Below are 137,098 nucleotides of genomic sequence, written 5' to 3' on the forward strand. Positions count from 1 at the left end.
CTTATCCATGTGGAAAATACCAGCAAACGCATTCAATTTCTGGAATCTTCCCAGTACTCAGTATGTTGCACACTTGTGGCAAACTTGTTCCTAATGAAAGCTATTGTTACCTATTTTTACCCACTTTAAAGATACAAATTAAGGAAATCGACTCAATGTTAACTGTGATTGAAGTTAATAAAGAGATCTTTTATGCTGTGCAAATACACCCTTCAGAAGGTCAGTTGTACTAGTACAACCTAACAAATACAAATGTGAGATACTGAAACATACGACTGCACTGTGTTTGAGAGGGTTTTTAATCCATTTTAATTCCTCCGTTTCCAACATCTAGAATATATTTCGAAGTAAAGCAGAAAATACACTTCAGTGCTCACTTAAAAGAGTTTCTTCCTATGCTTCTCACAAACTTTTTCATCACAGTTTTCTAGCAAATCTTTGAATAAATAACCACACGTTGATGATGATCCTCTTTGACCAGATAATGCAAAGCTATCCAGTCTATCAGGCTGAGTCAAACATTATCCATCCACTTTATCATTCTTAGGCTTAACACTCTTGCTAATACAGCTGGCTCGTTCATGTCTGGTACCATAGAAGTAGTAGGAGTTTCAACAGCAGCACCGTCCTGTTTGCTTGTTTCACTGGATATAGAAGAAGATGTCTGAGATGGTGTCCCAAGAAACAGGGGAGGTCGCTTCAGCTTTACTACACAGTTGCTTAGGGGCTTCTTAGACATTGTGATCTTGAATGTTGCTTGATGTGGTGTCCCATTGTCAGCACTCTGCCTTCTGCAGGGTGCCTGGGAATTGCTGGGCACTGCTGGGCACGTTGTGGAATACAGTTTCAGAAGCTACTCTGTGCAGTGTCACATTTTCAGTGTTGGGTCTTTTCAGAGTCACTGAAGAACATGAAACATGGCAAGCAGCTGCCTTATGAGGCTGAATTCTTGACTTTGATATGGGTACTTGTTGAGGGACCTGAGAATCTAATTGGCTTGGGCCCCACTTTACACGGTAAATAGCCTTCCTCTTCAGTAAAGTTGATTAATCGTCTGTAAAACAAAGAACTTCAGTGAAAGAAACTAATTATGTACAGAAATTATTCTTTTATAACACTGCTATTAGACAGCCAAATGCAACAGCCATCCACAAACCTGAAGTGCTTTTAATTTCTGCATGTTATGGTATCATTTATGGTTCCTAACTGTTCATTGCTGCAATCAGTGATGAATACTACCGTGATAAGTAATGTTACTTATGTAATATTTACCAGTATAAGTAATATTACACACTAAAAACTGCAAGAGATACAGTGCACAAACAGCTGAGTGAAAATCAATGAGAAAAAGTTGGAAGAGTTAAGAGAAAGAAAAGACTAAAAAGCTACAGATTCCATCAGATACAAAGTCCACTAAATACTGGTCTGATGTGGTGTAAGTTATCTACAAAAATGTAAGACCCACTTGCACATAAAGACAAGATGTAGCATTCCACATTATACAGTTTGAGAAAAAGACAAGATGTAGCATTCCACATTATGTAGTTTGAGAAAATAAGAAAGATACTTCTGCTTTCTCCCTCCCCCATTTCTTTTCAATGCAAATGATTATGGATAATCCTTCAAGAGAAAATGTTCATATACAAAACAAAGCACCTACATAAGAAAGCCTATGGAGTCTCATGGCAACTCTAATTGGCAGCAGTTTTTAAAGTATTACATATATGCTGTTTCTCAGTGTTGGCAAAGAAGATACCTAGAAGATTTTAATTCCTCATGGAAATAATAAATGATGCCACAGAAATTCAGGTCATGCTAAAACAGCTGAACCGGACGTTAGAAAATCTGAAACCCAACGAAACAAAAACTAGACCAGGCCAGGTCAGAGGGATGATCAGTAAATACCAATAATTTTTTTGAGAGATGAAGAAGAAGGGGGGAAGGAAAGAACATGGAGACCAATTTAAATGCAAATGCATTTAAAAATAAAACAAAGGCTTTCAAACTGTGGCTCTGTTGATGGCTCCTACGTGGGGGAAAGCTACTAAAGCCCTGAAGTAGAAGAAAGAACATGTTTGAATCAGATCATATCTAGATTTTCAGCCGACAAAGAAAAGCTGTAATTTTAATTGACCTGATTGTTAGGAATGAAAAAACTTTTAGCTGGCAGGTCAGTACTGTAAACAGGCTATGAGCTGTGAGAGCCACTGACAAACAGCTTAAAAGATACTCTACAAAAGCACTGATACTCTTCAGGGTACCTGCATTTTGGACTGTTAAAGATCTGTGAAATGTCACAGGGATTCATACAAAAGAATAAACAGTATCTGAGGGTAATATTTCTTCTTATTGCTCTTGCAAAACTGTTACTTGGTGACACTCTTCAAACAGAAAGCCTGCAAATACCCCAGTACTTATTACAAGGATTCTGGGGAGTTCTTCCTCAGAGCCACAAGATGAGAATGGATTCTCAATATCTGCACATTACAGACCAAAAGAACCACTAAAATGAAAAGGAAAGGTTGAACGTTCGAAGATTTTGTTCTCTAAGAGTAGCAATGAGGTACATGTAAAAGAGAATCAGTAACTAGGTTCATTTACAGTATTGCAAGACACTGTATGGTCTCACCAGGACCACTGCTGCATGTCAGGAGTTTTAGCTGAAACCTAAATGCAGCATTTTGGGAGGGAAGAAATTGTGCTATATATCTGCTCTATTTTAAGCCACCTAGGGAAATCAGCGTACCTTTTACGAACTGGAGGCATATGATGCAAACTGGCTTCCAAAGGGCATTCTTCAAGAGTCCAACATTCTATCAGCTCCTGAGGTACTCTCCAGTAGCTGATACCTGCATTTTAAAGGGACATTCTATTGATTAGCTGAGGGAACATAGTGTTATCTGTACATACACCTGACTAAATGAACGTATGTATTTTATTACGTAGAATTTCAGCTCTGAATCTCTGCTCACACGAGTGTTATTTACAGCCAGTGTGGTTCCAGGGCTTCCACCAGAGTGCCCAATGCTAGCAGGCTATCACCCCTTGCATGTGGTAGCTCTTACTACATCTATTCATTCATGTAAACTCATTCAAGTCACCTTCTTGGAACAACCCTTAAGACCCCACTGTCCCCAGATAGCCACTACTACAGAATATTTTACAACATGTCACTTACTGAATGAGTGAAAACATATGCAGAATCTTTATTACAGTAAATTGGCAAATATTTTTATCTTTATATAAAAAAGTAATACTACTGAAATAAAAAAATTAAAATAAATAAATAAATAAATAAATAATACTCTACCTCTCCCATCCCAGGCACTGAAAGCATCCATCATCTTTCTTAAGTCAGGTACTGAATAATAGCTCCAGATGTATTGGATGTTATTTCCAGCTTCTCTAGAAATATTGTTTTACAGGTAACAGTGATGTGATAAATCTGGCTAAGTCCTTACAAATGTACACTGCTGAAATGCATTAAGTCTTTTTACCAAATCCTAACTATAGCAACTTAACAGTAAATGTTTTGTAAAGTAAATGTTACTTAAGTTTCATTCATACAAAAGGTTCCAAACAGCCATCCTTCTATGATCTGTATGCCTCTAAACACTGCTAAAAATGGGTATTCATGAAAGAATAGATGTTCATAAAAGAATAATTACAAAATTAATGATGCAAAATTTATTCTTCTGCATCTCAATCATTTATTCAAAGGGAAAACACAGGAGGAGGACAGATACCTGATGTTATGTGTTCACATATTCTTGGAATAAATATTTATGTTCCCAGCCTGAATTTAGGAAAATTTACATCTTAATTATAAAGATGAAACATCAAAAGCTCTACTGTAATCATACACAGATACACATAAAGATACACAGTGAAGCACACTAAGTGGGACTAAAAGAAAGGCAAACTGCTTCCAGACACTCGTAAGTACAGGTCTACCAATAACTTATAATTACTGTCATAAAAATACATTAATAGTGTAGTAGAAAGATACATGTTCTAGAAAGAATTATAACCATTTTCCTTCATCTTCAGTTCTTTTTGGTGTTAAATATTTCTTCCAGCTGCCTAAAAAGACCGTAAAATACTATTACATGAATCATGACCAACATTGTGAATATTTCTGCAACTTTTTCTGGATGGACATTCATTCACTGTATTTAGTGTAAATATCATCCTAAATTAGAAAGCAATTTTAAATGGTTGAGACATTTTAAAAAATAGCAAGTAAAACAATGAGAACTTAAAGCAACAGCATGCTAGCCACCTTCTGTGGACTCTCAAATTCTTGTACTCCATGCTTAGTTGTTAATCTTTGTTTATTTGTTTAATGTGACCACTGTATTGGGCAGCTGTTTTCGAAGCTGGAAAGAATCTGATTTCTTTCACAGATTTATAGTACATTAATGCTGTAATATGCTACATATAATACTATTTAGATATTATGTGAGTGTTCATCCTCACTTCATACTGCTTTCATGTGTTTGACAGTCATCTTACCTTTTGTAAATGCTTTTATGATTAATTTTTGTTCCCAGCTCCGTATTAACTGCATCAGTCCCATCAGCTTTTGTGGCATACACACCAATAATTTTACTTTCACAGCTTGCTCCAGAAGTGTTGAGATAGTGCAGGACCCAAACTGTGGGCTTGGTACAAACCAAATCATAAGAGTCACAGAAATCTAACAAAGCCTGGGGAAGAAAAAAAGAGAAAAAAGAAAATAAAAAATACCAAATATTAATAAGAATACAATGGTTTTAGTTGAATAAGCTTTCATATTTAAGTTTTCTTAACTGACTGGTGAAATCTGTTATGCAAATTAAGGAGGTGGTTTATCCAGAATAATGTCTGCAATATTTCTCATCTGATGTTACAGAGAATATTGTAAAACTAGGAGAAAGTCACAGAAATTAAAGGCATGGCAGATCCCTAATATGGAGAAAAACTTAAAGACCTGGAAGTATTTTATACTTTTCAAAAGGAAATGAGTAAGGGAGAATGTGAAATACGCAGAACAGTAGCTTACTAAGAGAACACAGATGACTGTCAAGACTAACACAGACCTGGTAATATGAGTTAATTTCTGATCAGCAAATTAGAATTAGCTTTTAAGTTACAATACTTTAAAACAGACAAACCCTAGGGTTTTAAATAATACATTCACTTATTTCTTGTTCTAAAAAAATGGCAAAGTACATTTGTATTCTGAGTTTCAGGATAAATTTGTAAAATTGAAAAAAGGCCAAACCCACAAACATCCTGAAGGGATCAAATCTAATCACAAGTAAAATTTGAAGGCATACAGGGAGCTAATGTTGTTCCTATTGCGCAAGTTCTCCAGCAGACTTGCAAGTAAACAGAGTCAATTTAAACTGTTGCTGTATTGCAATGGGAAAAGCTTAATTTAACATGTCCTTAACTACTGTGGCTGCATTATCAACTCTTAAGTTTCCTTAACCTAAACCTTTGAATTTACTGATGATTAAATATGGTAATTAAGAAGTGCTAACTTGCATATACTACAGTTTTAGTATCTGATGCTAATGAATGATGTGGATTAGAGAGCAGATCTTTAAAAATGTAAGAAATGTCAAGACCTTTTTAAGCTCTATATTTGACTTTAAAGAATATGTCTCCATTTCATTGGCCAAATGGTCAGACAGACTGTATGGGTAAGGGATGCCAAAATAATCTGCTTCCTCCTGCAGTGCAGTTCGAGTTTGTTCATCTTCAGGAATCCGAACTTCTCCATGCAGATAATCCAAAAGATATTTAAACAGTCTTCCATCTCGGTCAATTACACATGCTCCTGAAAACATAAATTATTTGAAATACTGCTTCCAGCAAGAGAAGCCGGACTACCAAATCATCAAGTAAAGCCTTTATATAAAGTTTCTGTACTAGTTTTACCTGCTTAGGAGGAGTAAGTTTACTGTCTCTGTTCTTTTAAAACTACTATTTCATTTCCCTGGAATATTTGTTATTTGAAGATAAGATTCTCAGTGCAGTAAACATTTCTTTGGAATTTCGGTGAAATCACCGATCTGCATAGGACCATGCCAACATACAACCTCAGCTGTATTGCACTTCACTTAAAATGCTGAAATCTAATTCTGGATGCATTTCTAATTCTAACTGCAGATACATCTTTTCTTGCTATTGCAGAGTTTGGGTTTTTTCCCCAGTTTTGGATCTAGGCAACTAAAAGTGTTAAAAGTAACATCAGCTCCAGCACACATCTAGTCCAGCCTTCCCTGAATATTGCTCTTTTTCTCTCCTTTGCCTGCTAGGCTAAAGGACCACAACGGAAACTGACCAGACTACATGCAGCTGCATACAGTGGGCTGTTTACTGCAACTGAAAGATGGCAGCAAAACCCTGCCTAGAAAAATGTCAAACATTTCAGATATTTTAAACAGTCAAAAGCATACAACAAGGAATTACTGTATCTATCATATCTTTAAGCTGGACATATTCTGGCAGGATTTCCAAGTCACAAACAAGTGTGAAATTTGACCTATGAATAGTTTATTCAAGCTTTCCTATTAAGCCATGGTAGTGAAATATGCAATCTTTACCAGGTAAAGAAGTATTCTGAATCGATTGGACCCAAATCTCCTTATGTAATGAACAGAGCAAGGTGTCTCTGGAGAATATAGGGGTTCATAAACTTCAGTTTCATATTTTTACTGAAGAAATACATTCCAAAGCCCCAGTTTGGTCTGGGTCAAGACACAGTAAGCACTGTACAAACATGAGTAGTGTTGTGAAATCCAGATTAATTACCCCTAAATCACGCACACTTAATCGTTTTACATCCTGGAATTAAAGAAGCCAACTGATGCTCAGCAGATTGGAAAAGAGATACACTGTAAAATGCACAAGTATATACAAAAGCATGTATTTGCCACAGAGCTCCCTGATCAGAATCATATTTACAGCTTGAACATATTTACCTGACTCATCCACTTTTAGAGGAAAGCGTCCACTAAACATAGAAGCTAGCATTGAATCCTTAAAACGGCATAAAGACTCAAGCCTGGCTGTGTACAAACATCCCTGCACATTAAGTTGTAGAATACCCTGGCCATCTTCAGTCTTGTCCCCTTCCATTGCATTTGCAAATGATGATGCTAATTGTGAGCTATTCAAACCTGAAACAGATATAAACAGAAGAAAACCTAATGCCAGTTAAGACTGGAAGTGGATGAGCTCAGTCCTCAGATGTTTTTACGCAGCGATATAGTAAATCAGCTTTGAAAACAGTTCAGGAGATATATTGTTGTAAATAGCCAAATATTCTACACCTTTACTATAAAAAAACCATGGCATTTTACTTATCTAGGAAACACAAAGGTTGCTTCTGACACAACTATGTAAGCAGAATTTCATGGTGAGAACATGTGAGAAGAGCACTGGAGGGACAGTGAGAGGACACTGGAGGGAAAGGAGAGAAAAGATTTCTGGGAAATCTTGCTTCGAGTATAGTTCACAGCACTGAACATGCAGTAATTCTGCACGAAAACCGACTTCTTTAAAGTCCAACCTTTAATTAGGGATGCTTTAACTAGTTGTTGAAGCTGTCACATAATTCATGCCACATTGCCAATAAATACTCGTGCCTGCCTTGAGCTCCCTGCAGAGGGGGCCCCTGTCAGGGCAGAAAAGGGTGGCACAAGAAGCAAAAGAAAATATTTTAAACTTTTTTTTTTATTTTTTTAAAGGTTTTTTGGGGACGACGGGGGATGTTTTGGTTAGTTTGTGGGTTTGGTTTCTTTTTTTGGGGGGTGGGGTAGAGCACGCCCTTTAAGGGTTAATGACTTGCTACGCGCCTTCCGCCCGCGCATCTGCTTTGACCCGAGGCGCAATACGCCGCTGGTGGGGCGCTTACCTGCGCCACCGCCTCCCGCAGCCCGGCCGCCTTGCTGGGTCGCCTCCCCGGGCCTGGAGCGAGCGAGGCCCCCGTGGTTCCGCAAAATGGCGGCTGGGCGGTAGGAAGGGCCGGGCGGGAGCCGAGCGGGCAGAGGAGAAGAGAAGACCTGCTCGCGGTCTGGCGGGTCAGCCGCCTGTAGGGGCGCCCACGGTCCTCCCTCCCCCGCTTAGCTCGGAGGGGTCCCTCAGGCACGGCGTTGGTGTCGGTGTCCTGAGGCTGACACATGTAAACTCGGCTATTCTGTAAGGTGGAAGCCTTTCCTATTAATCTTACTGATTTTTATTTATTACAAGTAAATGTTTACTCGGGTGGGTTTGACTCAGTTGTGTTTCCTGTAGTTTCAATAGTATCACAGCTTGAGCTGTTCTAACCCATAGTGTTCCCGTTTTACTTCACAGAGGCTGCAAACCCTTTCTGGTTAGCTCGGGCTGGGACACCACCTTTGGCCCGAGGTGGAAGCCCAGATATGGGCGCTGGTTTCTCCTGTTCCTGTGCATCTCGAGTAGCAGCACTGAGATGGGTGATTTCAGAAGGGTGATATGCTGGTACATGCTCCGAGTTAAGATGGAAAAGTCTGCTTTGGTTAAAATAGGCAGCAATGGCAGAAAAAAAGTAGCCTCAGGTCAGCTGGTGTTTTCTGCCCTACTTTGACAAGACTGCTCATCCCTTTGAGCAGACTAACTTGCCAGCTGTGTGCCAGTAGCAGTCTCTTTAGTTCTGATATATACAAGTGCAGGCATTGTAGCTTCTAATTTGCTTTTGTGCTGCTTGCCTATGAAACGGGGGTGCGGTTCTGCTGCAGACTTCTGTACTTTTTTCAGAGCAAATTTTATGCATTAGAACGGCACAGAAAAACGGAGTCGAGGTGCTTCACCCCAATACAGCCATTTCACAAAGACTTGCAGAAGCAGTGTCCCGTTAAATTGTCTGTGTCTGACATATGGTTGGCTTGCTCATCAAAATGAAGGCACAAATAATGGAAAGGTAAAGAAATTAGATTCTCACTATGCTTTTGTCTCAGCCTCATTATGCCAAGTTTCTGTACAGGTGAGGCAGCTGTATTTCCCAAAAAAAAAAAACTAACCCCAAACTAACAAAAAGTTTGGAACATTATGTGTAATTCCTGCTTAACTTTGTAATCAGATAGAGAAAAAACTCTTTTTTGTCATAACATATCCCTGTGAATACAAATGCCAAATAACAAGTAGTTCCTGCAAGCTTTCTGGAAAGCATAGGCTATTATATGTTTAGAAGATACAGTAAGAAGTAACTAAATCCCAAATGTCAGCAATATATTTTAATTGCTATCCGAGGTCCACTAAAAATCCAGTTATTTAGCTGTACACTGCACATACAAGAAACGTACCTATATTAAATAGCTTATCTGTATTTACATAGCAAATTAGCTCAGTCATAGCTGTAATTCATGTTGATTTTCATCCTGTATTGTCCTGGGTTTTTACTCATTGACATTTTGTTACCACATTTAAGGTATTTAAAATTTCAACTGCAAGCTCATTTGCTACAGGGTCAAATTAAAGGATGAGTTAACAGTCACAGAACAGCTGCTGTTATAGCTGTGCAGCTTGCTGTATTCTGGTGTGTTACTACATTTTGATTTTTGAGAATATGTAAATATTTATAAGCTACTGTGGTTTCAGTTAATATTTAGGAGCATAGACTTGTAATTCAGACTTCAGTCAAGTGAAGGACATTGAAGGGAAGAGCCATCTGAATCAGACTGCATCTGGTATGATTTAGATGGCTCGTAAAAAGGGAGAGGAGAATTTATCTTTGAAATTGTGTACTCTGAGTGATCACTTGCTACTTAGAACTCACTTTTTTATCTTAATGCTGATTTGCATTGGTATGGCAGTTAAAGCTACAGTAAATATATACTTCACTTTTTTAGCAACTAACCATGCTACAGTTGCAGAGCTTAAATGGCTTGCCACAAGCACCGTGGCTCTCCTGTGCTTTCTGAACAGTTCTTGGCTAAGAATGCACCCAGAAGCCAGGTCCTTAATGCTTAATATCTAATTAATTAAATAAACACACAAGTTACAAGATGCCACTGAATGTGATACAGACTGATAATTCATGGATGTTGGATTTACTATAACCTAAGTAAAAATAGGTATAATAGATTATTTTTGTGGAATAATGGTGTCTGGTTTAGCTGTATCTTAGTAAGGATATAATGTCTGTTGTCCCTACTCTCTGTGAATAGTTCATAAACAGGAGTTGCAACTTAAATGTGGTCATTGTTGTCATGTTACCATATGCTGTAAGTTTAACCTCCAAATTTTCTCATTGTAAAACATTCACTTAATGAAGTTGCAGCTTCCTGTGCTTGTTTTCTCCTTGTGTTAGTCAGTATATGTACACAAACAATGCAGTATGTTTTGGACCTCACATTTAACTATGTGAAATATCATTACTATTCAAGGTCAGTACAGCATGTATTTGGTATAGACGCATGCAGCATAACAAGCCTGCATGAGCAAACTGCCTTTTCAGCTACATGTTCTTGGGAAGTGAACATGGTGACTTTGTTTTGTTTTTCACTAATTTCCAAAGGAAGCCAGGCTTACACACATCCTCTGTATATTTGTGTTTCAATTTGCTAATTTCAGTCAGATCTTACAGAGGGGAAAAGGCATTAAGAAATGGATTTTCATTAAGCTTCTGCAAAAAAAGGGTGCGATTAGAGGAAGGTGTGGTCTTAATACTAAAGGAAAAACTGTAGCACAAGCTCAAGTCTTGTTAGACATCAGAGAATCTGCAGAGGGAGGAGATGTTCTACATAATCTACATAGCAGTGCTTTAGTAATAACTCATGCTTTACTGGACCCTATGGAATTAATTCTTCCACCAAGATTCTTCTCAGAGATGGATTTGCAGGTATGTAGTAAGATACAATTTCAATACAACACTTCCCACATGGTTAGGGCTTCTGCAGCAGGTCTGCCTCTGCACGTCTGTCTTTCTTTGACTACATCTCATTTCTGTTTATTTTAAAGACCAGTCATAGGATCCCAAATGCCCCAAACCCAGAATTCCGCTCTTAATACGTGTTTAAGATTTACAGGCTGTGAAACTTGGCAGTGCTTTAAGCTCTTCCCCATTTTGAGCAGCTGGCAATTAACTAGAGATTTTTACATGTGAAATGTTACAGTATGGGAGTTCATCGGTGTAGTGTAAAGGAAAGTATGACCACAGGTGGAAACGCAGTAATTCACATTTTGCTTTAAATTTATCGCCCGCAGTAGTGACATAAACATTAAATGGAAGCAAATTGGCAATTGCCCCTGCAGGACTTTGGACTGTTGTAAAACTGGAGGAAATGAAAACATACGATTGGCTCTGGAGGAAAACACTGCCTTCTGGAAAGAATAAGGAGGTAAAGCTTTATTTGATTGGTTTTCTATTTTTAAAGTTATGTAAGGTTATTTGCTCTTCTATTTGGCCAGACTTTTACAGTGGCTACAGTCTCTTCCAAGTTGCCTAGTAAGGGGAAATGTACCAAAGGCATATAAGGAGTGCTGGATCAAATCTGTGTTTTAAGGGGATTGCTTAGAAGTACAGGATTTGCAGCTTCAGGGCTACACTGGGAAACCATGCCATGTATCATATAATTAAAGAATATATATTAAAGAATATATATAAAGAATAATAAGAAAAGAGGGACTCTCCAGATGCTGTTTGTAGCAGATTGTGAAAATCGTAAGTTGATAAAGACACATTCTCAAATAATGCCACTGATGCTTATGTATGCTTTCTTTGATTTACTTTATAGCATATTGTAATGTTAGCATGTGGAAAGGTAAGATTTTAATGATGGTTACTGCATTATGGAACATAATGCTTTATTTCAACCTTCCACATCTATAAATCATCAAGTAAATTAAAACTCTAATTCTCTTGAGATTTTCACAAACCCATTTACTATTAATTTGTGGATTTCTGGATCAATATTAAGAATTAATGTCCACCTGAGCTAATGGGAGGACTGGGCCACTGGAAATGAATGTATGTGAAGGGAGTGTTAAAGAGCAAAGGCCTTTGGGCTCAGAACACATTTTGAGGAAAGGCCTTTTATTAGACTAAAATACTTCCTTGCAATTCCCAGTCCTGATATTACCTGAACCAAACTAAAAGTGGGTTTGCTCACATTCTAACATCAGAGACTCCTACCCTTACAAGTTGGTAAGTATGCAGGCAGCCTGCATACTTGCTATAATATATTGGTTTTTAAATTTAGCGCTGTTGTTTTCATAACTGTCTTGATGTCTGTCTATTCAATTTTTGTCATTTCATCTATTACTAATAGCTAAAGATCAGCCAGAAGTTTTAACTTTCCACTGAGAAGGAATTAGTGGCTTTCTCCTTTTAACCTAAAGGAACTCTTTGAATGGAAAGTGTAGTGCTGTCAAAATCTGACAAGTGGACTATCCGTAGTTCCCTGCTCTCTTCATCACAGCATACTGAGATTGATGCTAAGTGTTTATACAATTAATACTTAGGGGTTTTTTTAACATTACTAACGGTTGCTATTTAAAATGGTTTTGCAAAGACACGTAGTTGAAGAGTTACACACATCCCACTCCTTTTTAAAAAACACTAAAAGAACTAGAACTGTGGATTAAAGGTTAGTAACTTAGCATATCCCATTTCTGACGAGAAATGACTGTAACCGCATGTATGTAAGAGTACCCATGAACTATTCTAACATGGGCGATTTTGCATGTACGTGACAAAACCACTATAGCACCTTTCCTGTTTTATCAGCAAAGCATCAGGAAAGGTGAATGCTGGTTGTGGTATAAATCCAGCTGTAGATACGGGCTGGGTTTGTATCCATCCTAGCTGTGTGTTTTACCTTCGAATTATGAAGCACAGAGTGTTACTGATTCTCGGGTAGTTTCATCATCTTTTCCGGCTTTCCCCTGTTGTTTTATTAAGACGTTGCACGGTGGCTTAATTCTGAGCAACGCTCCATCCAACACGAAACGCGGGCACGGTCTGTTTGCAGGTGCAGGGCCGCGCTCTGTCCCCTGAGGCCTGACTAGGACCGTTTTCTCCCCCGCCGGCCGCGAGGCCCGTCAGCAGCGGTTGGGCCCAATGGAGCGGCTGCCGCCCAACGGCCGTTGGCGGGCGCGCAGCCGTTGGCGGCGCCTGCGGCGAGGCAGGAGGTGGCGCCCTCGAGCTGGGTCTCGCCTGTGGGGCCGGGAGGGACCCGAGGGCCGGCGGGCGGCGGCGGGAGTGGGCTCCGCTGTTTGCTTAAATTTGTAGCATTTTCAGTGCGCTTTGTTCAGCTGCTTCGAGTTAAAATCGGTCCTGAGGAAGAACAAGCTGGTATGGTCATATTGTGAAGGGATAGAACTTTGTGGTTTTTCCCTTTTAAGTGTAAACTCCAGTAGATAGCTTGAGGGAATGGACAAGCTCAAAAATCCATGATCCTTTTTAGTCTTCATGGTTATTAAATATTTTGCCACTCTGTCATAATGTAACTTAAGTCTCGAGCAATTCATTAACCTGACTGAATTGATTGAACAGAGGTAAAGACTGAAGCAATTTTCTCAGCTTCAGAGATGACAAATCCTGGTAAGAGATAATGAAATTTAAATTTTTAAAGTGTGAGAAAGATCATGTATTATTTGGACATTCCCTTTGACAATGTACAGGTTCATTCCGATGATGGATAAAAAAGCAAATGTGAAGTCATCTATCATTTTCACCTCCGGTGCTGTTAAAGGACACATGAAGAACAGGGATGGAAAATTAAGAGCTGCAAAATGGAATACTTCCTTAGCATCTAAAATTAAGACTAAGTTAATAAGTAAGTCCTATTAAAATAAAACCAAAGCCGTCTACTGTACTTAGAGTATATGCCTTCAAGAGTAGTAGCAGTTGTATTTAACATGATCTGCTGAATTCCTGCCTGTTAAAGACATTAATGCAGAGAATTTTAGGAGAGTTTGACACAACACATGATTGTAAGTTGTTTTATTTATCCAATTCTCTGACCATTTTATCATAGAATCATAGAATGGTTTGGTTGGAAGGGACCTTGAAGATCATCCAGTTCCAGCCCGCTGCCACGCACAGGGACACCTTCCACAAGACGAGGCTGCTCCAAGCCCTGTTCAACCTGGCCTTGAACACTGACAGGGATGGGGCAGCCACTGCTTCTCTGGGCACCCTGTGCCAACGCTTCAGCACCCTCACTGTAAAGATTTTCTTCCTAATGTCTGATTTTCAGTGCTTGCTCTTTGGCACATACTGTCTTGGTAATATGCAGTGTCACTGGGGGTGAAAAGTAAAATATGAGCAGGCAGGTTTTCATTAGGATAATGGAGAGTATGTTTCTGATTTTAATATTTTTTCTTTCTGTTGTCAGAACTCACGTTTATGCTTAAAATGTTTGAACTGTTTCATTTGTAAAATGCCTATTTGGTTTTTAGATATTTGGAAACATTTTTACACCTGTGAAACTATAAATTTTTAAACACTTTCTTCTTAAAATAACCTTATTAAAAAAAATCCAGATTAGAGCAGAATCCCTGCATGAAATAAACTTGAACATGAAGCTGACAGAGCCGTCATCAGAATGACAGCCAGCAGAAACAGTTTTATATTAGGAAGTACTATTGTTCCACCAAAACCTACAGATGGAAATGTCATTATACAGTGATAATTAATGCAGAGAGGGCCTGCACTGAAGCTGTTGAAAATAATTATTTTGTCTCCTTTAGATAACTCATCTGTGTTAAAAGTATCTTTAAAACAAAATAATAAAGCATTAGCTGTGGCTTTGAGCATGGAGAAAGAAAATTCTCGGAAGCTAAAGAATGAGAACATCCTTCTTCAGAAGGACATAGAAAAGCTCCAGCTTCATAATATCTTCCTTCGTCGAAAACTAAGTTCTTTGGTATGCTGCAAATAATGTGATTTAAACTTAAATCAGCTAAACCAAGCTTTTTTTTTTTTTTTTTTAACTTAATATTGCTTCTTAAAATGGTGATTTAAAAAATATACACCTCAGATCTGTGAAGTTGTCTCATCTGGTAGCATTCATGTTTGATAATGCTTTCGTGGAATTTTTTGGTACTGTTTTGTCCATGAGTGTATATGTCTATCCATAGCTATTTTAGTGTCAATGTCTCCTTTATATTTAGTGATATTGAGATGGTATTAAAAATGAGTTTGTGCTCAACTGAGTGTTAAAAATAATACAACACAGATTCACCTCTAGATCTTAAGTCAGAAACCACTTAAAATACATCTATTTAAAATTCATTTTTCTTTTACATGCAGAATACAACTCTTATAGAAATAGAAGCATTTTTGAATTATAAGCTCTTAAATGCAATAGAAATAAGCAGTCTTTCTGAGGTAAGATTTTTTCACACTATTACCATATTGAACTCACTTTTCAGGATAATATATTCAAAGGATCTAAATGAGTGCAATGTTCAAAATATTTAAGTATTTTAAAACATTTACCACAGTTCCTTAAAACTTGGGATGAAACCCCAGTCTAGTGAAATCAGAAATCAATTAAATTTTGCTGTTGCTTGCAGTAAAAATTTAGGATTTAATCTTGTTTACAAAGTATCTGAAAGTTAAATATCAGCCCTGATGAAGTCATGTGGTTAAAAAAAAACAACCAAAGCATAGCACTTCAGTATGTGGCATTCTTCACCAATGAATGAGCTACTTGCTTTCTTTGCTTGGTGCTGCAATTAATATGTTGCATGTGGAAACTTCTCTAGAAAACATAATCCATATTATTCCTTGTGTCATGACAAAATTACAGTTGATTTTAAAAAAACTAATTTTATAGTCTGTTCTGCAGTTGCTTAGAGTTGCTCTGTGTTTCTATATGTATAATACGGTTTGTGTTAGTTACAGCTAAGTTTTAGAAAGTCTTTACATTGTTTGGGATGCAGGTAGGTTACAGGTTCTGATAAGTTTTGCTACAAAGTATTTTGTTTAAAATTACTCTCTCTGTTTGAATATCATACATCTCTCATCAGTACTTCTGGTTTTTGGCCATATTTTTTTTTTCCTCCTGTGAATGTTACTGATACTTAAAACATAAGAGAATGTTCAACTGTTTCTGTTCCCCACTGTTCTTCTTTTGGTTCTTCAGAGTTATCTTCTGTCAGCTGGTCCAAGTAGCCCTACTGATGACGAGTTCAAGGGTACCTGTCAGTCTGCTAGGTAGGTGGTTGTATTAAATGTGGAATTTGGTAAGTGACTGTGGGGTTTTTTTACAGCTAATCTTTGTATATTGTCCTAAAAATTTTTGAGGTAATGGGAAACAATTTCCAGTCTAATTCAGAAATTACCTATTTGCAACTTGGAATTTATATAGAGAGCAGTAGACAAAAGTTGTGTTTTAATAGCTTGCTGGTTTTGTCGTGGGATCTCCCCAGCACAAAGCAGGATTCTCTATCATTAAAAAATATATATTTGCCCCTGACTTGGAACCAGAGTGCATACTAGAGTTCTTTGTTTTCTGCTTTTATATATTATTAAGGAAATGTTTTAAATGATTGAATGTTATGACATAAACTGTAATAAAATTCTTCAAAGTAAAATTTCCTCTTTTCAGATCTCTAAAATTGCCAGTGAAGCTTCCTTTAAAAGCCACAGCTAATGCAAAACAGCAAGATAGACCTTCTGTGTGTGAATTACCAAATTCTCATAAGTGTACCACTGTTTTGCCAAAGGAAATGCATTCAGATCAAGTCAAGTTTGCATTATCATTGCCTTCTGGTACAAATCAAAAGTTAATTGAAATAGACTCAGTGGAAACAACCATTGACAAAAATATATTTTTTAAAGGTATGTTGTATTTCTGTACAGGTGATTTATTTTTCAGAGCTATCTGAGAATTAGTATTTAATAATTCATTACTTGAAGTGTGATACGGAAGGTATAGTAAGATTCTTAAACTGTAATAAACTAACAAAAAAATGGAATTCTCACCCATAAGTAAAGGTGTGCTGACAGTCACTTGCAGAATAATGTTCATTGAAATAACACAGCTGAAATGTAACAAAATTGATGTGAACAGAATAAATTTAGTAAGATAACCAAAGATGAACTGTATTTGTTATAGAAAATTACCTTTGTATTTACAGACAATTTCAAAAATCCAACACAGGTAAAATATAAAGTTAGCTCTAGTTAATGAAATTTTTAAGGACCAACCACAGAATGTGTGTATTCAGTTAAAAAAAGTTTGTAATTTTCCATGCTTCTGGTCCAACTTTCCATAATCTTATTCTGATAACTATGCTCCAGCCTTTCTTTCCCCAAGCTGTTAAAATTTTTCTTTTTGCAGAAAATCAATTACACACCGAACTAACTTGCGATAGTGCCCTCCTGACTCATGTCAAAAATACACAATCTCTAAGACAGCCTGAGGAACTTACAAAACAACACAATGATAGTTCATTGCCACTCAGTGGAAATGTGACTGAAAGGAAGAAAGACAAAGAACTTCATAAGTCAACAACTAAACCTAATATAAAGGATTTTGATAAAAAATGTAGCTCAGATAATCTGCCGTTCCATGGTATCAACAGCAGCAGCAACACTAATGATACGAATTTGCAGGACAGTTCAAGTGACTCATCTCGCGTTATTCCTTCAGCTCTTAAATTTAACAATGAAAGCAGGACAGATTTTAAGAAGCTGCTTTTGACTGATAAGATGAAGCGTGAAGAAACTGTTTATGGTGCAGATATGGAGTTGACTGCCAGTGATGCAGGAGAACTACTTGCAGTTACAGTGAAAGATAAAGATAAGTTACACCAAAATAAAAATTGTAATGCCAATTCTGATGATAAAATATTAGCAAATTTCAGAAAAGTAAAATATTCTAAGAAGGATAAAGAGAAAATTAAAAGCAAGACTGAAGTCCATTCAGATTTATATGCAGAAGAGAGGCACACAAGGGCTGACAGCAGTGAAGTTTCAAAAACTACCGAGTCACAAACTCAGCTATTCCAAAATCAGACAGAACAGCTACCTACAAGAAATCCTGTAGGGAAGGTGAGTTTGCCAAATACCAGCAAAGATTGTCAAGCACAAAATTGCCCAAGTGAAGCTAAATATACTTGGAGGACAGACCAAGTTAACTTAAGGAGTCCAAGAAAACAGGAGACAGATAAAGAAACTTGCCCAGAAACATTTAAAGACATGGAAAGCAAAATACAAAAAGCAGACTCAAACTCATCTATTAACCAGATCACACCAGAAGTTTACTGTGCTGAAAATTTACCATTCCAAGATAACACTTCTAATGTATTGCCTTTACAGTTGGACTTTCTGCATGCAAATGAAAAACACAGCAGCCCAAAAATAAACAGGAAGACTTTTCAACCCCCTTCTAAAATCAACACAGCAAAATACTGTAGAAAGGAAAATGGGCAGTGTGGAGGATATATTTCAAAAAAGCCTCAAACAGACATAGACCAACATGACAGCAAAAGAAAACAAGACCAGAAGAACATCATAAAGAGAAAATACAACAACAAAAGAAGTCACAGCCAAAGTGAAGAAACTGAAAGTGACAGCATTCATAAAATTACTCAGAAAGCAGACCAAAAGCTTAGACATTTTTCGCCAGGCAGATTAAAGGGTACGTTGGCGAAGGCTAGCCGAAAAGCATTTATAATACCAAAAGAAAATCATACACAGTTCTCACTTCATAAAAATGAAGCACTAAAAAATCATTTGCATGCAGATGCTGTTCCTGGAAATAAAATAACTGAAACTCCGAAAATTGAAGCAGCTTTAGTTACTCAGAATGGTGTAGCTATGAATACACCGCAAGATAAAGAGCTAGTTGATGATGATGCTAATATGTTAAAGAAAGTAGATTCTTCAGCAGCAGCACATAAACAGCCTCACATTAGTAATTCTCCTGATAATCGGGTAAAGTGCAAACAGAGGTTTAGTTCTGATACTACTGAGACCAGACCAGAAATAAATTATTCCAAGGATCTTAATCAGGGGCCACAGAATAGCTTGGATGACCAGGAAGTCCCTCATGGGATAGATTCCTTTATGATCAAGTTAAAGGCCACAGTTCAAAAATCAGAAGTTTTTGACTTCTTACCTGTCAAGTGTTCTAGGAATATGCCATTAAATGTAGATAGCTTTTTCCAGGAAGGTCTTTCCAGTGTGGAGCTCCCAGTTCTTGATAACCACAGTGGTTCCATGAACTTCTCAATACTGAAAAACTCTGAAACCAGTGGGGAAAATGATCATAATAAAGCACTGGATGCTGGAAAAGCAGAACAAAAAATGGATCAAATTTCTAAAGAGACTCACAAAAAGACTCTGACACCTTGTCATGGTATGTGAATGGGTGAGAAAAAAAAGTAGCATTTTGAATTAGGTAGTGCCTGAAATAGTGGTAAGTTGTCTTCTTTTAATTCTATCCTACTCTTACTGCTTGCTTAGAGTGGATAAAACGGAGTTTAAAAAGGTAGGACTGAAAAATTACCAAAAATATTTATATTCTATATTGATTACCAGTCATTGTGGGAACTAATATCCTTGTTACTTTTCAATATATTCCAAGATGACATTTAGTTGTGCAGATGTAAGTAGTCAACATTCTTGAAGAGCAATTATAGTTGGAGCATTTTTCAAAGAATGTGATGGAATTCAGAAAGTTTGAGATAGAAAGATGCAATAGATGGAGCTTTTGTACAAGGGTAATAAGAGTGAACTGTACACTCTTCCCTTCATAAACGGAGAACATAGCTGGACTTTAAGAGTTCATTTGTATTTCTTCAGAAACACTGCAATTCAACAGGAATTCTGAGATCTAATAAAAAGTACTTTAAGCAGGCTTTCTATAGAACCTACCCATGAGCAAACTATCATGAGACAACCTCTTTATTAAGTAAGATACATTGAGAAAAGAAACTTTAGTGTAGTCTGAATGATAGGTTTAGATTCTTCTGTAATATAACAAAATTACTGTAATGGAGCTAAAAGAATATATGTCTAAACATCTGTGCTAAAGTTTAAACATGCTTTAGAATGTAGCTTTGAAGGTTCCTGTCACGAGTGGTCTATTTCGTAAACATTTATTCCCAGCAGGTTCCCGTTTACTTCATTGTCTCTGAAAATGTCCCAACACCTAGACTGTTTCCTGGCTCAAAATTAATGGTTTGAATCCCAGACTATCAAGCAAATGCTGCCTTGGCTTCTTTTGAATACTAGGACACAATGGCCAAAAAAATAAAATCTACTGTTTTACATGATCACAGAATAGGAATACCGGCAGAATTAGACCATTGTGCAAGGTATTAGTCCTGGTAATTTGTAGTTGCATCTTCTCATCTTTGATTCCTTCTTTGGAAAGTAGAAGAAGGATGCCATAATTGTATTACCTTTACAGATATATTAGTAAACCCTTGTGATCAGCAGTATCAAAGACTACTGTCATAAAAAGCAAGCCAGTCATTTGATCTTCATCCATTTAAACATAGTTCAAAAATCAGTTCATTTTTCATTCTGTATCCAGATCTGTATCTTGAATGAAAAGAAAGCCAGGAAATGGCAGACTCGCTGATGAAGACAGGCTGAGGAAGTTGGGGCTGTTCAGCCTGGAGAAGAGAAGGCTGCGTGGAGACCTCATAGCAGCCTTCCAGTATCTGAAGGGGGCCTATAGGGATGCTGGGAAGGGATTCTTCATTAGGGACTGTACTGATAGGACAAGGGGTAACGGGTTAAAACTTAAACAGGGGAAGTTTAGATTGGATATAAGAAGGAAATTCTTTCCTGTTAGGGTGGTGAGGCACTGGAATAGGTTGCCCAGGGAGGTTGTGAATGCTCCATCCCTGGCAGTGTTCAAGACCAGGTTGGACGAGGCCTTGGGTGATACGATTTAGCGTAAGGTGTCCCTGCCCATGGCAGGGGGGTTGGAACTAGATGATCTTAAGGTCCTTTCCAACCCTAACGATTCTATGATTCTATGATGCCAGCTCTTCTGATCACTACCTTGATCTGTACTTAGAAATATACCCTGAAAGTCTCCTGTGATGAAAGTCTCTATATAATTAGATCTATATGAACATAAATATTCATGCAGGCATTCTGCTTTCTTAAATAATGCAGGCTTACAGATGTCTCAAAACTCTTCGTGCTTAAAAGAATCTGAACTGATCTCTAACCTTAAGCTTTAGGAAAAGCTTGGAGTAACAGTTTACTTTCACTTTAAAACCAGTACAAATGAAGATCTTAAAGCCAAACTTGGGAGGTTTTTCATAATCAGAGAGCCCTCTTGTTTGCACCAAATGAGCATTGCTCTTCTTTAACAAACTCCTTCAAAGACAGTGCTTTTTCTTTTGCCTTCATAAATCAGGTGGGATTTGCTGCAAGCTGCGCAAAGTCACCTTAATATGTCTCTCAGAAGTTAGCAGAAATACTCTGACTTGACGTCTCTGCTTAACACATTTCAGAAAACTGTTGGTGAGATAATCACTCTTACCCAGTGAGATATTTTACTTGATCTCGGTACAGAATTCTACTACAGGGTAGTAGAATTCAGCTTTATCATCTTGACCATCAGTTAAGAGTGTGTATGCTAGGTTGGGCAAAGCCTTTAGATGCTATAATAAAGTCTTCACTTTTTGACATTTTATTAGTGTGAAGATAAGCACAACAAAAAGTTCATCTTTTATCCCATATGTCTGTGAATTTATTCTATGAGATAAATAGCATCCGTTTGCTGCCACAAAGAATTTAAGGTAAAGCATTCAAACTTGGGAAGTGAAGAGTGTTTTAAATTTAGTTCCTTTGAAAAACTATATACCAAACATTCTCATATGGATGCAGTAAATCTAAACCTTGACCTATATCAGTGAGGAATGTACACTCTTTGAAGAACTTTTAAGGAATAAACAGATTAAGATTATTTATTTCATCTTGGATTGCTGTCTGCATTAAATCTTAGTGTTTTTCAGAGACTATGATCAATAAATGGGTTAGAACTTTTCAAAGTGTGGGCTAACAAATAATTTCAGTATTTGTCCCAAGTTATCAAAATACTTGTTTAGTCTGGCATTCTGAATTGTCTTAAAGGGATTACAGAAAGCTGAAACAAATAGTACTACTTCTACCAAGGTTGTTTATTCTTTCTCAAGGAGTATTCCTCTTGGGCATATTCAGTGGCTCAAAATATGAGGCATTGTAAATAGTTTGGTAGTGTACAGTTTTGAAGATAAGGAGGCCCACTTAATCACCTTGCTATGTTCTTTTTTATGCATATGTGCCCCAAGAGCAGGCTTAAAATTGGAAAATGCAGGACTAGAGAATGCTTATACAGGTTGCATCTTTATATTGTACATGTATGCCCCCTGCCCTGCATTCAAGGTCATGAGCTGTGTGCAGTTCTGTCTTTTTAAATGCAATAACTCTTGGGAGTTCTAAGCCATTGGCTGCAAATTATGGTGCTTATGGGGCTTAAAATGTCCCAAGAGCCATAGCAGACCTCAAACAGCTCCAAATCTGGGTAGGCTGAAAGCTGTTGTAGTTGCCTTTCCTTTGATCATCTATCCATTTTCATTGCGCATCTTTAGAGTAAGACCGGTAACCAAAGTACCTGAATTAATAAAAACATTTTTAAATAAGTATGAATTAAAAGTTTACTCAGTTCTGAAAATACTTAAAGTGAGGCATCTACACTTCTGTATTCACAGGAAGAAAGGTCTTGGAAGATGTTACAAATACTAGTATACAATCTCACACTTCTTCACCTAAATCCTGCAAAACCTTAAAAGAAAACTCAGTAGCACCATCTGGACGAACAAGAGCCAGTATTTGCTACAAAGAACCCAGACTAAACAGGTAGGTTTATGTAAATTAGGGCTTTTGTGCTTTTGGTTTTTTTGAGTACCTACCTATCTGAAATAAAGATTTGCTATTAAAACCCCCAAATAAACAGCTGAACTATTTCTTTCACATACCTCTTTTGGAAAGATTCTTCAGTGTTGATACCTGTTAGTGTGGCAGGATCTCCAAGTGCTGAAGTAAGACACCAACGTACGAAATAGCATATAATGTAACATTTAAATATAGCATATAACATTTGATACTAGTAGTGAATAAGTGAATTCTTAATACATAATACATGATATAAACCCTTTTACAGGCAGATAATGTAAATGTTAAATGTAAGCTTGTACCACAGTAATGTCCTTGTAATACTGTCAAGTGGCAAGATAGTTTATGCACTAATAATATATAATGCAGTCATTTTGCTTTAACTTGCTGTGTCTAATATAAGAAATACTTTCGAGTTTAAGATATTTTAATTCCATTATTAGTTACTTAACTCTCAGTGTTCTTAGCAGATTTACTGGCACAGGATTTACAACTGTTAAAAGATAACACATAAATTTTGTAATAATTATTAAAATTTAAAACAGGATTTTAAAGCCAAGCCTCCATTAGGAAAACAAATATAGTTGCATTTACATGAATACATGTAAATCCCAGTGGACCTTTAGGTTGATTATTTCTGAGTATGTTTTGAGAGTTTCTTGCCACTGAGTCGGTTGTGGTTTTTTATTTGGTTTGGTTGATTTGGTTTGGGGTTTTGTTTACGTAAAATATTAAGGAAAAATTAAGCTGTGTTTTGTGTGTATTAGCAGAATGCATATTCGTGAGGTAAAGACAATATTAAAATTTCCCCATAATAGTGTTGAGACTGCAAGGATTATAGCAACTTCATGACAAAGGTTTAAAAGGAGTATGTCTTTTTTTTTTTTTTTTTAAATTATTGTATGTTCTTATACACACCCAAAATATTTTTGTTTACCTCTGTAAGGAAGCAATAAACTGCAGCCATGAGACTGTGGACATATAGGAGCTAAAAGTAATGTAGGAAGTGTCTTTTCACTTTACTGCTGGCTTTTCAGAAATATTTATGCCAGATAGCTTGTAAAAGAAATGCACAGGGATTAGAGTTACGGTTTTATTTTACTAATTGAACTGAATACTAAATGCTGTAATATTATGATGTTTATACAGTCTCCTCTTATACCCAACAATGGTAAGGTTCTGTACTTCTGGAGAGAGTCAGTACTTAACAGAAAAAAAGTGTGGATGTCACTCAAGATTTTAGATTCCTGTCTCCTATTTATATTTGATTTTCAGGTATACTATCCTGAATGGATGATGTTAAGCTTTTGGTATAAATAATTTTTGAGTTTTTTTCTTCTAGGGAATGGAGTTCCAGTTACATATTAATATGATACAGGACACATAAAAAGACTACTATATTTAGCATTTGTTCGGAAAATATCCATGCCTTGCTATTTCAGACACATTTCCATAAATTTAATTTCTTTAGTGTATCAAGCTTTCACTGAAAGTATTTACCATTTGGAATTGGTAGTATAATTGTAGTTACATAGGTGCTCTGTGATATTCATACATTGTCTTTTATTTCTTTTGTTTACAGCAAATTAAGGCGTGGGGATCAGTTTACAGATACACAATTTCTGAATTCTCCAGTCTATAAAGTAAAAAAAAGGAGCTTTAGAAGTAAATCCAAATTGATTTGAAGAAAAGCAAATTGCCTTTATGAACAATTCTTCTAAAATGGGTACAATTTTTGAACTATATCTATATGGTTAGCTGTATAGAGTGTTTATTGTTCTTTGATTAGTGAAAGTCTTCAGGTATGGAATTTCCTGGAAAGGAGTCTATATAAGGAACACAGAGTACTTTACTGAGGAAGGCAAACACTGAGGTTAGGCTTCACTATATTTTTCATTTCTGATCACCAGTTTATAATTCTGTTCAAAGGGCTTGCAGCACTTCTTAATTTGTAAGAAAATTGTATGTTTTAATGAGAACCAAAAATAAATCACCTTTGGGAATTTTAATGTGAGTTTTTTCATACTTACCATGAGTAAATGCTGGTTGGAACAGACACAAGCATCCCAAATTTTGATTTATCTACTGAAATAGTTGGAGACAGTCCCTTTTAATGTGCATGTGTGTGTATATTTGTGTGTGTGATACTTGACTTTCGGATTTGACAGAATCATACTGAAATTTGAATGAGGAAGTCTCATCTTGAGGAACAGCAGAGAGAAGTCTTGTGTCCAGAGTTTGTGCTGGAGGCAGCCAGAAAGAAAAGAGCCCTGCAGTAGAAATTTTTATACTTTTTCCAAAGGCATTCACTGTTGAAACTTCCAGAGACCACACCTTTGGTTAGCTATTCCTTTCGTGTGTTATGGTACACCTCTTTATAAGAGATGTAACTGATATTCTTAAATGCATAATATAGTCTTAAAAATACCAAACCAAACTGTACTCTTTGTACTTCATTGTAGCTCCTATTGTACCCTGGGAAGCTGTTGGAGAAAATAGTCCTGGAAACTGTTTCCACACATTAAAGACAAGAAGATGATTGGGAGTAGTTCTCATTGATTTACAAAGGGGAAATGATGCTTTATTAACCCATTGGTGTTCTGCTGTGAGAAAACTAGGTTGGTGGGTGAGAGCAGTAGATGTTTGTCTCAACTTTAGTAAGGCTTTTGACATTGTCTCTGACAAAACTCCACAGACAAGCTGACAAAGTATCTATTAGTTAAGTGCAATATGAGGTGGATTGAAAACTGGATGAACCACTGGTCCCAAAGGGTTGTGATCAGCAGCATCCAGTTTGCCTCCGGCTGGAGGCAAAATACTAGAGCTCCCTTGGGTTTCACACTGGGGCCAGTACTGTTTAATATAATCATTAACAACCTGTATAATGAAACAGAGTTCAGACTACACAGATTTGCAGTGGATACAAAAATGGGCGGAGTGTCTGAAACACTAGATGGTTCCATTGCCATTCAAATGAACCTGGACAGCCTGGAGAAATGGGCCAAGAGGAATCTCATGAAACTCAACAAGGGGAGCTGATGTCTTTCTCCTGTGAGATACCAGAATTTCAGCTGCATATTTTGACAGAAAAAAACAATTCGTACATGGAAAGCTAGATACAGCTTTCAGGTGGGTCCCTTCTACATGTAGGTCTTAAACTTTAACCATAAGGAGTAAAGGGGCACAAAAACATTATTTACAGGTTTTTGTTGTGGGTTTTGTTTTGTTTTGTAATGAGATTCTGTAGCTCCAAGGCAGTTTCCCAAAGATCCTGTTGTGGGGGTTGGAATGTATCAAAGCTGGCAATTAAGAGTGACCATGGGAAGGAGGAACTTTAGTAGGCAGTTAAGAGTGACCTGTCCCTGACTGGTACTTGGAAGATGTTGGAACTGGCAAGGAACAAGGACTACGGAACTGGAAAGAGGATGTCGATAAGAAAATCAGATAGACCTTTCACCTGATGTAACCGCAAGGCAAACACAGATGGGCTTTGCTAATTGCTTGGAAGCATATAGATATCGTGTAATCTTTTCAATAAACGATCCAGCTTGCACTCTACTTCTGGGTCCGTGCCTCCATCCTCACATCCTGTAGAACATTCCATATATGAATTTGGAGTTAAATATTCCACTAGCAAGGTAGTTTACAAAGGGGGCCTTATCCCCTAAACAGAGCTTGTCTAGCTGTGGTCACCAGTTCCAGAGAGCATGCAAAGATTGTAAATGTACAGCAACAAGGACAGCAAGAACCTCACGGGAAAAAAGTATTCCACCAATATGGAAATTCAATGTTATTTTAAAAATAATTACACATAGAATATACATTTTTTGTATTTTTTACCAAGTTTGTATTTAATTGCTTGGTTTTTTTTTAACTGAAATGTTCTTCTAGCTTTCACTGTTTATCAGCATCACCAGCTGTGTTATTAGAAATGCAAAAGAAGTATCTGTTACCACTTGTGCTCCCTATGCTGGCACTGCAGGAGGAAAACACAGTGATTTTTAAAAAGCATTTGTTTTTCTCTATTGGCCAAGGTTTGAAAGCTGGAAATAGAAGCACACGCTTCATTTTCTCAGAAAAAAAAAAAAAAAATCCCAATCTTTTTCAAAATGGTCCTAATTCTTTTCTTAGTGAAGGTCATGTTACTCCACACAGCCTCAGGTGTTGCCAGCTAGGCTGCTACAGTGTTGCAAATAAAAGCATCTCATTTGCAGTAAAAGTGTAAGGCCTAGGGTTTTATGCCTTAGTTTCTTCTGTTCCATTTAGTATAAATCTTTCCAAGTACCGAAGGATAAAGAAAATGACTTGAAGATGTGCAAAGTTATTTTCAGTAACTCTGAAATCATGTTACTATTACTACTGCCCTTCTTCCCTTGGTTTCTCCAGCCTTACTTGTTTTGTTGCTAAAATTGATGTTCTATGCACAGAGAAAATTGACTTTGTTTTCTAGGACGCAGTTCTTTTAATTGTTCTGCAAAATGGTTGCATACTTTAGGTACTGCATGAATAATGAGACACTGCCTGTTGAATCTTTACCAAATGTGCTTTTTTTACCAGATCAGTTGATACATTAGAAGCTCTTGCCAGGAAAAAGAAGTAAAAACAGCTCAGTTGAGATAAAAATTAATCTGCAGCTGCCTCAGGGATTAAAACTATTTTTCTGAGGATAAGGTAATTTGGATTTCTTTTTATCACTTCAAAGTTGCTTTTTCTCGTATTCATTCAATCACTTTTTATTTTTACCCATTTTTTACATTTAATATTTTAGTTTACTACTACTAAAGACTTCAATTGTTTTAAAATTTGTAGGAAAATGAATTCTATGTATTTAGATTCAACAGGAAGAGGAAAATATTTATGATTTTATAAATCCTTGCTTGCACAAGTAGCCCTTACAAATGCTTGTAATACCTGGAAGTTACTGTGATTATTTTGTGAGTGCAGATATATGCAAAATTCCCACTGTGATCATCACCACTACATTGTTGGATTCTACAACAATTTAAAATTACCTTCGGAGATTTAATTGCTAGTGTCACAACCGTTAACAACGCTCACGTTGCCGTTTTGCTCTGGAGGAACGAACACGTCCTTTGGGAAAGCGCGAGGTTTGAATACACTTTAAAGGGATCCAGTACATAAACCGCGTGATTGACTGTCGATGTCAGGAGCAACTGACGAGTCACGTTTTGAGGCACGGAGGCTCAGCCTCCGGCGGTGGGCGCGGTGACGCTCGGGCCGCCCCTCTCCCCCGTCCCCCGCGGCCCTGGCCCGTCCGGCTGTGGCTGGTTGCGTCCGGGGACGTGATGTCTGTTCGAGGAGCGGCTGCCGACGACCTGATTTTCTATGTGAATGGGAGGAAGGTAAGTGTTGTCCGGAAAGAGTGTGGAGAAAGGGCGGCTGTTGGTCGAGAAGTAACCCCGAAGAGTGTGGGCACGGATTTGGTTTTCTCGGACTTAACTGAATGCTCGCACAAGCTTCCAGAAGCACTCCTTCCCATCTCCTCGCTGGTAGGAAGTGAATCCACCTCCACATATTACTATGCTCTTCTGCGTACAGCAGGTGCTGTTAGAAGGGGAGAAGCAGCAGAAGAGGACAAATACGATTACAACATCCCGTTTTACTAGCTCTGCTGCGTTTGAGGGAAAAAACACATCAGAAGGAAATGAATTTTCAGTTGGGTATCAAATTTGGCTGGCAAGCAAGCTAGTTTTTCATGTGTAAATGCCTGGCTTCTCATCTTCAATGCTATTGGAGAAGTATCAGATAGTATTACAGTTTCAGAGGCACAACAGAAAGTCAGCAAGACTCATGTGCCAAAATGTGGATTGGCCAGCATACTGGACAAAGATAATATTGCAAGAATTAAACTGGCTGTTGATTCAATGTAAGTGGAATGGACTAGCTGATTCTAAGCAATGGAATAAGAAATACTGTAATCAGTCAAGAATGTGGACTTTTCTGTTGCTCTCTATTGCTAGTCTGTTACAGCAAGTGAAAGTTTATATAAAGCTAGAAGAAAACTGGATCCTGCTGTTAGTCTTACAGGCTTCTCTAGTGGTCATCCCGGTAGCTTAAAGTGTCAGGAGCACTCTAAAAATCTGCAAAACATTCTTTATGCTATGCTGCCTCTATCGTAGGAAAATTCTCCTGCATTTTTACTTCTAGTGTGGCCTCAGTATGACCTTTCACTGAGCAGCAGTTATTTTTAGTAGTTGGAAGGTGCCCTGGCACTTCTTTTCTGGAAAGCCTATCTGTCTGAGAAGAAATTTCCAGGAGCCCAAACTGTTCCGTGGTCTTTGCAATTAGTCTAGTTCTAAGAGAGGGAACTAGAGAAGTATTCTCTTCTGGCTTTGTGGGAATATAGTCTGTGCCCTGTATTTTGAAAATCCTTGGTTTCTTTGTTAAACCTTGTTTTTCATTTCTTATTGCAGGTAATAGAGAAAAATGCTGATCCTGAACAAATGCTGTTATCTTACCTGCGAAGGAGACGTATCCTTTTCTTATCTGTTCCCTTATTTGAAAGTCACTTCAAATACATCACTCTTTTGAAAGCCTTATCAGAACAAAATTCTCAGAAATTATAATTAAAAGGTGATTTTCCAGATTAAGGAAGTTATGACTCCCTTAAGATAAAACAACTGTATTAAATTGTATGTCTTTCTTAAGCCAAATATTCTTCCATGCACTGCTGTATTTTTAGCCTAGTTTCCTAAACAAAGTTATGTCATCAGGCATGATCCGTATGTGTGTACCTCTGCCCCCATAAAGAAACCTAAGAACCTTTTGGCTGGTATATGTACAGCTTGATAGAGTAGGAGTTCTGTAGAAGTCTCTCTTCCAGCTGGATTAGGGTCTCAGCTGCCAAGTAGTCAGTTCATAATTAGTTAGTTCATGGAAGACACAGGTGAGAAAAAGACTCAGTGCAAGAGATCTTGGGTTTTGGAGTATGAAGAGGAAGGACAGAAGAAATAGGGAGTAAGTCATCTTCCTTTTGGTGGCTGTAGAACATCAGATTAGCTGTTTGTCAGTTCACAGCTTCAGGTTGGCCGCTGTTACAGATTCATAGAAATGAGTACTTCTCTCATAAGTGTGATTTTTCAGACGGGAGGCAAGGTTAATATCATGACTATGAATTGGCTCTCTGGCAAAAGAAGGGATATTGCTTTTAGTGTTCCATTGGAACTTCAGGAATATAGCTGTTTTGCCTTTTACATATGTCTTTCATATTTTCAATTGGGAAACTATTTTTCACTTCCTCTTTCTATCCAAACTTACTCCTCTTCCAACAGATGTTGAAATCAAGTTTTCTGTTTTCTTGAGACCAGGATTTTTGTCATGTCATTCCTTAGATTCAATCTTACTTTCACTGAAAATTTTAATCCAACATAGAAAGGAGTCTGATACATATGCAGTCATACCAAACCAATTGTATGTTCCTTAGTGGTTCAGCAAAAAGATGGCCTCAAGCTTTTGTGCAGAATGAAGGCCAGAATGCAATCTGATTTATTTTTTTTCCCTAATGACAGTGTTTTCAGTCCATCTTACAGGAACCAAGTATGGCTGTGGAGGAGGTGGCTGTGGTGCCTGCACAGTGATGATATCAACTTATGAGCCAGCTTCAAAGAAGATACAGTATCCTTAACAGATAATTTGGAAAACCACACAATTTTGTGGCTGTAGATACCATTTCCAGATATGAAACTGTATAAATAAATTTGTAGAATCTGTACCTAACAGTGAAAGAATCCAAAGGATCACTTTAATCCAAAAGAGACTGCTGTAAAAAAAAAATACTGTTGATTCAGCTATGATGCAAATTTGCTAATATATCGTTCTCAAGCACTTGATTTGCTCATGTATGCTGGTAGCTCCTGTGAGGAGTTTTCAGGAGGTACACATTTAACACCCTGTTCACTGACAACTAGAATGTGGCTTCTACCTGCATCTCTGTGTCCTGGTTTAACCCCAGCTGGCAACTAGGTCTCACACAGCCACTCACTCCCCCATGGTGGGAGAGGGGAGAGAGTTGGACAGTGAAAGTGAGAAAACTCCTGAGTTCAGATAAAGACGGTTTAATAGGTGAAGCAAAAGCTGTGTGCACAAGCAAAGAAAAACAAGGAATTAAATTCACCACTTCGCTTTGGTAGGCAGGTGTTCAGCCATTTCCAGGAAATCAGGGCTCCATCACACATAGCAGTTCCTTGGGAAGACAGATACCATCACTCTGAACTTCCCCCTCTTCCTTCTCCTAGCTTTATATGCTGAGCTGTGTCCCCTCCCAACTCCTTGTGCACCACCAGCCTACTTGCTGGTGAGGTGGGGTGAGAAGCAGAAAAGTGAGAAGCAGAAAAGGCTGTGACTCTGTGTAAGCGCTCCTCAGTAGTAACTAAAACATCCCTGTGTTATCAACTCAGTTTTTAGCACAAATCCAAAACATGGCCCCCCATGGCTACTGTGAAAAAAAGGTAATTCTATCCCAGACAAAACCAGCAGTGTCGTATGACTGGTGGGAAGATAGGGCAGGCAGAAGTTTGAGTCTTACGAGCCCTTTAACTCCATTTGTACAGCCCACCCACAAAAGGACTTTGATACTCAAGAGTTGTAAAAATTGGAATAAATTACTTCTAAATTGAGAAAACACCAGTCAAATTGTTAAACAGTAACATGTCATTGTCAGTTGAATATTTTTTTAGGTGGGGAAAAAGTCAAAATGTTCCAGGTGTTCATTTTGGCAATTGCATTATATTGGAATTCAATGCGAATGAATAGGTTTACATTTATTCTAAGAGTTGAAACTGAAGCAGTCAGAATGACACTTGACAAGAAACATTTTAATTATAGTAAACCAAAGCATTATATTGCTGATGCTGAAAAGCTTTGAGGAATTTTCATTTTTAGTGTATAGTTCCTATTCAGAATGATATTTATTTTACGTAAGAATTTCCTTTGAGTCAGAAATTTTATTACAATTATGCAGCAGTAATCCTTTACTACACCAGCCCTCCTTTCCTCATCTTCCTGCTCCAAAATGCGCTTAATGAGTTGCTTGTGAGCAGGAGAGACAAGAGGGCAATTAGAAAAGACTGAAGTATTCAGAAAATAGAAATTCTGCAGAACTGTCCTCACAGATGTGGGTTATATAGTGGGGACAAGAGACACAGCTAGTAAATGATCCCTTCCATAAAGCTTATTCTCTTCTCATTCCAAATGATGATAATGACAGCTTTGTAAGCATAGACTATGCCTTGATTGATTGCAAAATAATATTAATGAATATGATAATAAAATAATATTCATGGTATTTATTCTCCTTTATGTTTCAAAGACATTACTCGGCAAATGCATGTTTGCTTCCCATTTGCTGCTTGTATGGTGCAGCAGTGACCACAGTGGAAGGTGTTGGAAGTACAAAAACCAGGGTTCACCCAGTTCAGGTGAGAGTACAGTATCACTGTGTAAAAGTGTAAGAGTAACTGATTTCTTCCTTTGTATGGGCTGGCTTGAGTGGCAGTGCTTTTAGGGCTTGGGAGTTTCAGATTATGATTATTCTCCCTGCTAAATGGTAACAGATGACAGCACAAGTTTCTGATGGTTGGTTGATCAAGGCTGATGAGATATGCTTTGTGGTGGATCTTGCCTGATCAAATAGTATCTAAGAACTGTTGGGGTGGATCGGGTTTGTGCTTTGTTTGAGGTAATGACACATCTTGGACAGTACCCCTTTAGCTGATGTTTTAGTATGAAGGCAAAAACGATAGAAGTCCATTGAAGGTTAATTAGCTTCCTTGGTGAGATATGCTTGGACATCACACCCAAAATAATTATTCTTTTTTGAGATTGCTTAAATTGTTTTATTTTAAAAATCTGATTTACTATGACCATATTTGGTATGGTGTCATTTAGGAGTTCCTTAGACTGGTGATGTACGCTGGAAGGAATGATAGTTACGGTGTTTCATTTTAGGAGAGGCTTGCCAAGTGCCATGGCTCCCAGTGTGGTTTCTGCTCCCCCGGAATGGTGATGTCCATATACACGTTGCTAAGAAACTACCCAGAACCAATGCCAGAACAGATGATTGCAGCTCTGGCTGGTAAATATTGCCATTTTTTAATTTGTAGATATGTCCTCAAATCATTTTCTCCAGATACTTTGTGTGAGTGCATGTCTGTATCAGTACACGTGCATGCATGTATGTATGCACTTCACACAAATAGTGCTCCCAAGCAGAGTTCCTCCTGGATACAGGACTTGTATTCCTTGTCATTCTTCAGGAAAATGAAGCATGGATCTGTGGATCATTTCAGGGACAGTTGTTCGAAACATCCCCATATATATCTTTTGAAGTACTTTAAATCAGATGTGCAAAAATTATGTCATATTGGAGAAGTAATTGCATCTGAACATCTCTGAAATCCTGTTACATCTGGAGTTACAGTGTCATAAATCTTACAGGACAGCCCTTTGTAGTAGGAATAAAGCAGTCAAGGTAGAGAGATGCTGACCATTTTCAGTAAGGGAAAGAGTGAGCATTTATTGCAGAGTGCAGGTAAAATAGCCTTCTGTCATCTGTTGTGCTCTAGAGTCCAAGTGGAGCCAAAAGCGTTTCCTGTTATTGTGAGATGAACTTAGGTGGAAGTACCATGCTAACGTCCTTCACTATTAGAAGTAAGGGAAAGGAGAAAAACATTCTGAGTGGGTGAAGAATATTACACAATTTCCTATTCTCCTGCATACTAAGCTGTAGATGGCATTCCCTCTAGTGCAACTATCAAGTATGCCATACTCACCTTGAAATAGTAGCTTTTTTCCTCAGGGGCTGCAGGTCTTGTCCAAGTCTTGTCACACTGATCTTTTTTATCTTTTGGAGAGCTAAGCTTCAAAACCACAAATCTCATATAAAGACATTTTAAAGCCGTGTACTTTAGAACAAAACTGTGTCTTACTGATTTCCTTTTTTTTCAGGAAACTTGTGTCGCTGTACTGGGTATAGGCCAATCCTAGATGCCTGTAAAACCTTCTGTAAGGTAAGAAGTAGTGATAATAGGAATACTGGATTGTGCCTATTAGTGCATATCTGTATACAGACCATCAAGATTTTCATCAAGATCATCTCTTTTCTCTGTTAAGAGATGTAGATCTGAGTAAGATTTGTAGTGGCCTAACACATTACGAAAACTGATTTAACACATGAACTTGGTGTCTAGCTTAGGTTATGAAGAGGAATCTGAAATAACTGTGTGTGTTTTACTCTGGTTCAGGACTGGCATAAATGAAAGCAGAATTTGCATTAATGTTCTTAGTAATTTAACATGTAATGCAACATTTCAGAAACCTACAGTGAAAGATGAGAGAGTGGACAGTGAGTAAAAGAAATAATACAAGCCATCTATGTGTGCTTTCACAAGGTCAGTTGAATTTCACATAGTATGAATTATTTTGTATTAAGGACTTCAACATCTGATGATTTTAACTTGGTTTTGAATATTACTTCTTTAAAACACAGTTCTTCCAATTTAGCTTATTATTAAACTTCATCTAGAATTTTATTGAAATAGACACTTTTACTGGCTTAAGCAGACTTTAACTGATTGACATTCTGGACAGTGTTTCACTAATGGAATATTCCTACTTTAGGAATCCGTTTGTTGTCAAAGAAAAGCAAATGGAAAGTGTTGCTGTGATCAGGAAGATGATTTGTTTGACAAGGAAGAGAAGGTAGGGTTTTAAGTATTTTACCTGTCCTATTTAAATATAAAAATAAAATAGTGCTTGGCTTTTTTCTTGTAATTAAAGTAAATGCAGTACAGTCTGTCATTTAATACTCTACCTTACTCACATAATATTAGCTGTAAAATAAGATACATTATTCCTTGCAAGATATTTGGAGATATTTCTAAAAATTAAGGATTCTTTATGTATATTTGTATGAGGTGGTGATGATGTGACAGGTAGTTGGTATAAGGTAGATTGGACCTCCAGAGCTGAGATCTGAGTAGTTCTTCAAGTTCAGGAGTATCATTAATCTCAGCTCTGATGAGATCACCTACAGTGATCATCATATCATGCAAGAAATCAGGACATACGTGAAATTGTCTGAAATTGCTTATCAGTGATGATCTGAATGTAAGCACCAATCTCTTAGGAATCTAACCACTGGCTTGAGTCTGAGGAACTATTTTGGTCTTAAAATCCAGAGTTATGATTGTAATTTTATATGAAACCTCTTACCCATATTAATATTTGACTTTGTTCTCAATTTTCTGTACTTATGTCTTTCAGTTGCTTGCCTCTGCACTGTCATTTGTGTTAGTAGTGAACTTAGAGAAACTTACAAACATTTCCTTCACCTCAGCAGCTCCAAATGGTGCATGGCAATTTAGCACCAAATCCAAATAATAATGGAATGACTAATTTTCTACTGACTTCAGTGGGCCCATCATTGGTTAGGTTTTGGGGTTGCCTTATTTTATATTTATGGAATTAATGATGACAGTAATTTCTTTGCCTTTGCTTGTTTTCTTTCTTTTTAAGGTTTCTACCAGACTGTTTTCAGCAGATGAATTCCAGCCCTTAGATCCCACCCAGGAGCTTATATTTCCTCCAGAATTAATGGTAATTTTTGCTGCTTATAAGCTATTATTTGACTCTGTCTTTTGCTTAGTAGTCTATAGTTCAGAACTTGTTCTGAAGTCCCGTTTAGCAGTAATTCAGCAGAAAAAATGTCATAGCATTTTAATATAAATCCTTTTTTTTTCCTCAGTGATCTTATTGAATATTCACATTAAAAAAATAATCATATTCAGAAAATGCAGTTGCAGAGTTAGGTATTAGGTGAGAAGTCAAAGAAGTAACCTAAACTGGGTTTTCAGTGCAGCATCTGAAAATACAAATGCTTCTCAGCAAACTGAATATGAAATACATTTTAACATTGGCAAAAAATCCCTGCATTTTCCCCATTTTGTGTTTTAATAGTTTTTTTTGTCTTTTCTGTCAAAGTGGCAGCCTCAGGTAGCCACCCAGACTGGGGAGTGTTTAACCCTAGTGATTAAAGTATGACAAAGGTATAACCAGCTGAAACAAGGGCACTGAAATGGAAAGTGTCAGGCATCCTTAATTATTGACAATGGTATTTGCCCTAGAAAAAACTAAAGCTATTTTCTTTGCATTATTATCAATCTATGGATTCAAAGTCAAATTCTCTGTAAGTAGCTGGCAGCTTATGGAGAAAGGTTGATTAACTGTGGAACAGGGGTTCTTGACCATGTATTTGTACCACCACCAGTTCACAAGCTATTTCCAAATGATCAGTGAACAGTGCCAGAACAGCCAGACATCCACATGCATGCTTAATCTAGAAGGGGATGCTGCTTCCAGTGTCATTGGTTACCTCCAAGCAAGCTAAGTGTGCAGACACCTCCCTAAGTATTTTTTACCACTTTTGTAATAATTTCAGCAATTGGAGGATCTATTCCTACTTTTTTGCTTGGGGGCTATTTATTATCAATCTGGTTTATTAGCCCATTGTAATTAATTGAAGTCATTTCCCCCATGTAGTCATGTAGTCTTGAAATTCACCACTGTGTGAAGAGTCAGTATAACAGTCCCATTTCTGTCCAGTTTTGAAGGATTAAGTAGAACTGCCATTATAGAATCATAGAATCATAGAATGGTTAGGGTTGGAAAGGACCTTAAGATCACCTAGTTCCAACCCCCCTGCCATGGACAGGGACACCTCACACTAAGCCATCTCACCCAAGGCTTTGTCCAACCTGGTCTTGAAAAATTGTTTAAGAACCTCATTTAACTTGAAGTCTAGTGTCTGTTAGACCTTGCACCTATCTACATGTCTTAAATATTTAAATCTACCGTATTTCCCTATCAGAGAATGGCTGAAAATCAACCAAAAAGAACTCTTTTTTTTCATGGCGAGCGAATGACATGGATTTCTCCTGTAAGCTTAGATGAATTACTGGATCTGAAAGTTGCCCATCCCAAAGCACCTCTTGTGGTTGGGAACACCAGTGTGGGTATGTATACAGCCAGAATGGCTCTTGTTACCATAGTTCCAGTGTGCCGGGGGGGGGGCATGGGGCTACAGATATAGTTCTTTTTACATTTTCATTCTTAAGGTCACTCTTGACTAAGTTGGAGTTGGCATTATGGAATATGTCTTTTGTCTAAGTCTATTCCTATCTGGCAGGCCCTGAGATGAAATTCAGAGGCATGTTCCATCCAGTTGTTATTGCTCCTGCAAGGATCCCAGATCTGAATGTGGTGAAATGCACAGAAGATGGTCAGTAGACTTTACTTTGTTCAGATGTAGGAGATTCTTACGCAGTAAGGCACACTGCGTCATTCCGAAGTGCTGAAGATGTGAAGCACTGTGCAACTTACTCCTAAGCTTGCTTGCTTCTTTCCCAGGTCAAGATGGCTGTGGCTGCTGTACCAGTGCATGATACAGTTTTGTCTTCATGACACAGTGCAATACTGACCAGCAATATTATCTTGGGCCCCTATAGTCATAATAGTGCAAGGATAATTATTCTCGTAATACTGGTTATGGTGCTAAGTCATGCAATATTTGCTTTGTGATCTCTGTACCACACTGTGCTATATAGCAGAGAAACACTAATACAGAACCACAGAGATTTAGCAACATTGCGTGCTTGTCTGCACTAGAAAAGGGGTGTGATTAAACTGGCATAGCTAATATTATTCTCAGTCATAACAGCATTAATTATGGTAGATTAAAAATTTTGTGCCTCAATTTATATATTTAAGAGAAGCGCAGAGATTTCTTTTTAGTTAAAGTTACGCTAGGTTTTAGTTTTTATATAAATAAATTCTATTGAAATTAGAAATAGCAGCTAGAAGTGGCTTTGAACTTATTATAATAGCCTGAATTAATAAAATATAAATCATGTTGTGGTAGTTTACTGCCAAAATTTTAAGGAAAGTGAATCTTTATATCTGATGAAAATTACTTGCTGTATGCCTGAAGCCACTTTTTGAAGTGTAAACTCTATTTGACAGGCCTGTCATTGCTTGTAGAGTACCTCTTTAATTTCAGATCAGTCATGCAGTTCTAGTAAACTACTAGTTTGTTCTTAACTGAAGAGTAGTTAGGAATTGGAAAGAAGCAGGGAGAATGCTTACTGGGGTTTTAAATCTATAAATCTAGTTATGAGAAGGTGAGACTAGTTCTAAAATGAGATAGGCAGTTTAGCTTGTCAGACAAATAGTATTTCTTCTCTTTAATCAGATTTAAATGCAAAACAGTTGATTATTTCTTTGTTTTAAATATACAAAATTTAGTATTGCTTTAAATGGTTAACAAAAAGCCATTTAAAATGATGTATCTTTTGATTTATAGTTTTTATTGAATTCCAGTGTTCATTCATAACATTCATACATTACATGAAATGTGTTAATAATTTTGAATAGAAAGGTGCTGTTTACCTCTTTACAATACTGATATATTTTAAAAGAATAAACTTAAAAAATATAACTCCTTAAATAAATGCATATAGTTATCAGTTGTCTTCTTCTAGTGGGAAAAAGAACACTGTTCAGTGTTAGGACTATTTGGTTTTTTTTTGCAAAAGCTATCTATCCATACTGTAGAATAATATCTAGAATGTACATATGCAAAGCAAGATCGGATTATGATGAAAATCATGTTTAAAAATAGGAGGAGCCTGTTGAAAGCATTTTGAAGCTGACTTGCCTTTGGGTGAGATGTCACCTAAACATTTACTCAGTCAAAGCTAGTGCAAGATAAGCAGGTTCAATGGGCAGCTGGAACCAGAGAAAGGATTGCCCTTACAGTAGAACTGGTGAGCTATAAGCTCGATTTCATCATTTCATGAAATTTTATCCTCAGTCTCCTGAAATGAAAGGTCACAGTCCCTGTAATATGCAAAGGCCTCTCCCTTTATATCTGCCTGTATTCTACATGAGCAGGCCTCCCTCCAGTCTGCTGGAATAGACCAGAATATAATTTAAAACCTAGGCAATAAAATAAATGTGCACATCACTCTTTCATAATCTTTTGCTTACAGGTTTAACTCTGGGAGCTGCCTGCAGCCTCTCTGTAGTGAAAGATGTTTTGACAAATGCAATCTCAGAGTTCCCTGAAGAGAAGACCAAGGTTTTCTGTGCTGTCTTGCAACAACTACGAACTCTGGGCGGAGAACAGATAAGAAATGTTGCTGTATGTTGTGCGTTACTTGCAGTAATGTTTGTAACAAATGTGAAATGGCTCCTGAGTGCATGTAAAACTTGCATTTTTATGTCTGTTGATAGCAGTGAATTTTTTATCAGTACATCTTTTCATGAGCTTCAAGATGTATAAATTTATGTATTGTCTGCATGTTATATTGTCAGTTAACATAAAAATGTGAAGGTGATGGAGAAAGGCTACATAAATTTCCTTTTTTTCAAGTCATTAGGTGGAAACATTGTAAGTAGAAAATCAACCTCAGACTTGAATCCTATTCTGGCAGCCAGCAATTGTATGCTCAGTCTGGTTTCAAGAGGTAAGAGGACATAGCCTGTCTCTTTAGTAGTGCTGGAGGTACAAGGGTCCTATTTCATGGGGAGGGGGGACATAACAACACCTGGGAATTTGTTAAGGAACCCTTTTCCCACTCTCATCTGCAAAAGAAGCAGTTTGCAAAAGAAGAACATGTCAAAGCTTCTCATGTCAGGGATAGGCATTCAGACCAACCAGATCACATGTATTTCTGTAGGCAGTGAATTACTATAAGCACTCCTAAAACCTCACAATTTGAGTAGCTGTATATTACCACCCCACCCCCTGGTATTTTTTTTTGCTGTAATTGATCCTTTGCCGCTGGTTTAAAATCACCCTCTGGCCCTGGTAAGATCTCTGGCTTTTTGCTCTTCACAGGTACTTCTGATACAGGTGTTCCTAGTCAAGCACCTTTTTCTATGTTCATTTCCACAGTTTCCTTTCGTTGCTGTATATATACTCCCCTCTACCTGTTCTTTTTCTTGTACTCCACCTTACCAGTGGAAGGTTGATGAAACTATTAGTAAACAGGAGCTATCTGGTAAGATGGAATTTCATGCTCTCTCTACCAAATGGCTTGTGTTCTCTTTGCCCTCGATCTAGACAAGAGTGGATGTTGCCGTGTCAGACCACCTAATACTCTGAAATATATGTTCTATAAGGGGTTATTTCTGAGCCAGAATTTATTGGAATAGGTACTTAAAAACTTTTGTTGTATGATTTCAGTGAATTCTTCCTTCATAGATTGACATTGAGAGGAAAAATAGCTGTCAAGACAGGTTATCTTTGCCAAACAGTAGTCCGTGAAACACAGGAAAAGTGGATTGTTCAATAAAAGGAGGTGCAGAAGCACTGTTAATTTTTAGCGTTTATCTTGGATCACAGTGTAAGAGAAAATGCATCTTCCTAGGGTGTATTACTGCCCAATCATAGGTGGGATTATACAATAATCTTGCTGTATGTAGACCAAGAACATTGTGGATGGAACTGCAAAAGCAAAACTCCAGAAACACCAGTGCTGCTATTCTTAACAATGCTATTTCTCAGATTCAGATTTTAGCAGAATAAAATTCCTTTACTAAAGTTTTGCTGTCACACTAGTTATATCTGAGAAATGCAATTTTAATGCTGAATTATATTCTAGGATGATCAGATTACAGTATCATCATCGCATGGCATTAAAAACATGAAGAAAATAATCTTTCTGTAAAGTTCATTGTTCATGAATGTGATTAACAATGCTCATTGGATGTGATGGGAGTATTTTAATATACGAGCTTTTTAAAAATGCCACAGAAGATTATCTTGTTATAGAAAGTCTTGTGATAGGTCAGGGCTACTGCAAGATAAATAGTGTCTAGTAATAAGAAATCATTTACTTAAAAACGCATTGAACCACTCAGGCAGCACGTGAAAAGTACAAAGGACACAGAAGACCAGTAAAAATACACCTTGACTTCATCTGCCAAACACATGGTTAAATTCCACACTGGTGAATCGCTGTAAATTTTCTGTACAATGGTCATACCTCTGTTCTTGCGGAACAATGATGCTACTTGGCAATTGTGTTACTAGTACAGTTACAGCTCTACCAACAAAACTCTTTGGGCCAATTAATAGCATCAGTTATATGTGTTAAAATACCACATTTCCAGAAGGCTTGCTAGCTTAGCTGAGAGTGGTATTGGCAAACCTGATGTAGCATAGATGAAGTTTAAGTTTTCAATTGGCTTTTATGGATTCAGGTTCCTTGCAGAATTTTGTCCTCTTTCCTTTTGAAAATTCCATCTTTAATAGTACATATGCTAGAATATCAAACATGATCACTTTTAGGATAATCTACCAAAAGAGAAAGGAAAAGGCAATAGTGTTTATTCTCTTCTGGACTCCTAAAAATGTTCGAAATCTCAGACCAACGAAAACACAAAAAAAATCCACAAACACAAAAATGATTTTTGTTTTTCAACTATTGCAACAGTTCTCTCCCATTCAGTTTCCTTCTTAATTATTTATGTTTTAGAAAGAAAGGTAACAATGACAGCAGCTGAGGAGATTTGGAACAGATTAACAGAAGTGGGGATGGGATCACTTTTTTTTTTTTTTTTAGGAAAAAAGCGACAGATTCCTTTGAGTGATATTTTTGCAGAAGGAGTTGATAACAATACCATTACACCAGATGAGATCTTAGTCTCTGTCCATATTCCCCATTCTAAGAAGGTAAGGTACTAGTTTGTTTAGGTTTGCTTTATACAGAGTTAAAGACTGTTAAATAAAGAGCAGGTGGGGGCATAATCCGTGTGTTTAAAGTAACACTATTACTGCTAACTTTCTGAATTCCCTTCATTTGACCCTATCACTGCCATACTATTTCCCAGTTTCAGCCAAAGTACATAACTTAGCAGGTAGCTGGTGATACATAAAGAGTGATATTCAGACAGAAGTTTACCCTAAAATGAGGGCATCAAGCAGGTATAGCATTGTCATCTCTGGAGGATTTTTCTTAAGGTAATATTGGACATGTGTATGGTCCTTCCATAAATGTTGCTGAACTGAGTAACAGGATCTTAGAATTATGGGTCATGTTATCTAAGTACTGAAGTTTGGCAATTCTTGGAAGCCTCTAAGCTTTTGGTCATGTTATAAATGCAGCTCCACTTCGCAAGATCCCTGTCTTCCAGCTAGCTACCATGAAAAAGTCTTAAGTCATGTGAACCTTGTAGATGATGGAGGATTGGTATGGGCTGCTAGAAAATCAAAGATGGTAAAGCTACTGAAAGGTGAAGAAAAGGAAGTGTATGGTCTTGAATGCTCAGGAAGTTCAATTTGTGCTCTTCGTTATTTATTCTCTTGCTTCACTTAATGCAATAACAAATTTTACTTTCAGATATATACATGTCTGCACTTCTGTCTGATCTTCCCTAGGGAGAGTATGTCTGTGCATTTCGACAAGCACCAAGACGGGAAAATGCTCTCCCAATAACCAATGCTGGGATGAGAGTGCTTTTTGAAGAAGGTACAGACATAATAAAGGATTTAAGTATTTTCTGTGGAGGTGCTGCCTCGACCACAGTCTGTGCAAAACAAACCTGTTCGGCACTTACTGGAAGGTACAATTTCTCTGCCTTCTCTGTATCTGTGAATGAAGAGACTGAGAGCTTGGATGTACTTCTTTAGAGCATGAAAGGTTTCTTTTGCCTGGCTGATATGTTCAAGTGAATGATCTGTTCAAGCCTTAACAATCAATCACTTTTCAGAATGGTTACACTTTGGAGTCTGCACATGGGTGCAACTCCACTGTGAAGTATCCAGAGAAATGAGAGACATAAGCTGTGAGATAGGTGAATGAGGTATACATAGTCAGTTGTGCACCTGGACCCAAGCAGCGGTAAATGATGCTGATTCCCATAAATTTGATAATCCCCTGGTATCAGCGTTCTTTAGTCCTTAAGTTTGGCTCTGATAGATACAACGTTTGAGAACCTCACATGTGCCCGATAAACTTAGGAGCACAAGTTAAAACTTAGCCTTTTTAATATCTCTCCACCCACAAGATCCTGGATTTAATCCCTGACATTCCCTCCGAGTTTGCACCATCTTTCCAAATTTTGGAGGAAAAAAATGACAAATAATTCAAGCAGTATAAAACCATTTATCTAAACGGAACCCTGCTGGACTGTTTTACCATTTAATGTGCATCTATTTCAGGAGTTGAAGTACTCATTATTTTTTGCTGTTCTACATGATTAAATTTATTCTAACAGATTTATGTTTTGATATCCAAGGTTGTGTGGAAAATTAACTGTGTTGAGATACTTCAAGGAGACAGCCGTTCAGAAAATGTTGCAACTATCCATCACTAATCAGATCCTTTGGAGGCATCTATAGTTTGCGTCAATATCGTTATCCACTTGTCTTCAAATATAGGACAGTATCTGCAGAATAGTAGGACTGTTAAATCAGCTTTAAAGCTGTACGAGGTTTTATTTATTTATTATAAAAACATTGGCATGGCAGTCAGTTCCATAGACCTAAGGGACCTCACTTCAGTGAGAAACATTGACTAACGCTTTTCAAAATTGCAGACCATTATTAAAATCAATATTTTGGCTTCATTGTGAGCAGGATTATGCCTATGGTCCATGGTGCAAATGTATTACTGCAATTCATAGTTATTTTTTTGAGTCCTGGTCTGACTGTATCTGTTATTCTTCCTGACAGACACTGGAATGAACAAATGTTGAATGAAGCTTGCAGACTAATTCTTAAAGAAATTGCTATTCCAGGCTCAGCCGGTGGTATAAAAATAGACTATAAGAAAACTTTGATAGTCAGTTTCTTCTACAGATTTTTCCTGGAAGTGTTGCAGTCATTAAACACAACGGTAAATTGCTGTCTGCTTTTGTAGAAGCAAATGAAAGGGTTTTTTATTACCTGTCGGTGTTTGCAGTTAATACAACGTGCCAAATATTCTCTTTGGGGTTCAGATCTACAGAAGATGAAAGTGCTTAACTCTGGAGAGATGCTCATTTAACTTCCAGGTGCTCAGATATCTTTACCTTGGACATTAGTCTTTAAAAAAATTGAACAATGTTAACACAGCGATACATCAGTATTGAGCTGCAGGCCCAAAGAAAACATACATAAGGTCTTACTCCATCTGGCTGTGCTTCAAATCATAAATAAACAGAATAGAAATAAAAGCTTTGGAAAGCAGCTGCAGGTGTTAAACCAACCCTCCTTCTCGGATGAGTTGTTGACTGAGAGAGGAGGGCTCTAAAGTTTCACTTCCTGATACATTCTAGGTGTAATTTGCTTATTTTTTGTCTTAAATCTGTTCCTATGAGAAAAAAATACTGCTTTTGCCTTTTTCTTTAGTTACTTTCTTTCTTGAGTTACTTGAGCTCTTTCCTACGTAACTTACTATTACCAGGAGTGGTTCAGTGTCAGTGTTGATCAGACCCCAGAATAAAGCTCTTCCGACTATCTCTGCATTATGTTGCTTACTTTCAACAAACATATTTGCTGAATCCAGTAGATTTTTAAATATTAATTAGCGAAATCTCAAAATTCAACATTATTTTAAAATGGTTATTTTAGAGCCTTTCTAGCTTGTGAAAGTCTTGAAGGAATTTCCTGTATAAAGAGTTTGCATTTAGTGATTTTGTTAGCTTTTTTAATTGGAATGTTCCAAATGTGAGTTTAAATAGTAGTTCACTGTATTTCAGGATCCTTGCCACTATCCTGGCATACCTATGGAATATAGGAGTGTCCTACAGGATTTCAAAACGAAAATGCCCCAGAGTATCCAAATATACCAGGCAAGTGATTATTCTATGATTGTTCAGTGCTTTATAAGACTTGCTAAAAAGCATGGTTCAAGCATGACCCTTGCTGTGAAGCTCAGGTACAAATTTTCCAAAAGAATGAAGGCAACAGGCTCTTAGTGGTTGATTTTAACTGTATCTCAATTAGAAAAATCTTGTATGTAAAAATAGATTCGTATTGCTATACTCACTTCTTCTAAATAATTCTCAAAAGGTAAATGTGCTGAGCAAACTCCATTTTCGGACTGTTTAAATGTTGTATATAGCAGTGTGCAACCCAGTTAGGAAAAAACAGAAGAAAATAAGATTGAAAAGCCTGAGTCTGTAGGTATCACTCTAGTATTCTTGTCTCAAGATACACTTTTCTTCAGATTTTAGAGGGCTCTTAGGGCTTACTGTAGATTTAGGAATCAAGATGGGAGCATGCGATACCTCTCTGATCAATTTAGCTTATTCAAGGAGAAGTCAGCAGTAGAGGGCAGCAAAGCACACCTTTCGGATTTTCTGATGTCACCCTTGTGTCTAGATCAGGGTGGGAACTCGTAAACAAGTAAAAATCTCTAGGTTTTGAAAACCTGAAGAAAATTTAAATGAAATGTAGATAAAAATCTCTCTTTTTTTTTTCATTTTTATATATTATTTAAAATAACATTTTAGCTTTAAATACTTTAATTTGTTCAAGTTGTTCAGCTTCCGTCAGAGCTATCATCAAAAGAAAGACACTATGGACTAAGAAAGGGGGCCAGGATAAAAGGAACTAGTTGTTTATGACTTTCAGCAGTTTATTCCCCAACTGCAAAAAGGTGACTAAACAACAGAAATGGAAACAATTTGTTTTTCAGATCTGTTGGCATTGAGCAACAGAAATTTAGAAACCCAGAAGAATCTTTTTTCACTTTAAAATTTCTGACTTTTGCAAGTCTGTATCTTTTGTCTGCGTTTCTTAACATTATTAAACTTTTTAAATTGGAAGTGTGGGGGGAAGAATTTTAAATATGTGATGATTCTGTTAGTAGGAAAGCTGAGATGGTTTGTCTGAGGCAGCCATTTGAAGAACATTAGGAAGTCAAGTAAACAATGTCTGTTCTTGGCCTTGAACTGACAGTGCAGGAAGTAGAAGTGTGTAGCCAGAACACTTGTATACTGGAAGCTATGGAAGAAAAAAGGCTTTGAGCTGTGAGCAATTGACTAGTTTTAAATGCAGAAGAGGAAAAAATTAGTGTGAACACTGACCCAGAAACTGGAAGAGTGTTCTGGAAGTTGGCAACAATTAGTTGGTGTGGCAGGATTAACTGGCAACACTGAAATAACTTTCAGGAAAGATTTAGCAAAACAGTAAGACATGAAATTCATTCATAGGTGCAAGGAAATAAAATTGGGAAGGAAATATTTAAGCAATTTCTCACTGATTTACACTGATCACTTACAGTCTTTCAGCAAGGAAAACAAATCCTAGAAATCACTGCAAACAGCTCACCATACAACACCAGGCACTGGTAAAATACAGAGCAGAATCTTGCAACAATAATTCAGAAATTTATCAAAGCTTTGTAACACCAATCAGTAAGAGAGGAGACTGTCCTTCTGAAAAAAAAAAAGTGCTGTTTGTATCACTTTGCTGTAAATATCCAAATAGACAAACCTGTGCAAGGGGTTTGGAAGGCTCCTTAAGAGAAGAAATTGAAGAAATCCCCAGGAGCAGAAGGCAGGTCCTGCACCACATCTGTTTTCGATATTGAACCAGAAGTTGGTAATATGAACAGCTGTTCCCTCATCTGACTTTGACTGCTATAAGAATAACATGACTGTTCTTCTTTTAACTCTTTGGGGGAAATGGGGGGTATATTTTTGACTGTACAGGACGTAGAGCCGAATCAGTCTCCCCAGGATCCTGTAGGACGGCCCATTATGCACCAGTCTGGAATTAAGCATGCCACTGGTGAAGCAGTTTACATTGATGACCTTCCTTCTGTGGATGGGGAACTCTTCCTGGCTGTCATCACTAGTTCCAGAGCTCATGCTAAGATTGTGTAAGTGTCTCTGAAGCGTATCTGAGGAAAGTTCATATGAGACTATAGGAGAAGAAGATTGGAAAAGATTTTATTTTGAAAGAAAACTGTTTTCGTTGATGTTTTTTGACTGCAAAGTTACTCCTGTTCTAGCAGTTCATACAACATTCACCAAAATGAACACATCCAAGTTGTCTGCCCAGCATTCACACATGAAAACATATCCAGGTGGTCTGGTCAGAACTGATTGTGATGACAGAGAGGACTGGGACTTCTAGCTATAATCTGTGTCATACTTCCTAGCTTACCCTTAGGTTGGAGACAGTATGCTGGGTTTGGATCTGCGTTTTTTTGGTACCATCAAGGAGCTAACATTACCCCCATTTTTGAGTCAGTAGGATTTACTCACTCTCCTTTTGTCTTCTGATGTGGATATCCAGAGAAGATTCCTTTAGATGTGGTGTGAGTGTGGTGACCTGCTAAAACATGCCATTCTTACAGACATTCTGCTGTTTTTTTCTGATCCTTCTGCACCCATACATTCCCATTCATTCTTCATTTAAACTGGTCTTGCCATTTCTATTTTAATTCTTTACATGAACCTTCCATTTGCAGGTGGTTATTTGTATCTGTGTAGGCTGTGATGTCTTAGAAAGTTGCAATTGAAGCATCATAATTGTGCAGAGATTTTTATTATATCAATGCACTTCAGGCAGTCTAATGGACCAATTATTTCCCTGTTGCATCTAGAGTATTTCCTAGAAATGAAGCAGGTTAGTAGAATTTTAAATTCTGCTAAATTTTGACCTGCACTTCTTTGCATAGCACAGATAGGAGGAAAAGACATGTCTGAACCTATAAGCAGATCCCGGCAGCACAAGAAACATACATCTGTTTTTGTTCTTTTCCTCTGTGCATTGCTTTGTAAAACTAGTGAATTACATTTCTCTCTTCCCATATCCCAATCAGATCTATAGATACCTCAGAGGCTCTGAAAGTACCAGGTGTGTTCGATATAATATCAGCTCATGATGTACCAGCTACAAATGAGTTCTACTATTCTGATGATCCAGAGATTGTATTTGCAAGAAACAAGGTATAACTGTAATTTTTTTTTAACTTGATTTCTTAATTTTTCCTGTTTTTCTTCAGCTTTTTATAATGAAGCTTTACTTCATATGTTTTATATTCTGCCTAAAGAAAAAAAAAATATAAAAATCAGAATAATAGAGTAAACTTCAGAGAACTGTCTGTGTTGGGACAGTATGTTTCATTGAAAGTTAGGCTCCTGTTATCCATTTTTGAATACTGTATTTTCCTTGATTCCCCAGTTATACTGGTGCCTGTAATTTCTAAGAATTTATTTACTTCATTAATGATCTAAAAATAGAAGAAGTCCTACATCAAAACAAAATTCTAAAAGGGAAACATGAACAGTGGTTACACAAAAGAAGAAATCAGCATCATATATGGTAATCATTTGAATCTTCTATTAAGTGATGCGTATTTTACAGGTGATTTGTGTTGGTCAGATTGTCTGTGCTGTGGCTGCAGATTCAGATGTTCATTCTAAGCAAGCAGCTGCAAAAGTGAAGATAGAGTATGAAGTGCTGGAACCAGTGATCTTAACAATTGAGGTACTAGTAATTTCTCTTGCTTTTTTATTATTTTATCTACTTAATTAGTGGAGGCAGCAGTTCAAAAGCTGCAGTTTAAAAAGCAGTTGCTTTTTAAACATGATTTTCTAAGGGAAAAGGGTGAATATGGATATACAATTAACCAGTTTGTCTCTCTATAAAAAAAATTTCAACCTTTTGGCTAATTTTGACTACTGGTGGTAGATAGGCTGCAGTCTCAGAAGTATTAAGTTCCCACAGATTTCATAAGAACAAACGTAAGTGTATGAAAGTAGAACTCTTCTAATGTTTCTGGTGAGGAAAGTCAGTGAGCATACTGGTTGTTTGTAATTTTTTTGGTAGCTGTCCACTGATCAATCAGTGTGTGTATATTGGCTGAATGATCAGCTCCTGATCATCTATAGCATTTTTATCTGTTGTCCAGCTAGCAAGACAACAAAGTTAGGCTGGAGTTGTAGGAAGTGTTGGGGGAATGTGAGGGGAAAGATGTTAAGGATATAGAACATATTAGAAATTTGCTGTGGGAGTTGTAGGGGAAATGGACTTATGCTGGGTGTTAGATGTGTAAGAGGGAAGAGCAGGTTGAATAAACTAAATGCATTTCCTTCAGAAACTGCTATCATCACTGACACAAGATACAGCAAGAAAGAATTGCTGGAACTGAATGTACAAACTTACCAAAAATGACAGTAAAGCAATGAAATACAGTTGTTCATTGAATCTTTAAAATACTTTGAAAAACTGTTTCTCTTTTTCTTCACTGCAGGAAGCTATAAAGCACAACTCATTCTTTGAGCCCCAAAGAAAACTAGAACAAGGGAATGTTGATCAGGAATTTGAAACTGTTGATAATATAATTGAAGGTAAACTGCTGAATATATTTGGTGAGAAGTTGTTGCCAGTATTTGGGTTTGTCTGTCTGTTCAAGTCCCAGTTCTACCTTTTTTTCCATATAGCCATTGGGCCTGAGAGAAGTCACCTAGAAGGAAGTGTGATTAAACCTAGTGGTCTTGTGGTCCTGCTACTGCCTTCAAGCTTTCTGCATCCTCTGTCCTTGAAACAGAATCACAGAATAATTAGGTTGGAAGGGGGTCATATACTCAAACCTCCTACTTAAAGCAGGTCCAGTTAGATCAGGTTACTAAGGGCCATGTCCAGTCATGTTTTGAGTAACATGAAAGATGGAAATTCCACAACCTCTATAGGGACCTCTTCTAATGTTTGAGCACTTTCATGGTGTTTTGGTTTGTTGTTGTTTTTTTTTTTTCTTATATCAATTTGGAATTGCTTGTGTTCATTGCTTCCTATCCTTCCACCGTGCATCTCTGAGAGCAGTCTGGCTTGGTCTTCTCTATACCCTCCCATTACATAGTTATAGACTTAGATCTCCCCTTAAAGCTTTTCTTCTTATGGATAAATAAATCCAGTTCTCTCAGCCTCTTCTCATACATTCTGTGGTCCAGCTCCCTGATGATCTTGGTAGCCACCTCCTTCACCTGATCCAGTGTGTCTGTGCTTTGTTTAATTTACTTGTTTTATTTAATGTTGACACCACGTATAGGCAACATTATTCTGCTCTTGTTATTCTGCTCTTATTATTCTCAGGTTATGTTGATGCCACTAGAAGAAGATCAGTTTAATCCTTCAGGGAGTTTAATCTGTGTTTTTGTTTTAGATGTTGCTCCTTCATAAAAGAGTGTCAGATTTTACATGACTTCCATGATGGTGGGCTGTTATTTCTTCCCTGATTCATTTCTTCTCTCTTTTTCTATCAGTAACATTTGTGGTTTTCTTTTGGATCAGGGGAGATTCACATTGGGGGGCAGGAACACTTCTACATGGAGACTCAGAGTGTGCTTGTTGTTCCAAAAGGAGAGGATAAAGAAATGGATGTCTATGTGTCAACACAGCATCCAGGATTTATTCAGGTAATACAGAGCATTCTCAGAGAAAGTGGTTGACCCTGTGACAACAGAGCTTTTAAAGTTTGATTTACAAGACCATCTTAACAATTTAGAAGCAGTAGGAACATGAAATTGCACATCTGGATTATACAACAACAGCTGCTTTGAAGTACTGTTGTATCCTGATAAAGGATAAACACTTGACCACTACACTGTGAGGATAAGGAGGAACTAAACATCTTGTGTTTCCCTTTGATCAATGCCCCGCTACTGTAGTTATGAAAAACTCTGGCGTGCTGAGGCACCTCCATCTCTCTTAGCTTTCCATTGGGGTGAGGAGCAATCAGCACCCTGCGAAGTTGGAGCCTGCTGTGGGGTTGATCAGCTCTAATAGATGTAGGTGAGACTGCTGCTCCATATCATAATGGATTAATTTGGGTTTAAATGAACCTTTAAAGATCATCTAATCCAACCCCCTGCCATGGATAGGGTTATCTGTCACTACATCTCAAAGTTTCTGAAAGCCCTGTCCAACCTGACCTTGAACAGATGGGGACACCCACAAATTCTCTGGGCAACCTGTTCCAGTGTCTCACCACCCTCACTGTAAGAAATTTCTTCCTTATATCCAGTTTAAATCTCCCCTCTTTCAGTTTCAGTACAGGCCTTTGTAAAAAGTGTTTGTTTCTTATAAGCCCCCTTTATATATTGAAAGGCCACAATAAGGTTTTACTGAAGCCTTCTCTTCTCCAATGTGAACAACTGCAATTCTCTCAGTCTTTCTTCACAGAAGAGATATTCCAGCTCTCTTTATAATTTTCATGATGGTAAATGTTGCAAGGCTTACATAGCATATAGTCTGCATAGCAATAGCTGTGGTGCAGGAAACTGATTGTATTTCAGACTCAGTACTGGAATTTGTGTTTAAAAACCACTTCAGCTCCTTTTATCATTGCCATTATTAGTAGCATATTGCCAGTAGCCAAGAAGTGTGATGTATTTTGTGCTTGAGAAAATGATTTGAAGGAAGAGCATTCCTGACACTAGCAGGCCATTAGACAGTTAAAAACAAAATGGTTTTATTTGAATTAAAATTATTATCTTAGTAAGAAAGAATAAAAACTGTATTCTAATCCCTTTTTCTTATACCTAAAGCTTCTTACTGTTTAGGTAATGAAATCCGAGGGTATTTATTATTCTTCACTTCTGTCCATGGCCCTTTCACAGTCTCCATGGTAGAGATTTTGGTATCTTTTTCTTGCTTTTTAACCTCAGGTAAAGGAAAAAATATTTTCGTATTATTAAAAAAAAAAAAAAGGGAAAAGAAACATCTATGGAACCCTTTTCTAAGAACAGGTTTTATGACCTCACTTTGAGGCTTAGTTTGAGTTGGCATAAAAGATTAAAACTATTTTTACAGGAGATGGTAGCTGCAAGTTTAGGCGTTGCAGCCAACAGGATCATGTGCCATGTTAAACGAGTTGGTGGAGCTTTTGGTGGGAAACTGCTGAAATCTGGCTTGCTGGCATCAGTTGCTGCAGTGGCAGCAAACAAGTAAGTGCAGTATGTATGTGTGGGGATATGAAGAGAAAATGGGGTGAACAAGTTTTGCATTTTGGCTAAAATGCTTTCTCCTTTCCCAAAGCTGCTAGCCAAAATCGTAAAATCTTGACTGTTCACATTTTGTAAGACTGTTAGTGCATTTACTTGCTTTGTTTTGTTAGACTACTTAATGTTAAGCAGCTCTAGCCTCAACTGAAGTATTGGGAATTGAAGAAATTGGTGTTAGCATAAGCTAGAAATATTCTTGAAATGATTGAGAATTTCAGAAGGAGCAGTCTCTAACTACTGAGGCTTTGTATGTAGATTCAAAGCATGACATTAACCATCCAGATGTGAACAGCAGGCTGCAGAGGGAAGAGTTCATGAGTGGAATTGCTTCTAAGAACAAATAGTTCTGGTTCAGTCCCCAGCCTTTTTCAGTCAAAATTAGCTTAAATCTATTAAGTGGGGTTTTTTTTGCTAATACTACCTGAATTAGTCTAGGAACCTTAATAAAGCTCTGTTCCCCACCCTCCAAATCTGGCCAGACAATAGTGGCTATTAGCTGCCAGGGCATAACCTGTTCTATAAGCATAACTGACTTGCTGCAGAATGCACATCAGGCTACATCCTGTCTTAGCCAAAATGACCTTGTAATCTGAGTGATTAGTTCAATGCATTTCTATTATTACTATATTGTCATTGTTGTACAAACTGCTCTTGATTATTTTTGGCTTCATTATCTGTGTTTTGGATTAATCAGACCATACCAAAAATAATCTTTTGTATAGTTTAAAGAATTACTTTTTTTTATAGTTAGGACTTTATTTTACATCTTATGTCCATTTTTTCAAAAGTAACTTTTAAATGGTATTTGCATTTGTAGACTAATTTTATTTTTATTATTATCCATGTTTTGGTTTTACTCAAGGCACCTATTTTTAGTATGATTCTGAACAGCTAAGAAGCGATTATTTCTTGCTTAAAATGAAATGCTAACTGCTGGTAGCTCACTTAACGCAGTTCAGTCTTAACACTAAAATAACAATTTCTTGAGAAGAAGTTTGCACTGACTTATCTTGTTGGCTTTCAAGAGATGAAATTAAAATTCAGGCATGATTGTAAATGCAAAAAATATGAACTCTGAACATAGATTTAAGCAGAAGTTTAAGCCTATTGAAGTTCAGTTTAATCTAAATGCATGTTTATATGCGTGGCTAGATCTGGATACATGAATAGCTATTGTTAATAACATCTCATTTTCACTGAAATTTGACTTTTTTTTTGATTTAGAACTGGCAAAGCAGTCCGCCTTATTCTAAGTCGAGGGGATGATATGTTGATCACTGGTGGGCGACATCCTTTTATTGGTAAATATAAAGTAAGTGCCATAAGAATTCAGTGAAAAAATACCCGCTCATATTCTGTAGTGAAGTATTTTAGTGTTACTGTGTAACATGTCCTGTTAATAAAGATGAGTATGATTGGTTCAATTTTAAAACAAAACTAGCCAGGAAACCAGAAGATCATGTTGCTGTGCGGTCTTTTCTCGGCTTTTGCCTGTATCTCTGCAGGATTTTGTTTTGTTTTATTTTCTAGTCCCTTCATGTCCTTTTCCTCTTCTAGCTCTTTCTGTCCTTCCTTCTTGGAACAGGAAGCTAAACTAGCCGAGACTTCTCTAGAGGTTAATTTTAAACCGTCCATATGGTTTGGTTCACACAAAGGAGCAGCTAGTTTTTCACAGAAACAGTGTCATACAGGAAAACTCACCCTATGGAGGGAAACTCTTCCCTGCTCATGCACTGCCTTCAGTCATAACTACTCATTAGGACAATTTCTGCCTTCCTTTACATCTTTACTTGTCTTAGAAATTACGCATGCCCACCACCGTAAGAGGGTTCAGCTCCAGGTTTCCCTCAAATCAATAAGCCTATCCACCTGTGTCCAAAGAGGGACTCTGAACAAAGAAATCCCTGGGCTTACAATCTAAGTTCCTTACCCCTCACACAATAGTTCAGACCAATAGTAATACTAGTGTCTAGGGTATTCCTGTTCTTCATTGAGTCCTTTAATTGTCTCTAGGCAGGCTGTTTCTTTTCTTATCTCTAAGGTTGCAGCTTCTGCTGGTGATTGTAGCTTCCTTATCTTCCAGCTTGAGCCAGCTCTGAGGCCTTGTTTTATTTAACTAGTTAAAAAGTTCAACTTATCTAGGCGACAGTTGGAACAGCTTGCAGCCTAAGCCTCCAGCAAATTCAGCTATTAATGCTAAACAAGTTACGCTAAAGGAGTTCTATGTAAATAGTATACCAAATCACACAACAAGCTACATAGGTAAAGTAAGGGAGATTTTATAAGATGTTTCCCTAAAGTTGAAAACAAGACGTAGCTCATGTTGACAGTTCAGGAACCATTAGTGGCAGCAGGTGAAAGGGAGATGTGAGATAAGATAACATTTCGTCAAAAATTAAAACTAATACTATACTCCATTGGCCAGGCAGTATTCATACAGTCAGAGTGGGATTTGACTTTATCTACGGTGAACACTCCTAGATGACACACTTATTAGCCATGTCAGGCAAGACACAGGAAGCTACTGGGCTTCCCTGCTTCTTCCTTTCCCGGTGGACTGATGTTGCTTATTATGTGCTATATCTATAGAGGTGGGAAAGCCAGTGTCTTAGGAAGATACTTCTTTTCTCTCTCTCCCTTCTATAATTTCAGTGAATGCTGCCCGAAATTAATAGTGCAGTATAAGCCTAATTATGTGGGTTACATTCATTTTCAAAATATACAAGCACTGAAGAAATAAATGAATGCCAAAATCTAAATAGGTTATTGTTGTTCCTTGTAGGTTGGCTTCATGAATGATGGTAGGATCAGAGCTGTGGATGTCAAATATTACATTAATGGAGGATGCACCCCTGATGAATCTGTCCTGGTAAGGATTTTATAAGCTGACAAATCTTATGGAGGAATCATTAGTTGGAAAATTATGAAGGCCAAATTCCCTTGCACATGTACTGTTAATCATATAGTCTTTTGATGTAGGAACTGTGGGTTGTAAAATCTACACCTAGTAGTGCAACTCGTCCTTATTCAGTGCAGTGAAGCATATTATCCTTTTTGATATTTTCCCATGCGTTCACTTCCTGAATGTTTTTTCAGACTTATTTTCCCATGATTAACATGTCAGCTGTCAATGTATTCCTTTTAAAATACACAGTACCTGTATTAGTGCCTCCATAAAGCTCTATGTCTACAAGGCTTGAAGACCTTTCTTAGCCTTCAGAAAAATCATAGTGGTAGTTGTCCTGTTATTGTCTCTGTGCATTTGTGTACTAGATTTGCATTTATTGTGCTGTATACCTCAGTTCCTCACTTGTAGGTCTGCAAAGCACAAAATGTTGCTTGCTTTAATACAGTCACTAGTTATTTGTGTTTGTATGGTCTATTCTAGCTAGCAGTTACTACCCCTCATCTGCTTGTCTTTGCTCCACTTACAGGTATTTTCTGCACTCTGAAATCTGTCAGTGCTATTGCTGACTAACAAGGTTCTGAAAAATAACCTGGGTTAGAAAAAATCATTCTTAAAAGGATGTACATTAATGTGAATCACATATCAGAACCAACTTAAGATGAAGTTCTACAATGTTATAGTGAAGCTAGTGGACCTAGAACTGGGAGTCAGTGATAACTGAGTAACCTTTCCACCCAGCTCAGCTGCAGTTGGAATAGCACATATAATAACAGCCTAATTCTCTAACATCACTCCTTAATTAATTACATTGGTAACAGTGTGTGTCTCTTCCTATAGCATTAATAATTCAGTACTTTTAAAAGGAGAAATAAGTTTACTGGAAATAAAATGATAAGCTTTACAAAACTTAAAGTCCCTGTTTATTGTGGTCAGCATGACTTATCCATGTGTTCCCAAGACAGTATTTTTGGGATTTGTTCTTTCTTTAGAGAGGACTTGACTTTATGGGAGCCTCACCCAGGAGAGCCAAGGTACTAGGTGCTCATTGTAATAAAGACTGGTCTTCAGCATGAGGGTTGAATACCAGTAATCTATGCTTAACTTAGTTATTGTTCACTCAGAATTAATAATATGTTTTAACTCTATGATTGCATCAACATTAGAACAGACATTTCTGGGAAGAATCTTTGCAATAGCTATGAGATGTATTGTAATAATACACTGTATTCACTCCGTTTTATTAATAGCCTTCTTATGACTAATTAGCTTTATACGCGTTTTTTCTCTAAAGTGCATAAAAGTTGTGGTCATAATTTAAAAAAAAAAAAACTTTTTTTCTTGTATTCCACAAATAGCTTTTCAACTTTAATTTCCCAAGTGCAAAGGTAGCATTATATGACGTTATTCATATGCACAGTTATTACAGGAAAGCTATCTTCAGTTGTTTCTATGCAGAAATGTTTTAAAGTTTTTTGTTTAAAGCTCAGTGGGAACAGTAGGAATACAGGCTTAAATTTGCCATTCTGGGAAACTGACTTAACATTGAAGAGATACTGTGACCTCTTCATGAAACATCAGAACTTAAAAAACTTCTTTATTTATTTTATACCGACTCCTAGAACCTAATCTGAGGTCTCTAATATAGGATTTTCCCTTTCTTGTGGTTTCATGCAATGTGAAATCTCTAAAAGAAAAATGGAAGAACCAGAAGACAATGTAGACTGCAGTACATAGGCTTTCTGATGAAACTAAACCTTGACTGTGAATTTCCATAGGATGTAATAATTCAGAATGTTTTCATCAGATCCTTTCATAGCTCCTATTGCTTTAAATCTAATCTGCCTATTTTTAGTTCTATGTGTTTTTTGATATCGAAGTAGGAGCAAAATCAATCACAAAATGAAGTATGGGCTACATCCTTAACTAGTGACCAGCACTGAGCTACTAGTACACCAGCTCTGTTCTATGAATATCAAAAAAGAGCTGAAAACTAATATACTACATGAGAAATATATTAGTAAGGTTTGTACATGTGTGTAAGAGTATTTTTACTTCGGGTGATTGACAGAAACCCATTTTTAAAGCTAATTGTCTCAGTTTAAGGTCTAAAGAAGATTTAAATGTGAATTTGCAAGAAGCACTCTTTTGACACTTAGTAACTAGACCTGTTTGTCCCCTACCACAGGTAGCAGCAGTATCCTTATTAAAAATGGACAATGCATACAAGATTCCCCACTTGAGATGCTGGGCTTATGCCTGCAAAACAAACTTGCCGTCAAATACAGCGTTTCGAGGGTTTGGCTTTCCCCAGTCAGCACTGGTGACAGAAACTTGGATAACAGCAGTTGCAGATAAAACTGGTTTATCACCAGAAAAGGTGAGAAAATGAAGGCATCTTCTCTCCTGAAATGAAGTCTACACAACTGGAAAGTTAAAACCCTTTAGACTAGCTTAACTATTTGAACAAATCTTCCCTAGGTCAGACAAAATTTATGCTAAAATTACTATTTCTTTATCAGTGTCTGGTTGTTGAATGAGCAGCATGTTCTTGCAAACTGAACCAAACTGGTAATGTTCAAAAACCATATGGTAATCTTCTTGTTGTCTAATAGTTCCCCCAAAAAGTCAGTCTGCCTTTAACTGGATTGTGTGATAGGTGTTAATTTTTTTTATTTCAGGTTAGGGAAATAAATATGTATAAGGAGAACGAGGAGACACACTTCAAACAAAAGCTTGATCCACAAAATTTAATACGGTGTTGGAATGAATGTATGGAGAAATCTGCATACTACAGTAGGAAAACAGCTGCCAATGAATTTAACAAACAAAATTACTGGAAGAAAAAAGGGATTGCCATTGTACCGATGAAGTTTCCATTTGGACTAGGCACACGTTATCTTTCTCAGGTTAGTTTCTTTAAAGAATAACTAAGCTGAGCTTTTTATCGGTAGAAGGTTACAGTTACTCTACCTTAGGATACAAAATGTCTTACATTTCAGGTCTGGAAGTCTGTGGTCCTTCTAAAGGTAGTTCCCTGAAGGCTATACTAGTTTCTAGCTCTCTTAAAGCTGTCATCAAAGTTGTTTGGCTTTCAGGATGCCAGCAGTTTGGACCCTGCCTAGTCCCATCTCTTGTGATGTGGCATTGGTATAGATGAGTTGGACACCTTTATGAAAAATTTTTGAGGAATGATGGCAAAGTATTCATTGAATAAGCACTGAGCTTATTCTTTCTGACCATGGGGGTACTATGAGATGCTGTTCTTAAAGACTTAATGTTTTGATGTAATCAAAGATTAATCTTAAGGAAGGAGAACAGTAGTATTTTTGGTCTTCATATTTTATTTTGTTTTAATGTTGGTGTATTTCACTGCTTCTGGAATAGGCAACATTTTATAAATTGAAAATTACTTGACTGGCTTGTGTCATATCAGGCTGGCTGTCTCAGTTCAAGACTAAAGTCACAGGGTCCTTGTAGTCTAAAGTGTTACTTCCAACTGAGTCCAGAAGGAAAAATCTCATTCAAAACCTTACTGATGTGACTGTTACAGTTTGACCAACCTGTGCTGTTGAAAAACCTGTGTCCAAAGGCTCTCAAACATCAGTGAGAGAAACAATGGAACTTGCAGCAATTTGCATGTACAGCCACTAGTGAGTGAGGTCCTCCAGCTAGTTTTGGAACCATTGAGATACTGTTGCCATGTGTAGATTTATTTCAGTATTTAGCAACCGAAAAAGCAGACCTCCAAGGATTAGTATCTTTTCAAGTTCATTTTAGAGGAAGAGTAGGAACTAGCATTCCAAATTTTGTCTTCTATTCAAAAGCATTAAACAGATAAATGGAAATACATTTCAAAACTGTGTCTGTCATTTTTGATTCATCAATTCATCACCATATACAACACATTTCTCACTAGTCTAATCTTGTTTTTATTTTTTTAGGCTTCTGCTCTGGTTCATATTTATACTGATGGGTCTGTGCTTCTGACACATGGTGGAATTGAAATGGGGCAGGGTATTCATACCAAAATGATTCAGGTAACAAGGGATCCAAACAAATGTTACCTTGTGCTTTTTCTGCCATGCAGGTAAATAGTGTGAAGGTTTTCTTCTTGGTTAGTTAGTTTTACAGTAGGACAGTTTCTCTATGAGCATAGCCACGGCCTCTTTGCATTAAGAGAGTTAGAAAGCAAAAATACATTCATTAAGAGTGACAGAAACAGCAGAAAGAAAATACAGATTGTTCACTTTTTATTCTTCCAATGGTATGAGTAGCGGCTTATTAAAAATTAGATTTTCAGGGGCTGATCCCATAAAAACCACGGTATCAAGAAGACAGCATTTAGATTAGTATACAGTTCAGACAATACTCTTATGGTTGTATTTGTTTAATCTGTAAATATATTTATCAACTTTATGAAAGCTTGGTATTTGGACCTGCATAATTTGCCCTAAGCCATACAGGATATAAGCAGCAAAATCAGGAACCAAATGTTGGATTCCAGAGTCTCAATGCAGAGTTGGAGTACAGGCGAAATCATTGCCCTTTTTTTATGTTTCTTTGTACTGACAAACTGATTTCAGCTGGAGGTTGGAAGAGGACTTGCTGGTCCTGGTGTTATTTCCTGGTATTGCTGACCAGCAAGTACAAGGGAACTGTTGGAGTGTTTAGAATGTTTCTAAAACAGAGAAGAATATGTTGTTCTTCCTGAAACAGGTTGCTAGTCGGGAATTGAACATCCCCATGTCACGTATTCACTTCTGTGAAACAAGTACCACAACTGTTCCCAATGCATGTGCCTCAGCAGGATCTGCCGGGACAGATGTCAATGGCATGGCTGTGAAGGTAAAGAATAGTATTAGTTTAAGAAAGCACCTTATCCCTCAGGGTATTTAATGCCTGCCAAACTTCAAGCATTAGGGATCGTAGAAATCAAGTTTGAGATTGCCAGTAATACCACTGGAGGTTGGCAAGACGAAACAGGACTTGTGATTACAGTTTCTCAGTAATGGTACTTAGGTGTTTTCAGAATATGATCTGAGCTTTTCCCAGAAGGGTTATCTTTTACAAAATCCTTGGTTTACATAACACTAACTAGTCCTATGCAAATCTTGTACCTTGTTCCTGTTCTAAATCTACTGAGTCATGCAGATTCCGGCCTTTGTAACTTAACCCTTTATAAGGTTTGCGTGTATGCAGTTACCATGACACGTCCTATCATATTTTTTCAAACCAAGATAATCAGTGTAAAGTCTACACTAGCTAGAACATATCTTGAATAGTACCAAACTGTGTTAATTTTGGGTTATATTCTCCTGACTTCTCTCCAGGATGCTTGCCAAACTCTTCTGAACCGCCTGCAGCCCATCATCAACAAGAACCCAGAAGGGACCTGGAATGAATGGGTAAGACGTGAATCCTACTAAATTTGTTTGTGTGCTTGCAGAACCTCTGATAAATGTATTGTAATCTATCAGTCTGCTCGGCCTAATAATCCTGAAGTTAAAAACTGTAGAAACAGGTTATTTCACAGAAAGATGGAGTGTGGGTTCTTGGTTTAGCTATGTGGGAAAAACTCAGATTCTATCTAGTTGGAAAGGAGGGGAGGCTATCTGTGAAGACACATTTGAAGGCACAGAAGTTTTTAATATACAAAAATATCAGCTTGTGCAATAACACAGTGCACCCCAGCTTACCCTCAGACAAGCTGTTGCCAAAAGATTGACAGAAGGGTATATGTGTGCAGTGTCGGTTTTCTTACATGACTGTTCTTTGTTTTTACCAAATCAATAAAGAGAAGCCTTCTCAACTTCCTACCTCCATCTCTCTCCCATATACAGTATACTACAGAATTACATAAAAGGTAGCAGGAATCCTTGCTTCTGTTACTCTAATTAATATGTAATTACTTATAATATTAGTCACGTTTGCAGTAGAGTAGTACAGAAATAGTGCTAAAGCTGTTTATAGAAATGGCCCTTGTCTGGTGCCCACTTGAATAAAATTTTAGGGCTAGAAACTGAATCTTCTTAACTAAAAGCTTTCTCCTATAATAACAACTATTTTTGTGCAGATATGGCTGAGAATCTAGTACTGTGTATTGAGATGTTAAAAGAAAATCTGTTGTGTTTTCTTGTCAATTGCTTGTTGTCTGTGGTTGAATGAAAAGGACATTTACAGATTCAGTACATCAGGGTGTTTCTTCTCAAGTTATTAAATACTATAATGACTGTGAAGATGTAAGCTCTTGGCAGTAGTAATTCCTAGCAACAGCAAATAATGTTGGCAGACGTGTGCTAGCTTGACAGCTGACAGCTGTGTATGCAAAGATAATCTCTAATGGATATCAAATTAATCAGACACACTGAAAATACTAGCAGAAATAGCTTACCTAAGAAAGAATGTTAATATATGCAGAGAGGTAAATTTCTATCTTGCAAAGTCAGTAAAATACAATTAATTAAAGGTAATTTAAAAAACCCAAACACCTTTTTGACTTGTGAACTGAGTAAATCTAACATGAGAATGCCTGAAAGGGAATAGATTTGGGACCTCATACTGTCATTCTTACCAGTGGCAGAAGAACACTGCAAAGAGCATTTCTCTTTCCAGCTGTCACTTTTGTGCAAATAAGTCATGCAGATCTCTTACTCAGTGACTTACCAACCAGATCTGTTCAACTGACAAAGAGAGACCCATTACTGTTGAACTTGAACAAAAAAATTGAGCAGAGCCCTTTCTGACTATGGCACTGCCAGTAATAAAGATTCTGCAAGAACGCCACTGTTGACTAGTCTATTCTTTATTGTATTGCCAAAAGAATTCAGATTGCCCATCTAAAGGGAGTTCAGTTGTACAATATTAGGCCCCATGTGCATCTAAACATGCTTAACTCAGATGGTCTTCCTTTCTTTACAATTTGTTCCAGTTTCTTTTATAAGTAAATATATGTAAATAAGTAACTAAATGTAAATCAAGCAAATACATGTTCCTTCCTGATTCCTTCCATTGTTCACCACAAATGTTGCTATATGTTACAGATTAAAGAAGCTTTTGAACAGAGTGTGAGTCTTTCAGCTACTGGCTACTTTAGGTAATACATTTTTGTTCCTAAAAAATACCTAGGATAGACCAGGACTGATTTAAGAGAAACTCATGGCAAATTAAAAAAAAAACAAAACAAAAACCAAAAAGCTAAAACCAACAACATCTAACCAAGCAAAAAACCACAACAAAACTCTCTCAGGAATTGGATGCTATGATTCAGCACTGATTGAAAGCTAGGGTGGGACTTAGTGCTCACATGAGAATAGGGGCTCCTCACCAACCCTAGTTTTGGGGCCATTGTTTTGAGCTCTCTGCTTCTGGAGCCTCAGAAAATTCCCACCATGTATACTCTTGTATTTGGATTTATTCACAACAACATGCTACGGTAGGACACAGTAATCTTAAACACAATTCCCACTGCTCTCTCTCAGTGCAAGTCTAGTGGCCCCTTCTCTTTGAATTCTTTCACAGTGTTTGTAAGAACCGGAAAGGAAAAGTATCTCCAAAGCAATGAACAACAGTCATAGTTTGCCATTGACATTAAATGGTGTCCAAAACTATCTGCAGTTCCATGAGCCTCACATCCTGTATTGATCTAGTTCTTATCCAGTTATATTCTTCACATCCAAGAATCTCAAAGATAGCTGAGCCAGATGAGATGTGGGAAGTTGAATATGTGGATTTTGTGTATCTTTTTTTCAACGCATGATTCAGTTCTCTGAATTATACTATAATTGTTTTATGGAGTATAATTTTAAATATGCTCAACAAAGACATTTCAGTCAGATAGGGTCAGAAAATACGCCTTGGTCATACAGCTCCCATAGTTCAGAGATACCACACTTCACTGTCCTCTTGTGTCTGCTGAATTTACCCATCAGTCCTGACTACTATAGTCTCCTCAGTAAGTCCCACTCTCTTCTAAGTAATTACACCTTTATTTCAATATTCCTGTTTTAACCCTCTCATTCTGTAGGCAGTTTCTGCAATTTTAACTCTTTAATTTCTCTCTTGTAAGTTATTCCTTCATAGGTCCTGACCAGTTTTTCTACCTTTTTCTGAATTCCCTTAAATTTGTATTGTGTACTTGATTACCATGTCTTTATTAGTGTATTTCTGGGATTGTGCTGGTTATTGACTCTCCTGAACTGAAATAGCTTGCTTGTCTGCTAAATTTTATATAAACACCAGATCCACCAAACCTAAACTACTAGTGCACTGTAGGATTTCATGGAACTTAACTGCTGGGGTCTGACCTTTACTTAAGACTAAAAGTTAAAGTTATTTCAAACTTTTATATGCTCATCTGCTTTGTTATGATGCAAACATTAATCTTCTTCCATCAGAGGTTACAATGAAAACATGGACTGGGAGAAAGGGGAAGGACATCCATTCACGTATTTTCTTTATGGAGCTGCTTGTTCAGAGGTTGAAATTAACTGCCTAACAGGAGATCACAAGGTAATGACTGAGTGTCATGGAAGTTCTGGAAATAATGTGAATGAGGTTTGTTTGTATCACTACATGCTTCAACAGCCGTTCAGGTTTTTTATTAGTAAGGAACCTGTCCTCACATGATAATATATTTAAAGTGTAAATGCAAATTACAGGTGGAGCAGAATGAAAGCTGTGCAGTGTTAAGAAGTTTTTGGCACATCTGTACGAATGTCACATGGGTTCACCTTTCAAATTATGGCAGACATCTGACATGTTCTTTGCTTATTCTCTCACTGTTTGCCAGCAAACAAATTAACAGCAGAGCTAAATAATCTGTTTCCAGGTTTTTGACCACCTAGACAGCAAAATGTTATAGATAACTGATCACATGCTCTCTATCTGTACTTATTTGTATGGGGATTTCCTTGTGCAGTAGGAAAAATCTGGCAAGGCTGTCTCTGTCTAAACTTCTGACGAAGTTGAGACAAGCCTATTTTGCTTGTTGGGTATTGGAAATTACTTTGAAATTGTGTATATGGAGGTGCCTCTATTTTAGTGTCTATTATTCCAATGAATACTAGCTCTAACCCATATTATGTTCTAATGCTTCCACTCTGTGCATCTCTCTCAGTAACATGCGTTTGAATTTTATTGACAGAACCTCAGAACAGACATTGTTATGGATGTTGGATGCAGCATAAATCCAGCTGTGGATATAGGACAGGTATGTGCCAAGAAGTTCCTGCTGTCTTATTTCTTACACCAATAGCCTTATGAGATTACCTCATTAATTCAGAAAATGTTCATTTCTTACTAATGTTAAAAGTCATAGATCATATTAAAAAGTTCTTTACTTGTAGACTTGCCACATTTGAGTCTGTGTAGGAGCTTTTTTTCCATCAGTGAAGCTTGAATTTTACCCATGGTGTCAACCTGTAGTACTTCCTGTATGTATATATGCCCACTATTTGCTGAACTTACATCCTGTTTGTGACCTACAGTCTCCAAATTCTGCTGTCATTTGATCTGCCTTCCCCATTCATAGCCTGAAATTTAATAAAGGCGTTTCCCTGATATCACTTCATCATGAAAGCGTTTGTCTCTGCCTGGTATGAAATAGAGGAGTGAAAGCTTTTCCCATCAAGGTAGCCCCAAAATTTTGAAGGCAAGAAGGAATGAAAATGATCTTTTAACAGCTAGTGATATAAATCAGTTCTTGACAAAATTTTACCCATTTTACCAAATATGAGAATGTAAATGCTATGTCTTTTCTTATTTAAAGATTGAAGGTGCCTTTGTTCAAGGCATTGGACTGTACACAATGGAAGAATTAAAATATTCTCCAGAAGGAGTCCTCTATACTCGGGGTCCAGATCTGTATAAGATCCCTGCTGTTTGTGATATCCCAGAACAGTTTAGTGTTTCCCTGCTGCCATCTTCGCAAAATCCTTATGCCATCTATGCATCCAAGGTAAGCAAACCATTACAGGGCCAAATTCTTAGATCCCAGGACAAACAGAGAAATTACTCTGACACTAAACATATGTAAGTTTTCATTTCCTCTTCTTTAGCATTTCAAATAAATGTCCATAGAATTGTTTTACTTACAACATTTAGGATATGATATTGCAAGAAGATATGATTCTTCATGCAGCATGTCTGGGGAAGATGTTTGGTTCTTGTACTTCAGCAAGGAGTTAAGTAAGATACAGTTGCAATATCCCACTCCAGTCCACATTAACATGTCCAATACCACAGCACTGAGAGGACTATGGAATAAGGGTGGATTTGACATATCTTTGAGATAAGGAACAAATGTGAATCTTATGTCAGAACCAGTGAGAGGATGTCAAGCCCACTGAGGTCAGTGGTGTTTGCACATGAGTTCAGGCTTTGTTTCTTGTATCTGTACCTGCATTTGGATTGTTGTAATTTTATCTGCTAGTAATTCTAAATTTCAGTTCAGCAATGAGCAAAAGAGATTCTAAAATCAATAGCCAATGTTTGCATCAACATTTTTGGCTCGCAGGAAGCAGCTACTATCAGAAGACTTGGTGTGATCTAAGCTTGCTTCCACTAAATCTAAAATGAATTTCCTTACTGAAGGTTGAAACACTTTTTGAGTCACTGACTTTTAAGCTTTTTAGTTGATATTGACATGGCATGTGCTCCTCTCATTTGCCCTAAACCTACACCTATTTGGCTTCTTTTTATTTCTTTTCAAGGGCATAGGTGAGGCAGGACTTTTCTTGGGATGCTCTGTGTTCTTTGCTTTGAGAGATGCAGTAACTAGTGCGAGGAATGAAAGAGGACTGAAGACGAGCTTTGTGCTGAATAGCCCTCTGACTGCTGAACAAATACGGGCAAGCTGCGATGATGACTTCACTGAGATGGTAGTAGAAAGTTGGGAAAGGGTCTGTTGAAGTATGTCTGGGTAGAAGTGCATACTGCTTTTGGCACCCCTGAATCGTGGGGTGCCTGATGATGTCTCCAGTTGATCATGCTTTGCATACAGCAGTATTATATGGCTCCTTGTAATTGAAATGTCTTGTACCACGTCTCAGACAAATGACTCCAACAAATGCCATTCAAGCACTGTATTGGAATTCCCCTGGTTTGGTATAATGATTTTTTGGTTTTTTGTTTGTTTGTTTGTTTTTAATTTACAGTCCCTCTTTCCCTGAAGCCCCCCTTCTTTCTTTGATATGTCAAATCCCATACAGGATTAAATAGCTCCTCTTACTGACATGCAATGGATCAGCCTCCAGGTGCCTTCAGTCTCTTTCCAGGTGCTTTTTCCCAGTGTCTTGCACTTTGGCAAGTCATTCTGTCACCTCATTCTTATAGTCCTTGCTATGCCCAGGAGTCTTTGTGAAAAAAGTAATTAACTCAGAGCTAACAAAAGGATACAGAAGAAAAACAGATGAGGCAATACACTACTAATAATGCTATCCTTTATAGTCTACATTTCTGCAACTGTTCACTGTAGTCATATTCCCACTGCTATTACAATTCTATTAGTAAGCTTTTATTTAGCCTACAGTATCTGTGAAGCAAGGTTCTTGTCAGCATATAAATCCCTGCTGTGTCCTGAGCTTCTGAGGCTCTGCCATGGAAAGTCTTGAGCTCTCACTCACAGATTACTTCCATAGTATTTCTGTGGTTGTGGTGCAGCATCACTGGCCCCAAATCAATAGGATCGTGGGCTTACTGTCATCACAGGAGCTTATGGGTGATGAGGTCCAGTACTGCAGGGATCATGCTTCTCCATACCTGTCTGGTCCTGACACCAGTTATCACTGACCTTCTTTCTAGCCACCTTCTGTAGATACCACTGCTGTATGACTTGGAGGCCTGATAAGGGCAATACTGGGAGCTTGAAGTCGAATAATACTAACAAGTAACTCTTCATTTCTTGCTTGTTCTCTTAGATGGCAAACAACGAATCTGCTTCCTTCAGTCCTCAGGCCATATCTGTGTGAATGACAACCCCAAGAGCACAAGACGGGAATGGAATGGAATAGAATGGAAAACTGATTTACAGTCCCAGTACACGCTAATCAACACACAGATAAATGTATTTTCTCATTTCAGAATAGAATCAGCTACCAAAAATAAGCATATTCCATCTTCTATCCTTATCTTCCTTTTCCATCTAGTGTATTCATTACAATAATCTGTTTAAATTACTGCATTTAATTGCTGAAAATACATCTCCTGCATTTGAGTCATATGTATTCAACAAGAAAGATTCCCTGAACAGCTCAGTTTAAATGCTGCAGAAGAAGAAAGTTAGGATGAAGTATAAAGGTATGTTTGGTAACTTACTGCCACTTACTACACTTAACAACGTAGTAGATAAATGATTTTTAATGGCTTCAGCTTATTTCCTAATTTACATTTGAGTCTTGAAGAGAAGTGTGAGTGCAAGGATAACTGTTGAAGAATCAGAACCTTGTTTGTTGGATTCAGTCCCATTTTGATCAGAAGTGATGCTCTGATTTGTAGTAAAGCTGCTTTAGATTCTTTTGACATAGGTATCTTTGTGTTAAAAACATGCAAGAAACAAGTTAGTATTTTCTTTTGCTATGCCAGGCAAATTGCTGTGGCTGACCTACATATTCAGGAGATCAGTTTTATCCCAGAAGTTGGAAAGAGTTGTTTAGTGACTCCACCAGAACCTTTCTTTTTCTCATAGAGAAAGCCAAAAGACTCCAAACAGCTTTTCAAATGGGAAAACTCTCCTGGAGTTCAGTGTGCTTTGAAGACTGGATGAACCTGTCTCTGGAAAGAACTCTTAAGCAGAGCTTAATCCTGTGCTCAAGACTATATTGAGCCACGAAAGTACAGTTAAGAGCTTTCTCCCACATTCAGTCACTCCTGTGATAAAGACAGAAAAAAATGTAAAGGGGTTAAAAGCTGATTTGCAGAGATCAGTCCTCTGATGCTGCCTGTGGTGCAGTAGGATTAGACCAAACTCAAGTAGCAGCAGGTGGAGAAAACACAAAAATACAAAGCATCACCGTATTAAATGGTAACAAATTCTGGTGTTACTAAATTTGAGTATGTATATATTTGTAACCAAAAAGGAGACCAAGAAATAAGATAGAATATATCAAAGTTAATATATTATGAAAGCTTGCTCTGGCTGCAGTGTTCAGATTTCAGCGTCTGAATCTTCTTGAAGTGCAAAGTTGAGATTTCAGTTCTGAATGCACACAAGCACAAATACACAAATCTCCATGGTTTTGAAGTTGGAGCTTTGATCTGGGGTACATCATAACACAGAGAAAACACGTCACTTTTTTAGTGAGTTCTACGGAAGTTACCCAAAGTAGCACACAAAAAATTGCAGCAGGCTCTTTCATGAAAGAGTAGAACTGAGAAAATAAGTAGTTTGTACATTCAGTGTGTGGTTTCAGTGAACATCTGCATTAGTTATCCCTTGCTGAGCGTGGTGATTGCTTTTCTGGTTATCATACATCAGAGTGAGTAAGGGCCATGAAAACTGCCAATTGTAATGAAAATATATGTCTCTAATTTGTTTGACATGTCAGCCTGTAGGCTGTTTTCATTTCACTGCTCCTCGGTTTTCCACAGACTATTTCCTCTTCTTGCCTTCCATCTCTTATGAATCGATACTGTATCTGTGACAGAAATCAGGGTAGTAGGTGAAACTGGTTTTGCATTGGCTATTAAAATACAAAATTCTTATTGTTTCAATTTGTTTGTCTCTCTCTGTAAGCACTATGAGTAGGTGAAATTCAGCATAGGTGTCTAGACCATTTTAGGTGTGATGGGACAGCAGAGGCATAGGAAAGCACAGGACTGGAAGATAACACATAGCAACAGGAGGCCAAGCAGGTTATAGCAAGTAATCTGAAGTGGCATTAGAAGTGTAGTTATAGCAGCTAGAGCCCTATTGGGTTTTAGTTCTTTTTCTTCACTTTGTATTACTTTGGCTTTTATATATTGAAAAAAGGGCAATAAATAAAGCTAAATGTGAATCCAGCTACCATAATTAGCTTTTCAGATTTGAAACATCTTCATTTTCACTGCATGGGCTTTATAATGACAGTTCACAACCCCACGTGTCGATAACAGCCCCAAAAAGTGGTTAAATCCCAGTATATGCTGAAGCAGGGAGGCATATAGGTCTGCTGAACTGGGCAGGGGGGGGAGGTTCCTTGTCTGTTCTTCTCCTGTGTAGCTGTGCATCAACACAGGTGCTGGTTAGTTCCACGCAAATAGAATCATGGACCAACCCTTGCAGCCAATGGCATCTCCCCACCTGAAGTGATGGGGTATTTGGACTCCAGAGATTCATCGTGTTCCAGACCTGTAGTTTTGTTTTCTGTGGTGCAGATCATAAGTCTGCTTGTCAATATTTCTCAGTTACTATTAACAGATTCCTCCCTGCCTTTTTATAAGTGGGACTGTTGTCTAGTTGTCTCAGTAAAATCTATGCATGTGGCAAACACGGGTTGTTGGGTTTTTGGGGGGGGCTGAAACACATTAAGTTACCTGCTGGCTTTTAGGTGTTTGAAAAACTGCATGGAAGCTAGAAATATCATCAATTAAACATCCTCACAGATTATACAATGACTACATGTGATATTATGAAGTACATTTTCTTAGACTCTATAGGTGTTAAAGGGAGCAGTGGCATTACATTTTTAATACTGCTTAAAATGTGCAGACTCACACATCTGCTAATCTAGGGGGCTAGATTAGCAGAAAGGTTACGGCTCTGAAGGCATTGACAGATTGGATGGCTGTTCACACACTGATGTGCACTGTACAGAAACACTCAAACTGGAGATGCTCAAGAAGAGCTTTTTCTACTCATTTTCTTCATGAAATAAGTGTTTTTGTAAGTACCCACCTCAGCATTCCCATTCTGTGTGTAAGCTTAATCACCTAGCATAAATAGTGAGTCCTGGTTTGGAGGTCTAATACTCTGAAAATTAGGTATTGGACTGCCAAAATCTAGTGCTAGGTCTCGTTCTTTCTCAGGCATTTGAACCTACATTGTTGTACCTGCAATACATGTGGAATACTACAGCAGTGCTGCAGTCAGCAGGACCCATTAGGGCTTTTGCCTGCAGGACCTAGTGACTGACGTTGCTTCAGTGCTTGCATCAGATAGGTTTCAGTCATACATTAGGGGCTAAACCACAAAAGAAGCAGCATATCTCTGCTGAGAATCATTTTCTTTTCTTCTCATGGGGAATGGTAAAAGATTTGGGACTGACTACTTTGTCCTACAAGCCTGCACTGACTAAATGAAATACAGAGACCTTTGCTGTGAAGTGTAAGAAGGGTAAATAAGGCATGTACATATACAAATGGAGGCTTTATATGTATACATGTATACATATATGTAAGTCCCCTTTCAAAAAAAGAAAAAAGTAAACGCCAGCTGTAATAAAGCATTTAAAGATTAATGACCTTGTTTCCTGGATGTACCTCCAGAGAAATGGAGAACCTAGAATCTCAAATCAGTATATCTTGAGTATGGTCATATAATGGCACCACAGCAGTCTGGGTATATTGCTGGCATAGCACAGGGACAAACACAAGGAAATTTTAAATGTGTGCGTAGTAGTAATCGATTCTGTTAAAACTTGGTCACTGCAGAAAAACTCTGTAGATAGTTCACGTGAGTAACAAGCTAAAATGAGAAGCATGCTCCACATCTTAGCATCTGACACGCCACAGAAATGGGTAACATTGCATGTTCTGGGTTCTAGCTTCACACATTCCTATGTATTCTAAATTCATCAGTTACTGGATAATATAAAAAACCCAGGCCTGGCAGTTGTAGCTCAAGCCCAGAAGTCCCTCCTCACGGTTAAGTGCTTTCTCTCTTAGGTTACAGGGTTAGAATTAGAGGTGTTCAAATTATTTCAGATCACCGGAGAAGAGTTGGGTGTGGAGTAGGAGTAGAAAGTTAGGCGTGAACGTGCATTAATTGCTGACAAGCAGCACACATCACACTGGCTCCTCCCCATCTACTTAATTTGATGCTCAGTCTGAAAATAAATTCTGCGAGACAAAGCAACCTCTGTTAACCTTTGGGAGCATATAGCATTTCCTTCATTTCTCTTGATACGTAAAGCTTTGTTTTTCAGGCTTTAATGCAACAGCAATGGCTTGCCCCCAGCCATTAGATGAGCTTGTCTTTTTTGTGAATGGCAGGAAGGTAAGTTTTTAATGGCTTTTTTTTTTTGACAGCAGTACTTTGCTGTTCCTATTCAGGAAAGATGTTATTCTGGAGCAACAGTTTATTCATAAATAATCATCTGTTGTTTTTGATCTTCCTTATAGAATTCTGCTTATCCTGCTTTCTACCACAGTTTTTACATAGTCTGAGTGGCTTTGTATTACCCATTATATCACAGAGTGTTGACTAAAACCTTATCCTAATACACTCCTAAAGTTCATGTAGTTGGACTAAATGTATCTCTAGTAAAATAATATGCTGCTTACTAATATATTTTCAATAACTCACCAAAAGAAAATAAGTAGTTCTTTTTCTTCTATTTGTTATGCCAAAAGCTCTCATTTTCTAAGACATTCTGTCACCTTTTCTTACTTTGCAGGTCAAGTAAATAAGAGTTCCTATTAACAAACGCATCACCTGTAATATAAGCTGAAATGGAGACATTTCTTTTGTTAAAAAACAACCAAACCTTTCTATGTATTTTTCTAGAGATATTTTTCAGTTGTCCTGTCAACTTTTTTATACTCCAGAAAGAGGGGACTGGCTTTTTTTTCTAACATGTAAATCAAGGAAAAGTAATTCAGGTTTTTTCTGTCTGTTATGTTTTATCTGTCATTGTATGTCAGCTGTGCTTAGAGGCATACACTGAAACCTTATTTCATTCTGCAGTTCCCAGTAAATTCCTGAACTAATTCATGTTGTCTCACACCTGGTAAATTAGCTCATGCTGCTGGTATAGCAGAACTATTGAGAGAAGCCCTGAGGTTCAGCCTCTTTTCATTGTACAGCTATGGGTCCTAAAAAATGTTTTCAAAGTTGCTTGTATTATGTTACCTCCAAGAAGTTGAAACATGCTGATGATACAGCAACATTCTTGAGATAAGGCTAAAGCAAAGCCTGTGTAAGCCCCACTCATACATACTAAACTTCATTACCTTGAAAATACAGTTATGTATTCTCACTGCTCTTTTTATACTATGATTTTCCTCTACTTTTATGCTGATGGGTCTCTGAAAATGAAGGGGTTAGTATCAACTTCAAGGAAGTAAAAATACACAGAATTCTCACATGCACGGGTCTATAGCTTCAAAACGAAGGGATTTGTGATTCATGCTGACAAGAATCAACAAAGGATCTAGTCCAAAGATACTTTCCTTTCTACTCTTGTCTATCCAGTGCTTACTCAGCCTCTCTTCCCTATTACTTCTATTATTTATCTGGAGATTGTGTTCAAGTGATAGGATCCTGTTGCTGAACAAACACACCACATTATGCCATAATCATTGTATTTCATCATCATAGTTAATCCTCCTGAGATGATCTAATATAATTAGATCCCTCTGCAACCTATAATCTCTTTTTTTATTTCATAATGTAGGTAACAGAGAGGCAGGCAGACCCTGAAGAATTGCTGCTGTATTATCTAAGAAAGAAACATATCCTTTCTTTGAATTTTGCCTTTGAATTCTGTAATTATATAAATTAATGCAACTGGGGATTAAGATGTTTTCACTTTCCTTTGGGAACCAGTGTAAACAGAACAATAAGTAGAAATAACACAACTCACCTTGTATTTATTCTCAGCAGAGCAATCCAGTGCTGTATGTCCATTGTGTGTGCTAGTTAACAGGGATATAATATTCTAAAGTTTGGGTGTAATTCTTCTAAATACTGGCCAAATCTTCTTTAAAGCTTCGCAAAGCATGAAAAATCTTTCAGTGCACTTGTGATGAAAAGAGTAACTAAAGAAATCAATACAGAACTACTTCCATAATAAATTATTTAGGCCTCAGTCCTTCAAAGAAGTTTGCAAAAGCTTATTTTATTATCTTATTATCTTTATTTTCTATCATTTGAGACTCTTCCGGATGCTACCTGCTGTCAGGGTTCTATTGACTTCAGTGGCAATTATCTCCGCTAAGAAGCTGCCATGCAGGTTATATTCTTAAGGCAGTGTGTTTAGCTTTGCTATTGAGAGCTTTCTATGCTTGAAGAAAACCAACACCAATCTAAGGATTAACTTGAGAAAGGCAGTAGTGGAAAATAATTTATTAGCTGCAGCTTTTTTATTAGCTTGCACTGTACATTGTCCAAGCATTCAGTGGAATTAGCACCTCTGTAACAGTCAAGCAGTGTGATAAGATTAGTTCTGTACTGATTACCAATGGGAATGCACCAGTGGATAAAATTGCACTGGGTTTAAAGAAATCTAGAAACATGGTGAAATCAGATGGAAAACCATGTAGTAGCTAGGCAAAATGGATGCAAATGCACACATTCAGGAAGAGTAATAGGATTATGTATCATTCTGAAAAGGAGCTAAAATGAAAGGAAATTATAAATTCCACTGGACTGCAGGTCACTATGACATCGGAAGGAGATTGTAATTTGAGTGCGGAGCCTTTATAGAGGCATGTAATGAAAAGTCCTTCTATACAGAATTCAGGTGTGTGCACTTTGGTATTGTGCTCCATTTTAAATTACTATACCCCTTGGATGTTCAGGAAACAGCACAGATAACATACTGAGATCTACTGGTACGGTTCTGCAAGTGCACGATAGAGCTAATTATGTTTAAGGATTAAGAAAGCGTTATGAGTAAGACTAATAAGATATTCCTGTATCCCATTTACAGGGTCCTGATTTCAGTCTTTTGGGAATTTACCAGGTGTTTACTGTAGAGATTGAAAAAGTCTATATTGGAAGTCTGCCTCATACCCATTTCTGAATCTGTCCTTACCCTTCTCATCTCTTTATGTACTCTTATTTTCATCTGTTTGTACATGTTTTCTCTTTTGGAGCTATCAGATCAAAGATCCCTCAAATTCTGCACATACACATAAAAAAAGGGAGACTCAGAAGAGTATAAGAAAAAAATAACTTTTAAATTTTGTAGAGTTTTTTCTTTAACAGTCTCCTTTGCAGTCCGTCTCTCAGGTACAAAATACGGCTGTGGAATAGGAGGATGTGGTGCCTGCACTGTGATGATATCCACATATGATCCAGTTGCCAAGCAGATACAGTATCCTCACGCTGATATATGGAAATAGTAATGCAGTGTTTCAAGAAAACTGACATTCAATGGGAAATACTTGGTTTCTTTTCATTTGGATGGATTCTCTTTCTCCAGTCTTTGAAACAAAACAAAAGCTCAACACTACCCCCCCAACTTTCTGTTGAAATGTTTTAAAACTCTTCTGTTCTTTATGATTTGAGATTTCAGCAGCCCTTTTTTCACCTGTATCACCTGTCTCTTTTGTGCTTATTTGAGGATATCTCATTGTTAGTAAGTCTTCACTAAATGCTTAATGTAATCATTGATAATCTCTATGGATGTCAGCAGTAGACACATTGCATTGTAATTGTACAGTTTTGCCCATAGTGAAGTTAGGAGTTCTACTTTCTCTCACTACCTCTTAAAACTTTGTTCCATTAGAAATGCTATGCCTGACTTCATCACATCTGGCTCTAGACTTCGGGTTACAACAACATATATAGTACTATTTTTTTTATTTGTTTTATTTTTTTTACTTAACCTTCCACTTCTTTAATTAGAAAAGCTTATCAGTTAATGCCTAAGCCCAGTGGTAGGAGTGCATACTGTCACAGTCCAAGTGTGGGATTTTGTATGCTTGCATATCCTTCTCCCCATGTTTTTATGCTCAATCTGAGTATTTCTGGATTAGCTAAACTGTATATCCTTTCCTTCCTCCTCCATGGACCCATATGACAAAGCTATTTAACACAATAGTTCTCCTTCACATCTCAAAGACATCATCCTGCTAACTCCTGCCTTCTCCCCATATGCTCTCTGCATGGTGCTGCTGTCACTACTGTGGAAGGGGTTGGAAGCATAAAAACCAGGATTCATCCAATTCAGGTGAGTGTTAGCTGGACTATATAGGGCTGCAAGATAATGAGATTTTCCTGTTCTGTTTCTGTAATGAAGTTGGGATCTGTGAGAAGGTGCTGAGTCTGTGCAATACAGAGTTTCTGAAGAGAGTCTAGAAACTCTGAATTTTGTCTAATCCTTTTAGACAAGCAGGTGTTTTTAGGAATTAATACAGCAGTTGCTGGTTTGTGATTGGCCCTGTAGGGAGCATGGAAGGAGCTCCTTCTAATGTACTACCATGCAGGCAGCACATCAGAATTTCCACAACACAGGGCTAGCCAATCATATGTAGGATGCCAGCTTTCAGAAGGGGTTGGGGAAGAATAAAGAGCATCAGTGAGTTTCATTCACTCACCAGCATGGCATCTGGCCATCTCACTGAGGACCACATGCTGCATATGCTGTAGGAAGGGATGGGTGACCCCAGGTGGCAACCAGACTGACAGGTATTATATTAAACGCATTTTCTGTGTGCCAGAGATTTCCCTCGGATTAGACCAGCTGCTTACTTCCTCCACTCTGGCTTGTCCCTGAAAAGCACAGTTTGACCACATAGATAAAAGAATATTTTCTGAATTTCCTCTATTATTTTCCAAAGGTCTTGACTGTTCTGTGCTGAGGCTCTGGTTGAGGAGATTATCTGTGTTCTGTCATTTGTGGTTAAAAATATTTGAAGTATAATTGGTGTCTAAATTGAAAGTCTTGGGCTTTATTCTGTTCTCATAATCAAGGAATTAAGGTCATGAGGGTCTAAATTGGAGCAAGAATTATCCTTCCACTAGGTGATTGCTATGAGCATATTCCTTATGAATGGTCATACCGGGGTAGTCAAAATGCTGTTACTGGCCTACAGCTGGTAGATGATGTAGAATCATAGAATGGGTTGGAAAGGACCTTAAGATAATGTAGTTCCAACCCCCCTGCCATGGGCAGGGACGCCTCACACTAGAGCAAGTCGCCCAAGGCTCTGTCCAATCTGACCTTGAACACTGCCAGGGATGGAGCATTTGCCACATCTTTGGGGACCCCATTCCAGTGCCTCACCACCCTTACAGTAAAGAACTTCTTCCTTTTATCTAACCTAAGCTTCCCCTGTTTAAGTTTATACCTATTGCTCCTTGTCCTGTTGCTACAATCACTGATGAAGATTCCCTCTCTGGCATCCTTGTAGGCTCCCTTCAGATATTGGAAGGCTGCTGTGAGGTCTCCACGCAGCCTTCAGTTCTCCAGGCTGAACAGCCGCTCCTGTCAGTTCATACAGGAGGTACTCCAGCCCTCTGATCATCCTTGTGGTCCTCTTCTGGACTTGCTCCGACAGTTCCATGTCCTTCTTATGTTGAGGACACCAGAACTGCACACAATACTCCAAGTGGGGTCTCACAAGAGCAGAGTAGAGGGGCAGGATCACTTCCTTCAACCTGATGGTCATGCTCCTTTTAATGCAGCCCAGGATACGGTTGGCTTTCTGGGCTGCAAGCACACACTGAAGCCGGCTCATGTTAAGTTTCTCATTGACCAACACCCTCAAGTCCTTCTCCACAGGGTTGCTCTAGATCACTTCTCTGCCCAACCTGTGTCTGGGATTGCCCCGACCCAGATGTAGGACCTTGTACTTTGCATTGTTGAACTTCATGAGGTTGGAATTTGCTACCTCTCAAGTGTGTCAAGGTCCCTCTGGATGGCATCCCTTCCCTCCAGCTATCAACCAAACCACACAACTTAGTGTCATCAGCGAGCTTGCTGAAGGTACTCTCAATCCCACTGTCCATGTTGCCAACAAAGATGTTGAACAGGATAGGTCCCAACACCAACCCCTGAGGGACACCACTTGTTACTGGTCTCCAGCTGAACACTGAGCCGTTGACTGCAATTCTCTGCATGCAGCTATTCAGCCCAATTCTTTATCCACTGGTTGGTCTATCCATCACATTTATGTCTCTCTCAGTTTAGAGCCAAGACATACCTGAAGGTGACTATTCAGAAACCCAGTGAAGCCATATCCTGGGTTCAGAGCCTTTGTTCTCTTTTTTCTTTCTCTTTGTTCTAGGAAAGGCTTGCCAAGTGCCATGGTTCCCAGTGTGGCTTCTGCACCCCTGGAATGGTGATGTCCATATATGCCTTACTGAGAAATCATGCCAAACCTTCCATGGAGCAGATAATTTCTGCTCTGGATGGTAGGTTTCAGACAATAAATTGTAAAGGGTATAATGAAAGGATAAATGTTTGATTGCCAAGGTCATAAGTATGATTTGAATCAAAGAGATGTAGATGATGTTCCAAAGAGGTGTTTTGTCGTAGCCCTGTTTGTTTAAAGACATCTCAAAATTGTAAAAAGGTGGTTCACACTGAAGAGTTCAAATGGGATACACAGTGGCATTCAGCACTGGCTAAGCATTTCTGAAAATTCCTGCATTTAGAGCAGCTCTTCTACACCAGCAGCCTCAATATAGAGCAAATGAGTACAGTGTTACAATGAATACAGGGAAAAAAAAATAGGTTCTCTTTTGTCTGCAATTAAATACTCACCTACCAGTAAGATGAAGTCCTTAATACAGGTTTCAGCAGTTACAGGGGAAATAGATTACATGATGTTATAGCCCACTGAAATATTGACTGCTCTTCACGCAAGATTTAGTACAATACGTTAAGTGACTTCAACTCACTTTCTAGTCACAAATTTGCTAACACTTCTATAGCTCCCAAAATAATTGACCTTTCCCACCACAAGATTTTGACTTCATGAAGGAAATGTTAGAAATTCCAGTAAAGAGTTTACTACTGCTATTAATTGCATATGAAAACTATAATAGTGATGGACGGCAATAGATTTTTTTTGGATGATAAAATCCAAAGACTGTAGTGGTAGTACTAATCATAGTACTTACTTTTGTATACTTTTCATAATTAATTTTTTACATACATTCATAGAAATAATATTATTAAAAGTAGCCTTTAAAACAATAAATTTGAATCATACATAATAGTCACTATTGAAGTAATATTTCTTATTTTTACAGATATGATTTTGCCCATGTGAGAGTAGGGACATAGATTTCATCATTTCATATCTACAGGTTTGGTGCCAGACCATTCCCAATTATGCCAGTGCTCCCAAACATTGTTCTGGTTTCTTATGGTTGATTATCATATGGTTTGTTTCAGGTAATTTATGTCGTTGTACAGGATACCGGCCAATTATAGACAGCTGCACATTTTTTGTTGGGGTAGGTCAATATTTTCAAATATGTTTCTTATTTTGGGACAGTTGGTGGTATCTGAAAAGGCTCTTCCTCCTTGAAATACCTACCTGGAATCTAGCTTAATTCGGAAATTATTTTTGGTCGAACCTTGGGAAAATCTACCTCTTTTAGTTTTTGAATGTGTTGAGCACTTACAGCTGCCACTGGCTTTAGGTCTACATGTACCCTTGCAATGCACTTATGGATCCTTCACATCAGTTCCAATGACTTAATTCAGGCACAACTGAAATAACTTTGATTTCTTTCCATTTACTTTATGGATACTTGGGTACACAAAGGGAACTAATTCTGTGAGGCCCTATGGCTTAAGAGTTCTTCTGGAGCAACTTCAAGTGACTGAACAAATCTACTTTGGAACAGGAAGAATCAAAACTTTTACAAATACATCACAAATCTGCCTTGTTGTTTTTATAGAGTAGGATATGATTTCTTTAGGAGCCAGCATGTTGCCAGCTCAGAGGTACTGGACAGTGTTGCTTGGATAAGGAAGAATGTTTGTGTACATCTTCTACAGAAGGTCAAGTAAGTTAAATTAGATCTCTTTTTTTCATTATATCCAGTTTGCTTTTATAAGATTTGTAGAAAGGGACCACCTTGAAGTATGGCAGCAGCTACTTTTGCCCTTGGGCATTTAATCCAAGCTGAACTCCATGCTCTCTGCTCTTGGTACTGCAGAAAGGTAGCACATCTGCATTGCTGTGTAGTCAGAAGGTAGACAGATTTGACCTATTTTCCACTGGGAAAAGTGACATTTTGTCTGAAGTCTCTCATCCATACTCCATATCTCAGTGACAGGCAGTGATATTTTCCAGTGACAGTGTGGATCTCAATATTATACATTTAAGACTACTTTGTTTTGTGAGAAAGAAAATTGTTGATCAGAGACACCTTTCCTAAAAAAGCTGGTCTTGATGTGAAGTTGAACTCCCTTAACAAACAGAACTTCTGCAGCCATCATCATGACTTATCTGTGTGTGCTTGAGACACCAACTCTGAATTTCTGAAGATGAAAAATAGGAACAACTATTCCTGTGTAATGTCAGTACTTGTAAAGCCTCTCATAAGCATTATTGTGTGTTACTGTTTCCAAGATCTTCAGGGAAGAAGTGTCTCATTCTTCTGCATTCTACAGTAATTAATATATATTGGTATTGCTTCAAAATGTACTCTGCATATGCACATTCTAAAATCACAAGTATCACAGTATCACAGTATCACAGGATGCTAGAGATTGGAAGGGACCTCGAAAGATCATCTAGTCCAATCCCCCTGCCGGAGCAGGAACACCTAGATAATGTTACACAGGAATGTGTCCAGGCGGGTTTTGAATGTCTCCAGGGAAGGAGACTCCACAACCTCCCTGGGCAGCCTGTTCCAGTGTTCCGTCACCCTCACTGAGAAGAAGTTTCTTCTCAAGTTTAAGTGGAACCTCTTGTGTTCCAGTTTGTACCCATTACCCCTTGTCCTATCATTGTTTGCCACTGAGTAGAGCCTGGCTCCATCCTCGTGACACTCCCCCTTTATATATTTATAGACACTTATAAGGTCACCCCTCAGTCTCTCCTCCAAACTATAGAGACCCAGCTCCCTCAGTCTTTCCTCATAAGGGAGATGCTCCACTCCCCTAATCATCTTTGTTGCCCTTCGCTGGACTCTCTCCAGCAGCTCCCTGTCCTTCTTGAACTGAGGGGCCCAGAACTGGACACAATATTCCAGATGGGGTCTCACCAGGGCAGAGTAGAGGGGAAGGAGGACCTCTCTCGACCTACTAACCACCCCCCTTCTAATACACCCCAGGATGCCATTGGCCTTCTTAGCCACAAGGGCAGTGTTGGCTCATGATCATCCTGTCGTCCACTAGGACCCCCAGGTCCCTCTCCCCTACACTGCTCTCTAACAGGTCATTTCCCAACCTATACTGGAACCTGGGGTTGTTCCTGCCCAGATGCAGGACTCTACACTTTCCCTTGTTATATTTCATCCAGTTATTCCCTGCCCAACTCTCCAGCCTGTCCAGGTCTCTCTGGATGGCAGCACAGCCTTCTGGCGTGTCAGCCACTCCTCCCAGCTTAGTGTCATCAGCAAACTTGCTGACAGTACACTCAATTCCCTCATCTAAATCATTGATGAATATATTAAATAATACCGGTCCCAGTACTGACCCTTGAGGCACTCCACTAGTTACAGGCCTCCAACTAGACTCAGCCCCATAGACTACAACTCTCTGGCTTCTCTCCTTCAGCCAGTTCGCAGTCCACCTCACTACCTGATTATCCAGTCCACACTTCCTCAATTTAGGTGTGAGGATGCTGTGGGAGACTGTGTCAAAGGCTTTGCTGAAGTCAAGGTAGACCACATCCACCGCTCTGCCATCATCCATCCACCGTGTTATTTCCTCATAAAAGGCTAAGAGATTGGTCAAACATGATTTCCCCCTGGTGAAGCCATGTTGACTGCCCCTCATAACCCTCTTATCCTTGATATGCTTTAAGATGGCACCAAGGACAAGGTGTTCCATCACTTTCCCAGGGATGGAGGTGAGGCTGACCGGTCTATAGTTACCCGGGTCCTCCTTCTTGCCCTTTTTGAAGACTGGAGTGACATTTGCTTTCCTCCAGTCCTCAGGCACATCTCCCGTTTCCCAAGACTTGGTAAAGATGATGGCGAGTGGTCTAGCGATGACTTCCGCCAGTTCCCTCAGGACCCGCGGGTGCATCCCATCTGGACCCATGGATTTATGGATGTCCAGATTGCTCAACTGGTCTCTAACCCATTCCTCATCGACTAAGGCAAATCGCTCCGTCGACCTGACTCCATCTAAGGTCTCAGGGGTACAGGGCTCTTCAGGACTGCCTGCAGCAGAGTAGACAGAGACAAAGAAGGCATTCAGTAACTCTGCCATCTCTGTATCTTCTGTCACCAGGGCACCCATCCCGTTCATCAGTGGGCCTACATTGCCTCTGGTGTTAGTTTTGTCTGCCATGTATTTGAAAAAGCTCTTTTTGCTGTCCTTGACCCTTCTCGCCAGGTTTAATTCTAAGGATGCCTTAGTCCTCCTAGCTGTCTTCCTACATCCTCTAGCAGCAGCCTTATATTCCTCCCAAGTGGCCAGCCCCTCCTTCCATGACCTGTAAACTCTCCTCTTCCACTTGAGCATACCCAGCAATTCCCTATTTAGCCACGCAGGTCTCCTGGCCCTCTTCCTTGACTTCCTACGTGTCGGGATGCTCCGATCTTGAGCACGGAAAAAGCAGTCCTTGAATGTCAACCAACTATCTTGGGCCCCTTTACCTTCAAGCAGCCTTGTCCATGGGATTTCCCCTAGCAATTGCTTAAAAAGGCCAAAGTTTGCCCTGCTAAAGTCCAGGGTTGCAATTCTACTTGGTATTCTACTAGTCCTACCACACAAGATCCTGAACTCCACCATCTCGTGGTCACTGCAACCAAGGCAGCCCTCAACCCTTACTGCTTCAACCAGATCCTCCTTGTTAGTGAGGATGAGATCCAGCAGTGCTCCTCTCCTGGTCGGCTCATCCACCATTTGCAGGAGGAAGTTATCATCCACACACTGGAGGAACCTCCTGGACTGCGGCTGGGTTGCCGAGTGGTCCTTCCAGCAAACATCAGGGAAGTTAAAATCCCCCACGACGACCACGGCCTGTGACTGTGAGGCCGCTCTCAGCTGCCTGTAGAAGGCCTCGTCAACTTCCTCACCCTGATCCGGTGGTCTGTAACAGACACCTACAACAGTATCCCCCCTGCCAGCCTGCCCCTTAATTCTCACCCACAGACTCTCAACTCGCTCGTCATCTGTCCCTGGACAGAACTCGGTGCATTGTAGTTGCTCCCGCACAGAAAGAGCAACCCCACCACCCTTCCTGGCTGGCCTGTCTTTCCTGAAAAGGACATAGCCCTCCATGACTATATTCCAGTCATGTGAGCTGTCCCACCACGTCTCTGTAATTGCCACCAGATCATAGTCTCCTGACTTAACACAGGTCACCTCATTTGTGTTTCTTCTGGCAAAGGTTCCACAATTATATATGTAAGGGTATACATAAGGCCTTCAGAAACATCCTCCATTCCCTGTCTTTATCTTAGAACTTGTCTTCATCCACAGGCAAGAGGAGGCCATAGTGCCCTAAAATACGACTTCGTCTTGCTTCATGATGAATTGAACTTGTATAAACTTGCTCTGATTGAAAATCTTTTAAGAATCCTCTAAAGTAAAATGTCTTGATGATTGGAGGAAAAATTCTTTGGACAGTGAAAAACCTTGGAGCCCCAAGGAGTGTAACTGGATGTGTGTATATGTTTGTGCATGTGTGTATTGTCTCTGCCCCTTTAAGAACTGAAAATTGTTGGCCAGCTGCTGCCAAGGTTGTTTGAAGCATGAATCTGGCAATGAAGCCAGTTATGAAACAGCACTTACATTGGGTGTTCTCTTATTTGGTTTTTACTGGTTTGCATTCCTTGAGGTGGCTTTCATCCAAGTTAAATAGCTGGTGCCAGATTGTTGTGAGGAGCAAGGGAGACCCAGAAACTTCAGCCATTTCATCAACAGTCAGTCAGTAGACTAGGCCATCCAGAGCCAGATTTTATAGTTACCATAGCCACGACCTCTGTGCCCAGAGACAGTGACTGTCTGGAGAAGGGATGAGAGACTTCAGACTAGGATATGTCAATCTCTTTTCCTATTCAATATACTTGAGACCTGTTGCTGTCTGAAAATAAATCAGTGAGGCAGAAAAAGCTGAACAGTGCTGGTAAAAATGGCACATCCAGATTCTCCCTTCAAGTAAGCTCCTGAGAGCCCAGAAGATGCATAGCTTCACAAAAGGCTATGCAGGAAAAAAGACATCTGTAAACAAGTAGAAAAACCTAATTTTTATAGTGTACTGTCAGCATTCAGCTCTTGCAGTGCTTATGAAAGGGTAGAGAGGCCCTCCTTAAGTCCAAGTCTTTCTGACCTGAGGGACCTGCTGCATTATTTGTTGTCATGCCAAACTCTCTCTGTCAGAAGGCTCCTTAACAGACCCAGTTTATGAAGAGAACATGACTATACCATCCAGCACTGCATTTTCCTGCAGTAGATATTTCACCCAATGTGGCTGCTATATGTTTGCTATGACCAGTTTCAGGAAATACTGCAAGATCTTTCTTGAGGCTTGATCTACTTCAAGCAAAGACTTGGGAGTTATTAGTATGATAGTCTTCTGTCTTTAGAGTAGTTTGTGAATAGGTAGAATTAAACATTAAAAATCAATATGGGCATATTGAATTTTTGAATGCAACTCAACGTGTAAAATGTCAAAACTCAATGTCACCTATGGAAAGAATCTCATCTGATGACAGACTTGCCACTTACTCTGAATATATGCATTTTTCCCCCTCCCTCCTCTTCCCCAAACTTCTTTGCAGATTCATTCAGGTCTTTGCAGTCCAGAAGAATTCCCATCCATGGATCCAACACAGGAATTTATATTTCCTCCTGAACTAATGGTAGGCTTTACTGACATTTGTTATCATGCAGGCATGACTGAGTTTCTGCAGATGTTGAAAATTTAATGTTTTTGTTAAGTTGAAAGATCTATCCTCAGATAAACAGAAAAGATCAATTTTAGTGAAACATAATGAGACATTTTAATGTGGATAATCTATATGTTGTCATTACTACAAATAGCTGATGTTTTCAAAAAGAAATTGTTTGTCTCTCCAGAACCAAAACTGTATTTCCAGACTTCTCCCAAAAGAACTCCTTAATTAGAACCATTTTATTTCGGACCGGTTAGCCTTCTTTGTGGAATATAGTATTTTCCTTGAAAGTTCCCAAATGAGGTTCTCCATCTTTTCTGTCTTGTAATTCTCTGTTGGATTCAAGTGACCACAGGACCCATTGTTTCCTTCCACCTGGTACATAGACCCTGGCAACCTGAGACTGGACTTACATGTGGGAAATGCTGAAGGAGGACAAAGGATTTGGAGAGAAAAAAAGAGGGTTTACTGAAGTAGTCGTTGGAGAGTCACAGAAGGACAGATGGAAACTTGAAAGGAGGAGGTGGAAAGTGCCCAGGATCTGTAGAGAAAGGCATGAGAAAAGAGATGTGAAAATAGTAGTGCAGGATTTACCCAGACCAGACTAAGCAGACCCCAAGCAGGCAGGTCCAGGCTGGTTTTTTTTATCCACTCATGTTTCAATAGCTTCTTACGAAATTCCTTGTTTGCACTCCTCTTGCAAAGATTTGTGGGTACTTCTTGCTGCTGTTATACAACCACCTACCTCAGAGGCACAAAAGTTCATTTGAATGCAGAGAAAGCCTGGCATGGTTCTTTGATTTATTACTGTGTTACAGAATGCTATTTGCTGCTTTATAAACATTGTTTGTAACTTACAGGTTCCTTCTTTAATGTTTGCTCTTCAAGACCAGAGCATGCATAGTCACGCATAAACTCCTTTATGAAATTGTGAAGTGGAAGGCAGGTTTGTCTTTCTGCTACTTGACCTGCCTTTGAGAGACTCATGCTTTAAGAATGCAGCTATTACATTGCTGTTTTGCAACTTTTATACTTGCACTGAAGATCTTGGCTAAACTTCTGCTGGTCAGCCAGAAAGAAGGCACTGTCATCTGCTCTATGTGTTCAGATTGAGATGCCAGGAAGAGTGAACTTTTCCAGGCTACACAAGGTTTTTAACATGACCTTGAGAGCTTGTTCAAGTCCCATTGGAATCTGTTTAAAGCTATCAGTAGATTTAAACAGGTTTGGCATCAGGCCCCATGTTGAGAAATTAAACCTGCTTGGTGATTATGCTTTAAGCGTCTGGAGTACTAAAATAAAGCATGTGGAATGCAGCTGTGAAGATATTCAGGCAGTAATACTTCATAACAAATGCTTCTCTGACAGGAAGGATGCCCACACCACTAAGATTATGACTGGTTCCACAGACACATGTCACCTGTTTCGTGTTTCAGGCATGTCCTTAACCTAAAAGGCCAGTCCATAGTTGCAGCAGTTCTCTGGCTTGTTCACTGGTCTGTTCATTGCATTGTCTGCAAAGACAGGTGTTTTTCAGTGATGGCTTTTGTATTTTTTGAAATCATGATTCCACATGGCACTTGTCAAACGTGAAAAGAACATATATGGTATCCTCAGGGGAAAATAAGGGTATGTTTACTTTTGTAAGAGAGGAGATGCCTGAAAAGAACTTCGATTAAACAAAAATGTAAATACCGATCAACTATCCCAAGGACATAGTAATTCTCAAAAGATTAGACCTTGCAGACAAATTGGAAGTAGGTAGTTTAATCTTAAAAAGACATTTTACATACTATAGAAATTATTTTGGGTTTAGTAAAGTGGATACAAGACACTCAGCAAATAGGGATGCGGTGATCTCCCTAAGAGAATGGACTTCTTACATTCTGTCACGTATGCAGTGAGATTTTGGCATCCTCATTTCCCACAAAGTTCAGTCATATTGCTTTATTGTTTATATCATATACAAAGGGAGTCTTTTGGGATCATCAGAGCAGGAGAAAGGAAAATGTAAGACTAATTGTCTCTTACCACTCATTTAGTCTGTCTCTTACCAAGTCATTTAGTTCATTCTTATCTCATTTTCTTGAGCAATAATACAGTTATGATAAAAGCTCAGAGTTGTACAGCACTACAGGAACCTCAGATGAAAAGCCTCATGAATGTCTCACTGTCTATCATGACACAGTGTCCTACTTAGCAATATGGTGGTTTATATTTTTATTAGTCAAAATTACCAAATCTTTGTCATTTCCATCACAGAGAATGGCTCAAGAGCAGCAAAAAAGAACTTTGGTTTTCCATGGCAAGAGAACAACATGGATTTCTCCCCCTAGCCTGAAGGAGCTCCTGGAGCTGAAAGCCAAGTATCCAAAGGCACCCCTGGTTGTGGGGAACACCAGTGTGGGTATGGAAAGATAAAAGATCTTTTGACCCAAGGATTATATTATGCAGTAGGCACATAATCTTGCATTTTATCTTCTGGGGATCCTAAAAAGGGTGTGGCATTTGTTCAATAGTACACTCCCATGGTGCAATACTTGGCAAAGTATCAAAATGGCAAACATGTCTAAAAACTTCAGGCTCTTTCACACGAACTAAAAGCTCTCTGTTGTCGTCAGATCAACCTCCAAAAGCAGCCACTGCACAGTAAAGAAGACTACCATAGAAAGCGTAAGGTTTACAAGAACAGAGGTCATGAGATAATCTAGTTACTAGATGTATAAATTAGTTTGGGAATAGTTTTTTTAAAAGATTGCACAAGAAGAGAAAAAAGGAAGCACAAAAATTATGTAGCTCTTACGGAAAGGTGGAGTGAGTAGCTAGAAACATGGTGAAGCAGCTGTGAAATTGTGTAAATCTCTGAGGCCAGAGGTGAAACATGAGTGCAGTATAGGAAAGGACCAGAAACCAGTTCAGAGGAGAAAGAAGCAAGAGTCAGGAAAGAGAATACTGGATTTAGGACTTCAGATCAGCTTTTGGCCTGAAAGAAGCAAATGAAGTGGGCCTTGTAAAAGCAGTAAAATGTGATATTCAAGATACTGCACAACAGTAGACTTTGAATCTACTTGGTAACAGTGGTTTTGAAGTTTTCAGTCTCAGTGTCAAGGAATATGGTTAATTCTTAAACAGATCTCTGATCATACTATCATACTTTGCCTTTTAGGACTCAAAAAAAATCACCATGGTACCTATTATCCAATCATTCTTCATCCTGTTAGGATTCCAGAGATGCATGTTGTGAGTAGCACAAACAATGGTAAGTCTCCAAGTTACCTCTACTGATGGTACAAGCAGTGATGACTGAACTTGGAGTTTGTATTTTGACACCAGAAGCAGTTAGAACTATTGACTTTCATTCATGTTGAATATTTTGATTTTTTTTTTCACTAAGCCTTTTAACCAGCATGTCAGTTTGCCTGTGATCTGGACATAATGGATGGTGACAAACCATTTATGAAACCTTTCTGCAAGAATATATTTGTTCAAATCTCAAATTTCTGTAGACAGCAAGCACAGAGGAAGGCCCTAAGTCAGCTTTCTCTGTTTTATGTTTTCACCAGTCAACTTTTTATCACAACCATTGATCTCACAAAGTTCATAGAACATAGATTAGGCTAGAGCTAGTTTTTCAACACAAAATATTCAGGCATAAATTTCCAATTAAAAAAAATCACATTTTCTTTGGAGCAACTGATCTGGGTTCTCAGCTAATAGAAGTTATCACAGGTGCACTGACATCACATGGGCTGTACTAATGTCCATTGGTCGAGAATCCAATCTGGTAGATGCATGAACTCCATGAGTGGAGGCACTACAGCTGTAGCAAAAGAAGGAATGTAGCATGTTCCCCATGGGAAATCAAGCTGACATTTTGATACAATTTCTCTCCTTATGTTCTCCAGGCTCCATGATTCACAGCAATTGCTGAATTATAAATATTTTTAAATTATTATGCTAATATCAGTGCAACTCTGCATTTAAGTAGATCCATCAATAAAAGACTACTCTAGAACATGGCCCTTTTGTTCAGAAAAAAACCCACTATACAACACTTGAAGACTTCTCTGCAGGCTTACCTCAGTGTTTACTGAAGTCTATAGTAGTGACTTCTCTGATACTACTGGAAGTGTGATGAAGAGTTTGCAGATTAGTCTTGGAAGATTCAAACAAGTCAGTCACCCTTCATCTTAGTGAGTAAACTGCTGTTTTTTTCTTTGGGGATACACAGCACAGAAAAGGCATGTGCATTGGTTTGTGCAAATATGCAATGTATATTCTTCAGGTATGTGTTTATACTAGGAACCATCACTAAATAAGCAAGTAATATTTGCATTTCTTATTGCATGTAATATAAAACACGTTTTGGTGGTTTTTTTCTTTTTCATCCTGCTGACAAAATCCGTGCACAAAAGCAAATCTTTAAAGGCCTTATCAGTTATATATTGCATTTATATTGTGGCCCTATGATTTCACTGTTTAAGTTCATTTCATTTCAGGGCTAGTAATAGGAGCTGCCTGCTGCTTGGCCCAGCTCAGAGACATCCTGATGGAGGCAGTCACAAAACTTCCACAGGAGAAAACAAAAATCTACCAAGCTCTCTTGCAACACCTGAGAACTCTAGCTGGAGAACAGATCAGGAGCATGGCAGTATGTATTCAGCACTGACAGTAAATAAACCAACACTACAGACATATATGTGTGAATGCCACTTACATATACATGGAGAAAATCCGTGTGAGGGTGGGATCAGGCCTCAAAAAGCTAAATAGTTAAAAACATCACAAAAATTGTATGAAATAACTGGGAGTCCTACTTTAGTATATCAGGTTCAAATATCCAGAGAACTGTAACCAAAGAAACTCCTACTATTCCTGCTCACTGGTTGAGCAGAGAACTGGAAGAGGTGAGCAAGGAAAAGTGGAGTTCTCTTATAAGGTACTGTAAACCAATCATACTTTAGCTTGACTATCAACACATAGCTGTTTATCCATCATATATTAAGCATCTCTGATCTTGTCCCTGATTTTCCTTTAAAATTTCCTTCTATCAATACCTTGTATTTCTTCTCCAACTAAGGGAACGGCGATCTCTTTGGGGGGCAGTGGGCAGAAAAGTAAATCTGGTCTCTCTCAACAGAGATGGTATGAGAAAGGACTTTCGAAGGAAAGAGTAAAGTAAATCACATTGAAAAGTACAAAGGTAGAAGTTCAGTTAAGATTGAACAAAACAAATACAAGTTCTTCCAACAGGCCATTAATAAAATGGGATTATGATACAGATTGCTGTTACATGTAAAAAGGGCAAACCTAAAAATAACCTAAGTTTTTGTTAAAGTCTTTAGGAGGACACATTGTAAGCAGGGGATCAACATGGGACTTGAACCCAATCTTATCAGTTGGCAAATCTGTCCTCAACTTGGCATCAGAAGGTAAGCTTTGGATGCCCTGCCAAATGTCTTTGCCAGATGGGCAGAGCACTGCAACAGAGAAATACCGATATAGGTAACAATTTTCAAATGAAACACTACTGTGCATCTCCTTGATGAATTAGAATGGTACATGTTGCTGAATAGACAACATTATCTTGGTATTTGCCTGTCATTTTAATTGGCAAAAAGTGTCTGCCAGCAGGAAACAGTCTTTCTGTTTCACAAGACAAAAAGAAAACATCTAGCAATCTCATGAAAGGGAGGTGAGCAGGCCTGACAGGTAGAAAAGTCCCCTTGCTGCACTGCCTCTGGCTATATTGCTCCATTTATCAGACAGGTTAGCTTTATCTTGTATCTCCACTACTGTTTGCTTTTATTGCTTATGTTTCTCTCATTTTAAGGAAAATTTTGTTTCATTCTCTAGGATAATGCACCTAGAAATTTCTCTTGAAGTCACTGGTACTTTTGTGCGTATGTGTGTGCATGTATATACATGGGCATCATGTTTAAATAACACTTCAGTAATCAAGACCAAGCAAGTCCCATCCATGTCGCATAGAATCTGTGGGTACTTTGGAAAATCTTGGCAACAGTTTCTACCATCTTTGAACTGAAGATATACAGGGCTGATTCTCCATCTCAGTACAGTGCTTGATAATTTCTTAAAATCTTATTGTGCTGTAATGATTTAATGGTCAAAAAGATTTTGAGCAGAAACAGAATAGCCATATTTGAATTTAAATCACTGTTTTTCTGAATGTTATTGCACTTGTAAGATACACGTTTTTTCATATTTTATATTTGATGTGGATCTTTAGCATTCATATAGGGAAATGTATTGCACTTAACATGTACCATAAGATTAGCCTTTCCTCTCAAAGGCTAGATCCTGAATGGAATGGGCTGTACTAAGGCCATATTGCCCTTAATATATTCTTTTGCACAGATTCAATGAAATTTGAATCTGCAATGCAGAAACGTTTCCTTTCTGCTTGACATTCAATAACAGACTACAGTTTTCTCCAACAGATGGTGAAAGACAGATTCTTTTAAATGATCAGTTTCTTGCTGGCTGTGAGAATGCAGACATAAAGGCCAAGGAGGTCATTGTTTCTGTTCTCATCCCATACTCGCTGAAGGTAAGACCCTGATGTTTCAGAGGTTTCATTTGGATTCCACTGTAGTTACTATGAATACTTTCATTGTTTTCAGAAGGCATTGAAAAAGCAGGTTACTACTGCTTTGGAAGTAGTTAAGAAAGTTATAGCATCTCTCCATCACCTCTTACACTTCTACTTCTTTGGGCCTCTTACTACTTTTTCTCTACTCTTAAATATGCACTTGTGCCCCTTCCAGACACAGAATTTTGGGCTGCCTAAATATCTTGAGGAAAAGTGTCATATTGTCACACAGTTTTCAGCAATAATGCTCATTTCTGGCCTCTTCTCACTAAGTAATTAGCAGTTTACACTGAAGAGTCCTGAGCTGTCCTTGCAACTCCTGGCAAAATAAGGTCCTAATTACTGTGACCAAAGGTGGCAGTGTGTGGTTTTAGGGTGCTAGGGGCAGAAGAAAGGGTGTCATTGTTACTGTGTTCTAAGATACTGCTCTAATGGATGTGAGGAAGGGTACGGGGCAAGTAGAGGAAGACCAAGCTACAAGCTAGTGTGTTGTGATTGAAGTCAGTGAGGGAGTGACCACAGGAGTCTGCCAACCTTGACATCAGAGGGTCTGTCCCCAGAGTAGCTGCCTGCTGCAATCCCACATACTAAACCTAGGTGGCCTCATGCTGGAAGAGTGTTTCTGTCCATGGCAGCAATGGCAGCTTTCCCATGAAAAATGAGATTCCTATGAGTTCAAAGCCTACAAAAGCATAATCTTGTGTTGGCAGCAGCAACAGTACTTCTGCTGCCCAGAAACTTTGAGCCTTAGTGGTGATTTGAGAGACAAACAGCCTGGAAGAGAAAATTAAGGAGGAATGGGCTAGTTCCCTCCACGAAGTAAAAGAAAGAAATCCCAACCTGCTTTGTCCAGTGACAAGTTGTGCCACAGAACAAAGGCTATCACAGAGGGTATTTCAGAGTCTTACCTTTCAGAGAGAGAGAGTTGCATCGAAGAACAGCAGAGGTGGAGACAACAAAATGAACAGAAGAAAACAGCACTGCTAGCAAACTCAGAAGAGCCGGAAGATTGTCTGTCAGCCATCTCATGGAATAACATATGAGATTAAGCAGCCTCACCAGAGGAAATTAACACTGTTTTGGGAAGAGGCTGCTTCTGCCACTCACTTTTGTCCTGAATCACCTTTTTGATTAACTGCTGACACAATGAAAAGGCACATGCACACTTTTTTTGCAAGACTTGTCAACAGAAAGTGCAGATGGAGCCCTGGCTGTCAGTTTTCCCTCTTGCTCCTGTCAGCTGCTGGCTTTTCCTTTTGGGTAGCTTGTTGTGAACATTGCTTCAGTGAAGCAATCTAAATCCCATTGAAAGGATTTTCCATCTCTGACAAGACCCACTGTAAAACATGTAATCCTGGGTTTTACACTTGTCATGAGAATATCACATACTCATAGTAACAGATCTTACCTGCTAACCCCTACTTTAAAAGTTTTGTGGCAGTCTCAATCTGAAGTTTCTTTCTGGGGCTACAGTTCTTCTGTAGCCTTTCTCTTTCATGTCTGATCATGAAAGAAATTGCTATTATTTTTTCTTTTAAAATATGTGAATTTGTCCCCAGAACAAAACATTTCTGACAGTAGAAAACCCAGCTGCTTCTAGTGCCTCCCTCAGTAAATGTCATTACCGTAGCATAAAATGTAAAATCTCTTGAGTGTAAAATCTTCACAAAATAAGGTTCCTTAGCACAGTGGGGCCTCCATGTCCTGGAGAAGAAGCCACAATTTTCTAAGCTGAAATTTCAGAGAACATATCAGCCATATATGAAGTGGTTTATACCAGGACTGCTATTCCAGCACTCTGAAGTCATTAAACCACTGATAGAATTAAAAATTTGGCATGTTTTCTTACACGTAGATAACCTCAAATAACGTCCCCTCTTAGTATGTCTATCTATGATTAGCTTAATACTTCAAGACAAACAAAAAGTTTACCTGAACCAGTAACTGTAGCAAGCGTTCTTTAAAATGTTGCTTTATTTGGACAATGCTAAAAATCAGAATATAAGGAATAGTAGGTTTGTTTTCTTTCAGTCAGTTTCTGCCATTGATTGAATTTTTCTTTATTTTCCCCATTAGGATGACTTTATTTCAGCCTTCAGGCAGGCTGAAAGTCAGAAAAATGCTTTTTCCATAGTGAATTCTGGAATGAGAGTCCTCTTCAATCCAGGCACAGATACCATTGCAGATCTGAGTATTTTGTATGGAGGCATTGGCTCAACCACGATCAGTGCAAGAAAGTCCTGCAAGAAGCTCATAGGAAGGTATTGGATATTGTAATGCATTTAAGCAAAGTGCAGGAGCCATGGTGTGATGCATGGGCTCTGTTTGATTCTGCAGTGGAAATTCTGCCAGGTGGAACCCATAGACACAATCTGTATTTGACCTGTCCTCCCTAACAATAGGTTATTTCTTGATATAACTTCTGCTAATCCATTTACAACTTCCCACATACTTTACAATAGCTCTAAATTCCTGTTAATTTTGAAGAAGTGTGTGCTCATGTTAGTCTGTTTTTCTACCAGACAATGGAATGATCAGATGCTGAACGAAGCTTGCAGACTGGTGCTGGAGGAAATTTTCCTCCCTCCATCAGCTCAGGGTGGAAAAGTGGAATACAGAAGAACTCTGCTTGTCAGCTTCCTTTTCAGATTTTACCTGAAAGTGTTACATGATTTATATCAGATGGTAAGGATTGGACAAAAATTGCATACCCACATCAGCATACATGCTGCAGGAAGACCCTGCTTTTTTGAAGATTAAGGGGTGTGAGAGGGAAGAGTAAATGTGCTAGGCTTTACTTCAAAATATGTGAAGGGAAAACTTACATTTTAGAAATAAGGGGCTGCCAACGCTGCTTTGACCTTTCTTTCAGTATCCCTTCAGGTATGCTGAACTCTCACAGGAGAGGATGAGTGCTTTGGGATTACTACAAAGTGGTGCTCCCCAGGGTGTCCAGATCTATCAGGTGAGGTGTGTTTGTAGCTAGAACTGCCACAGATCATCTGTTTTAATGAGTATTTTGCCCTTCTATCTTTTCACTCCAAAACCTCTACTAATTGTAATGTGAAGCTGCTGGAACAGTTGACCCTGTGAGGAATCTTTAATATTTTTATAGATTTCCTGTCTTTCAGGGTACAGGTGCACTCATTGTTCTCAAGGTGTTCTGCAGTATGAGGCTGTCCTGACACAAGCACAGCTTCTGGCTATGCAAGAGCTCAGGAGAATTTAGTTTAACTGTCCAATGGGCCTCAGTACAAATGGAATAACCTACTGCAGCATCTCTGTGACTGTTCCAGCCTTAAAGATTTATTTGAAAAGCCACAGTATGAAAGGTGGTTGTGAAAAACTTTTCTCAGTAGATTTTTATTTAAAAAAAAAAAAAAAAAATTTATTAATTTTCATCAAGAATTTTCAACTGTTTTTTTTTTTGTTGCAAAATTGAAAAATTTTTAAGATCAATTTTTTCTTATCAGTTTTCCAAGAAAAACTTTTATGTGTCAGACAAAATTTGTTTGTTTTCCTGTAAGAAATTCAGTAAAAGCTCAAGCAAAACATAAATGTTGGAAGATTTTCAGGATCCCTGATAACAGTTCACATTAACTTGAAACAGAGTATCAGCAATTCAACAACAGAGAGGTCCAAAGCTGTGTTATCATTAAGTGTGTCTGAAATGCGTTCAATTCCAGGCTGTCTTTGAATTTAACTAGCAAACACATGGATTAAACCATTTTTTTAGTCTTGTCAGTGCTGGCCAGAATATTAATTTACCTGTCTCTTAAGGGAGATGGGCAAGAAGGAATTAGAGTGATCACTGAATATAATTCTGAATTCAGGTATGTTTTCTCCAAAGTAAACAATGTGAAATATGGTTGTTTGAAGCGGTGGTGATGCTGAGGTCTGTAAAAGTGTGGCTTGCACAAGAATGCTATCAGAAGTAGTATGGACCCAGCAGACAGACTAGCTGTAAGATCCAGAAGATTTTAGTTCACCTTTGTCTGCTGTGGTTCCACTGCATGAACTAGTAATTTTGTCCCTTTTACCATTGTTTTTCTCAGTCCCCCCCCCCCCCCCCCATTTATTTGGTGCAATATTTCTGCAGAAGAGATGGCCATTACTAGAGATGTGGATGGTATCTAATGCAGTATATTTCTCAGACCTCTTTGTCCCTTTCTAATGCGTCCCACAAATATTGTCACGAATTCTAGATGATTTCCACATGGATTTTATGATCACAAAATATGCTCAGAAGATGTTTGAGTAAAGCTTTCTGTAATTGCTGTTCTGGCTTGCAGATAATATGTTCTTATTATGCAGGATGTTGACCCAGGACAGTCTCCACAAGATCCTGTGGGCCGTCCCATCATGCACCAGTCCGGTATTAAGCATGCCACTGGTGAAGCAGTTTACATTGATGACATTCGTCCAGTGGATGGAGAACTTTCACTGGCTGTGGTCACCAGTATTAAAGCCCATGCAAAGATTATGTAAGTAAGAAAAAACTATAAGCATGTAAATATGTTAACAAGTGCTTTCTATTCTTATTGTCTGATATGACAGTATTATGACTTATGTATTATAAATGAGGTAAGGATTTCTTTACTGCAAGCTTTAAATAGTGTTAGATGTGGACAGAAGAGTCCATATTAATGCATTCATTCCTTTTAGTACAAAAAAAATGTAGAAAGAAAATATATTCTTAGATTTTGTATGTACTGGAGCTAGAATTTGAAGAGCTGTTCTATGCCATGCATACACAGATGCCTTCCATTTATTTTTTCTCAACATGCTAATCAAGACTTTTACACTTTTTTCTCTATGTAGAGGTCTGTGGTGAGAATACCAAGTGGATTATGTTTATCTCCTGAAGTTCACTGGATTACTTTTACTAGAGATAATTGCACCATGTACTGCACTAATTTATTTGCATGTTCTACTTTCCAGATCAATTGATGCATCAGAAGCCCTTCAGGTGCCAGGAGTGGTTGATGTTGTGACAGCAAGAGATATTCCGGGGGAAAATGGCAAGGATGAGCTAGCATATGCAGAAGATAAGGTATTTCTTGCTTCTGGAGGAGTGTCTAGACCTTTTGCTTTAGTTATTTACAAAAAAAGGAAAGTGAGTTTGCAGGTATCATCCTATTGCAATGAAATGAAATGAAGTGCAAGAGCTATTAATGCAATGCCAGCCAGACAGGGCTGAACAGAATTACTGTTCCCCAATGAGAGAGAAAGGAAAACTCCCTTAAATAACTTGGGATTGAAATAAGGCAGCCATGACTCCCTAAGGGCTGATAAACAAGTTATTGTAATGGATTATGAGAAAGTATGAAATAGCCATGGCATTTGAGATTATTTCAAAGATGAAACAAATAAAGTAAGAGTTGCCCAGCTAGAATCAATATGAAATTAATTTCCAGGTTAAACACTAAAACATAGCAATGGGAGACAATACTGTTTCTTTTTTTTTGAGCATCAGCAGAGCTAAGAAATTTACAGGATCTATGCAGCCAGTGTGACTATACAGAATGTCCCAGGCCTCAGGCTGTATCCATCACAAGTGACACTGTTGCAGGGTATTTGCAGTGGGACAGGCATAATTCCTAAAGCATTGCTCTTACATCTCTAGGCCTTCTTGTATGGGTTTCTTAAATTTCTGAGTATAGGCAAGGAAAAGCAGTCAGTGCCAGACAGGATGTTACTTGGCACAGTATCTGGCCAAGGATGAGCACGGAGGAAATGTTCGTGGCTACTAATGCCACCAGGATTTCTAGTGCTAAAAATGTTGCAGCAGATGAAAGATGCTCTTAGACGTCTCATCTAATGAAGGCAAGTCTGTACGGGGATAGTATTCTTAGAGAAACAGAATACAAAAGTGGCATTTGAGCAAAATCTATTTCCACAAAACACTCTCTGTACTGGAACTTAACCACTCTGTGTATTTTAACATGGGTAATACATTGGTGTGTTGCAGGTGATTTGTGTTGGTCAGATAATCTGTGCTGTGGTTGCAGAGTCACTGACTCAGGCGAAGTGTGGGGCTGAGAAAGTGAAGATAGTGTATGAAGATCTGGAGCCAGTTCTGACCATTGAGGTAACAATCTGTCTCCTTTTCCATGTCTGATAAAGGTCTTAAGTTACCTCACTAGTTGTTTGCCTCCTTACACAGAGCTTTGCCATCCTTTGGAATTTTCTTTTTTTCCTTCTACTTTGGTATGAGATATGACTTTATTGGTTCTGAAGTGCAAAAAGTTTATAAATTGAATCCAAAGTTTTGATTTTGGAAACACAAAAAATATCTTACTAGGTTCTTACTCATCCAGTATATCGGAGACCGGTCTTTTTAGATCTAGGACAAAATTGCTAAAGAATATTCAAAAAGTTTTAAGCAAGCAATTCCATGCCTCCAGGAGCCAAATTCCCAGCAGGAATAGGTGAGTATAGAACTAAATTTGAGATCTTATATTTGCAGAAGTTCTAGAATCACACATCCTGCGCCCAAGTTCTGAAAATTTTCAAGTCTGGCAGGTTTTGAGTAGCCAGCAGTCTGATTCTGAAATATTTTCAACAGCTCTGAATTCCATTAACAGGCATGTAGTATTTCTAATCTGGGGGAAGAAGAGAATTATATGAATTACAAAAAATTAAATAAACAGAAGCTCTCTGATGGTGGAATGACTCTCCTGGTCTTTCTAGTCACAACTGCTTGTCTATCCAAAAAAGGATCATATGAGAGATTATGCTATATAAAAATCATATGACTTTCTGATTTACAATTAACATTCTGTTTGTGGATGTTTTTTTTATTGCTGCAGGATGCAATAAAACATAATTCATACATTACTGAAGAAAGGAAAATAGAAAAAGGAGATATTGAGAAAGGATTCAAGTCTGCTGATGGAATCATAGAAGGTAGTTCATATATGTAGTGCATCAGGCAAGGGGAGGAGAGTTATGCTAGTCCAGAATCTATTTCCAGCTGGCCACTGGAAAAAAACAAAACAAAAAAAAACCCCTTTGTGGTTGATTTTTTTCCTATTCATTGGGAATGGACATAAAATGTTCACATTTAAAGGAAGTTTACTAACAACTGCTAGCCACATTGACTAAACATTATAGTTAAATAAGGCTTTGTTTATGGGTGTTGGCTAATTTAATTTATCCCGTTTTAATCTGACTGCTTGATTTAGGGATAATCCCAGAGTAAACTCCTACAGTCAACAATTTTACCATCTTCAAATAGCAAATGTGATCCATTTGTCCCAGAGTATACTCTCTGCATAAGTACCAGACCCATATTTAAGAAGTATCAATGAAGAATATTCCAGAAGCTCCTATTGTAGTTAGTTCTAGAATTTAACTGGCCTTATAATGCATTTTTCCTAATAAGTAGTCTGAGTCTCTCTTCCTGCAAACTGTAAAGGTTCACCCTAAACAGAGTCCTCACATAGTCCTTATATTTTCCCCACAGATCACATCTGCTAACCTTTATCATTGTCACTGCTCAGTTCTCCATTATCTGTAACTTCACTATATCTGACTTCACAATGGTAATACTTCAGATTAGGTTTCACCAATGCCAAGTGGCACCTCTCAGAAATTCCATATAACATTAGTAACACAGAATAAGATTAGGGTTGTGGTGGTGTGATCGACTGGATATACAGTCAAATTGTGCTGCTCTGTAATCCCTGCTTTAGATCTTGTTCAGTAGTGCTATCTAAACTACTGGCACTTAACCCACAGTGAACTTCATGGCATTGACTTCAGGCTATTTTCCAGTGTAGAAAAACCACTTTCAAATTTCAATCTGTGCTTTAAAGGGCTTGCATCCCTTTCAGTCTGATATTATTTGTAGTTTAATTAACAGTTATTAAAGCAACCATGGGGTAATATTAGTGCCAGGAATGACTCTTCTATGATTCTATGTGCATCTTCTTTGCAGCTTGACAGCCAATCCTGCAAACTCCTTTCTGAGTGCAGTTTTCAACCAGTGGTATCCCTGATCTTATTTGGACTGTACTTCTAGATTTGTTTATAAGAGTAGTCTGTGGGACAGTGTAAAAAACTTACTAAAATTAAAGTATATGATACCAAGATATGTTTCTCTTAACATTGCCTTGGCCAGTTTTAATATTTCTCCTAATTCTCTTTCTAACAGTTGAATGCGGTTCTGAGATTTGTTAGTGAGCACCTTATAAATGCTTAGACAACTCATGTGTCCTGTTCATGTCCTTTTCCAATTGTCCTCACATGACATGTATTATCACACCTACTTTCTGCTATTATCATTCCCTAAATTTCTGCAGCTGAGTTTTTTTCTTCACTGAACACTAACTACACATTAATTAATGCCTCCATGATCACAGAAGGGAATGTAGCAGACCCTCCTGCCCCTTTGTCTTTTTCCAACATCAATTCTGTCTAGTTTGAAAGAACCATCAGATTTATCTCAGTTCTTGGAGACCTTTGAGCATGGAGACTCTGCATTTCCCCAGTCAATTTTTTCCGGTGCTTCACGAATCCTATCAGTAGAAGGACTGTCCTCATTGCTAACAGTTTGCTTCAATGAAAGTAGTACTGTGCTTCTTGTTCTCTTTACTGTGAGTACGAAGCACAGGCTGTACTTTTCCTGTTTGCTGGATTGATTTGAAGATTCATGCCTTCCTTCACTTTAATGAGCTGAGGCCCTTCAGTTCTGTCAGTCTCCTCTGCTCTCCTTTGGACTTTCTCCAACTGTTCCCATCATATGTCATGTCACCCTCTAGTGGCTTTAGTTCTGATTCCTGCTACTTCTCCATGAACATGTGTTTCAGAAATAACTGCTAAGGAAATATTGTCAGACCAAAGGATGGCATAAAGTTAAGGTTACACAGAGAATTTACAGAATTAGCTTTTACACTGTGCTGACAGATTTTCCTCTCTTTAAGGAAAATGGTACAAAAGTAAAGTGTTGCGTAGAAATAGGTAGAAAAAATGTAGTAAGAGAAGGGCATACTGATAGAAAGAAGGTAAGAAAGGAAGAGGAAAGCTGTATTTTCCCTCACAGCATGATTCAGAAGACATTATAATCCTATTACAGTAGAAGAGATGTAACCTCCTAAAGAATTAAAAAGCACAAAATATTAAATTGATACTGATCTTCTTGGGGGTGGGGGGGAGGGAAAGCTATACAGGCATTAGGTGATTGAATATTCTCCTCTTTATTTATTATTTTTCTGTTTAATAAGAGGAAAATATTCAGTCACCTAATCCTTAGGTTTAAACCTAAGATATAAATAAATTAAAACAAACAAACATGCAGAACACAGAATAAAGCAAAACAAATTACAAAAAAAGCTCAACTATTTTTCTCTATTTTCTATTTTCTGTGGCAGTTTTTTCCCGTGCCATATATACATATATGTATATGGGCAAATACAGATTTCCTTGCAGCTCATTTGAAACCAAGCTTACATTTTCCTATAATTATATACATAACAGGTGAATTGCACACAGGAGGACAGGAACATTTTTACCTGGAAACAAATAGTGTGCTTGTTATTCCAAGGGTGGAGGATAAAGAAATGGACGTGTATGTGTCAAGTCAGCACGTAACAGGTGTACAGGTAAAGCAAAGTATTAATTATACTTGTTTCTTACCTTCCTAAATAACCTTAAAGCTCAATTATATGGCCAGGTCTTACGATCTTCCCAATTTAGATTACTTGATTTTGATGTTTTTATGAAAATAAATGGCCTAACTACTAATGATGAAACTAGGTGGAACTAGCTTTCTGCACAAGCAGGTCTTGTGCTATCTGTATTATCCAATGCAGTGCAGACACAAATGAGCAGTATTACTATGGGATGAACAAAGGGTATCTTGGATAGGTAATATGGCTGTAGTTTTCTCGTTGAAAAGACTAATAATTTCTTAGACATATTGGCCAAATCCTCCTAAAATCAGTGAGAACCTTCAGTGCAATCCTGGTCAATCACATTTTGGCAGCAGTGAGTGTCTTCAGCTTTAGAAAGAGTACTCAGACAAGTTGCATTGCTCATATGAGTAGTTACATTGATGATGATGGGGTTATAATTACATGTAAATAATAATAATAAATTAATAAGTAAATAATAACAACATACAAATCATATGAAGTTAAGGAAAAAAAAAAGGTTAATAGGTCCTAGCTAACATCAGAATTGGATTGTAGGCCTGTAGAAAATAATAGCTTCAAAGAATATATGTTAATTCCTTCGTGTTTCACTCTGTTCCATTCAGCTTGATATTTTAGTGGATGCTTTCTCTCCAGCTACATATGAAACCTGCAATTCTAGAGATTATCATATCTGTCATTAGATAATCAAATTAGTTTATGGACCTATTTTTACATTTTCACTATTCTGTAAAGACCAGATTGTGCTTTCACCAGCATATTTATCTATTTGAAATCTTTTGTTTGTTTGTTTCTTTCTACAGCAACTCTAGTTTTCTGCCCAGGATTCTCAAACCTGTTAGCTTTAAGTATATGGTTAGCCATAGAGAATAGGCATTTTTAATATACTTTGGGAGGTAACAATTCTCAGTAAAATCCTGGATATTCATTTTTGCAGGAATTAGTGGCTTCAGCTTTAAACCTTCAGTCCAATAAAATTATGTGCCATGTGAAACGTGTTGGTGGAGCATTCGGTGGGAAGATTACTAAACCTTCACTCTTTGCTGTAGTTGCAGCAGTGGCAGCCAACAAGTAAGTTGGTTTCATCATAAGAATGATTTAACTAAAACAAATAAAAGATGACAAGACTGAATGAAAAAGGAACTTCGGTCCTGAACCCTACCTGGGGGTTATCTTGATGACATTATCTTTTTTCATCTCTTCGGCAGTAAATCTTGGGTAGAGGCTTGAAAGTTCTCTGGGCTTTTGGAAAAAATATTCACTTAGTATCTGAGAGCCAGAAAAAAAAGGCAAGGAGGAAGTTTCTCTCAGGGCTGAGCTGTACAAATCCCAAACAATCAAGCTTTTCCCAAGCACAGTGGCTTGAATTTCACTCTAGATATTCAGTGAAAGGGTTTTTTTTACCCTAATACATAGGTGTGCTTGCATGAGCCCTGTGTGCCACAGCTCTCCTTTACTCTGACTTACTTGACATGTCCTGTGCGTGCTTCACAGAACTTGCATCTCCCTGTTGAGAAGCTAAAGAGAAACTGCTGAAAAGGTCATTTTTTCTACTTTGTTTTTGAGGGGAAAATCAAAACGAAATTAAAAATCTGCTGAAACAGCCTAAACTCAGGCATGGTGAAAGTTTAATAAGTTTAACAAGTTTAATAAGAAACTAAAACACAGAATGGACTGATTTATTGCCACCACTAGGTGTTTGGCCATGTGCGTGTAATGTTATTTGCAATCTGCATGCATAGGATGTAAGAAAGCTGGATTTTTTTTATGTCCACTTTAGGACCGGGCGTCCAGTTCGTTTTGCCCTTGGAAGAAATATGGATATGTTGATCACTGGTGGACGGCACCCTTTCTTTGGAAAATATAAAGTGAGTGAGAGAAGATATTTTGCTCAACTACTGGGTAATAGTTTATTCTGCGCAAATCAGCATAATTTCATTGACTAACAAGATGCAGTAAGAAACCAAATTCCTCCTCGTCTGAAATCCTAGCTGAGCACCAGCCTTGCCCTAGTCCTAAGAGCACCCTGACAAATGCTACAAATCAAACCAACAGCTATCACCATATTCCTACAACCCAGGCAATATCCAGAAAAACCATGAACACCCATCCCTTTTCTTGAAAATGCTGCTAACATCAGCCCTATCCCATGTAAATCAGAATTGAATACAAGCCACTTCTCAGATATGAAGCCAGCCCTGCAAGGCAATGCAAGATTCAGCTAGTAGCAAAACTCTTCCTTTTGCCTTCTGAATCCTTACATTAAAGATAACTGGGTAAACAATGCCAGCACTGAATTCAGCTTGGCAGCTGCTAGTAGCAGGGGCAAAAATCTTCTCTTTAGTGTTGGTGTATGATTTAACAACACTAAAACCCTCCAGGACAGGGTTTAGAGTTCAATATGGTTTGGGTAAAGAAGGTGAGGAATTGGTTTTCCAGTTCCAATAGCTCTTGCATGAGCTGTAGAGTTTGGCTGATGACTGTTTCTGTAACCCCAACCCTAACCTTTCCTTTAATTAAATGCAATAACTGCAAAAACCTGGATGAATTGCTTAACTACATTAAGCAAAAAACACTCTCCCCATCAATCCCATCTTTTCTCCTACCCATGTATGCAGGATTTAGCCAGCAATAATATTCATTATTTCTTATTTTCCTTATCCTTAATCCTAATGGAGCTGCATCAGTTTACATAATTTAACAAGTTGGTCTCCAGTTATTTTACAGTTTTCTATGATTGTTCTCCTTTAAATATTATTACATAAACTACTAAAAGTACAAACCCATACATTACATTAAAAAAAAAAAAAAAAATTAAGAGGAAGGAACCAGAACTAGAATTCAATCAAATTTGGTAGTTATTTCTGAACATGTAATCTGCAAAATATATGCACCATTGGTTCATGTTCTTATGTTGTCTAGGTGATGAAATCATCAGGATGAAAGATGATTACAAATGGGATATTCCAGAAAGTAGAATAAACATAATAATAATTAATATTTTCTTCAGTGATACCGTCATCCTCTTTCTGGTCTCTGTTCATACAGAAAACAGTGGTAAACAAGCTTTTCAGATTCTGAGCACAGACAATGTCTATGTAGAATAGCTTTGTGGGTAGCTGAGTTATTCTGATGATTTGTGAGTTTATATGTATTTTACTCTTGGTTTGCATATTCAGATCCAAACTGATATCATCCTATAGACAGAAATCCATGCTGGTAATTTTTCTAGTTCACTGGAAAAAATGCCACTGTGTTCTGTAGTCTGAACCTCAGGTGGTATTTGTTAACCAGCTAGCCTGTTTATAAAGAGAAATTTGAAATACAAGAGAGAAATGACCCCTAATGCATCAGTTGATATATTACAGGTTGGATTCATGAATGATGGTAGAATCATAGCTGCCGATTTTCAGTGCTATATAAATGGTGGCTGTACAACAGATGAGTCTGAATTGGTAAGTCCTTCTTCATTGATGCCACTTTCACTGACTGAACAGGTCACAAAAAGAAAATAACAGCTCTTTGCCACAGTATCTTTTTATTAAGAACATGTCTATTCTTGTTAAGTACAACTCCCATCTTCCTAAAGTAAAAATGCATCTGTGGCCCAGAGGTTGATTACAGAATATTATTAAGGGGGTACAGTATTTCCTGTTAGGTGGTATTGGACATAGAAAAATCAGATTTAAAAGTTCAATGAAGATAGAGAGACAGTAAGTTTTATTATGGAGCCTATTGTCATAAGGTTACTTCTTCACTTCTCCAAAACTGAAGGTCTGATTTTTCCCTCAGTTTCACCCTGTTGTAATTCATTTAAGTTAAATTCAGTTTCTCAGATTCAAACACAGTTTCTTTACTTAAATTGGTGTAAAAAACAGTAGAACAACAGGCCTTCCAAGTATAGTTCTACTCTTCATTGAAGTAATTATTTCTCTTTGGTGTCTTGAGTGTCTTTCACAAGTTTCACACTCTTCTTAGAGGAAATTAAGCCATTTGAACAACTATAACCTCTTATTGCAGGTGATTGAATACATTGTGTTGAAAGTGGACAATGCATATAATATCCCAAATCTCCGAGTCAGGGGCCATGCCTGCAAGACTAATTTGCCTTCCAACACTGCCTTTCGTGGATTTGGGTTTCCCCAAGCAGGTCTGTTTATGGAGACATGTATTGTGGCTGTGGCAACCCAAACTGGCCTACCACATGAGAAGGTAAAAGAACTGAGACTGCCAAATAAAAAATGGGATAACAGAGAATTCTAGTACCGAGACTAGTGGAAGCTCCTTATGCTTAAGCCAGCTCTTGTAGAACCAGATCCACCAACTTTGCTTGGGCTGAATAGTACTTTATGCAGCACCTATGCATCCATGGAATACTACTCGATATAATAGAGATAAGAGTGAACAGGTCCACAATCTATTGCAAAATGTTTGATGACTGCTATTAGTAGGATCAGCTTCAGTCAAAACAGTATAATCTTGTGTACAATGTGACAAGTTTTAGGTCACTTTGTGTATGTTCAGCTGTTACCTGCATCTCAGCCTCTCAGAACTGGACTTTCCATTTTTTCTATCCATCCATCTATCAACAGTTTAGTTAGCTGGCTCGTGCCATCCCAGGTACCAGGCTGGCACTTTGATTTCTCCCCAGCCTTTGCAGACAGTGCCCCAACAGTTTGAATTGCTGTCCTTTCCTTTCCAGTCTTCAAGAGTTATCCTTTCCAATCTTCAAGAGTTATCCTTTCCTTACACGCTGTTTAGTCCAGTGTAAGCTCTTCCCTTTTGCATGTGCCAACCTCTTCTATATTCAAAACAACAGTTTATAAATAATTTTACTTTCCTAGGAAGACACCCATGATGTCTTTTCCCTATTTCTTTGAATCTTATCTTTCCCATTTACTTACTCTCCTTTACTATACCTCAGGAAAGATTTCAGACATATCTCCAAAAGACAAAGAGTTTTTTAGCTTTAACTTCTGCTTTCACTAGTCTTATTTACAATTTCAGTTTACCAACCTTCTTTGCATTGAGTAGTCCTTGTGAACAATTCCACTGTCACCATTTAAGTTCACAGGCATTTGATGCTAGCAAAAATATCAGGCCAAGTGAGCAGGGATTTCCTTAGAGAAAGGGATATGGCATTATGTTTAATATAGCTAAGTATTCGTTATATTATTACATTATATCATTATATGACGTATCATTATATATATAATACATCAATATATTATACGGCCATATTTCTTTTCAGCACTGTGTAAATTTGATTGCTGTTTAGGTTAGGGAAATAAACATGTACAAAGGAGTTAACCTAACATCCTTCAAAGAAGAGTTTAATGCAAAGAATCTGTGGAAATGTTGGGAAGAATGTTTGGACAAGTCTGACTACTACAACCGAAAAGCAATGGTGGAAGAATTTAACACAAAAAATTACTGGAGAAAGAAAGGGATTGCCATCATTCCCATGAAGTTTTCTGTTGGATTTAATGAAACTTATTTTCATCAGGTAACCCCTTTGTAACAGTGCTTTTACGATCCAAGGTCCCTACTTTTCTTTCAAAAAATAGAGGAAGCATAATCTCTACTGGAAGGAAAGAGGAAAGGATTCCAGCATGCTGGACTAGCGTAAAATATCATCTACTGAAGTATACTTTGTTTCAGAAAGAGTACCACTCTCTCTGGCTGATATCTTTATAAATGCTTACTCAGCATTAGACAGGACTTCCAGCAACCTGACTTAGTGAAAGATGTCCCTGGCCATGGCAGGAGCGGGTGCTCTGAATGATCTTCCTTTGGCTGAACCGGATGATCTTCCTTGCACTGAAGGTCCCTTCCAACCCAAACCATTCTATGATTTTATGAGTATTCACCTCACAAAAATGTGAAATTTTGATTGCCATCATGCTGTCTTCGCTCAGATAAAAGCTAAGTAATTCACTGTAAAAATGTGGTACTTGGAATCCTCCATAATCTCATCCATACTAAGAAAAATTATCACTCCCATAGATCAGACAGTACCATATATATATATGATAGGTTAAGCTCTACAACTGGAAGTTTTCATGGTTCAGGATGGTGATGTTTCTGTGAAAACCTTCCAGTTCTAATTTTTTTTTTTAATTCATACTTTGAACCAAAAATTCTTTCAAATAAGTTTTAGATTAAATGAACAAACGTTAAATGAACAAACAATGCATGGTTTGTATGTCAGTTTTTTATCCATTTCTTGATTGTTTCTGTTCAAGTTTGTAGATTAACAGCTCAGAGAAAGATTAATATATTTCATACAGCAGTGTTCTCATGGTAAAAAACATTGAATCTAGGAATCAATTCATCTGATACAAAAGGTCAGGAAAAGGCATAAACGATAGTTACATTTCATCAAAACCTTAAAAATAAAGCTCAGGTATTGCACTGAGTTTCCAGAAAATCTAGATCTAAATCTTAGAGGACAGATTTATTGTCTAATCTTGTCTCTGTCAGCTAAGACTCTAACTGGCATCAGTAAATGTTAGCTAATTGCAAACATCACAAGTTGTCACCACAGAGGGTTGCATGACCATTATTTCTCAATGTAGAATTAATAACAAATAAAAAGATGTCCCGGGGGCACTGTATTTCACAACACCTGTCAGGCTCTACTGTTTGCTTTCTGAGTGCTGGTAGCTGATTGCATTCTGCAGTGAAATGTCCCTACAGAATTTCTGGTTTTCTTTCATATCCACTTGCTCCTTTATAGTAGTGGATGCCTTGTACAGGATGATTTCTTTCATCACCCTCCATTGGAAAGTTACTTGTTGGTGATTTTACCATGAATGAAAGTTCATTATTTCCATTCCCATTTGCTTCTTGCATTTCCTGTGTTTAAGATAGCTATTTATTGGTGCAAGGCTGTGCCAAAATACGAACAAAAAGTGTATTAGGTTCTAAATCATTCCCTTGACAGCCTGTAAGAGAGAATGCATGAGCAGCTGTGTCATTGCTCCATCAAAATTGCACACTATGAACACCAGTTTATTATTACTCCATATGAATACATGCAAACAAAAAGGACTAGGACTAATCCCTCAGTTTCAGAAACACAGAAGTACAACTCTGGTATTGTTTGTTCTAAAATAAAAGTTCTATAGGTGTTCACAGTAAAAGATGCCTTGCCATCTGACAAAATGCCTTTGATTCAAGGTTCAGATTCTGCTCTGTCCTCCTTTTTGTTGTGGATGAGGGAATAGTATGTACGGCTACACACACATTACAATTGGAGCCAGCATGTTCTTAATTCACCCAATTTCCCAAGCAGAAAAATATGCTTTTCTATTATTTAGACTAATTACTGTGATTGCTGGAGAGCTCCATTGAATAGCTACTATCTCACTTAGAGTCTATCCTGTCTTAGAGCAGTAAAATTTGTTATTGTTGGACTGCTGGAGAATTTCCACTCCCTTTTAACAATATACTGATTCTTGTTGATTCAATCTATCTTTGCGTTGTTCTTTTTGCTATGCATCTTTGTTCAGTGAAGCAAGAAAATTACCAAGTTTTTGTGGCTTTTCTTTAGGCTGGAGCTCTCGTCCATATCTATATAGATGGGTCTGTGCTAGTCACTCATGGTGGAATTGAACTGGGACAAGGAATTCACACTAAGATGTTACAGGTGAGTTAGTTTGCATCTGAGGGTAAATAAAACATAAAGATAACTGAACCAAAAGGATGAAGGGCGCTAAGAAGTTCAATAGGCAAATTCTATAGACATAATAAAGCTAAGTTTAATATTGGGTTGTTGCTTCTGAGTTACTGATAAAGACAAAACTTAGGAAAAATACAAGTTATAAACAAAGTGATCTTCAAAGACCTGGAAAGATTAACATCTCTGTGGTAACATCACTGATATCAGGATAGCTAATGACCCAATGTTTGTTTGCAGAGGGAGTTAAAGTGATGAAAATTTAACTTTGTAGAGTGTCCAACACCAATAATAGCATCAGTTAATTTTCATGCATTTCTGGTATAGTGATAAATAAAACTGTGTGCCAAATAGGTTATTCTGGAGATAAAATTAGGTCAATCCTTCAAAATGAGCTGAATGAACATCTGAATATCAGAACACTGTAAAAAAAATGATAAAGTGGGAACACAAGCTAGCAAAGCTGTTTCAAATGAAATTGAAAATAAAACATACAGATAAGATTTGAAACTCCATAAGCAAGAGTGATTGTTTTTTTGATTTTTATTAAGTTTTGCATATGTAGACAAAACCTGATCAGAGAGAACAATTAATTAGAGGCAAAATATATAGTATTGCATGGTATTGTTTTATCTTCTGTTCTATTACCTGAATTACTTATAAAATATTTATTTTACAGGATAATTGTTAAGGAAGACTTTTGTGTTTGTCCTAGTCATAGTATTACTGTTGAATTAGGTCATTTCTGTGTGTGCATGTATATAGAAAGAGATGAATGGCATGATGAATTGCTGACTTGAAACTGCATCTTCAAGTGGGACTGGCTATCTTTTTATTTACTTTTATTACAGATTGTCAGTCGTGAACTGAAGATACCATTGTCATATATACACTTCTGTGAAACAAGCACAACAACTGTACCTAATGGCAAATACACAGCAGCATCAGTTGGAACAGAAGTCAATGCAAGAGCAGTCCAGGTTAGACTTATTACCATTTTTTCACATAATCAGCTGTTCTGTTGAATACTGAATGTCCCTTTGAGGATTCATCATTTTGTTTTGGTTTTGAGCAGCTTGCAGTTCTTTTATCGCAAAATCTCTCTTGATGATGTATTTTACATGCACAGTTTAAAACAAGGCAAATTATGGAACACTGTTAAAAAGGGTAAATTCTTTTCTGCTTTACTGTATCAGATTTATAAATGGGGATGGGGGGGGTTAGATTGCCAGTAGATGAATTTATGGATCTTTACTTTATTCTGTATTTACACACAATTTAAAGGGAAATGTAGCATAAGGTATGTTTCAGGTATTTTTTTAATAGTTAGACTGAAACACCCTTATCCTCTTACATCATTTGGAACCAGTTCTGCTTTAATTTATTTTGTAATAAATCATTCAGGCCAGTGGTTTTCTATCTAGCAAATCAAAATAGGAGGAAAGTCAGGTCCCTTATCCGTTTTTGTTGATGGTTTCAGTGGTAGCCTGGTATATGAATACTTAAGTTACATTAGAGAAGATGCCAATGCCACTCTTTACTAAGTGCTGCTTTCCAGCTGGCAGTTTGCAGAGTACAGAAATTGTAGGTAAATGAACAGAGTTACAGCCCTCAGAATGAATTTAACAAACTAACCACTAAGAGCGAGCCTGTAGTGCTTTGAATACAGCAGAAAGACTTGGGTTTGTGGGTTGGTCAATGGTGCACAACCTTCTTCCTCCCTAGGATGCTTGTCAAATCCTTTGGAAGCGTCTGGACCCTATACGAAGAGACAATCCTAATGGCAAATGGGAAGACTGGGTAAATATGTCTGTCCTTACTATTAAATTATGATAAAACCATGAGTGTACAATGAAAGCTGTCATTGCTCTGGAGAGAGGAAGGGGCCTCCCTGCATGAGTGAACCGCATGAAGGAAAAGGATAAACAGTGTACAAGCAAGTGGTGCAACACAGTGTCTGGTAAATCTGGCCAACTTTAGAGATTTTTCAATGTCCCCCTTCTCAAAGATATGTTCAGGGAACAAGGGAATGTAAAGTTTTAACTTAGGCTCTTTTTTCTTTCAAATGGGTTTTTAAAGTTTTTTCTTTAAATATGAAGTAAAGAATTCTTAATTTTCTCTCTGTAATAATGAGTATTCCTTTTGCAGATCAGTGAAGCTCACAAACAAAGCATCAGTCTTTCAGCTACTGGCTATTTCAAGTAAGGAAAGCCATTAGTTTGTTTTAATTTCTCGTCATCACAGGTGCTACTTTGTCAGTAAGTTGCAGGAAGTATAAAACTGTCCCCATTCAACCTTCTCAAGGCCATATCAAATGCAGCACACAAACCATTAAAAAGCTGGACCAGAGACTGCAGTGTCAGAGAAATTCTTCTCTTCAACCCATATTGATTTTAGAAGCACTTTATGTACTTGGGTTAGCTATTTTGACAGTTGATGCATGATCTTCTCAAAGGTCAATTACAGTAGGACACAGGAGGCCGCAAGGAATTTTGTTCCATGGCCACCACGGTTTGCAATCCTCCTATCCTCCCAAATTATTCCACGCCACAAATATTTAGCAGTGGTGCTAGTCTTTGACTACAGAGATCCTATGAGAATAGTTAGTTTACAGAGTTTATATCATGACTCAACAGTGAGGACAAGAATAGAGGGTGGGGGTTGTCTTGATCAAATTCATCTATCCTGAGGGATGTTCTTACTTCCTCCAGAGGTTATGTAACAAACATGAACTGGGACACACAGAAAGGCCATGCGTTTCCGTATTTTCTCTTTGGAGTTGCGTGTTCTGAAGTAGAAATAGACTGTTTGACAGGAGCCCACAAGGTAATGTCAAAAAATATACTGAACTTGAAGTAGAGTTGGGTGAATTTCCCACCATCATTATATTTCCTATGGTACGTTCCTCTACACAAGGAACTTCTGTTCAGGTGACTGTGCTTCCACACTCACAACAAAGCATAGGAGGTGGCTAAACATCAAACAATTAAGTTTCTATAGGAGAACAAGCAACAAAGCCATTCTTGAATTCATGATCATCCTGTTACTTTCCAGGATGTGCACAGCAGATTCAAAGTTTCAGACAACTACCAGAAATGCATCTAGATAAGATGAACTCTCCACCAACACAAGCCTGTTTCTAGTAGCTTTCATATTTCAGAATAAATCTATAATATTTGTGATATAACATCTTTTATGGGTGAGACTATATACACTGTTTATGATCCCTTTGTTGTTGTGTATTTTAAATATAAGTCTGTAACGCACCTTTTATTTGTTTAACAGAATATCAGAACAGACATTGTCATGGATGCGTGTTTTAGCATAAATCCAGCTATAGATATAGGACAGGTATGAACTTCCATAGTTTTCCTTTATATTAGATGTTAGTGAACATTTCTCTTTTTGCCTAAATGTTTGCTGTAACCAGTCAACTTAATAGCCACAAAAGCCTACGAGACATTATCCATTAACACTCAAGGATGCTGGCTTGACAGATGTAGTAGTAATTGCTTTTATTTGCAGATATAAATAATACTAGGTTAAGTTTTCTACTTTTTGTTTGTCTTCTGAGAAGAGAAAAGCAGATCCCACAGACTTTGGAAATGCCCTACAGGATCAGCATCCTGAATCTCCTTACGACTTTTTGCTGAAAAATTTACCCCAGAATTACTGACTGAGGGCTAAATCTTAACCAGCTGCAGAGCACTGTTGACTGTGACAGTGTTGGCTGTGTAATGGAAAAAGTTATTGAGATGTAACAGACCTTTCCTTAAAGGTCTGATATAGCCACAGATTTGTATTATGGATTCAACTATCTGTATCTGCAGACAAATTGAATAATGACAAAAGTGATGTCACTCACTAATAATTTGTAAATAAGAAAGCAGTGGTGAACTCAAGAGTAAAAAATATTTGTCATTTCTTTGCAGAATCAAAGGAAATCCTTCTAAAAATATGACCTACATTTAAAAACCTTTTTTTATTACAGGCTCATCCTCATATACTTGCCCTTTGCCTAAAAGATTATGTTCATTTTGCACATTCAAGAATTGCCAAATTTGTCAAATCATTCTTTCTTAGCAGTTCAATTCTGTGTTCACCTTGCATCAGTGTTTACATCACCGCTGTCATAGCCCAGTTATTTACTCAGCAGTTGTTCCTTCCTACTTCAGGCTGGTTTGTTATTTCCTCTTCATATCCAACTTACCATTTATTTGTGTATCTGATGTTTTTCTCTAGAATAAATTTCATTAGTTAACTGCAAATCCTTTTTAAGCAAGTATCAGATTGAGCAGACTATTTATGTCAGAGTCCCTGGGCGAATGTCTCCACACTGGAATTCCTGTGGATTTGACTCAATTCTCTTTGGCAATTTTGCAAAAGCAAATCAGAGATAACTGTACTAGCTATGGTGAGTTTAGCCAGGAATAACGAAGAGTAGAATGAACTTGAGCCAATGGAAATATTTGTGTAAGTCAGATGAGGACAGCTTGGTCTTACTTTGGTCTATGTTGGCTTATTTTTACTTTTGGAAGGAAAGATATCAGTTCATGTGTAATCTTAAAAAGTCTAATTGTATATATGGTTTTGTGTTTTAAAATGACTGAATAAGATGTAGAAGTTTACCTTTTTTTTTCTTTGCTCAGATTGAAGGGGCTTTCATTCAGGGAGTTGGTCTTTATACATTAGAAGAAATCTACTTTTCCCCAGAAGGAGAGCAGCTAACTCTTGGCCCAGATACATATAAGATTCCTGCCATCTGTGACATTCCTGAGCAGTTCCATGTCTATTTACTGCCAAATTCATGCAACTCCATTGCTATCTATTCTTCCAAGGTAAACACACCAAATTTACCATTTGCAAGCACACCAGGTGATTCTGCTGCGAAACTGTTAAGTGACTGTAGTGGATGGTAATTTTTTTTTTCCCCAAAAAGATAATTCCAGTTTCAGCTATGGAACAAATTGTACTCAAATGGTAAAACACTGATGTTCTGAGGCTTTGGACTGATTTTCTTCCTATGATTTACTGGTATTACAGTAGTGCTTAGAAACTAATAAAAATTAAAGTTTTTTGTACCTACCTGTTGTACTATGTATCAAAAGTGAAAAAGTCCATCTTGAAGAGTTTAATCTGACTAGACAGGAGAAAGGATGAAAGAAGGCAATATTATGATCTTTTTTTAAAGGCAGAGAGGTCATGAGACAGATTAAGTGACTTTGTAGAATCTCACAGGAAACCTGTGACAGGTATGGGAATAGAGCCCACTTCATCCATTAGGCACGGCAGAGCACCATTCTTTCTGTTTTAAGGGTGCTTCATCCTCTGAGGAAACACTCAGTACTGGGTTTGAGCATTGTTCATAGATTCAAAATAAAAGCAAAAAAAACCACCTCAGAATAGAAGGGGAACTAAAGGGGAGTGTAGGCCTCAGGCTACTAAAAGACAGGAATGCCCACTGCCCATTTACCTTTGAATCTAAAGCAGGTATGACAGAGTATTGTGGTTTAACCCCAGCAGGCAGCTAAGCCACACCACCACTTGCTCGTTTGCCCCCCGTGGGATGGAGGAGAAAATTGAAAGGGCAAACGTGAGAAAACTCATGGGTTGAAATAAAGACAGTTTAATAGGTGAAGTAAAAGCCACACATGCAAGCAAAGCAAAGTATGAAATTGAATTAATTCACCACTTCCCATCATCAGGCAGATATTCAAACCATCTCGAGGACACCAGGGTTCTATCACCTGTAATGGTTACTTGGGAAGACAAACAGCATCACTCCAAACATTCCCTCCCCTATTCTTTTTTCCTCCCCCAGCTTCATATGCTAAGCGTGATGTCATATGGTGTGGAATATCCCTTTGGTCAGTGGGGGTGAGGTGCAGAAAAGGCCTTGGTGGTGTGGGGTGAGGAGCAGAAAAGGCCTTGACTCTGTGTAAGCACTGCTCAGCAGTAACTAAAACATCCCTGGATTATCAACTCGGTTTTCAGCACAAATCCAAAACACAGCCCAAATACGAGTTACTATGAAGAAAATTAACTCTATCCCAGCCAAAACCAGTACACAAAGGAACAGAAATTTCCAGAAGATATTCCATGCCATATTCTTATGGCCTTAGGTGGTGTAAATGAGCAAACAAACTCTTTCACGTTAAGAAAATAGAGACAAAGAGCACATTTCTTATCAAAATTAGACAGCACAAACTTTATCTATGTAAGAGGGCCTAAGGCAGCAATGGAAACGGGTGTCTTTCTTTCTTTCTCTGGTTCATCATGCAGAATTAATTCCAATTGGATATAGAAAAGGTAGTTTATGTGAGAAGTCATGAGTTTATTTCATGGCTTTATAACATGAGCACTGAAGTCCCAGCAGGAAGCTTTGATAGTGTAGCTGTATCGTGAATTGTAAAACTATCTACATCAGCCAAATCCTAGTCCTTGATGGTTTTCTGATTTGAAAGTTGTCAGAGATCCAAGGAAAGCTGTTGAATCCAAATATGATGGACATGTCCAGACACAGAGCTGACGCTATTCAGTGTATTTTGATAACTACAGCAGAGATGTGCTAATCTCTACTGTCAATTTCTAAAGCCAGTCTCTTCAGCTGTCTCTCTCCTCTGTCAGGGCATGGGAGAGGCTGGATTCTTCCTCGGCAGCTCAGTGTTCTTTGCAATACGAGATGCAGTGGCTGCTGCACGGAAGGAAAGAGGACTGCCCCTGGACTTCACACTGAACAGCCCCTTGACTGTTGAGCAAACTCGCATGGCCTGTGCTGATGTCTTTACTGAGATGGTAAGGTTATTTTCATTCCTTTCATGAGCTAGCTCCTCCATTCTCTTTAATCTGAATGAGCTGTGCACATAGACTGATCAGTGAGCAAAATCTCTTTTCTTCAACATACCACAGTTAGCAGAGCTTTGCTCAGCTATGTTGACAGAGTAACATGAACTGACAGTCTAGAACTAAGGAACCTATGCTATTTCCTCAGTGGTAATGTCCCCAATTTACATATCTCCTTTAATCTAAAAGCCCTTGAAAAGACTTCAGATTATAGTCTTCATATTTAGTGTCACTTTATTTGCATCTCTGTTAGAAATTATGATGATGTCTAGACACAGAGTAGGTGTGCTCCATCGTTTGTCCTATGCCTCTGGTCTAGACTGATTCCACTTTGAAGCATGTACCCCAGTTTCCTTCTTTTCTTCCTTGAAAACTAGGGAGATGGAAATACAGGCTGATATGCATCTATGTCTTCTCATAACATGGGGTTAGAATACAGGCCGGGTGCACAAGAGCACTCCCAAATAAAACATTTTAGATTTACATTTCTATGCAAGCATCACCACTGACAGTGGCTTAACAGAATCTAGAGGTGCAAATTTAAGATATTCATTGTAAATGCCTCAAATGTTTAGGTCCCAGTTACTTCATATAAGCTCATTTTCTGTGTCATGATCTGAATATTCCTAGAGCTGCTTTGGTGAACACATCCTTGATTTTATAAAAAAGCAGAGGCTAGCAACGATTCTTCCCATTGTACAATTGATTTCCAGCTGGGTTTCTGAGAGCCCTCCATACTTTAGGTCATGCTCTCTCTTCTTTGTTTTGTGGAATGAACTGATGTTCAGGAGATGCTGAAATAATGGGGCCTAAGGAGGAAAATGGATTTTAGATATCCTGACCTTTTTCCTTTGGGAGCCTGGAAAACTCGAAACACCAGACCAAAATGACAAGGTCCATTAATTAAAACTTTCAACTTAAAGAGCCCCACAGACCTCAGCCTGAGCAACTGCATTGTAGCCTCAGCTGAAAATTTCTTTAAGAAAAGGGACACAAGTTGGGTCAGGCAAGCCTGCAGGCCCCTGTGTCTTCCCATGGCAGCCAGCTAGAGACCCCCAGATCTCAATCTACCTGGAGGTTGGGATTGTGAATCCCACATCCATCCACTTCTGTTTCTTTCTGTGCAGGATATCCAGTGATGAAGTCTTTAACAGTGAAAGAACTTCTCATATTAATAAAAGTCATAACTGAGATCAAGAGCCTTTGTGGGCTAGGTGTTGTGCAAACACTTGGTAACAACTTAGAGTTTAAATAAAGGTGAAGTTGTTACCCAGTCATTAGGAGCTGATGTTCTGTCTCCAGAAATGCCCTCAGAAGTGTAGGATCTCCTTGCAAACATCATTGGTTCCATGATCTAATGCAGTCTCATTAAACCATGTTGCATAATGGAACCTCATGTCAGTTCCTCTAATCTCAGCCCTTCAGTCTGTGAGCTCACTTGTGCTATGGACATATGCACTTTATTACCTGTTCAATTACAAGAATGCCACTTGTTGACTAGAGGCAAGCTGATGGATTTCACAACCTTTTATAACATGATAAAGTGGGGATGTGTGTGCAGTGACATTTAAATGGCTGACAAAGACCATGCATTTGTAAATTACAGTAAGTTTTCTTTCTTCTTAGCAAAATGATGTTGTTTTCCTTAAATTTTCTTTCAGATTCCAAAAGATAAACCTGGAACCTATAAGCCATGGGCCATCAATATATCTTAATACTGCTTTCCTAAGTACCAAGCAACTACGTGACTCCTTCAGCCACTTACTGACTGAAAGCTTTCCTGCAAGAAAGAACTGTAATACTTACACACCCCGATACATATATATATCTGTCTTTGTAGAATGAGAACAAGCACCAGTTCTCTTGTCATGCCATGTAAGAGACCTCTTATTTTGAAACATACATGTCTTTCTAAATCAAATTGTGTTCCATGCTACACCGGAATAATTCTGGAGTTACCCCACGAACTTGCAAGAATTCACCTGCAATTTTGAAAATACCTTCAATGAAGAGCAGGTCACAAATAGTACCATTTTGCCACTTCTGCATCTAGTTTGAGATTCATAACTATTGTTACCCACTCTTTCTGTTCTTCTGGTACTTGAAAATCCCGAGGATCAGAACTAGACACTGTACAAACTAGTGATAAGCAATATATCAATGTTACAGTAGAGCAGAAATGGCAAAAGTTTTCTAGACACTGCTGTATTATTATTACCACAGTGACCACATAATACCGCAGCATAGCTCTTTGCTTCCTGGCAGACCACCTCAGACCTGCTCCATACCACTAGTTCTCTCTGAACTGATTCGGAGAAAACTGCAGGAACAAACTCGCCAACAGAGTTTCAAGTTGACAAGCAGGTATTCTTTATTGCGGTGCCGGGAGACACGGGGGATAGCTCCTCCTAACGTGTGTCCCCGTATTGCCATGCAGGCCATCCTTATATTGTCACTGGGCATATTACATCATTTTCCAGAAAGTTTCCGGCATGCATACAAAAATGTGGTGGTCTTTAAGGGTCGTTTATTTTTCCCAACAAGCTTCATTAACATTACAGACATAGCAATCATCCTGCACTTTTACTTACCAGTTAGCTTATCTGTGCCCACCCTGGACATCTGCTAGTCCCAGATACTCCCCATCCCCAGGTCCTGTTTTTCTATTCTGCTTTTCTTACACCTTTTGTACTAAGGTCCTAAGGACCTGAAACTATGTCAACTACCTTCAAGCAGTGGTTATTTTCCATTACAAAGCCATCACACTTAACATTGCTTAGAACTGATTACATTTTGTGCTTTTGTGACTCCTTGTCTCAGAACCACTGTTGATTTTGACTTCTCTCAGGGCTGGATTATAATCATTGCTATTCTCTGTATTGTCAGCATTCACTCCTCTCCTTTGCTTTACCCACAATTTTGCTGCTTCTTTCCAGTAAAACAGTGAAGAAGGACATAGCTGATGGCATCTGTAGGTAAGGAGAGGGCACAAGGTGAGGGAGGTGTACTGGAGGTAGGAAGGGTTAAATAGCAGGACAGGTTCCAATACCACCTTTGAAGAAGTGAGGATTTCTGGGATAACATAAATCAGTAAGAAAGAGATAGAGGGATAGACCACCATATCTGCAAAACCTCATAGTCTCCTTACCTAAAACATTCATTTTGAAATTGCCCATTGCAGCCATCAGCAGCTATATGTAACAAATATGCAGCAGGTGTCTTAGATAAAAAGGTGGAGGGGAAAAGGGCTAAGAGGAAACAACAGCAACAGAAATTCACCGTTAAAAACAGGTGTGTCGGCTCCCAGTTTAACTGTGCCAAACAACATTATTGGCACTCTGGCAGACATTGCTTTAGAAGTTTAAAGTGATGCTGTGGCAGCTGTATGAATCTTGATGGAGCATTTCCCTGTGAGGAGAGGAGACTGAAAAGAAAGTGCAAAGATGTTTGAGAGGGAGAAAAGGAAATGGCTGAGCTGATCCAACCTACGTTTACATGCAAATTTATTTGACTTTAACATTTGATAGGTCAAAGCAATAAAATTAACAGTAAGAACACATTTAATGTCTTTGTGTATCCAAAACACTAGCATAAGAAATAACTGGAGATACTCAACAGGTATTGCATTAGTTCAGATCCTGGACTCATTTACATAAACATAAATCTGGACTATTTTCATTTATTTTAAGGGTGAGATTTCAGGCTTAAATTAGCATGCTATAGAAGAAGTATGACCCTTAAGTAAATCGTATTTAACCTAAATCTGTAGAGGTGCACCAAGATTTTATTTCTTTACAAATAAATTAATATTACTAATAATGAAGAAATTGACAGGTTATGTTGGTAAAGGTTTCCTGTTCATTTCTCTTGGTAAATTGTGAGACTATAGCTAATGCAAAAAGCTCAGCTGGCAATATGCTTTTGCAATTTTGGAATATCAAACACTTCCAGGAGCTGGCAGCAGGAACTATCATATCTTTGTGTTCTTTACCTTAAAATGCAATTTTCCTAACATGTTATTTATCTTCTTGTCTTCTTATTTAACTGTAATTCAGAAAAACGCTCTCCTTTTAGAATGAGTACCAAAGAAATCAGTGCCTTGGATTTAGAATGAATGAACAAATACTAAGGTGAATATCCTCCCTCTGAATGTGATCTCCTTTTGGGTATTTTTGAATGTGCTATTTTGGGGATTTCATTGAGCTGTTAAACAGGATTTGCTTAAATATGTCTTCAATAAAAGCAAACTTCTAAGACATTTTCCTACTATTTTGTGGCACTGTGATCTATAACCAGTATTGTTTCAAGGAGAAAACAATAGTAACAAAAATGGTGTGAGATGAAATCTGGCTCCTACTGACAATAAGAATGGCTATTGTTTGAGCTTAAAGTTCAAAACATGTGACTTGGCAAGCCTGATGCTTTCCCATTAATCTGGTGCAGTAATGAATTTCATAGCAACAGACACACAGGAGTGGGACTGTGGGCCTTGGGGGTCTTATGGACCAGTGACAGCAGGGGGGAGAACTGGGACTTCATAGGCTGAGTGTCTAAGGCCAGTTACCAGAGGGGTCCTTACTGTGTGTATGTGTATCTCTCCATGTATTTCCCAGTAATGGACCTTCATGCTAGTCAGAGAGGAAAACAGGACAAGGGCATTGGTGCTGTCTGTGTCTGCATTAGTGCAGTATTTCTCTGTTAACCTGTGTGGCCAGCTCTATTTTCATCTATGTATGTTTTACACGTGTTTGCATGTTTGCTTGTTGAGAATACACACTCACCCTTGCTACTGGTTGGACCTTGGAGAATAGAGCTCCATCAGCCTCACCTCTAGCGTGTTGATGCAGCCCCTAACATATTCATCTAAAGAAATTGTATTTACTCCAATTGAGGCTCTCAAAAGCATGGAAAAGTCATCTTGTATGAGTGAGATAAACTGTATAGTACTTCCAGGTACAAGTACAATCACTCTAGCTCCAGAAAGGATGATGGTTTCATACATTCGTGTGTCCCTACATAGAATCACAGAATAGTTAGGGCTGGAAAGGACCTTAAGAGCATGAAGTTCCAACCCCCCTGCCATGGGCAGGGACACCTCCCACTAAATCATGTCACCCAAGGCTCTGTCCAACCTGGCCTTGGACACTGCCAGGGATGGAGCATTCACAACTTCCCTGGGCAACATGGCAAGCATAGGCTTACTTTTTCCTTACTCTTAAAGCATTCAGGTTTTTATATACCCAGCATATATGTCTTGCAGAATGAACAAAATACTGATTTTACTACTTCCAGTTTTACTCTAGTTTTAACCTGTGAGGGTAGCATACCTAAGTGAATGCTGGGATGGGTGATTGTGCAATGCCTGCAGTCTAGGCAAGAACAGACAGTGGAAGGTAGGCAGCCTCACTGGAGATATGGCATTACTTTAAGATAATCAGTTGAGTAGGACAGCAGATAGTCAACTGAGTAAGATGGCAGGACCAGTTCTGCCTGGATCAAAGAATTTTGCAGATTCTTGTTGTTTGCTTTCCTATATATTGATGTATTAGGGATAAGGTTTTCAAAGAATGTCTAACAAAAAAAAAAAAAAGACCAGAATTGGTGTGTTCCCCTGTTTGCAAGTGGCTGATGCAGGTTACTTGGAGCACTGTGTAAGAACACAGGTAGTTAACACTTCTTTCTTTCTTCTGAAAACTACAGTTTAGCTGAGAGGTGCAATGACCTCCCTGCTAGGCCACACAAAAGATTCACAGCTGAGGAAGCAGGTTGTTGGGATAAAACAGAAATAGAGCTAGGGGTGACCTCAATTAAAAGGTCATGTTCACACAGGTGACCCCACTTTCCCCCACCGGAGCGCAGTGACTCACTCTGTTTATATACCTGGTAAGTGGACATTTCAAGAGCTTTAGTCAAAGGAACATTACACTTTACACCTGGTGGAAATTTGGTACCTGTGTAAGGGCTAGAGGGAAGTTTCTGACCCCGAGGTTAGTTTAGTGGTTTGCTTTTTTGGGGAGCAAAGAACTGAGTTGCCATTGCATCTCCTGGCCTGTATCAGTGTGGAGAGGATGCTGCACGTTGCTATATTCTGGATACAACTGGAGAAGTCTACCTAGTAGACATGTCCAGTTATGTGCTGCGCTGTCGGTCTGGCAATGAAAGGGTGGTCAGGCATTGGAACAGGCTGCCCAGTGAAGGGGGGGAGTCACCGTCCCTGTAAGCGTTTACAAACCACGAAGAGGCCCTCGGTGATATGGTTTAGTGGTGGTATTGACAGTCCTGGGGTAACGGTGGGACTTGACGATCTTAAAGGTCTTTTCCAACCGACTTGATTCTACCAAAGACTGAATATGGGCTCCAAGGAGACAACTGAGTGGGAACGGGGCTGAGCAACCAGCAGTTACGTTCAGGGTCCCATGACGTCTTCCCTAGGGGCACGGGCCCTACTCACCGCAGCCGCACACAGCGGGATGCCCAAGCCCCATCCATCGCAGGACTGGAACCTGCCCGACACCTCTTACCGGACTGGCTAGAGGGCAGAGGGCAGCCCACCCCGCAGGCTCCAGCCTGGGACACGCGGTGCGGTTGCCCCCTCCGGGCACCGCCGCCAGGGGTCGCCCCGGCTCCCAGTTGGCTTGCTGCACGCTCAGCGCCGGCGCGGCGACGCACTAGGCGGCTACTGGCGTGTGACGGTAAATCACGAGGGCGGGGGGTGTGTGGACGCGCTCATTCCTGGAAAGGGGGGGGTCGAACGGAGAGCTCCACTCATGGGGAATGGGGAGCGCCCCAGGGAGATGAGCGTTGGGTGCCAGCAGGTTGGCAGCGCCAGCAGCGGGGAGCAGGCGGAGCTGGAGAAGCCCAGCCTGACCCTGGCCCTTTATCCCTCCAACCTCTCTGGTGGAGCGGGATAGTCCGTGCCGGGCGGGGCGGGGCGGAGCGCGGCCCTCCCCTCTTTCTCTCGCGTTGGTTCTGCCTGCAAGGCTCTCGTCGCTGTTGCCGCCTCACTTTGCTGGTGCTCGCGCCCGTCTCCGCTCCGGGCCGCTTGGGCGTTTTCTCTCTGCCTTAAAGTCGGTGAGGAGGATGGGCCGGGCCGGGGCGGCCAAGGGGGGCAGCCGGGGGCAGGAGCGGCCGGGTGGGGCCGGCTGCCGCCATACGAGGCCCGGCCGGGCTGTAGCGGCCGCACCGCACCCGGGCGGAGGCGGAGAGGAGGGACTCGGTCTCCATCTTCCTCCGCACGGGCACGGAAGCCTGCGCGCGGTGCGGCGGGGATGAGGGGGCGACCCCTCCGCAGCGGGCTCCACGCAGGTCCCGCCAACGCTCTGCCGCCGCCTCCGCCTGGGGAGCCCGGGCCGGGGGCCCCCGCCTGCCCGTCAGCGGTGTGTGCTGCGGGGAAAATGGAGGTCGGCCACAGCCAGGGAAGGGGAGGAAGGAAGGGAGGGAGGGAGGGAGGAGGAGCGGCGCGGGGGGCAGGGCCGCCTCCACGCTCCCGGGGCGGGCGGGCGGGCCCCGCGGTGCGAGTCCTGAGGGGTGTTGTGCTTCCTTGCAGGGTGTCTTTTATGAATAATCAAAAGCCGCAGAAGCCGACGCTATCGGGGCAGCGTTTTAAAACTAGAAAGAGAGGTAAGCGATCGGCGCTCTCGGTGCGTGGTCCCCCATGAAAAGCCCTTTTCTGACCACAAGCCAGTGCTTTTACAGGTTTCCCCTCGTAAATCTTTTAAATGAGCCCACACTAAATACCCAGTGTTGGTGCTAACTCTGGGTGCTGAAATGTTCTCTGCACTTGTAAAAAATATTTGGCAATAAGAGCTGTAGCTGAATTTGCTGTGATAACCTTGGCTTAAGGAACAGTGGGTGTAGAACTGCACTGAGTGTGTTTATCCTGAAAGCAGAAGTGTCCAGTACCCCAGAGTTACAGGGCAGCTCCAGCACAGGCTTGTTGCAGGTTAATGTGTAAGTCTAAGGAGCATCTAACCTGGTAAGAATTTCAGTGTTACCCACTGGATAGAAGTTATATTGTCCCCTGAATGCTGTAAGAATACCTAGTTTGAATTAAAAAAACAAACCCACAACCTCCACACACAAATCAAGACCAAAAACCACCCACAACCCACAACAACTCAAACCCCCACAAACACTCCCCCCACCACCAGCAAGCGCAAACCCTCAGAGTGTGGGATGTGCAAGTGTCTATATCTGTATGTGCAGCTATTCCCATGAGAAGCATCGATGACTGAAGAGGTGTGATGAGAAATTTAGGATTTGGTGGTGGGTTTCTTAAGCCTAAAGAGGAAGCGGGGCAGCTCTTAAGAGTTTGTTTAGTACTGTTTTACTAACATACTATCAGTGTTCCAGCTCAAACTGACACCATTAAGGATATAGTCTTCTAATTCAGCTATATTATTGAACCAGTAATCAATTTGTAGATGTTAAGTCCAGGTTGACTTAAAGAACCTATTCTCATGTTGAAGCCCCTTGAGAAGCTGTTGCAGTGTGTGGAGCAGATGAAATGCTAGCATCTTGAGGTTCTGTCTCTCTTTAAGCGGTTAACCATAGTTTGGCTTCCAGGCAGCTCTGCAGTAACAGCCTCATGGATCTGTCCTGGAAAAATAACAGATCCACTATTTCCAGACTTCTACCCATCTGTTCTCAATGTGTTGATACTTGCATTGAGTGTAAGGACATGAGTCTGCCCCTTACAGGAAGGCTGCTAACAGATGCTAACAAAACTGGGTGAGCTGTTACAGACAGCACTCAAAGTAAGATGTGCAACTGAGTTCTGTTTCTTTGGAAGCATATGGTTTGCACAGTCTAAGGATGGATAGGTGAGTAGAGTTAAAGATCTCTTCTATTTAAGGCAAACTAATGATTATTACAAACAACTGTTGTTCTTAGTGAAAGTATAGTAAGAACTCAATTAGAGGTAACTAAGGAGTGGTTTAGCTTTTTAGTCAAGCTTGACTGAATAGCGGGCTGAAAGCAGTAAAACTTACTACTATATTGGCCTTTGAAATTCACTTTAGGCTACACTGTTAAGTCACTATTTGTGCCAGTTAATACCAGTTGTTAGGCTTGTCAGTGCGAGTTTGGTTTTGTTTGGGTTTTTTGGGATGGTGTGGGTGTTTTGTGTTTTGGTTTGGTTTTTTTTTTTTAATAAGATAGAAATGACAAACTTCACAAACCCCAAGCAGCGGTGTGTGTGGCAACTTCCTTTCAATGCTTTGTTCTTACAGATGAAAAAGAGAGGTTTGACCCTACTCAGTTCCAAGACTGTATTATTCAAGGTTTAACTGAAACTGGCACTGACTTGGAGGCAGTAGCGAAGTTTCTTGATGCTTCTGGTGCAAAACTTGACTATCGCCGCTATGCAGAAACGCTTTTTGACATCCTGGTGGCTGGTGGAATGCTGGGTAAGTTCCTTTGATGGCATGCTCTGTTCTCTTGACTCGACAAAAGCTCACTTTTCCTTTCAGTGTAAAAACTCTGCTAGAGCCCATTGAGTGTGTAGGGCAGGGTTTAAGCTATCTGCAGTAACTATCTGACCATGTTAGTGACTGGCTAAGCAATTGGATTACTGTAAAAATACTCTGTACACCCTACCTGCCACAGTTTGGCTTTCTTCTAAGTGCAGACTGTAAGAAATTTGGTATAAATGAAAATATATTAGATTTTTTTTCCTACCAGGATTGGATCTTGATTCTCTGGTCGAGTTCGTTTGTGATTTGAGATGGATGAATGCTGGTTTCAGTTGTGTGGTCTGTGATTGCAAGGTAAAAGGAGTTGCCCTGAAAGATTCTGATGTGGTCCTCTGCTTTGTGCCCTGTTATTTTGGAAAGTAGTTTTGTTTGCAGAAGAATCCTATGTGTGTAGTCTTGGAAATGCTATTACAAATTGTTTGATGTTGACAGCAGTGAGGCCATGGGCTCTAGCAGATGTCAGGGAGTGGGAAATGAGGGGGTAGTCAAGTCAGCAGAAAACAGGGAACCAAGGAAGTGAAATGTGATGACAGAAAGTCTTGTAAACTCTTGTGCACAATGCATGTAAAGAGTAAAGAGCAGGGCAGATGCTCACCAAACAGGTAAGAAGCAGGTGAAGCTAAATGAGGTTTCAAAAGTAGTACAAAAAGAAGTGGTACTTTAGATTTAGACTTTACATTTCCTACTTGATTAATACTGTTCAGTGAGAGGGGGTTCAGATGGCAGGGACCCATTTAAAATACTGTGAAGAGGACCCCTTATGTTGTCTGCCAAGACTAGAAAAGATCTGTCCCTGGTTTTAGCATTTGTTATGCAATAATGGGGAGGGGGAGGACTTACATGGGAATTTCAGCAGTTATAGATTTTCAGTAATGTAACAAAACTGGCTCAGATTACCTAAATGTGTAGGGGAGGAGAGGAAATACCTGATTCTGAGCCACAGATGGACAGCGGATGGCAGTTCTGCAGTGGGGGTGGCTGGTTTGGGAGGATGCATCTGTTGCCTGTTGGGGACAACTTCACACTGATACTTGCAGAAATGTCAGGAGAGTTGCTCAAATGCTGAAAAGCAAGGCTTTCAAAGTGGTTTAACTTCATGTGCCTGCATATCCCAAAGGTTATCTCAAACAGTGTTACACAGGCTGAAGTTACTGTGATGTTCTTGTTAGCAAGAAGCTCTTTTGCTGGTGTTACAGGAGGTGGTAGCATGAATAGGTAAATTTGCCACATGGAGCATCACTACTTGAAATTGTTAATGTACAGATTGTTATGGTTTGTGGGTTCACATTCAAGAGTTAACCAGTGCATTCTGTGTTCCTCCAAGGAATGAAGCTGGATGGGTGGGGGGGAATGCATTACTGCGTTAATGGTGCTATTAGGGGTCCTTTACTCCACTCTGCTGTAACAAGTAGCTAAGTAGACTAGGTTTAATCTTTAGTCATATAAGGCTGAAATGAAAACTGGCATCCTGTTGCCTCACCACCTTTTATTACTGTTAATGCTCCATGTTTAAGTCATGTGTCTGACTAAAACATAACTGCAGGATCTCCCTTATATGTAGGATGGCATAGAAATTGGTAATAAGGTATTCTAGTACTGGAGTTGGTGGCTTGAATTCACCCTAGTTACTGAAGCAGCCTGGCTAGCAATCAAGTGCCTGTATTAAACTGAAGAGGAATGGTGAAGCATCATCTTCTCATTAGGAGCTATGAAGTTGAAGTGCCTTGGAAGACTAAAGAGGGGTGCAGAATTTTGAACATCTGTGTTCCCTCTCCTGTTGTGACTTACTCTTGTTATTTAAAAGACACTTAGTTACAAAGCAGCAGTACTGTAGCAGATGCTAAAAAGATACTTGCCAGGATTAAGTGGTCTTGGTGTTTTCCTTTAAGGGAAGAGGAGCTCATGTGCTCATGTTAACTTACCCATATGAAAAACAAGATGTGTTGCCAATCCATTTAGCAGTAGGGGGTCAGAATATTTAAACGAACATCCATAAGCTACTGATTTTCAAAGTTCCACTACAGCAGTGGAGCACATGGAAGTCTGCAGTGATCCAGTCATTCAGTTCATGAAAGGACAATGCATTGCATGTTAAGGGTATTGCAGCTCTTACTGTGGGGAACTGCTGGGTACTCTCACTGGGGAGTAATACCACTAACACAGAAAATCTTCTTTAGCCCCAGGTGGTACCCTGGCAGATGACATGACACGCACAAACGTCTGTGTATTCGCTGCACAGGAAGACCTAGAAACCATGCAAGCATTTGCTCAGGTTAGTTCTGTAATAAGCACAATTTAACTTACACTATTCAGTGGTCAAAAAGGAAACGTTTGTGCAGTTGAAAGTTTAGGTAAAAATGATGCATGGCTTTAAGAAGCTTGCTGGAAGAGGTAGAGTAGCACTGTTCTATGGTAAAAGTGCTCTAAAGAATTCAGACTAACTTTACTGAGTTTGGTTTTTCCTTTTTTTTTTTTTCCTTTTTTTTCTTTCTTTTTTTCTTTCTTTTCTTCTTAATTTCAATTAAATGCTAGTCCAGAGCAAAAAATAATACTTTCTATATCTTCCTAGGTTTTTAACAAGCTAATCAGGCGTTACAAGTACCTGGAGAAAGGCTTTGAAGACGAAGTCAAAAAGGTATGGAGTAGGTCCATAACAGCAAACAGATAAACCTTCCAATTCTGGTAGTTAATCACTCTACAGAAGAGTTGTATCATACAATGGATTATAAAAACGGAATACTTATAAGTTGTTAACAGAAGAACAGCTAGCTTGTATGACTAGTGGAGAAGACTGACAGTGAAGTAGTGCTTCTGTTAGTTGAATAGCTTGATTGAAACAAAAGTGTCTAACATGGAGGCAGTAGTCAAGCTTTAGTGAGAGATGGCAGTTCTATGGCAACTCTTCTTATTTCCTCTTGCAGTTGCTGCTGTTCCTGAAAGGGTTCTCAGAGTCTGAGCGGAACAAACTGGCCATGCTGACAGGTATTCTGCTTGCCAACGGGACGCTTAATGCATCAATTCTTAACAGTCTCTACAATGAGAACTTGGTTAAAGAAGGTAAGTGTTGCCCAACTCTTATTTAGGGAAGGATGGTAGGAGACAGAACCATGACAAGTTAAGCAGAAATTGCAGTGACAGTACACCCTTGCAGCTCACTAGCTTCATCTGGTGATAGATTTACTAAAGGATTAGCAAAGGTAAATATGCTGCCTTGCAACATGGAAGGTCTTGCTAAGTCTTTTCAGAAAGCTTGTGTGTAGGATTTCCCTGTGTGATGCTGGGGTTGCCGTCACTGCTGTTGCCCAGCAAGGTAGTCCTGTACTTTGGAGGTGGACCTTTCAGGATGCAGGTGTGTTGTTTCTTTAGGCTCCTTCAGAAATTACAGAAAGTAAATACATTTACAGAAAGTTAAGTTTCATATAGGGAAGTCTTTGTGATGCTGGGTGGTAAGAGAAGTCCAGTGTGCCAGAGACTGCAGTATCCTTGGGCAGAAGTGATGTGGACTGTGCTGGGTCTGCCTCTGAGTACAGAGGCTACTGCTTCAAGCAGGGCTCTGGCAAACTAGGTGCCATGTACTCTCAGGCCATCTGATTCCCTTTGTTTCTAATGTCAATAGTAACAGTACTACTCCTATTACACAGGTGTTTCTGCAGCTTTTGCAGTCAAGCTGTTCAAATCATGGATAAATGAGAAAGATATTAATGCAGTGGCTGTCAGTCTTCGTAAAGTCAACATGGATAACAGGCTGATGGTGAGTACCACTGAAATTACTGAGTTACTACTTAAGCCAGTTTAGTGACTAGCATTTACCAGCAAAGCACCCAACGCAAGCTTACTTTGTGAAAGAGTTGTTGCAAACTTTGTTTTCAGGAACTCTTCCCAGCCAACAAACAAAGTGTTGAACACTTTTCCAAGTACTTTACTGAAGCAGGACTGAAGGAACTTTCTGAGTATGTTCGGAACCAGCAGACCATAGGAGCTCGGAAAGAGCTGCAGAAAGAGCTTCAGGAGCAGATGTCTCGGGGAGATCCATTCAAGGATGTAAGTATTGGCTGTAGTCAAGGTGGGATGCTTTCTTTTTTTCTTTTTTTCCTGTAGGAACTTACCTCAAATTTTCTGAAACAGCAGCATTTAGCACTAATCTGAAGGTACATGCCTAATTATATATTGAACTTGGCTTTTGCTAAGAATGAAAATCCGGACCAGGGTGCTTTGGTACTAGCTTTGTGGTCTTTCCTTAATGTCCTGAATCTTGCTGTATGACCAGAGGGCTGTGTTTGGTTCTGAAGGCTTCTGTGTAATGTTTAGAACAGAGCTTTTAATTTAGCTTAGTGTCATACGTGGCCTATGTGCTGACTCTTTCATTCTGACAGATAATCTTGTACGTGAAGGAGGAGATGAAGAAAAACAACATCTCAGAACAGACTGTGGTAGCCATAATCTGGTCAAGTGTAATGAGCACAGTGGAATGGAACAAAAAGGAGGAGCTGGTAGCAGAGCAAGCCATTAAGCACTTGAAGGTATTGCAACTGAAGTACGGACTCTAGTACCTGTTGGGCAGGGCTGCATGAAATCAATCCAGTTTGGCAATAAATGTGAAGTGTTCCATGTGTGCTAATCTGTCATTCCTATTCCTCTTGCAGCAATACAGCCCTCTACTTGCTGCCTTTACTACCCAAGGTCAGTCAGAGCTGACTCTTCTGTTGAAGATTCAGGAGTATTGTTATGACAATATTCATTTCATGAAGGCCTTCCAGAAAATAGTGGTGCTCTTCTATAAAGGTAAATTCTGTGGGGTTGTGGGTTTTGGCAGGGGAAGGAGGGTGGTTTTGTCTTTTTAAAGCCTGTATTTGCAGAATGTTTCAGTCCTGATAAGATCTTTAGGGAAGATCAGTACCCACAGCATTGCACTTTATGAACTGAAGAATTTTCTGTCTTTTCCAAAGATGGACCAGTAAAATGTGAAGGTGGATGTGGCTGTCCTTGCCTAGAGGAGTACTTCCCCATGTGCCAAGGATGCTGCTTGTTTACTAGATGTTAAGAGCTGTGGTAGATCAAATTTAGATTTTTAAGGCTCTTTGTCACCTTTAAGTTAGGGAAGGATACATGATAAATGTATTCTTAGCTTTATGTCTGAACACTGACTGTGAACAGCCAGAGATTAAGACCACTGAGGTGTTCTGGGGTGCTCGATGCTGTTAAGAGGTGTTACTAAAAACCAAACTGTGCACCTGTGGAAACACCACAGGAATATAAAGAAAGCTGTTGTTAAACTGAAAATTGTATTTGTAAAATTTTTAAGAATTTGCATCTGTTCTTAGCTGTTGACTGAAGTTGTTCTGAAGAGTGTTATCCCAAATAGCTATGAAATACTCCAGACTTGTAGTGATAGTGTGCTCCTCAGTGCAGTGCTTGGGAAACCCCCAGTGCAGTCAGTGTGAAACATAAGGTTCTCAGAATTTAAACCAGGAGGCACTCCTGGCAGAAGTGTATCCAGGCATAGTCCTTCCGTGGGTATGTATTGTGATGCTTCTAGGGGAGGAAGCAAAGGCCTGCCAACTGGGGCTTCTCAGCAGCTGCTGTTGAGTGGGTTGCTGTATTAATATTGCTCTTGCACATCTTACAGCTGAAGTTCTGAGTGAAGAACCCATCCTCAAGTGGTATAAAGATGCACATCTTGCAAAAGGAAAGAGTGTTTTTCTGGAGCAAATGAAAAAGTTTGTCGAATGGCTCAAGAATGCTGAAGAAGGTAACCAGCAGCTTGGCTCACAAGTAGAGCTTGTTCATGTTGGGAACCTTAGTGCACTAATGCTTGTTTGTGAGGTGGGGTGGTTAATTGTCCCTCAAAGATGAGGTGCGTCCCCTGGTACTGGCTGAGAAAGCTTGCTAGCGCCATCCACGTGGATCCAATAGCAGCTGTTACGCAGGGTAGCCTGTTGACAAGATCTCTCTGTTCCAGAGTCGGAATCTGAAGCTGAAGAGGGTGACTGACCTGTGACACTGTCCTTGGCAAAGCAAACGGGAGCTGTAGATAAGTGTCATGTCTCATGTGTCCTTCTGGTTCCTACATCCTACCTCCCTGTATCAAGCATGATATAAGGGCTCTCATGGCAATTTCTTTTAACTGTTTTCTATAGTTATTGAGATGATACTGGATTTAGTTTTTAAAAACATGTTCTAAGTAGCTTACAGGAGCTGTTACAGATTTGACTCTAACCTGCATTTGTCCTTTCAGTTCTATTCTACCTCCTGTATTTTCTACTGTAATAATGTAATTTAAGGCCTTCCACAATGAAATCCATCTTACTTTTTGGGTTTTCTGTCTATATTTGAGTACACATAATTATGGTGAATGAGATTTATGCCAGTTCTGTTTGCAAATGAACCTGAAAGAAGCCTCTGAAGCCAGGAGGCTGTGGCTTGTGTGGTAACTCGGTGTGACATGTCAGCCTGCACCATGTGAGCCAGATACCCCATTCATTGGTGGTTGTCCAACTCCCCAAGGACTTTGTCACCTCTTCCCTACGCTTCCAGCATAAAGCATTCCAGCTGCTGGATGAGGCAGCTGCCCCACTCATGGGAGGGAGCTCAGTGTCCTCCTGGAGAGAAGCTGTTACGGTGGCAGTGAAGGGTAGTGCTGGAGGGGTACGATAAGTGGCATCTCTGAACCTGCTGTCTCTCACAGCTGGTGGCCTGCACGCCTGATGGGTAGCACAGCCCAAGAGGGGTCTTGGCTACCTTACAGCTGGGCAGCAGCTCCTGGGGGAGCCTGTTTGGCTCCCATGGCAGTCCAAGCAATACTGTTCCCCACAGAGCCACCCAACAGCTTTCTTGAGCTGCTGTGTAAATGCACAAATGCTGGAAGGTAAGGCAGAGAAAACTCTGTCCCTTCCCACTGAAGTTTAGGGATTGTTTTATGTTGGCATTTGACATGATAAACCAAACAGCTTATCTGCTCCGTGAAACTTTGCATTCTTAATGGAATTTCTCAGGACAGCTCATAATTCAAGAAAAATACTTGGTTAAGGAGCGAAGTCTGTACTGGTGTAAGCTAATAATGAGCATTAACTGAAATACTGGTAACCAGAGTACACCTATTATAAATAAAATGAAATGGACAAAATGATCCCAAAGATCACTGCTGTTTCATTCCATAACTACAGTAATCTTCTTCCTTACTTTGTAACTTTTTTTTTTTGAAGCAAATGAAGGCCATCCTTACACGTAATGTCAAGGACTGCAATTATCTACATGTTAGACGTGTAAGTGCCCATGATCATTATTCACTGAGGAAATGCAGCCAGGCTCATCATTTCTCTCTTAAGTTTTATTCCAGCAGCTGGATTCAACTGGAATATCCAAAAAGTCCTAGTATAAATCCACAAAAAATAGCAGAAATGCCCATAAAAAATAGCACATTTGCAAAACAATTGTTTATGATTTAGCACAAGTATTTACACCGTTTGTTTCTTCGCTGGAAGACCTCTCTTGGAATCCTCGTCTGCAGGAGACCAGGACCTTTTTTCCCATTTCAGTGGGAAGAAGAAAGGATGTTTCAGCGCTGCTTCAAGTGTAAAGCGCTCAGCAGGGTCATACTCCAGCATCTTCCCAGTCAGATCAAAGAGGTTCCTGTGCTCAGCATTGCTGCAGGTCATATATTCCTTCAGGAAGAAAATGTCAGAACATGGGGCTTTTAATCGTAAAATTGCACCAAAAGTTCCTCTCCCCAAAAGAATTTCCCTTTGCTTACAGAGCCTTGAGAAGTGCTGACCAGCAGGAGTGTTTTCATTCCAGGCCAGCTGGGTCCGAGTGAAATACCTGCGTTTCCTTAAACAGTTAGTCCTTAGACCACAGTTTGTTATTCAAAGATCCTGGTTTATCCCTTCACTAGAAGTTTACTGGCATGTAAGTTCACAGCTTTTTAATAGAGCAAGAGGAGGAAGCTGAGTTTATGAAACTTCCTGTTAAACTGCTATTAAACCAGAGCTCAAAACATCTGTATTTATTAATCTCTAGCAGTGCAGGTATGGAAAAACATCCTTACCTGCTGTTCTGTACTGTGTGCCTTGGCACAGCCCCCAGTACTCATTCCATCATTGCCAGGTGTTCTTTGCTGTTACAGGCCTGGAGGGAAATCAAGGTGGACATTTTTGTTCAGTGTTAGAAGGCGTTGTCAGGAACCGTCCACTAACCTCACCTTACTTTGATTTTAACAGTAGCCTGCATGCCATAATCAGTTTCAAGTGAAGGAGAAAAGAGAGGCTGTAGGCATCTGATTCCTCCAATAGGTTACTGACCATCCCAGTCCTGTGAAAAGATTCAGAAGGCTCATGTTTATACCTGATCACAGTATACAGTGCAGCAGCTCAGGCAGGACCGTGTGCCACGTCTAAAGCACGCTTCAGTAGCATACAATAAGTCTTCGGTTGATCTTTCACACAACAGGCTTCTACTGACCTAGAATAACCTCTGGAGCTGGGAATGCACTAGTAGTCACGACAGGGCTGTGGTACTCATCTTCATATGTGGCATTCCCAAAGTCTGCAATTTTGATGTCTGGAATTTTTAGCTGATGGTCATCGCGTGTCTGAAATGAAACACAATGGGATGCAAGTGGCCAAATGAACCCAGATGGTGGGTGGGGGGAGGCAGAGGAGAGCAACTTACTTAGCAGTTTGGGGTTATACTCTGCTGTGTAGTCAGACCTCAGAAATAAAATGTTTTCTGGATTCAGGTCTGTATGCAAGATAACCAATATAGTTAGCACATTTCACAAAAAGTTAACAAATGCAGCAAAAAAGAAACAGTTCAGAGATTGGCAAAGCTGGTGTGTCACCTGTCTGATGCGCTCCACATTCAGTGGCTGAAAGTCGAAGGTGCTGAGCCCCAGTAGCTCAAACAATGCAGACATGTCCGTGTACTCAAGCCACTCCAGCATCTGGGCACACTGAGTACAAAAGCAGGAAAACGCGTGTGTTGCGGCAGGAGGGTGCGTAACAAGGAGGTACAGACGCTGCATATTACAGAAGGTGACGGCACAGGAATCTCAAAGCAGAACAAAGTGCAGGTGGCTTTGTGTACTGTGTATTGCTGGGATCTGATGCATTTAAATGTTCCAGTACTCTTATTTCTGCACGAGCCGCTTCAGAGAACCCGTCAACGTTTCTGACTGTTTTCACAGCAACATGTCTGCTTCTCCTGAAAAGACAGGTTTTAACAGTTGGTAGAACAATGAGGAGTTTCAAGTTGGAGCAAGGTGATCTTTAAGGTCCCTTCCAACCCAAAACATTTCCACGATTCTAGGATGAAATTCAGTAATTATTACCATCTATGTTGTTTACGGCAACGACAGCTTTATCAGAAAAGCTATTTTCTTTAAGTACATACAGTGTAACCAGGGCTCATCTGTGCAAAAACACAACTTTCAATTGTGCAAACATACTTGATATATCTGTATTCTTAAAGGTTAAAGGCCCCATTTACTTCCCCTTTGTATTTATAGATGCTGGGCTACTGCTGGGGAAACTTCCACATCTTGCAGCCCAACAAACAGGACCCGCGGTCATAAATGACACGCCACCTCCTGTTTTAGTAGTGAAAAAGTAACTGAGGGGTCAAGTGCCTTCTACAGCCATGAGAAAGACAACCTAGTTTCATACTCTGCACACAGCAAAACTGACATCAAACACAAACCAGATTCTTGATTTACAAGATGCTCACTGCTAGACCCCAGATCCAAGACCTTCTTTATTACACAGACCTGGGGTGGGCGGTGCAGGCCCCAGGACTGGCCCAGAACGGGGCTTCAGCTTCATCCCACATCGTCCAGGTCACCTCCCCCTGCCAGCCCTTGACCCCCCAGGCTGGAGCACCCATGACATCATCCCCCAGTGCTGCACAACCCTCCTGTCAAGGCGCTGGGTTTAGCATGATGTACTAACAGACGCTTGTGTTTGGGAACTGCAGCAGCAGCCTTAAGGAAGTACACATGGCGCAGCAAAAGAGGAAGCAAAGGTACAGCCTGGGATGATCAGAAAGCACTTCATGAACTACACTGTGAGTAGGAAAAATTACTTGTATTCAATACTCACTCTTCATGATTAATAATGCATTCCACGACTCTTTCATAAGCACCATTGCCCAAAATAGCAACAACCTCATCTATAAAGAAAAGAACTCTCACTCACAGAAGTTGTGAAATTACTCAGCTATTAGGAAAAAAAACAAACCACCAAAAACCCAATACTACAAGCAAACAAAATTAACAGAGTACGAGCTATCACTGAGGCTATTATAGACTGTGCTTCCTTCGAACGGTAAATACCTAGTTTGAGAGATGGTAGCAGACAATTCTCACCAAGGCACATTTACAGGGATCTCATAGGTTCATTAACTTCATTTACTATTGTTTGGGGAGAGGGATTAAGTCCTACAGAAAAAGAACAATCCCCACCCTCAAACAACACAAGGCAGAAAGACTGCCAGAGCCTCCTCACATCTTATGCTAAAAGAACTTACTCTATCTGAGAAGTTAATAAACTTTGACAAATAGTCTATACCTCTTGCACTCACTGCATCTCCTCTCTGACAGATAGGTGGCCATTCACATCATCCTCTGCACTCCTGGTTGTCCTGCTTCAAGGACGCATCTGGAACAGCACCAAGATTGTCCAGAAAAATACATAAACCTGCAAGATTAACGCACGCTTCCTCTGTTGCTCACAGCTACTGCACGCACAACAGTCCCAGCCACCCCTCTCACCTCCCCTGTGCCTTACTGCAGCCCTCTCTCCACCAGCAGAGCTATCCAAACATTACACCAGAAATTGGGTCCTCCAAACCCACATCAAACAATGAAACACCTCATGTAATCTCATGCAGGTGCAAAAAGAGCATCTGAGGATATAACAGTCCTGAAACACTACAACAGCCTATTCACATCAGTTCCCTAAAGCCCAATCATTTTTTTAATCTGGGAAGCGCTAAACTTTCTGAAACAATTCCACCTCTGATAAATGACCCTCCTCACTCTTAGTATTGTTGTTTTTATTTCCCCAGCTGACCCTGTGCGATCAACACATAGCATGTATATGACACGTGCAACTTTGTCGCTCTCCATAGATAATGCACCGTTAGTTTTTTTGTCCATTGCTCTCCAGCTTGGTGTAAGCACTGCTCCCAACATGACAGACTTCTAACACAAACTTTACCTACTGTTTTCTGAATGCCAGCAAAGGCCAGAGATAATCTAGAATACACATGATGAGACCCTCCATCTCAGTCCTACTGTAAGACTACTGTGTTAAGGGACACACTTTTTCTATGCCTGGGTAGATTTATTTCGACAGAGCTCACCTGGTGGCTCTAGTGTTTGTGAGAAAAGACCAGACTGATGGGAGTAAACAGGAGTTTATAAAGCACAAGTCAACAGCAACAAAATCAGCCAGTCTGCAACTTTTTATTTAAAGGATTAGACACATCACAAAAGTCCAAATGGCTGGTAACACAACAGCTGACAGTGCAAGAACTAAACTGTATGCCATACCCAGCAACTGCCAGAGCCACACATTTGCACAGCTGGGCTACTGCCTGCTCTCCATCTTGCTTGCTCTTCAACAAGTGCAAAGGACTAACCCCGCCATTCATTTTCCTGTTGTATTCCAGGTTCTCAGAGAGAACCTGGGAGAGTTTCAGAGCCACAAACAGGAAAACAGATATAATAGAATTTTGAGAAGTTAGTACGCAATCCTGTCCCATAAAATCACTCTCAATACACAGCTTTACAGAAGAAAGAAAGGATCTAAATTTATCTTCCGGAGCCAACTGCGTGGTGTCCCTGCATTTCACGCATTCGGTAAAACAGCCTTCTTCTTGGGGAGGGGAAAAAAAACAGCCAAAAAACCAAAAAGAGACCTGAAATGGTTTCCAGTTCAGTGCTAGATGTCAGCATTTTAAATTATTGGTTCCTTTGCATCACAGGCAAGTTTCCAGCATGTCTTTCCTTCTGCATGACGGTACTGTCAGTTAAACGTGCAGCTGCATGCTTCTGTCCACTTGCTATTACCACTGGTTATATGGAAGAGACAGAAAGAGCACAGAGCTAAAATAATTAAATCCTTTACCTGACTGACTGAAGCATTACAGTAAAATGTATTAAGTCAGAAGCAAGGGCTAGGAGCTTTAAGCAGCACTCCATAAGGAACACAGAAACTTTGTCCCAGATACAGAGTACTGATTAACCCATGCTCAAAGGCATGCCTTTGCTTTTCTCTTGCAAGTCGTTTCTCCTCTTTATTTTAGGAGGCAAAGTCTCAAATGAGAAATAGTGGTCTGAAGCAGACTGCAAGTCAGCTGCACCTGGACCTCTCAAGGATTACAAGGCATATATGTATGAGAATGGACTTTGCCAAGTGATGTTGCCTTGAGGCCAAAGAGGATCTGGGAGAAGACCAGAATGGCAGGAATTGGATGCAGATACTATCCCCTGGCCACGCACAGTTGGAACTACAAATATGCCCTCTCCCCTCTACGTATTACACTGTCAGAGTGAACCTCTGTGGGAATTGATTTTTTCCTGCTTTACAAAAACAAAGGGATGACAAAATGATTAAGGGAGTGGAGCATCTCCCTTATGAGGAAAGACTGAGGGAGCTGGGTCTTTATAGTTTAGAGAAGAGGAGACTGAGGGGTGACCTTATAAGTGTCTATAAATATATAAAGGGGGAGTGTCACAAGGATGGAGCCATCTCAGTGGCAAACAATGATAGGACAAGGGGATGGGTGCAAACTGGAACACAAGAGGTTCCACTTAAACTTGAGAAGGAACTTCTTCTCAGTGAGGGTGACGGAACACTGGAACAGGCTGCCCAGGGAGGTTGTGGAGTCTCCTTCCCTGGAGACATTCAAAGGCCTGGACACATTCCTGTGTAACGTTAAGGTGTTCCTGCTCTGGCAGGGGGATTGGACTAGATGATCTTTTGAGGTCCCTTCCAATCTCCAGCATACTGTGATACTGTGATACTGTAATGCGCTATTTAAATCTACAACAAGGAAGAGTAGAACATGGCTTTTCCCAGTATGCCCAAGGTGCAGAACTGCCTTTCTGATGTCTACAAATCATTCACTTTTCACT

The 137,098-nt window shown here is 39.0% G+C and overlaps 6 protein-coding genes across 17 annotated transcripts; 4 read left to right on the forward strand and 2 right to left on the reverse strand.

The window, feature by feature from the left end:
* Positions 1-280: 280 nt before the first annotated feature.
* On the reverse strand, positions 281-13,020 carry KCTD18 (potassium channel tetramerization domain containing 18). The gene is given in 10 exon segments (XM_062619735.1): positions 281-559; positions 562-838; positions 840-936; positions 938-1,054; positions 2,747-2,849; positions 3,311-3,405; positions 4,516-4,709; positions 5,616-5,827; positions 6,975-7,172; positions 12,834-13,020. Coding segments are annotated over 9 exon segments (1,290 nt in total). The 5' UTR covers positions 7,132-7,172; positions 12,834-13,020; the 3' UTR covers positions 281-521.
* SGO2 (shugoshin 2) lies at positions 10,249-24,876 on the forward strand. 6 transcript variants are annotated; one of them, XM_062619725.1, is made up of 10 exons: positions 10,249-10,855; positions 11,221-11,354; positions 13,639-13,793; positions 14,710-14,885; positions 15,272-15,349; positions 16,110-16,180; positions 16,575-16,807; positions 17,310-19,331; positions 22,690-22,837; positions 24,456-24,876. In XM_062619725.1, exons 3-10 carry the CDS (start codon positions 13,649-13,651, stop codon positions 24,556-24,558), a joined length of 2,976 nt encoding a protein of 991 aa, XP_062475709.1. In that variant the 5' UTR covers positions 10,249-10,855; positions 11,221-11,354; positions 13,639-13,648; the 3' UTR covers positions 24,559-24,876. The 6 variants fall into 6 exon arrangements, 5 of the variants coding, with proteins under 5 accessions (XP_062475709.1, XP_062475708.1, XP_062475712.1 ...); XM_062619724.1 differs by lacking the exons at positions 10,249-10,855; positions 11,221-11,354 and adding an exon at positions 13,052-13,146; XM_062619728.1 differs by lacking the exons at positions 10,249-10,855; positions 11,221-11,354 and adding an exon at positions 13,052-13,146 and having other exon boundaries at positions 17,310-18,611.
* Positions 24,877-28,019: 3,143 nt separating this feature from the next.
* On the forward strand, positions 28,020-68,510 carry AOX1 (aldehyde oxidase 1). Its single transcript, XM_062619715.1, is given in 37 exon segments — positions 28,020-28,115; positions 28,118-28,166; positions 28,169-28,236; positions 29,308-29,365; positions 30,412-30,508; positions 32,202-32,310; positions 32,840-32,966; positions 33,839-33,900; positions 34,511-34,591; positions 35,408-35,488; positions 36,759-36,903; positions 37,077-37,169; positions 38,938-39,089; positions 39,321-39,414; positions 41,518-41,627; positions 42,333-42,517; positions 43,629-43,791; positions 44,636-44,728; positions 46,595-46,764; positions 47,713-47,839; positions 48,258-48,380; positions 49,147-49,243; positions 50,184-50,308; positions 51,705-51,838; positions 53,120-53,207; positions 54,678-54,764; positions 56,989-57,180; positions 57,482-57,709; positions 58,745-58,840; positions 59,520-59,648; positions 60,134-60,208; positions 61,844-61,896; positions 63,197-63,311; positions 63,946-64,011; positions 64,570-64,758; positions 65,513-65,680; positions 66,719-68,510. Coding segments are annotated over 37 exon segments (4,161 nt in total). The 5' UTR covers positions 28,020-28,034; the 3' UTR covers positions 66,770-68,510.
* Positions 68,511-70,455: 1,945 nt separating this feature from the next.
* On the forward strand, positions 70,456-116,793 carry LOC134164203 (aldehyde oxidase 2-like). Of its 6 annotated transcripts, none has more exons than XM_062619720.1 (35): positions 70,456-70,992; positions 72,392-72,482; positions 73,939-74,035; positions 74,785-74,893; positions 76,953-77,079; positions 78,068-78,129; positions 78,601-78,687; positions 83,587-83,667; positions 85,963-86,107; positions 86,867-86,959; positions 88,200-88,351; positions 89,039-89,132; positions 90,162-90,271; positions 92,390-92,574; positions 92,836-92,998; positions 93,186-93,278; positions 94,628-94,797; positions 95,255-95,366; positions 96,285-96,404; positions 97,126-97,222; positions 99,794-99,918; positions 100,907-101,040; positions 101,750-101,837; positions 103,338-103,424; positions 103,990-104,181; positions 105,248-105,475; positions 107,525-107,620; positions 108,502-108,630; positions 109,376-109,450; positions 109,799-109,851; positions 110,362-110,476; positions 110,936-111,001; positions 112,300-112,488; positions 114,278-114,445; positions 116,155-116,793. In XM_062619720.1, the coding sequence occupies exons 1-35, from the start codon at positions 70,939-70,941 to the stop codon at positions 116,206-116,208; spliced, it is 4,041 nt and encodes a 1,346-aa protein (XP_062475704.1). In that variant the 5' UTR covers positions 70,456-70,938; the 3' UTR covers positions 116,209-116,793. The 6 variants fall into 6 exon arrangements, 5 of the variants coding, with proteins under 5 accessions (XP_062475704.1, XP_062475703.1, XP_062475700.1 ...); XM_062619719.1 differs by having other exon boundaries at positions 72,392-72,449; XM_062619716.1 differs by lacking the exons at positions 70,456-70,992; positions 72,392-72,482; positions 103,990-104,181 and having other exon boundaries at positions 73,895-74,035.
* A 4,612-nt stretch (positions 116,794-121,405) lies between these two features.
* Positions 121,406-130,277, forward strand: BZW1 (basic leucine zipper and W2 domains 1). 2 transcript variants are annotated; one of them, XM_062619736.1, is made up of 12 exons: positions 121,406-121,564; positions 122,040-122,113; positions 123,724-123,900; positions 126,144-126,238; positions 126,536-126,601; positions 126,888-127,023; positions 127,608-127,717; positions 127,837-128,007; positions 128,340-128,486; positions 128,610-128,748; positions 129,593-129,715; positions 129,926-130,277. In XM_062619736.1, exons 2-12 carry the CDS (start codon positions 122,050-122,052, stop codon positions 129,955-129,957), a joined length of 1,260 nt encoding a protein of 419 aa, XP_062475720.1. In that variant the 5' UTR covers positions 121,406-121,564; positions 122,040-122,049; the 3' UTR covers positions 129,958-130,277. The 2 variants fall into 2 exon arrangements, with proteins under 2 accessions (XP_062475720.1, XP_062475721.1); XM_062619737.1 differs by lacking the exons at positions 121,406-121,564; positions 122,040-122,113 and having other exon boundaries at positions 123,823-123,900; positions 126,144-126,149.
* A 2,563-nt stretch (positions 130,278-132,840) lies between these two features.
* On the reverse strand, positions 132,841-135,612 carry CLK1 (CDC like kinase 1). Its single transcript, XM_062619796.1, is given in 5 exon segments — positions 132,841-133,164; positions 134,058-134,127; positions 134,526-134,561; positions 134,564-134,598; positions 135,512-135,612. Coding segments are annotated over 5 exon segments (420 nt in total). The 3' UTR covers positions 132,841-132,986.
* Positions 135,613-137,098: the final 1,486 nt, after the last annotated feature.

The sequence above is a fragment of the Pezoporus occidentalis genome, unplaced genomic scaffold (genome assembly GCF_034315485.1).
Source record: "Pezoporus occidentalis ecotype Australia unplaced genomic scaffold, CSIRO_AGI_Poc_V1 ctg213, whole genome shotgun sequence".
Taxonomy (NCBI): Eukaryota; Metazoa; Chordata; class Aves; order Psittaciformes; family Psittacidae; genus Pezoporus; species Pezoporus occidentalis.

Coding starts and splice junctions, on each gene's coding strand:
- SGO2 (XM_062619724.1), top strand. CDS start 13,076: ATGGAGCGGCTGCCGCCCAACGGCCGTTGGCGGGCGCGCAGCCGTTGG. Junction 16,808..17,309: donor CAAAAATATATTTTTTAAAG/GTATGTTGTATT, acceptor TTCTTTTTGCAG/AAAATCAATTACACACCGAA. Junction 19,332..22,689: donor GACTCTGACACCTTGTCATG/GTATGTGAATGG, acceptor CTGTATTCACAG/GAAGAAAGGTCTTGGAAGAT.
- LOC134164203 (XM_062619720.1), top strand. CDS start 70,939: ATGGCTTGCCCCCAGCCATTAGATGAGCTTGTCTTTTTTGTGAATGGC. Junction 78,688..83,586: donor CATCTTCTACAGAAGGTCAA/GTAAGTTAAATT, acceptor ACTTCTTTGCAG/ATTCATTCAGGTCTTTGCAG. Junction 83,668..85,962: donor TATTTCCTCCTGAACTAATG/GTAGGCTTTACT, acceptor TTTCCATCACAG/AGAATGGCTCAAGAGCAGCA.
- BZW1 (XM_062619736.1), top strand. CDS start 122,050: ATGAATAATCAAAAGCCGCAGAAGCCGACGCTATCGGGGCAGCGTTTT. Junction 127,718..127,836: donor ACATGGATAACAGGCTGATG/GTGAGTACCACT, acceptor CTTTGTTTTCAG/GAACTCTTCCCAGCCAACAA. Junction 128,749..129,592: donor AGTGGTGCTCTTCTATAAAG/GTAAATTCTGTG, acceptor CACATCTTACAG/CTGAAGTTCTGAGTGAAGAA.